The sequence below is a fragment of the Sinohyriopsis cumingii genome, chromosome 5, assembly GCF_028554795.1.
Source record: "Sinohyriopsis cumingii isolate HCF-2022 chromosome 5, ASM2855479v2, whole genome shotgun sequence".
NCBI lineage: Eukaryota > Metazoa > Mollusca > Bivalvia > Unionida > Unionidae > Sinohyriopsis > Sinohyriopsis cumingii.
In genome coordinates this window covers 54,551,091-54,695,269 of record NC_142965.1, presented here as the reverse complement: position 1 = coordinate 54,695,269, position 144,179 = coordinate 54,551,091, and the positions used below count along the sequence as shown (strand labels likewise).

Sequence of the window (144,179 nt, the reverse complement as noted above, 5' to 3'; positions counted from 1 at the left end):
CAACGTGGAGGAATTTTTCCTCTATTGTTAGGACCTTTGTTGGAATGAGTATTATAACCATGTTAAGAGGACTCCTGGGAGCAAGATAAAAGGGACCTCTGGAGTCCAAAGATCTCAGACGTGACCCTTGAAATCGAATGGAAGGACGAAAACTAGCTTTAGTGCTTTACAAACGATTGATGGAATACCATCGTTGGCAAGAACAAGGGACCCCGTATTTCCCTCCCAATCCAAATTTGACCGAGATGTCCCAGTTACAACACGAATTGCAGTCGTTGATGGATCGCCACGATTTGTTCGAAACAGAAAAATCGCAAAAGTACGGTCAACTCCTGCGACGACTGCAACTCTTTCACCAGAAAGATTTAGACGAAACAGCTCTGCGCACTCTGAAAGATTTCAAAACCTTGCTGAAAAGTCCATCACCCACACCATCCCACGAAAGCCTGGGGAAGAAGAGGTACGAGAAGACTTTCAAACACCATCAGCAGCTCCCATTCCTAGTAGGATCGCAGCATCCTTGTTGACCCCTTCCCCCACACCCCAACGAGAAGAAATGAAATTTTGGGTTAAAAAGATGATGTCCACTCCTCCTTCGGCAGAAGTAAAAAAGAAAGAAGGGAAACCAGAAGTGAAAAGAGAAAAGAAGACCAAAGACATTCCATTACCACTTCCACCACTAGCTTCGACTTCTACTCCCGTGGCCCATCGGACACGTAAATCCGTTTCCAAACCACACTTTTGCCCCGTCCAAAGTAGCATTAGCGAAGAGTGGGTGACTTATTAACAAAAAAATGGAGAACGTCATAGCCAACATTTATTACGATCCATCCCATCCTGCAGGTTACAGAGGAGTTCAGAAATTGTATCGTGCTGCCAAAACTCGACCAAAAAGTCTCCGTTTACCTCAAGTGCAACGATGGTTACAAGAACGAGCTACCTACACTTTACACAAACACATTCGAGGAACGTTTTCCAGAAGTCGCACCCAAGTAAAAGGCATCGATCATCAATGGCAAGCCGATTTAGCCGATGTCTCTCATTTGTCCAGCTACAATCGTGGTTACAGATATTTGTTTTGTGTCATCGAAGTCTTTTCCAAATTTGCCTAGGTCGTGCCCTTGACATCCAGATCGATCAGTGAGTTAGTGCGAGCCCTCCAACAGGTGTTGAAACGAAGCGGTTGTCACCCTCTTCGATGGCAAACTGATAAAGGCACAGAATTTCTGAAATAAGCTTTCCAAAAAGAATTAAAGAAACGCGACATTTATTTTTTCACCACCGAGAATCCCGAAACCAAAGCCAGCATCGTGGAACGTTTTCAACGTACCTTGAAGGAACGCATGTGGAAATATTGTACACATTACCACACTCTCAAGTACATCGACATCTTACCGCACCTGGTTCAAGTGTAAAACCAATATTACCATCGAAGCATTGGACGTGCCCCCAAGAAGTGACTCCCGACAACGAAGTGCTCGTTTCTGATCGCCTGTTTGATACGTCCCCGACAGTGGCTGTCCCCAAGAAAGGAGAAGTGTTTGCCATAGGAGATTGGGTGCGCATTGGCAAAACCAAATGCACCTTCGACAAAGGTTACTTACCCAATTGGACCACCGAATTGTTTCGTGTCACTGGACGAGTGCATGGTCATCATCCTGCCGTCTATAAATTGGAAGACATGAACGGGGAAGTGTTAAAAGGAACGTTTTACTTACCCGACTTACAACGTCTTACCAAAAAAGAAGATGACGTGTACGACATCGAAAGCATTCTCGAACAAAGAACCCGAAAGTGGGAAAACGACGTGTCAAAGAAGTCAAAGTGCGTTGGAAAGGATATCCTCTCAGTTTTGATTCTTGGATTGACGCTTCGCAAGTCATCAACTATAAAAAGAAGTGACCATCATGCCCTTCCACACAGCCTCAGCTACCGCTACCACTTCAGCGACCACTCTTTCACCCAGTTCTTTTCTGCAAGATCTACAAAAACTACCCTTGTGGGTGTGGTGTGGAGAACGTGTGCCTAAAACGCAAATCGTCTTTTTCTGCCAAATCGTTGTGTTGTATTGTGTCATCGGTACAGCCATTGCCTATTTGAGTTTGCAACAAGGAGACAAACAATTGTGGACCATTTTATTGAGCAGTTGCATTGGTTACCTTCTTCCCAATCCTTCCCCGAAATTCTCCTCGAACGGCAACAACGGGAATTTTGCGTCCAGTGTCCGTCACCACTCCAACAACAACCCCATTTTGGGCGGAGACACTCCTCTACCTTCCAGTAACCCCTCGGACAGCCACAGAACTCTGGAATTCTGAACAACAATAACCAATTTTACTTAACCTTACCCAGTGACAGTTCCATGGAGGTGTTTCCCAATAACACTTCGTGTTGGTACACGGCCAAATTATCTCAGGCCATCCAAATAGATCACGAAGCCCATTGGGAAGTAGCTTTGGTAGAAATGATTTACCCTACACAAATCAAAAACATCACTGAAAAGCATAATACTTTCCAGGTCGAAATCCTGAATGCCCAATTGCTAGAAGAAATAAATAAAATCGGGTTTACAGATGACACCAAGGCAGCAAGCAATCCATCATTTAGTATCTACACATTGAAAATTTCGTCAGGCTATTATTTTAGTGGTGAACATTTGGTGGACACTATTGCGGACAGGTTCGACTTAGCCTTTGGCAAAGCCCTGAACAGAGCCAAAAGAAGTGTTAAGATTGAGTATCATAAAGTGGCTCGTCGCCTTTTGATCAAATTTCAGGATATCGACACATTGTCCCTCAGGTTTAATGGTATTTGGTTTTGGGTGGACATCCGCAGATGCTAGCACAGAATTTTAGCCCCAAGATCAACAGTAATATGGATTTTTACAGGGCTTTTGGAAACCCGGTAGAACTGAACGAAGGTCTCAATTTGATCTTTGTGTACTCGGATGTGGTGGAGTATAACGTGGTGGGACACACCTTCGTGCCATTACTGCGTGTCATTCCGTTCAAAGTGGATAGTGCCACGACCAATGACCAGGAAGGTGCAAACACCTATCACGTATACCGTGAATTTGTAACTCCTCACTATTTGCCCGTCAGTAAGTCGTATTTCGACACTGTCAACATTACTATAAAAGGAGATCTGGGACAATAGATTCCATTCACCAAAGGTAAAGTCACGGTGAAAATCTATTTTCGAAAACGATTCTCTAACGAATTGTAAGTCATGTATCCAGTGTACCGAGGCGTCGCTCGACAGCGAGGACACGGTTTAGGAGATATGTTAAAATCAGCCGGTGTTGAAATCGATGGTGACACGAGGATTGCATGCCTTGAAAGATGCCCCATTGCCACACGGTAAAGAATTGCTCCAAAATGCCATCATCGACAAACAAAACCCTAAAGATGTTTTCTTGAGAGCAGGCAAAAATGTTTTGCTGCAAACATTCAAAGACATTTTGGGCCGACGAGAAACTCCTATAAATGACGTGAACGCTACCGAGTCAGGCATTCCCGCTTCCCTGACGCCACAGCAAGGACAAGGCAGAAAGAGACGACGAAGAAAACACACCTTCACAAGACTTCATACTCCTAAGGCTAGGAAGACAAAGAAAAGAAGTACTGCTCCAGACTTAGACGTTTTTGATTACTAAATCACAGAAACAAAAACAAAATAATGCACCGAGAGTCTTGTGTCTGTCCCATGTCGGAACTGAATCTGTTTGCTATGCCACCCACCATGATGCCAATGCAAGAATCCCAATGGGTCGAATTTCATCCCATCTCCTCTGTCAAAGACTCAGGGTCAGCTCTCATCGAGTTTGAAATCAAAGGACAGCCCGAAGATTACATCAATCTGAATAGCAGTTACATGTACTTGAAAGTAAAAGTGATCGACACGTCTACAGACGGTTTCGATATCAAGGACGAAGATAAAGTAGCCCCCGTCAACAATTTCATGCATTCCTTGTTCAGTGGAGTAGATTTGTATTTGAAAAACAAACTAGTCAGTAGCAGCATGGACATGTACCCTTACTGATCGTACCTGGAAAATCTCTTGACGTACGGAAAAGAAGCCAAGAACACCCATCTGGATGCTTCTGTGGTATGGAAACCTGACACAGCGGGCAAGTTTGACGATACCAATTAGATTACAGATAAAGACCCCAACCACAATGCGGGATTCAATGCCCGACGAAACAAACACAAAGGCCTCAACAAAAATTTAGAACTGATGGATCGTTTGCATTTAGACATGTGGTTGCATGAGAAGTATTTGCTGAACGGAGTGGATGTCCGCCTGAGACTGAATCGTAGCAGTGCCGCTTTCCATTTGATAAGTGATGCTGTCTATTACATAACCATCATCCAAGAAGAAAGACTACGTGCGACGTGTGGAAGTCTTACCTAAAGTGGGAAACGACATCAGTCACACTTTGAGCAGAACGACCGCCAAGTATCCTATACGACGCGTGGAAGTGAAACCTTTCACCATTGCCGCTGGACATGAATCCATGATCGAAGATCATCTGTTCCAAGGACAGCTACCCAAGCGTTTGATCCTTGGTATCGTCAAAAAATACAGCCTTCAATGGAGCCTTCGAGGAAAATCCTTTTGAGTTACTGCACTATAATGTGTCCAAGATCGAAGTCAGTCGAGATGGCAAGACCTTGTGTACCACACCTTTCGAGCCTGACTTTATTGAGCAGAAAAAGAATTACTTGAGGTCTTACTTGTCCCTGTACGAAGCCAACTGACAGTTAGGAACCAACACCAGTCACGGCATATCGTGCGAAGATTATGCAGGAGACTACACTTTGTGGGCTTTTGATTTTACTCCAGACCAAGGCAGCGACGAGGGACATTTCCACCCTATAAAATCGGACCAAATTCGTGTGAAACTTCAGTTTGCTAAGCCAATAGCTATAAACAACACGATGAACGTCATCCTGTATTCGACAATATCATAGAAATCAACAGTTTGAGAGAAGTCATTCTAGACTATTAGAAGCTATGGAAGACTGTTATCCATCTTTACATAGTGGAGAATCTTTGGACATGGAATGGGAGGAGCACGTGGAAGCAGACCCCCAAGACAAAGACGAAAAGGACATATTGATAATGTCCAGATGGCCAGAACAAGAACAACATTTAGTCTCCTGTTTTGCCAAACACTTGGCAGAAAAAATTACGAAATCGATCAAGAAAGATTGCTATGGCTGTCAAAACTATCTTCCCAGTCAAATTCAACACGATAAATGTCTTATGCTGAGTCAAGAAGAAAAATTGGACATGTATCTGGACAAAGCTTGGGGTCTCATCTCGGAAGAAGCCGTGTTTCGACAATGGTATAAAGGCCTGCGCGAACATTTTTGTCCTCCATTAACTACTCTGGAGATCCGTCGCATCGAAACTCTCTTGACCAAGGGTACGAAGTCGGAGCTAATAGCCGTTTACTTGTCAGACAAATTCAGGCAAAAAGTCCGGAATGAATTGATCACTTATCATCACCTGTGAAGAAAAAACAAGAAAAAGAAAACAACACAAAAATGGATACCTGGGAACTTTATTTCCTTTTGAACCACAATTCGTACACTGCTTCTTGGAATCCCGTCGTGTGTGCTCAAGATGAACTACCTCATCGCAAACCTCAAGACCATCAAGTTTATGTCATCAACACGGACAACAGTTATCTCCCAGGAACCCACTGGGTAGCCGTCCACTTTCCCCATGATGGTTGTGTGGAGTATTTCGATTGCCCCCTTTGGAAGACGATATCGTTGACTTTATGAGAAGAAATGCTCAGACAACACAATTCAATAATGTGAAAGTACAAGGCACATATTCCATGGTGTGTGGACAATATTGCATTTTCTGCATCAACGCAGTCTTGGCTATTCTTTAGAACAGTTAGTGACTTATTTTGATCGTCTTTCTTCTAGAAACGATGAGAAAGTAGATAAATGGTTTTGTGACTATTATGGTTATATTTTGTCTCTAGCTAGGAAACGTAGTGTATACATCAATAGCCCAATGACTTCCAACATTGGAAGTCGAACTTCAGTTCACAACGTTGTCAACCTTGTTCAGAATGGTCAATTGAAAAAAAATGTTTATTGTTAAATTGAATTGTTAATTTAAAAAATTGTTAACTGTTAGTTGTTAGTCATTTCAATAAAAAAATGATGTGTTTTGAAAAAATGAGTGTGTCATTTGTTTGCCTTTTGTATCATGAACCATACTCTTTGACTTCTCTCTATCCCTCAAATGAAACTATTTTTGCGTTCCGACACTAAACCGTGTAGGGATGTTTTCGATCGCGTCCGCGCTTGAACAATATAAAAGCGAGGCAGTCTCCTGTCTGACCATCCATTGTTAACTCATCCTCCTATGAAGATGTGCTCAAGATTAGCCAAGCTGAACGAAGCTTACACGAATTTGCATCGTGTCAGGCAAAGCCTGATTCCGAAGCCTGAAGAGACAGATAATGTCAGAATGTTGGAAGTAACTGAAGAGCTGATAGAAGAGCTCTTCAGAGAGGAAATAAACAAGGAGAAAGAAGAATGGACGGATAAGTACAGACTTCAGAAACAGCAGAGAGAACAGAAAGAGCAGCAGCAGCAACAGCAGTAGCAGGAAACTAACAGAGGTTTTGTTGACTGCCGTGTCGACACCAAAGAATTCTTCTTCTATTTCCGAAGAAACAGGCCCTATCCTGTGGGAAAGCCTGCCGCCCGACGAGGTCCCAATCTTAGATCATATAAGATTGTCATAGCTCCTCGTCCACACAAAACAGCTCTTTTCAGGGCTACCCAATACTCTAGAAAAGAAATACTCATTCAACTGCCAATGGTATGCTAGTCAGTTAGAAAGAAAAAAAATGTGCGTCTATAAGTACATTATTTCTTTATCTTTGTTAGAAAGTGTGACTATAAGCCCTTCGTTTCCGTAGATTGTCAAAACGTTTAAATTAGTGATTGTCAGTAAAAAAAAGTGAGTGAGTGTTTCTTTTAAGTCCGCGCGTATTTGGTGATAATATGGGCAATGTAAGTTTTGGTGTCAGGGGATGTTTTCCTTCACGTCCGTGCTTGGCCAATATATAGGGAACGCTCGTCAACAATGAGCGACGTAAATCCAATCAATCAATCAAATCAAAGTCTGGCTACCCTTGTTGATTCGTGAAGAACGAAAACATGAGCAGCAGACTAGCGTAGATTTTGAAACTTCAGATGCACCTGGAGTACGCCCGATGCCTGTTGGATGAGCTGGCCATGGAGGTAATTGAAGAGAAAGAGGGACTAGAGAAGGAGGATGAAGAGAGAAGAAAGCAAGAAGAGGAGGAAAAGAAAAGGACAATTTTGCCTCACCTGATCATGAGGCAAACAAGTGAAGTCAAACCTGTGGTGAGGACACCTTCACAGGTAGTACCAGCACCAGTACGACAGCCACAGCCACAACAACCACAACAACCACAAGCAGCAGTACCACAGCCTTAGCAGTACCACAAAATCGTCATCCACGTGTGTGGCATAGAAGGCAAGAACACTTCAGAATCCCACAAACGAAAAATTGGGATTCTGAAGCCAATCATCCCTCCTCTGCGATCCCAGCCACACTTATTAATTGGGATAACGATTGGATTCGTCGATGTGTCTGCGGTGCTAGACCTGAGAGATGTCATCATTAGTCAGGTGCATCTGAATTTAAAAAATCAGCCCTTTTCAGGGCTAACTAAAGCTCTAGAAAAGAGACTATTCAAGTTGCCAATTTGTGTGAGTATGGAGTAGTGTGAATATAAACACCCACTCCTTTACTGATGTGATTGTGTGTGTGTATGTGTGTGTGTGTGTGTTTGTATGAGCTCACGTACGTTTGTGTGGATAGCAGATTATTGGGGTTTGTAAGCGCTCACGTACATTTGTGTGTATGGTAGAATGTGCGTCTTTTTACCTTTCCTTCTGTGTGGATAGTAGATTATGGTTATGTGTTTTGCTTCTTCGCATGTGTGGATAGTATATTTGTGGTTAGTTATGGCTTCTTCTCGTGTGTGGATAATAGATTTTGGCTATATTTTGGTTCTTTGCGTGTGTGGATAGTATATCTGTGGTTAGGTATGGCTTCTTCGCGTGTGTGGATAGTATATTTGTGGTTAGTCATGGCTTCTTCGCGTGTGTGGATAGTAAATTTGTGTTTTGTTTAGCTCCTTCCCGTGTGTGGATAGTATATTTTGGTTATGTTATTTGCTTCTTCGCGTGTGTGGATAGTATATTATGGTTGATTTTTGCTCCTTCCCGTGTGTGAATGGTATAATTGGGTTTGTTTTTAGCTCCTCACCTATGCGTTGATAGTATATTTTGGTTTTGTTTTTGCTCCTTCCCGTGTGTGGATAGTATAGAACATGAGAAGTGAGTGTAGGGGATGTTTTTCTTCACGTCCGTGCTTAACAAATAAAAACTCAAGCGTCCGTCATTCGCGCCATTCTACGGGATAACCAAAGAAGATGAATATAGAGCTGTTTAACCAACTAAAGGACTCTTCGTATTGGATGATGGATGTAGCCTATTTAGTGGAAAGGCTAGAGAAGGAATGGAAGTATCCAGTTTCGAAGGATTTTGTCACAACTCAAGTGACCAGTCTCAAACTAGCCAGGGATCCTGTCCAGGGAATGATAGAGAAGGAAGTCAAAAAGTTAAGAGGCTTCATTCAACTTCCGTATATAACAGTTGGTAACTTGAAAGAAACCCTGGATATTGTCATGAGAGTCAAGTGTTTCTTGAAAGATATACTGCAATGGACAGAGTGGTGTTTCGTAAAATGGGGTCTGGACCAACTAAAAAAGGCTGAAGAACTGATGAGAAAGGTGATGGAAGTGGAAGTAAAGAAAATTAAAGAAAAATGGACTAAAGAGAGAAAGGAAAAACAGAACATAAAGAAGAAAGAGGACTTTGAGAGACTCAACAACAACTGGATGAAAGTACAGGAAAAAGTTAGAGCTATGGACCATCCAGACTGGATTCCAGAGAATGAAGAGAGGAAGAATAAGAAATGAATATTGGGAAAGGTCAGGAGCTGGTTGAAGAAGTGGAGAAAATAGAAGAAGAAGCAGAAAAACTCAAAGGCCCTTTTCAGGGCCACTCATATGCCTCGAAAAGAATTGCTTTCTTGCCTCAATTTAAAAAAAAAAATGTTGTATAGGTGTTTGTCTATTGTTTGTGTTATATAAATCTAAGTCCCACTCCTTTGCGCAGTACTGTGACGTCACCTCCCCTGGCTGCAACATTGTTACCAATCTCCCATACCGTGACGTCAGACGCTATGCAAACTCCACTTTCCCAATGAGGCTTTAACTTTTGAGGCTAAAAAGCCCCGGAGGGGGATCTGTAATGCGAATTCCCATTGAGGCTAAGCAGCCCCACTTCACTACGGACAGTGGAGATCTGATTTTAATCAGATTGTGCTATTACAGTATTTGCAACCATGGCTAAGGTAATAAATCGTTCATGAAAATGTATATCATCCACGTCAGTTACGCATATTTACAACACATCCTTTTTGATATTTAGAAAACTAAACCGTAAGACGTTATACTTTTATATTGACATAATATTTGTAACAGAGCAGATACAGTTTTCTAGCAGTACAAGAATGTATATGCAGCAAATCAAAAAGGTTCTTGGGTATAATTTAATGGTTAATCATTTCGATCGTTGATGTTTTGTTCCAAAGTTATTCATACGCACCTGCTTCTTTAAGAGGCCGTATGTTGTTTACCTCTAGTTTAAAGAAACAGGAGGACATGTATATTTGGGGTTGAAGGCCATAAGCATTGGTTAGATCCTGAAATAGATTAGCTATTTAAATTCTGGTCTGTGACTAGGAAGTTGTCATTCTGATATTGATTTAGGGTAAAAAGTTAATAGGACCTATAGGTAGGTTGTTAGGGAGATATGAAGGTAGGTTGTAAGGGACGTATGTAGATTTTATAGTTGTATTATTGTCATCTTTAATTTTCCACCAGTAAGACGATTATGAGTTTTAAATGGGTTCGAAAAGTACTTATCTGGGATTCATCAGACTAATTATGGCTCAATGCTTTGTAAAGACACTTAGTGCTGTATTCTTTTGTTTAACAAATAAAGTTCTTGTGTCATTTATTTAGATACGATGTAATTTTATTTACATATTTAGAATAATGATAGACTCGTGCGACTGGACTTAGAGGTCGAAACTATTGATTATTCATGTATGCCGTACAAACAAAATGGTAAAGTGTCTAAATGCTGCTGTCCAGAACAAAATTGATGCAATACATTACTGTAGAAAAAATACTGAGCAGCTCCAATGAACAGAATGTAAAAAGCATTTGTGGGCTTCGTCCATGAAAAGAAGATGCAATTTGTCACCAAATGTAACATTTTATGAATCGGTGACAATGATAATGATTCATGATGACAACTGTTTTTAAGAAAGCTCATGCTTTCAGCGTATTCTTGGTTATTTGATGGGGTGGGGGTCATTTATATCGCACCTCTTGATTTATTACATTAAGGTGTACTACAGTCTTAACATTGTATGTTATACTCGTCCTTATGGATAGAGACGGAAAGTAAGGGAAGAAAGAGAAGGAGGAGAAGAAACAGAAATGAAATCAGCCTGAATATGGAAATACAAATTTTTAATAACATGCATAATGTCTCCTAAGTGCGAGAATAAAGTAGTCACAAAAGTGATATCGCCACTGTGGCGATTTAATTTTCTCCAGTTCATATATTTCAGTCAAGCACGTCTATTCTTATATAAACTAAATGTATACATTTCAATTAAGAACGTCTATACGTGTTAGAAAATGAATTGTTATTTCGTTGTTCGCATTTATTCCCATTAAATATAACATTAACAGCAAGTATAACTAAAATTACTTTTAATATATATATATATATATATATATATATATATATATATATATATATATATATATATATATATATATATATATATATATATACTCCTCCGCACAATGTATTCCTATTATAACCAACTTTTTGTCACCTTTATCATAAATTCACTAAACCGAGCAAATTGTTGATTCAAAGCGCTTGATATAATAAATGTACATAACTAGTAACGAACACATTCGTGCAGTAAATGCTATTTAAAATATTCTTGGTCATCTAAATCAATACTCTCGAAAGGTGTTCTCTGTAATCTTGCGATTTACTCCACTTCCAAATGCACAGTCTTGTTTGATCTCGTACAGGAGAGTTCACATTATCACTGTTGACTCTGTACAGCTGGAAACTGGCTTCCATTGAGTAGGCCTACTATCAATTTTATTCATGAACTGGTCATACAATAAAGACAGTAATGGGGTTGTGTTGAACGAAAAGAGGGTCTGGATACATAATTTTAATTTTGGAAAATAATTTTTCTTTTCTTTTTATACTCAATTCTCATTATGTTTCCAAGCATAATGCTAATACAAAAAGTATTTGACCGAGCAGGATTATCATGTCAACCTGTTTTCATGATTGCGTGCTTTAGTTTGCACTATCTATTGTACGTATAATCCCTTAGAATGCACATGCAGCGTGCACTTGTCTATAATAATAACCATGGCACTGACTAATTCGCTAATAATACAAGGGTAGAATTGACTATTCAGAGAATTAGACTTAGTCGATATAAAGAGATTGTACAATTTGCTAATATTCATATGCGTAACAATCGAGAACAAGTTTGAATTAAATTATTTTTAAAGCAAACACATTTATGCCTTAGTAGTCTATGCCAGTAGTAATAACCTCTAGACTCTTAACAGTCTGATTTCACTATCAGATTTTGATTTTTTAAAAATCTAACATTAACTACATGATCTTGTTTTTAAGCTGATTTCATTCCTTAGTTTTCTTGACCTGTTCCTTTTCTGGTCAATGGTGATTGAACGGCTGGTCAGTAAGTGTACGAACTTCGCCTTGTTTCATTTGCATTTACTGTTCCAATAGTTTGCAGCAGAATGTAATATGTTTTCTTTCAGTTGATATATGTGCCCTGCAGTGTGAAGGTATTGTGTATTGCTTATTTATTGACACGACCGTTGATTAAATAACACTGGGTAACTAGGAAGCCTGCATTCTCGTTGCTTGTGATATTAACCAATGGTTATGATAATCAGAAATAAATTGATTTCAAACGCGACTCATGAATTATTTAACGGGATCACTTGCACCTATGATAGATGTAAGCACCTTTTTATTGCGTTTTATGAGAAGGCTTTATGGATAATTTGGCTTAGTTTCAAACCAAATTGGTAATGTACGGGTTTCCAGAAAAGGACATTACCAGCCTTTGATACTGTTAGTCGTGTTTTGTCATAAACAAAGCTAGCAGACCCTGGCAATAAATAAATGTACCGGTAGCAGCTAATGAGTTTTTGATCATTACTTGGGCTTTTGATTTGACTTAGACTTCTTGTAAACATACAGTGATTCTTATTTGTACTCGAAATTGTCGGTGATTTCCATTTCTGCTAGCAGAATCTCGTACTCTGTCGCACTGGTTATTTTATCTTCGATGGCCACCAAATACGGTTTACTGATTATATTGAGACTCTTCTGTACAGTTGCCAACAATTCGGAATAGGTGCGTATTCGGAAATGCAATCTCATCGAAATTATTTTCCCTTACACCACAAAATACATCTGTTACTATCAATATAGCTCTGACAATACTTCCTACCTGCACGTACGATATTTGATGAGGCCTTGATTCTGTCACACCAAGACCAACGGTCGTTGCCATATCAAGACCGCAAAGAAAATATACAACTTAACAAGCGAGTTTGTACTTCACGATTTTGGTTATTTTTCATCTTGCATCCGTTGTTCCACTTCGATTATTTTTTCACGTCGATGAGACTCAGAGTCCATCATGGTTCTTCTGTTAATAATATTTTAATTGTATGATAGACCAACCTTGTCCATTTACATCAATATGCGCAAGATTAAGACACTCACGCACTACTAGCCAGTTACTGGGACCGTTTAAACTGGTAGAGTTATAGAAAAAAGATCTGCCTCCGGATACTTATATCTCCGGTGACTTTGCGTTATGGTGGTCTGGCACGCTTTTCATTAAAAAATACACACTGATTATGTCAGCACCTTTTACATCAAACGATCATCTTTGCCCAATGACTGTTACCCGAACAAGTGAATTCGTGCAGGTAAACAGTCGAGATTTTTTATTCTTTACATTTCCGTCATCGTTGATTTAAAATATTCGTTGGTGAACTTCACTGGGGTGGACACATTGTTGAATGCAACTTCGCCATTATAGAAACATTTCCGGAGAGGTTTTGCATCTGCTGCTGTTGTTAACGCTTGAGCCTTATCACACGCATACTGGCCTCGAGTTGGTTGTGGTATACATTAGGGTGGTTCCAAATGGCAATTTCTACTTTACCCTTAACAAAATTGTATGACAGTTCTTACGAGGGTTTGATAATACCACATTCAAACAGATACTCCTGGACAAGTGGAGCAAAATTATGATCAATGTTAACATCTGCAGCCAACTGATCTAACACAGGGTTGGAAAATTCTCCAGTCAAATCGTCGCGGTCATATTCCATTACTTATGTAATAAAGATAAAATCTAATCTTGAACACAAACACCAGTGACTGTTAACCATTCGTCGAGATAAACGTTGAGTGCTTAGAATCTGAATGTCATCTCCGGTAACTAATGATAAGGAGAATGCAACTGTGTACAAATGTATAATAATTATGTCTGGCATGGTAATTTGTAATATGGTTGGTACATGATCAAGATCAAGATGCCGCTTATCATTTATCAACATTACCATTTGATCCCACGTGCCCTTATTTCCAGTGATGATAAAAAGTATGTTCCGGACGAGTAAGCCTTTAAAATGAGCTTTATTTATAACAAGACCATTTGCAACAGGATAGAAAACAAGTCGGTCATTTGCTATAAATAAAAAGAGTAATTCATGGACATTAAATGTGATGTGTTTATGCCTATGTGTTAATGTATAAGGCATCTTTCAATAAACTTGTCATTATCATCATCATTGTCATTGTCGTCATCCTTCTTTAAAAACCGCTCCGGTGGCCTAGTGGTTAAAGTGTCCACCTCGGATGCGGGAGGTCGTGGGTTCTATCCCCGACCAAGTCATACCAAAGACTTATAACAATGGTACTAACAGCTGCCTCGCTTGGCGCTCAACATTAAGAGGTCAGTGTTAGGACTGGTCGGCCTGGTGTCAGGATAATGTGACTGGGTGGGACATAATGCTACATGTCTGCCTTATAGCGATGCCCCAATGCTAGGCATCACTATAAACTGCCATACTGCAGACATCGTATCGATATGACTGAAATATTGTTAAAGTTACGTCAAAAATTCAAATCACTCTCTCTCTCTCTCTCTCTCTCTCTCTCTCTCTTTAAAACATTGCAAATGTAATAAATAATCTATTGCAATGACGAGTAATGCACCTATATTTAATTTCTCTGTGAAAAATGTGACTTCGATGCCATATCGTTTATTTGCCCATTTAATATCGATTACGTTGTTTTCCAAGCTAGTCCTATGTTATACACATTATCTCCAACTCTACGTCGTTCTATTTTTATATTCTGATCGGATCGCTACTCTTTTCATACTGTCTACTTGCGTCTAACATCATCTTAGTAGACTAAATAGCTGCTTGTGGCAGGCTTTTGAATGAAACATAATTGTTGTTGGTATTCTTGTGTTATTTCGAGTTAAAATGTAGTGTTTTAATGCCAGAACACACACATTAAATAATGTAACAGTGTGTTTAATAACCGACAGTACTCGGAATGCATAAGCTAATGTGATTATTGGTGCAAATAAGCACTGAATCACAGGGACATCTAGGTATTTAAAATTTAATAGTGTACGTGTACACATCATGATTGATATTGTGTATTTTGTCAAATTGGTGATTGTTTTCAAATGAAAATGAAAATGACCATACATACGTACATACGTACATACATACATACATACATGCACACACACACACACACACACACACACACTCATTTGGTTGTACTGCTAGTCAACATCTTGTTCAGAACCAAATTTGATGGCAGACACTCAAACATACAGACAGACAGATATTCAATGAACATGCACATGTCTTTCTTTGTTCAATACATATCCGTATTACATAAATGTTTCGTGTTCGTTATATGGTATAACGGTGTCAGTTTTGTAAGAATGTCGCCCATTCGCTCTAGAAGTTGGACTTATCTTTATAGGAATGTTTGTTCTCTTGTTGTTAATCAGATTATAAGATTAAGTCTTTGTACTATTAAACATGGAAGCACGCGGTTTCCTCTTGTCCTGTAATATTGATCTCAAGACAGTAAAGAAAGGTACTGTACGCACGTCAATAATTTCTAAAATCTCCTTTCCAGTACTGTGTCTTAAAGTGAGTAATACGTAACCCATATATTTGAATTTTTGAAAAGCAATGTTAATATTTTAAATAGGATCTCATCTTACACGAACTAATTGCCAATTTGAACATAATTTTTCATGTTGTAGTATACACGAGAACACATTTTCGACGTTCGTCAATAGAAAAGTTTCGAAACTCGTCCATCCATTCATGCATTCGGTTCTTTCTTTCTTCTGATGTATAAAGTTATCGTAATAGCCTGACAACCATTCAGGTCAGTTAATAAATAGATGTTTGCTTTCTTTTATATAATCTTCATTGGCTGTTAAATCTAACAATACATAAACCTGTTTTTGATGTTATACAATGACTGAGATCTGCAAGCGAATATTATTTAAACACAACAACAAAAAAAACAACAGCTTTTTAAAGTTACATAAAGATGCAATGAAATTTTAAACTGGCCCACATAATTTAATAAAAAGGGGCTACTCAGAATTTATACAATTCAAAACCACTTTAGTCTTTCTGCAGTCTATTATGAATCGTATCCCACCTCCAGTCTTCGAAAGAATTTACCTGGATTAATCGCAATCGAGCTGAAGATTATTTAATCCACTCAAACCTTACAAACTTCAAACCAAACCTTGTTTCGTTAGTGATAATTGTAATTTGGAAAAATAAAGTCGTCCACGGTGAGTGCAATATTAAGCAAATGACATTTTACTTCATGTAGGGCCTAATGTACATCATAAGGTCCATGGTTATGATGCAGGTGCTCGTGCAGGTAAAACGAAAAGCCGGTGCAGCTACAGTATGTACAACGTGCAGGATACCAACCGCTATAACCGATGAAATTAAAATAAAGGAGATCTGACTATAGTACAAAATTCCATGAATGATGTAAATGTAATTTAAATACAATAGTTTATAATTTTTTGTTATTTATATGCCACACAGACCAAAAAATACAGTTTGAATAAAAAAAATGGCTTTATAATATTTTTTATTCATAATTGAGTTGTTTTTCGAATATTTTAAGGCAACAATTACAATATTCAGAGCACAATATTTAATCAATGATGAATATAAATAAACAATATTGTAAAACAATGCCCGATAGTTTTATTGATAGGTGCACGGTCATGACGCAGATGTATACTGTATACACCGTACCAGGTGCCAACCGCTCTAATGACATCTATAATAAAAGGATACAAAATTGCAGTAACAAAATACTTTAAATCATAAATATGTTTTTCTCTACATAAAATATATAACGTGTAAATAGATTATAGATTTTGGTCATTATTATAGTAAATGCGAATCATTCTAAAATAACACAGTACAAACAGAAGTGTATTAATGATAGAAATGTGTTTAATTCATATTTAGCATGCTAGAAAATTAATAACATTTTGAAAGTAATACATAATGTAGATATTATTATTATTATTATTATTATTATTGTAAATGTTGTTGCAAACACAATGCATACAATTTCTCAGTATAAGTGTAAACGGCTGAAAAGCATAAATTAGTATTATTAAAGTTATTTCGTTTCAGAATCTAATACAATTTCTTAATTTTAAAATTATGATAAAAATATAAGCAATATTCTACTCCTACTAATAATAATAATACTGAATAATGATAATGAATATTAATAAGGTCTTATAATTACTTGCTCTTTTAATGTAGTGAAAGCACTGACATTTTCAATAGTATATAATTATGAATTTTGCCAAAACATTATGAAGCCATTTTTATTCAAACTGCATTATGTTGGAATATATGGCATATAGAAAAATATGATCAAGTCCATATTCTACTTACATTACATTTTTACGGTTCGGAGAATTCGGTCACCGTAGTTTCGTATCCTTTATTTTTAATCTTATCGGTTTTACCGGTTAATATCTTGCACTTCGTATACATTACATATGACATACATTTATTTTTACCTGCACCATCATCTGCATCATAACCTTGTTCCTTACGATGGACATTCGGCTGTTACGTCTACTACCAATAGCATTTATCTAACATGGCCGACGCCGTTGAAAGCTTTGTTTAAGTTCTCGCTGACAGCATAAGGCTTGGTTTGAAATTTGTACAGTTTGAAGAGAACGAATAATTCTCAGCTAGATAGCAATTGTGCCAAGTAAATACTTTCGACGTCAGGTGGTAGGGTTAGGTTCAGAATGGACCGAAAGAAGACCACATGTACAGGAATTCATATATATATATATATATATATATATATATATATATATATATATATATATATATATATATATATATATATATATATATAAAGATAGATAAAAATTTAGGCTGGAAAATATAATTCATCATGCGAATTTCTAATAACAGCCATTAGTTCTTTGTATGTATATTTACATGATTAGTGTGCTGTATAATCATTAATGTCACTGACTGAGTGAGAACGAAAATAACTGATTTTAATCTCATTTAAAGAAGAAATAAACAAAGCTAGTCATACATACATACATACATACATACATACATACATACATACATACATACATACATGCATGCATGCGTACGTACGTACGTACATACATATGTCCATGTTTGCTGCATTCCTGTGAAATGTTTCTTCGACTTAAATACAGAAAGAAATATACTGTATGCGCATCAAAAATTTCATTCTAAAGCAATGTTTTGAGCACTGTACCTTTATGTGAACAATATTTAACACATGTATCTGAATTTTAAAAGTAATGTTGGGAGTTTTAACTCAAGATCTAATCCATATTACACAAAGGAATTGACGATTTGAACATATTTTGCATTCTTTGGTATACACGGGGACACGTTTTTGGACGTTCTTCAACTGAAAAGATTTTAATCTCATCCTCCGATTCATGTATTCATTTCTTTCTACTGTTATATAAAGTTACCGTAATAGTCTGACAACCATTCAGGTCAATAAATAAATAGATGTTTGCTTTCTTTTGTATAACCTTCATTGGCTGTCAAATCAGACAATACATAAACCTATTATTTATGTTATACAAGTGCTAATTTGAATGATGCATAATATTCAATGACTGAGTTCTGCGAATCCTAGTTTACACTATAAAACCTTTTCGTATGTTATAAAAAAAAACAATTTGACTGATTTGTTAAACGCTGGTTCACATGAACTAATGAAGATGGCTATGAGGAATATGAAGATGGTATATATATATATATATATATATATATATATATATATATATATATATATATATATATATATATATATATATATATATATAATACAAATCATATGGCACTTGTGTCAAGGGTTGATTAAGATAACTGCAATAAACTGACAACCAACAGTGCAAAACTAGTATTTAACTGGCGTGAGAGCTTTCGACTCTTAATGAGTCTCTTTCAAAGGCAATTACAAAACATGGACAAAACAAATAAATAAAACACGGTTGTGTTTGCAAAACTTTACATGACTGTTTCCACAGGAATTAAATCTTTAAATTTATTATGTTATAACTAGTTTATTCCAACTTATAGTGGATGCTGTAAAATATATTTTTTTATTGACCTAGAAATCGGTGAGCCATAACGACATCTGTTATTTTATGTAAATTTATGTAAGCGTAAATTGTATCCCTGACATTTCATTGTTATGGTACTAATTATAAGCTATTAAGCAAATTTAGAGAATTATTAAATAGAAAATGTGACGGCTGCTAAAAAGATAATTTTATTTGTGCATGGCTGTATTTTGCTAGTCTTCTTGTTTTAATCCGCTTGGTTTCAGTGTTCTAAGGCGGCGTATCCAGTAAGATTCCTTTTCTTTACTGGTTTGGGAACTCCAGTTGGGGTTGTGAGCAATTGGAATAAGTGTTATATCACTGAAAGTGTGGCCAGGGAAGGAGAATGTTCTGCGACCAGGCATCTATGCAGATTCTTTGTCATCCAGTTAGATCTATGAAGGTTGATCCTTTTGTGTAGCTTTTCAGATCTTACATGTGATGAGATAAATTACATTCTCTGTTTTGCACGCTTTGTTTGGACCTTGTATGTTTAGTTTTTCTGTAGTCACTGTGCTAGAAATTGTCCTAGTCTATATCATATATTGACAGGCTTTGCACCTTTTATCGCCACAGGGGCCAGATTGACTAGGGTGGTCTTGATTAGTGATTGGCATTAGCTTCACCCTGACTAGGATGTCCTTGAGGATTTTTGGTTTCCGGTAGGCTACTACAGGTTTGTTCGAGAGGATTACTTTAGTACGCCAGAAGATTCCACGATGGGCCAGTGTTTCCCGATGATTTTACCTACTTTGGGGTTGTCTGGATGGTAGGTAAGGATAAATGGTATCTTATCAGCCTGTTCCTTCTCTCCATATTTTAGTAGATCATCACGGTTTTGTTTGTTTAGCCCTTTGGGCTGCCTCTGCAATCAGGTGTTTGTCGTAGCCTCGGTAAATTAAATGTTTAGATAACTCTTCAGATCTTTTTAGGAATGCTTCGTCGTCATAGCAAATTCTGGAATTGCAAAAGTTATGAAGATTTCAATTGTTACATGATGTATGATGACAGGCGTCTAGATGACGGACATAAGGACAGAATTTCAGACAAGCTTTATTTGTGTGTGTGTGTGTGTGTGTGTGTGTGTGTGTGTGTGTGTTGATGCCCTTACGCATTTGCTCGGGATAGTTTTGGTCGGCGGTAGATAGGCATGGGCACGTAATAGGCTTTAGCTGACATACACGTGCGCATTAACCTTCTTATGATGCATAGCCTAGTTCAGTGAGGCAATTTATTGAAATATTGTGAAAGAGGCCTTTCAGATACTTTGTAAGTATATCATGGATTATTTGTAAAGAATGTTTCCCCTTCATAAAAGGTCTTTGCACTTTAGACATGTACCAGGAAGTCTTTGGGGGAATCACCAAACGAAACACCAGCGTTTTGCCCAATCAGAACTTACTCTCTGTTATAAATACCTACCTTACCAAGATACCTTCATTTTGACTCCAGAAACATTCCCTTCGGCTTCTAATAGTAAGGTAAGTTAACTTTTTCTCTTTGAATGTAAAAAATAAATATCTGATAGTTACTTGAAGCTAGACTGTCCTGACCAATTTATGTAACTGTTGCATGTATTAACCATAAAATTACTCAAAATGTTTAGTCCTCCCCTCACCCGGAGTTATATTTTGTAGAGACACTACTATTGCCAAAAATTTTGACCATCACTAAGATTCTTTTCCTTTCAGAGAAATTAGTCTACTTATATTAGACATATCAGCACTATCTTGTTTGGGGTTGGGAGGGTCGAATATATCTTTATTTTGTATTTGATACAAAACTCATTACCGTAACGGTTAAGTTTGTCATTTAAAAATATATCACAGTTTAATTACAATTAAAAGTAATCATAAATCGCGAAGAAACGCAAATTAGGTGAAGTCAATACACGAGGAGTTACAGTTCTTAGCTTTACTTGGTGCCACTCTTTAGTCAGCACTTATCGCTACTTATCTCAACTGGAACTAGTTCATGTTAATGTAAACTTATTGGCAGGACATCGTTGTGAATAGAAGACATCTTTACAGAATTTCAAATCCTGCCACTTATTTCGCCTTTAACGTTTACTCCATTGTTATAAAGACACTGTTTCGAAAATATCGACTTTACAATTTGTTCATTAAGTTACCATGGCACACATTTTTGCAATAAACAGAGGGTCAATCAGGAAGGCAAATAAGCAAACGAGTTTGCTCTAGTCATGTAGCATAGATATTTGATGAATATAATTAAAAATGTATTAAATCCAAGCCACTAATCGCCATCCAAGGCAAAACATTTTAGTATTGCACACCTGAATATTTGAATATAACAAGCAATGCTTAGAATTTAGACTAAGGAGCTAATCTTTCATAAACGATTGAACTGGAGGATTTGAAGAACTCTTTTCATTTCGCATTATACACAGCAATATAATTCCGACCTTTTGCAATTCAGGTAGTTCCTCCCATAGAAACGTTGTGTCGTTCTTCTAATGCAGAAGTTACTGTAACAACCTGACAGCCGTTCCGTTTAATCTATCAAAAGATGTTTAAATAATTTGCTTTTGCTGAAAACAAATCACAACATATTTACTTTTGCAATATTCTATAACCTGCCCTTCTTAGATAAAAAAGAATTCCTAGTTTGTCAGATATGTTGCATGCTTTATTAAATAACTGGTTTAAACTGCAAAACATTTCTCGATGCAGCACAAATTTTATTTTTAAAAATACCTTAAATACTGGTTAATAATATATAAGAAAGAAACATAGTCCCAGTTCGATAAAGCCTTTGATAAAATCCTAACTTGAGAAGAAATCATGTCTGCAATTAATCCTCTCAGTAAAGATAGGGCCTGTGATCCGAAGAGTATTGTTGCAGAGCATTTACTATTTACGGACTTTCCAAGCAATGTATAGTTACTTCAAAATATATCCATAAAACCGAGAAGTACCCGAACCATTTCAAACAAGGTTTGATAACACCAATCCTTAAAAGTGAGAGGAAGAACAAATTAGATATGAATAATTATCGTGATATAACTATAGTTGCAGTGTTTCAGAAAATCCTTGAAATAAATTATACACAATAGACTAGTTATATTTTCTAAACATATTTCTGTTCCAAATCCATTACAACAGGAATTTAGGAATATCTGCGGCAGTATAAATGCAGCTTTCTGTATCAATAAATCTTTATACCATTATACTCCTGTCTATGTTACGCTTCTAGAAAATGCTAAAGCATCAGCACATTAGGCACAGCGGGTTATTTTACAAATTGTACTTGCAATCAAAGGAAAGTCCTGGAGCATCCCGAAAGACTCATTCGAAAGCGTGAAAACTTCTGTTTTATTTGCTGGCAAACTGTCTGAACGTTTCGCTATTAGGCAGGGTGTAGGTCAGGGCCGCAGATTGTCTTCTTGGTTCTTTCGCGTCATGATAGATGATTTGATCACCTAATTGGATCACATCTTGCGTGGCCTAAAATAGCCGATCTCGACATGCCTTGTGTCTTATTAGCAGATGACACAATAATGGGTAATTCGCATCATTCGATGCAACATTTGCTTTATACAATTTCTAACAGTCCGAAAAGGTATAGATACTTAGATATAACGCAGGTAAAAGTTGCACTGGTTTCTTCACTAACAAAAGCACGACTGCTTTCACCACTTTTCTGTTGTACATATTTCCAGTTCCAGGAGTGAAGTAAAAAATAATGCCGGCATACTTCTAACATGCATCTTAAAACCAGACGACGCGATAAAAGAAGCATGAGACAAAGGCAAACATGTGTTAAACTCCTTTTATTGTATCGGTATCAGGGACGGCTGAATGAATCTCTTAACAAGACTGGAAAGGAAATTATTCTACCGTCGGTTCTGTATGGATGCGAACTATGGTCAGGCATCGCACATTATGTGATTGGAAAAACTCGAGTTATGTCTGAGGTATACAGCGAGACGTATGCAAGCTTAAGATAAATATTCGCAAACAGAGGTAACGTGCATTACTTTAGGACTTTAGTCAATGGAAGCGTACGTAGCTAAGGCGAAGCTAGCTTTTTTCAACAGACTATTTTGGGGCGAGTGGTCTTATATCTGGAATAAAGGTATTCACTAACTTTATGTCGGTGTTTGACAAACCCTTTAAAACAGACGTGTTTTGTGCAAGACATTGTCATAATAACTAAGAAATACGGTATGGGAAGCATTCTTTAGACTACGCGGTAAGAGTACAGCCAGAAGGCAAAAGGGTTTGAATTCGGCACACTCAGATATACAAACATGAACTGATTATGTTGATACTTACTTAAAATCTTTAAGGCAGCAAAAATATACAAATTAAATTTCCAATATTTAAGTTCAATACAGGGAAATCAGTGGATTGCAGTATAAATTATATGCCCTGATGCATGTCTAGCTACGATACCGGGGCCTCACTGGAGTCCAAGAAAAAGATAGGTGGTGCAAGCATTATTACTACGACAGGATTAGATACCCTTCAGATTTAGTTTGCATTGCACATTCTATCCTTAACTCAATTGTGTATGCTTGTCCTTGTCAAGGTGTTGTAAAGTAGGTAAGTAAATAAATAAAATACAAATGAGGTCACTCTTACTTTCATGGATCAATTGGAATAATTAAGTGATACGTACTCGACTGCTTACCTCGGATATAGCAGTACAAGATAGAAAGATTTTAACGAAATGTATCGATTCAACTTCGGGAAATATGCTGTGTTAAAAGGATCTTCTAAAAGCTTTATTGTTCTGTGAATGCATTCATATCACGAAAAGATAAAAAAGTGCAGTCCTCAGTGAAATAGGTTTTATATGCACTATCACTGACATTCAATGTATGTTTGAAACAAGAGTTTAGAAATAAATAGCGACAAACTGAAATAAACACTATAACATTTAAATACCTGAAACGCTTTCTTATAACATACATCCAATCAGTTTAAACAAGTATGATCCGTGTCAACGTATGCCATTCATTACGGTTTAACATACAGCTATAAGCAAGAGATGAAAATATTTTTTACGGAACATAAGAAAGTAAGTGTATAGTCAGACATAAGGGGAGTACGTCCAAAAACTGTTTCAGAATAAAGAATTTGTTTTAAAAAAGTTTGAATTGTTTAGTAAATGGTGTTTGTTATAATGGTTATCAAAACTTCTTATACATATTGGCCTTTGTTCATGTTTAAAATGGACATGTTATCTTTTTGTATGTCTGATATCTGTGTGTCAAACTGGAGAGCACAAACGGCTTATGCCAACCTCAGTCTCATGCATTTTCAGTTCTCTCTCTCTCTCTCTCTCTCTCTCTCGTGCGTCATAAGACAATGCTCTAAATCAGTTCAAATGTTGCGGTAAGGCTCTGTTAAAACAAGCTTATTACATTAAGATTTGCATGAAATGCTCATTTTAAAGTAATTTATGAATAGGAAGAGAATAATTCCTATCCTTTATGACCCAATGATAACTGTTCCGAACTTGAAAATTTAATTATTAAGATCTATCCAACAGACACGCACCACAGGGTACGATTCCGCTGTTAAGGTGACGAAGGGGTCAATTAGGCAATGGCTTTTTGTTTGTTGCTCTTTTTAATTACTGAATCAACATAAAGTTTACACTTCTATATGTCGTTTCAAAATGTAACATATTTCCACCTACTCGCTTCTATAAAATGCCTAATTAATAATTTTAACGAAAACAGAGTTATTATGCAAAGGACCATTTTCGACAAAGTGCCAAAGCAAACGGGAAATGTATTAGTTATGCTTTTTCAGATTCACGTACAGCAATTCATATAAACTTCATGGGGTTAATATCACTGACTCGAGGAACTGCGATGTACTTAATTATGTTGTAAAGAAAATCCTTATATATATATATATATATATATATATATATATATATATATATATATATATATATACAATTTATTAACAAATAGAGATAAACAGTTTTAGTAATATTTGTATTATGTATAATACACGCTTATTAGAAGTAAAGAAAATAAATTAAAAACAAAAAAACAAAAAAAAATAAATAAAAAAAAATAAAAAAAATAAAAAAATTACACAAAAAAAAAAAAAATTACAAAGATAAATGTATACAACATATATACCAGTATAATCTTTATAGCTGTTAAAGTGGTTATCAGAACTCAATTTATTTAATAAAAATATAATAAAAAAAAAAATATGGTGTGCATTACGGTTACTATCAAGTATTTTATAAATAATTAATCATATTATATTGATAATTAATTACAAATTTAATTTCATTTTTAAAGAATTAGCAAACTTATTTTTATGTTATTAGATTATACTTTTACCAATTAAGATTTTCTGCAAAGTAAAATAATATGAAATATTCATATCTAATTGTAAACAGGGGACATAATTCAGAAAAAAAAAAAAAAAATTACTAAATGTCATATAGTGTTTTTGAATTTAGACCTTTTGGATATACCGTCTTAAGACGGTGAATCCAATAGGTTTCCTTTAGTAGACGTTCCATTTCAGAATCAGCTTTAACAATAGGTTGGAAGGAGAAATCTTGCAATGTATGGGAATTTTTGTTAAAATGTGCGGCAACATGAGATGAAAATGATTGATCGATATAATTTTTTATATCTGATCTATGTTGGTTTATTTTATAATTTATATATATATATATATATATATATATATATATATATATATATATATATATATATATATATATATATATATATATATATATATGTGTGTGTGTGTGTGTGTGTGTGTGTGTGTGTGTGTGTGTGTGTGAGGACTTGGAAGATGTTTCAAAGATATACAACATAGTAAATTTTTTTCAGACACACAGGTAAAGAGAAAGAAAGAAAAATGATGACGCTTTTGATGGCGTTTGTAACATTGTTCCTCTTGAGGACAGCTAAAGGTACGATATAACCTATTAACAAAATGCTGTTTTGAGCAAACGAAAGAAACAATTAGGCCCATCATAGATATTGCAGATTCAATCGGAACATCCCGGTCTTTTTCCAATGTATATCGAGTAGCTTGCCCTTTCCGAAAAGCGACCAGGTCTTTTTCTAGTAGACGATGGAAAAGGCAGAGGACGTTCCAGTTAACTGCAGATTATATTTAAATTTCACGTTTACGATATATATTATGAAATAAGGTTAATACAAAAATAAAACGAATTCTATCATTGTATTAAGGGAAAGACTGTCATTACAAACTAAATCTTAGAATTTAGTATCATTTGCTTTTGCTAATCCATATATAACAAATGGAAGATAATTTAAGGACTACTCAGTTGTATTCGCGTACCTAATTTTTATTCTGTTGTTAAATTCTCTATTCGTCATATCTGTGACAAACTTTCAAAATCACGAGTCACATGCTTGAAGTCTGTACACCGGCAGCGTTCTAGCTGAAGTTTTCTCAGGCCTAAAACTTTTGCAGAAGCCCAGTACTGCATTTGTAGGCTTTTCGTGGCACCAGCGACACTCCAGTATTGTGAGCATAATCTAGAGTGTATTTTCCACTTTATACTCCGTTCTCATGGCTATTCCATGTTTTGAGAAATTTTACAGACACTGAGTAAAACTGCGTACCTTTTCAGTCCATGGAGTTAGAACCTATTTTCTGAAATTATGTGGGTAGGGTAGGATGTGAGAGGTGATACAGAGAATTGCTGCCTGTCGTCAAATATGCAACTCTCTGGAGATTAATACGATAAATACTAAGATAACGAAAAATTTCAGAACAAAGAAACTAAAAAAAAAATGCAAATGCTTATTCACCTTAATTGTCTGTTGGCAAAATTATAAAAATAAATAATCAAAAATAATTATTAATCCAATGATTTTCTTAGTGCATATTATAAATATGTCAATTATTTTGTGTTGTTTAAAGTTGTAGGATTGACAGTCATATATTTTCTCATTTGTTCATCCTCAAGGTCAAAGCTGTGATAGTAATTATGACATTTTACCTGACTTGGAACACCGAGATCAAAGCTATGTTCTTGTAGAGAATGGATCCGAAGATTTTGATGGAGTTCTCGACGGCAACTGGTATTGTGTCAAAGAATGGAATATGCCAAATGATCCTACAAATTTAAAGATAGGTTCTTGTGGCACCAACAACCCTGTCTGGATGAAAGGTCCGTATCTGGCTCAAAGTGTCAGTTGATTTTTGTTTACATTTGATCAAAAATTAGTTTTAAACTTTTGAACAAGTTTTGAACAAGTTTTGTAGTCGTTATCACATAATTACAAATATTAAATCTGACGAGATATAAATTAAAAGATAGTGAATCACACTATTACTATTAAATGGTTATTTAGAAAATTTAAAACTTAGGACAATGAAATACAAGGAAATTAATTCAATGTATGTATTTTACAACATAAACATGAATGTCCTTCCTTATCTCAGGCACAGTTCCGAACGTTGAAGATGGCGTTGTTACGCGTACAGTATGCATAATGTCCTACGATAGTTTCTGTTCGACTTGGACAACAGTAGAAGTGCGTAACTGTGGCAAGCATATGATCTACAAATTGGGTTCGCTCAAATTAGGCCGCTACTGCTTCAGTGAGTATAATTTATTCTTATCTTTATACTTGCCTACCCGAATGCATAAATACATATATACATACCACATACATTGATGTGTGCATACATAATTGCATACATACATCCTTCCATCCATCCATCCATCCATACATACATAGAAACATACATACATAGTCAGATTACGGCTTGGGAGGGCCCGGGGGTCCTAATATGTGGGCAGGTCTTATAGATCTACAAATATGTCATGAAAGCAGTCCTTAAACTGTGTATAATTTTCATAGCTATATTAGGCTAAGTATTAGACGGTTTAGAGTAGACCAATATATGGTTTATTTAAAAACATGGAATTTTATCCACGTCAGTCCGGGGGGTGACTATATGGGGCCAGGGGACCGTACCTCCTCCCTGAATCCGGCCCTGCATACCTTCACAGACATACATGCATTTTTCCGATATCATTGATATACATTTGCAAGAGCCTAGTGTAAATTCTTTGGCTAGATAGTGCACACGTTCTGCAGTCTATTTGATATTTTGTTTGTTCCTATTTTAGTTTTAATAAAGCTCAAAAATAGACTGTTTACAAATCTTTAACGCCTCTCTCTGTCTCTCTCTCTGCTGTTTGGTCAGTCGGTAATTAAATTTTACAAGTTTCAAAAAAGACTGGGACAAGCTGCAGAATTATTCGTCGTAGCGGACAAAGCCAGCATGATGAATTAATTAATCTAACTTGTCTAATGAATAAAACATTATATATAATTTCATCTAAATCCCGTCTGATTTCCCTCTTCTTTTCTCCTCCGTGTCATAAATGAGAAGGAAAAAAACTGCAAGGATATCTTTGGTGTGCGAGGGAATAAAGTTGAGCTGGGTGAAAACCTCAAGCTTGAACTTACACCAAGTAACTTATAAGAGCATAAATTGGGTTATGATCTCTGGCTCGCTGTTCAAAGTGTAGAACTTACACCAAGTAACCTACAAGAGCATAAATTGGGTTATGATCTCTGGCTCGCTGTTCAAAGTGTAGAACTTACACCAAGTAACCTACAAGAGCATAAATTGGGTTATGATCTCTGGCTCGCTGTTCAAAGAGAGTCAGCTTAGTACTAACTGATATACAGGATGTAAAAGGACACAATACTTTATTTTATTTGCATTCACACACATGTTGAAATGACTGGTGAGGGCTTCGAGATAGTTAAATGGTAGAGGACCGAGGAAGGAACAATTGAAAATCCGAATTAAATGATTTAACGAAGTGTCTATTTCATGTTGCTGTGACAATATAAATATTTTTTTTTTAAATTGTCAAGGTGAAAAGATCTGTATAATTTACGTGTTGACAGTACAAAGAAGACAATGATCTAGGTCTACTACCAAGTTTAAACAATGACCAATCCGCTCTCTCTCTCTCTCTTTCTCTCTGCATGTTCTAGTTACAAGTCGATTGATATGAATATGGTTAGTAGCTTCAACACTGAGCTAAAAATGTCTCTGGTTGCTTGCGCAACTAAATACTTCATTGTTTTACTAAATGAGTGAATTTTAGGTCCCTTAAGTGTATATCTCTCTTTGTCATATTGTTAATAGCCTCGTCAAGAGGAATCCGGAACTGAATGGCATTTCTTGTTTCAATAGGCATTATGCAGAAGAGGTTTGATGCTATAAACAGCAAATAAATGTCCTACTTAAATTATAGTGCTTTTCTATTCTCTAGACACGCCTACAGTTAATGAAGGGAAGTAATCACTATTTGCACGCATTTGTAATCCGCCAGCTCTTAAGGGATACAATACTAGCTGTTTTATGCAATGAAATGAAGTTGTTTCAGTTAATTAGATACGCATGTTTAGATACATTCATGATCGTCAAAGCTATAAAATATGACCAAACAATGTATTTATTCTCAAGTTTCGTTCTTCACTTGACATATGTCTGTTAATAAATTTAAAAGAGTAGTTCTTTTTACTAATGCATTTAATCTCAGAATAATTCATATTTTTTTATTTTCACTTATCCAGTTTAATCAAATATAAATCGTTTTCATCCCGGTTAGTAAATGTATATCCAGTATGAAGATATACCTCAAATGTCAGTGAAAGCTCTTTCGATACAGTCTGGGCAACAATTGACTTTTCAAAAATACCTTTCTAAATATTTAAATAAAATATAGACTTGTACATGTGCCTTTATACCATGATATTACTAACGCAAATAATTTTTATTCTAAATATCGTTCGGTTTAACCAATGAGAACCACTTCGTCAGTGATCTACAGTGTCGTTAAGGTATACATTTGCATAATGTACTCATAAGCAGCTGTTTTTCTAAGGAACAAAATGTATGAATGTCTATTATTGACTAAATTGCTGATAATCAGTATGATTCAACCAACATCACTACTCAGATTTTCTAGTGACCTTGATTTGAACGAATTCCAAACCATGGTGTCCGCACATAGGGGCAAGGAGTGGGGGACGATTACCCACCCACCCCCTCTCGGATTTCACTTCTAAACATACATCCGTAAAATGTAATGGCTGACAACTACATGTTTGCCATCCCACCCCACCCTTCGGAACATCTGCGGGCGCCCTTGTTCCAAACTTAACGCCAACAACACACATGTGAAACAACTTTCTGTTCATTGCTTCTTAATATATCGCATTCGGTACACGGAGGTTGAAAAATGTAAATAAACAGACATCACGGTTCCATTTTTGATTATAAACCTATAAATGGAAAATAGTCTAAATCGTAATTTCACCAGAATGTGCAATTTAATCCACGCTTATCTGATGTTAGTTGATGTTATAATGTGCAAGCTGATATTGGTAGTTTGCTTCAGTCTGCAGATTAAACAACTGTATTGAATAGTTTAAATTGTTTCGATGACGTTGTTATAAGAATGCATATATTACCGTGAAAACCAGTTTAAATTAATGACTAGTTTTGGTTTAGTGCTCCAGTGTTTAACTTTCCAGCGTCTTTTATGGAAAAAGTGCTTAATGATGGAAACATTTATTTTTCGATTCGAATTTTTACTTTGTCCAATTAAAGGTTTGAAAATATGAATATGTATCTACCTGTAAAACCTTCTTAGGAATAGCTATTTCTTCATTTGTTTGAATTCTATTTCTGGAGAGACGGAATGTTGCAGAACTGAAAACACCTTTATGCGTGCTGATGATCTTCATTTCCCTTTCATTTCCAGATAGGAAGTTCAGTAAAATTTATACGTTAAAGCAAATTGTCTTGACCTAATCCCAGGCCTAAAGAATGACCAATATATATATATATATATATATATATATATATATATATATATATATATATATATATATATATATATATATATATATATATATATATATATATATATGTGTGTGTGTGTGTGTGTGTGTGTGTGTTACTTTTGTTTTCTTTTTTCTTCTTGGACGGGTGTAAGCTGGAAATACTGACCTCCCAACCTTCATATGTATACATTGCGACATCCTGTTACCTCCAATTTTATTTAACACCATTCATTACACACATACAATAATATCTGCATGTTCCTTGACCGTTCAAGCTAAAAGTCTATTGACCTGGATATAGTACATGACTTCTTTATTAAGATGATTGCTAAAGATCTCATAATGTTACCATATAAGTGAATTTGAGTTTCTTTAAGTGTATGTCTCGCTTTGCTATGGTGTCAATAGACTCGTTAAGAGAAACCCGCAGTTAAATGACAGTTCTTGTTTTTTTTTATGTATTATGCAGGAAATGTTTGATCCTATAAACAGCCAATAATTATCCTACTTAAATTATAGTACTTTCTTTTCTAGACAAGCCCACAGTTTTTGAAGGTGAGTAACACAATGTCGCTCATTTTTTAATCAGCCATCTCTTTGGGGATAAAATACTAAATGTTTTATCCGATAAATTGAAATCGCTTCAGTTAATGAACACCCATGTTTGGATCATTTTATAATCGTTAAAGTTTTACATTATGACCAAGCAATGCATTTATTCTCAAGTTTCATTCTTGAATTAACATATGTCTGTCAGTAAGTTTTAAGAGAGAACGTTTGATACTAATGCCTTTAATTTGACAATAATTCATAATTTTTTTCTGATTTTCACTAATCATGTCCAATCAAATATAACTCGTTTTCACACTGGCTGATAAATTTATACGATGTATGAAAATATTGCGCAAGTGTCAATGAAAGCACTTTCAGCGCGGTCTGGATAAAACTGACTTTCAAAAATATCTTTTAATATATTTAAAAAAGTATGGACATGATTAGGTATTTTATACTAAGATATTTCTAATGTAAATAAGTTTTATGCTAGCGTTAACTAATGCGAAAAACGTCGTCAGTGATCTAAGGTATATATATATATATATATATATATATATATATATATATATATATATATATATATATATATATATATATATATATATATATATATATATATATATATATATAAAGTACTCACAACCAGCAATTTTGATTTTTTTACCTATCTGAAGTCAGTTGATGTTATAATGTGCAAGCTGCAATACGATATTAGTAATTTCTTCAATCTTCAGGCTAAACACTTCAATTTGTTTCTATAACACTGTCAGAAGAATACATCTATTACCGTGAAAACAGTTGAAAATAATAATTAGTGATGGTTTAGTGCTCCGGCATTTAACTTTCCATCATTTCCTAGAACATTTACTAAATAATGGAAAGTTCATTTTTACCTACCAGGTTCGTATTTCGTATGTTTGTAAATTACATTTGTCCAGCCAGTAACATTTTTGGAAATATATATATATATATATATATATATATATATATATATATATATATATATATATATATATATATATATATATATATCCATAAAACTCCATGCATAATATTCATTTCCTCATTTGTGTAATAACTATTTCTAGATAGGTGGAATGTTACCAAATTGAAACACCTATATATGCATGCCGGTGATTTTCTTTTCTCTTTCATTCTTATTCACGATATAGAAAAAGCTATAACATACGGGCCAGAAGTTAAAAGTCACCTCACCTTCGTCCAGGCAACGAGTGATAAAAGCAAAGAGGTTTTCCAGAATCCAAAGCTGTTTTTCTCATGTGAATTTGCCAGAAGCAATGATGAGACTTTGTTCTACCAGATATTCTGGTATATCGTATGATCCCTCAGTATAAACCATTCATTCAAGGCTGGTATAGTCATTATATCCCACTATATCGGCCTTTATTTTGGTTCCATTTCATTTTTTTTTTCAATTTCTTAGCAGATGTGAAACATTTCTAACTCTGCCTTCTGGAGGTTTTTATTCTTGACTCACGAAAGAGAACTGGGGGAAAATGATCTCGTCTGTCTGAAAATGGTAAATTTACCACTACAGGGGTTGTTCATGATATGAAAAATGGTGAAAAACCACCAGAAAAGAACAACCAGTAATACCAAGGGTACTGCTCATTTGATAGTGGGGGGCAGGTCGGGTATATATGTAACATAGAATCCACCCAATAAGCAATCAAGGATTAAATGTTAACTTAAAGAAGTAAATAAACACAGAAGAATGTGGACATACCGATCTACCATCTCACAGAACTTACGCGGTAAATGTGATGCAAATCCTACTCACAAAGTAATTTGTTTAAGACTTCTGTACATTCTACTGTTCCAAATCAAATACTGCAAATATCCGGTGACAAATACATTCAAGTAAATATGAGAATGTATGCATCCAGTAATCATCTTTTCGCATGAATTTCGCAACAATGTAACGTTAAGTTGTGAAAGTGACATTTTTTAGGGTAAAATTGGATCGTGTACCATAGGCCTACTTTAACCGGTACTGTATACCGTATCACACAATATTACATCACACGCATAAAATATTCTGTTTATTCGGATGGTCGCTTGTTCTTTTATTTATTACTTGTTAATAAAGACCATGTGATAAAAAGTATCTCAAATGTGTAATGATTTAATATTAAAATTTATGAAACTCATTGAATAATGCCCAGATTGTTCTTGCTCGCCTAGGCTCACAAAAAAGTAAGGCATTATTCAACTTGTGTGTGTGTTTATATATATATATATATATATATATATATATATATATATATATATATATATATATATATATATATATATATATATATATATATATATATATATATATATAGCTTGCCCTTCTAGAGACATCAAACGCAGATCTAAACAGCTTTAATGCACATTTATTATGTTCCTTGAGAAAAATTATTTAATAGAAGGAAATTTGCAAAGGATTTTTTCTTATTAAGTTGGGTTTGTATCAGTAGTTTCATAAAATCTTTGGAGATTAGCTTGTATTTAAGACCTGCCTCGTTTTTCATCTTTTCACGAGGGTCTATATTGGGGTAGAGAGGAAATGATAAAATTCAGTATTTGAATGGGCTAATTTAGACATCTATAGGTCTCTGAATAACCGTAAAGTCTCTGAGCAATGTTGATGAGTAATAACAACTTCATAACAAAATGTTATACAAACATTTCTATAGTAGTTCAGTATTATCAAGATTTTTACGTCAGTCTTCAGGTTTGACCAAAAAAGAAGAAAAAGATGTTAATGATTGTGTGGAGGATGACAGTGCTGATGAGTATAATAATAATAATAATAATAATAATAATAAGATGATGTTGATGATGATGATGAATTATTATTATTATTATTACTATTATTATTATTATTATTATTATTATTATAGTAGTGGTAGTACTAGGAGTAGTTAATTTTGTTTTAGATGTTCTTGTTGTAACATAATTAATAAGAACAGTGCCAGTGCAATACAAATCCGAGAATAAGAAATAAAAATAACATTAGATAAGACTGAAATTGTCTTTGTTTCCATTGACTTCTCTTTTCTTTCTCTCAAGGTTTGTCAATGACGATGTGATTATGACAACAGATCCCATGCCATATAGTGAACTAGAAAACACGAACCTCACCGAAGATGAACTCATAAGTAGGGGTTTTAAGTTAGATATAAAAGTAAGTGCATCACAACTAAATAATAATGAAACGCTTGAAAATGATACATGTTAAAGCTTGAAAATGATACATGTTAAAGTTTGAAAATGATACATGTTAAAAAGACAGCCATTGTGATTACTGGTGGAATAATTTTGTAACATACACGATACGTATTTGGTCACACGCAATTTAAAAATCATCAATTATTTTTGTAACAAGGAAAATTAATTTGAAAAATATTAAGATTAGTTCTTCGTTTTTAATGCTCAAATTTTATGTTAATGATTTCATCCCCTTCTCCTTTATACTCTAATGCAGATATTTACATGTAGCTGACAGTGAGTGTAACTCAGTAACATGAACATTGGCTAACGAAACCTACTGTTGGCATGATACACGGAATAAATAATTAGGCTGTTACGTCTTTCTTGTGTGTAAATTTGGCTTGATTACATTGAGTATGACAATATGTAACCACTAATGACCAAAACATGAACATTATAAAATGCAGAGATAAAACAATACGAATAACAACATAGAGAGGAAACGTAAATAGTCTGTGATAAAAAAAAATATTACAGGTAGAGTAAATGATTAAAGTCGTCAATATTGTCACAATTCTAGCGTCTTAAACGACATAACAGAAAAGAGTGAAAACTCAGAAGTTTTTGTAAATTCAAAAAACAGTATTTTTCTCTTGAATCTAAAATGGAAATTTAGTAAAGAACTTACGGTGTTGTGAATTAAATCTCAAATAGTCCTAACGGTTATAACAGAACTCCAAAAGTGTAGAGTATTATGAATGAATTCCTGTGGTGTTCCAAATAAATTCCACTCTTGAAGGTACTGATGTACTAATAGCCTTGAATAGTGTTGATGTGCTAACAGTATTGATGCATCACAATTATATACTCCAAACTGTCTCTAAATGAATTCACAATAATCCCAAAATAGTGATTTAGCACGAAAGTATTATTATGCACCTTATAATTCCAAGGAATATTTTTTTAAAAAAAATCCTCTCGAAATATTAACAGAGGCACAAGTAAAGATGTTTACTCTAATGACGGATGTTAAGGTAGGAATAAAGAACGTTTGCTTATTATCCCTTATTAAAAAAAACTCTGAGTGGCAATATGAGGACCAGGATGAGGGCCAAAATTTCATTTCTAGAACGTTATAGGCTGTCAACAAGATCAGGTTCAGTACGAAATATTTAGTAAAGAACATGTAAATATCAGGTAGACCAGGTTATTCCCAATGGAATTCCAATGTTATGAATTCAGATCCAAGTAAATATGTGTACCTTCAAGTAATGATGCTCTTAAAATGTAATCTATAATCATAGACAATAATTGGCTGTGTAATATGTTGTTTAAAAAAGTCGTCAGTCAAGTAGACACATGACCTACCCACAATTATGGACTTTGGTAAACTACAATACAAATTAAATATACATAAAACATATAATCATGGACAAAAGCCAACACGCAAAACAAATTAAATATACGTAACAATATATAAATATATAATGTCGAAAGCAATGACATTTATTTTCATTTTCTTTGGACACCTGTGCATTTAAGCACTCAATTCTTACTCCGTGTTTGATCGAGTGGATATTTTAATTAATGTTTAGAGGAATTCCTTTGCAATATAAACTGTTGAAAAAGTGAATGAAATGCGATTTTTCTTTTCTTTTTGTGTCTAGATAAAGTGTGGTGTTCAGGACAGCGCCAGCAGTTTCAAAGAAATGACAATAAGCCCCGAATTTTGGGCCGGAATAAAGGTAAGAAACATAAAGCAGTTACTTTTGCTTGAATTCATGTACTGAGTTATTCTTACATAGTCAAATAGTTATGTGCTCATACATATTTTTGAGCACATGTTTTGAGAGGTGTCTTTGAAAATATAGTGTCTTTCATAGATCATCTTAAGGGGACCAAGTTTCGATTACCAGCAATAGAGTTACTTGGTGTTCAAAAACAATATTAGCAACCTTAAAATGTTTATCGAGAAAATTGCCAGTAAATCGATATGCAGGAACCCTGGAAATCAATTTTATTTTCAAGTGAATCATCTGATGAAACATGATCGGTTCTGAATGTAAAGATACCTATAGCCAGTGGCGTACTAAGGGGGGTGCGACGGGAGTGGGGGGTGGGTGGTCCGCCCCTGGTGACAGACAGAAGGAGGTGTGCTATCGGGAGAGTTTTATGAAACATTCGCGAAAGTAAAATGTTGTTTCCAATTTGCTTATGACATCAATGTACTGCTTAAAATTCTACTTGCAAAAATAATATATTTTTCTGTGTATTTACATTTTAAAAACTTTTGTGGGTGCCAAAGGGAGGATTCGCACTGGATGCCACTAATTGTGGGTATGCCCTGCCTATAGCCCTTAAATCTCTGAATAAAATTCATACATGTTTTACGCAAATGCTTTGTTAGCAGGAACATAGATAAAGAACTAATATTTATTCATTTAAAATTTAGTATTGTTTGTTTGATATTGTGGAACATTTGTAATACCATTATAATTAACTCAACGTTCAGTTTCCGGGGCCCTGGGCATATATTTTTTGGAACCTGTTAAATTGTAATAAATGTTCAGATAATTGTTTTTTTCTGATTCTGAACGAATAAACTTGTTAATTAGGTATACATTAATATCACACTAATGTACCAAAACTTAACTGTTCAATGGCCATGCAGTCACACGTGCATGAAAAGTTGACATTACCCGAGTTGTGAAAATGGCTAACATTGATCTGTTTTTGAAACGATAGTGGCGTACTTAAATACGTCAATCCACATACAAAGTAGATCGACTCTACATTGAACACTGTCCATGACATTGACGTAAATGCAAACCGTTGTTAAAGTCAGAGAGTCATTTAATTTGGTTACGGTGGCTTTACTCGGGCACGATGATGATGCTGTACTTCCAGATTTGCTTATGTGACCATTTAATGGCCGTGAACTGTACACAAACACGGAACTAAACCAAATCGTCAAATTTAGGTTTAGTGACCTTTCTTCAAAGGATGTAGCTTTGCACACCAATGCATGAAAATACCACACTGAATCACGCTGGCATTAAAAGTGCTCGATGAAATAGCCTTTACGCTTAACTTAACCAAGATGTGTTGAACTAATAAAGGTATCACTAAATGCATCATCAACATTCGTGTTGGTAGATAATTATAATATAAAGAAGTGTGGAACAATTTATGGAATTAGGATATTAGCTATGGATATTCGTCCGAGTTGATTTGAATGAAGCCAGCTGACTGGGACTGAGGAATTTTGCCCATATCCACAGCTAGTTAAATCAAGTCGAGCAAAAGTTATTGAATGTTATATCTCTATCTATTTGTATAACATCTTATTCATTACTTACATTTAAATATTTCTTTTTGTGATACATTTAGGGGATTGATATTTATCTCACTATAAACTGACTCACAGAATACTTTAATTTTAGCATAATTGCTGAATTTTTAATTTTAAAGATAAATGTGGAACAAAAGTGGCAATTTGAAATCGTAATTGGTTTCTGAACACTGTGAAATGACAAATCATTCAAACTGGATGAGCTTGGGAGATGATATGGTGAGGTGGAGAAATTGTAAGATGATTAGGAATATCAGGTAACGTTCCATCATTTTGCAGTGACATATATATATATATATATATATATATATATATATATATATATATATATATATAACGGATATCAAAATATATAATGTTGCTTGAAATTGTATACTTTAATGTTCCTTTAGCCACCGGTGTGGCTTACACTTGTATGATTTCTGTACGAAGTTATATGAACTAATAAAGTCAGTGAATTTTACCCGAATGTATTTATCTGATATGTTTTGATTTACAGTTTCCTGATACAAGTATCCATCATTTCAATCCCCATTACATTTAATTATGGATTACTCCATCTTGTCCTCTCCAGCTAGCTCTCTCCTGCTCGCTTTCCCCAACTCGTCGTCTCGACGATTACTCTTGTTCATTCTTACTGTTTTTCCTGCTCGCCATACGATGTGTTCATCTCACCGTGCGATATCTCCATATCGTCTTACGATCTCTTCATCTCATCCTATGATCTCTCAAGGTCATCAGTTTTGAACAATTCGGCATTTCATATTTGACCGAGTGCATAACAAAACATTCCTAGATGTGTTAGATTTCCAAATCCATGTTGGTATTATGGCCATGACAAACAGGCGTTGTTTTTCTTATTGAGACAAGTTATGTCAGAGGCCCTTTAAATCACTGTATTTCCTCCTTTAAAGAAATTGCTTCATAAAGCAAGACTCGTAAAGTTCGGCATCTTGAAAACTATTGCATGAAAAAGTTGTTATGTGACTGAAGATAATAGTTAACAGCACACGTATATTTGCGGGGTTCGTTTTCGAGTTATTTTTATCGTAGGTGCGTTTAAATAATTTTCCAGATAAAATATAAAAAGAATCCTTCAAGTATTTCAGGTTAATCTGATAATCATAATTATTATTTAAACTGACACTTGTATGTTATATAGCGAGAATCGTCTACTAAAAATGACTGTTTTAACACATCGGGTAATCCTGCTCAAGAATGCCATAACATTTACTTGGATCGTAACGTTCTTATATTCCCAGATCCTCACGCCAGAAATAACGATTAAGCAGGGGCAAATAGGGGAAATCCAACTGCAGTCTACCGTACCTTTTGGCTGTCTTGATCGTGATAAAGCAACGAAATGTATTCTTCCTATTGAAGTGTATGATCTGTCATATGACTGCGAAAAGAACAGTATCTCCGTAATGGACAGCGAAAGATGTGGTACAAAATTCCATGGCTTAACCTTTCAAGACTGGATTGACGGCAAAGTTTTTAAATGGGTGGCAATAATTATCCTTACAACTAAGGATATTGATGATTTCAACCAGAACGGAAATTCATATGTTTTCAGCTTAAGGACATCACACTTCAGCACTGCCAATATAATTATGAATGATAACTTCGTAGGAGATATAACGGCAAGTATATGGTGTAACAGAGAGAGGAAAGTAATTTTGAAAACTCGATACACATATGATTCCTTAGAGCACAAAACAAACTTAAAACAGGTTTCACGACTTTTCGTCATTACAGTCATTCTCTCTCTCTCTCTCTCTCTCTCTCTCTCTCTATATATATATATATATATATATATAGAGAGAGAGAGAGAGAGAGAGAGAGTTGTTGTTGTTGTTGTAGGGTTTTACGCCATTTTTCAGCACAAGATAGGCTATACATGGTGGCCAGTATAAATGGTGGAGGAAGAACCCGGGAAAAACCATCGACCCATGAGAGCTACTGGCAAGCTTTCTCACATACCCACGTTAGCCGAGCCTGAGACTAGAACTCACGCAAACAGAGGTGAGATGGCAGTGATCCGGAATGGTGAGTGCTTTAGAACACTCGGACACTCGGGGCCGAGAGAGAGAGAGAGAGAGAGAGAGAGAGGCAAATATGTCCTAAACAAAACAGAAAGGGTTTTCCCTGGATTCTACATGAGAATGCTTGATAATATCTTGCAAAATTAATATTTAATACAAATAATGCTTTCATACAGGTTCGATAATGTTTACTTTGTACTCTACTGAGATTCGAACTAAGGTTCGTGGGTAAACGGCATCCAGGCAAATATATAATCCTAATACATTGTACCTGAGTATCCTGAACTTGATATAAATTTCAGACCACATGCATGACGCTGGCAAAATATTATAGGTTCATTTCTTTGATCAACAGTATCGTTTCAATTCTTGTTAACACAACTAGTGTAGAAGCATTTTAAATATGCAATGAATACTGAGCAAAACTATGTAACTAATATGATTTTCAATTTGTATGAATATACAGTACTGGTTCAACAAGGAAGGTCTGTCTACGAGTTACCTGCTGTTTCATCTATCGCTACTAAATAAGATAAACGTCAACAGAAAAGAAACTAGATTAAACGAAACACATTAGTAGCAATAGAAAGAAATGCAATGCGCTTTTATGACCGGAATGTTTTATACCGGTAATATAATGTTTACATTATTAAAATAGTACTGATGATATATTTATCCTGTAGGTACATGTCGAAGCTGAGACAGCGTGGGTCTGGAAAACATGTCACGCACATATAGATCCCCATATGGTGACTTTTGATCAAAAGTAAGTCACTTAGACCTAAAGATGAAAGATTTCCTAGGCATTCATTTTAATTTATTTGCTTTGTTGATTTTCTTCTATATAAACGGTGTTCTTAATTTGACGTATAGGAATTAATATTTTAGTGTCAAAATGGAAATATTTTTTTTATCTAGACATGATTAACCATTTGAAACTTTGAACTTTGTAGGAAAAGAAGTGACACAATCAAGTACTTTGAATCGAGAATAGTTGCTACAGGTCAACTTTGCATTCGATGTTCATACATAACTGTTAAATTAATAACAACAATAATAAATTGAATTAAAATTAATTTGTCAATTTTGTCCAGTACATGTGGAGACGCGTAGTGAAGTGTAAATTTAGAAATATAACATGGAGGTCACATAGTTTGTAACGTTTGTTTACTTGTATTGCATTATATATGTATTATATAATTACTGGTACTTTTCTATTGTTCAACCTAGGTACTACGAAAATCAGAACCTCGGTGAATTTGTTTTGTATCGACACACATCATTCAAGCAAGAGGTAGAGTTAGATCTTCATCTTCAGTTCATGAGTATCCTCCGTTTATGTCATAATGTAACTAGGATATTTAGCCGTGAATGGGAGCTGTGCTGTCACAAGTGTCGAAGCCACAAGTGACAACACAAAGTGTTTCTACTTTAAGGATGAAATGTTTTCTTACACCTACTTTAACAACTTTTTCTTTAATTTTTGTTTTAAAGGTAAGGGAATGACTTGCATAGATTTGTTTCCCCATTATGTTAAATGCTTTTTACGGCCGCATTACTACATTGATAACTTAAGTTCAGAAAATTGTACAGTATTTATGGAGGTGATATTTTACTGATCTATCTCCTACATATTATGCTTCAAATTCAGCTTAATGACAGTTCCACACCGAAATCAAAAGATTATTTTCTTTTGATTAGTAGGGCGGATTAATACAGAAAACGCTGTCGTAGTGGTCGTACTGTAGAAGCTGACATTTGTATTTTTCAACTATTCATTAATTATTCGATTTATTTACTCATTCATTAATTTTCCCTATTCATAAATATAGTAATAAAGTATTATTATGTTTCAGTAATACTGTCCTTTTAAAAATATATAATTTTTGTTTTAGATTTATGGGGGGGGGGGGTGAAGGAGGGAAAATTATTTGAAAGAGAAAAATAAACAGAACTGGTCCAAAATATGTACACCCATCTGGTCATGGGTGATATTGTAAAAAATTAAAAGCTAAAACAAAACAAAGTAGCGTGTCAGTTTGCTTTTCTCTGTTTTGCGGATTTTGGATTTTGGAGATTTCATACAGTGCATAAAAAGAGAATTTGGGACAATTACACCAAATGTGATGGAACAAAACCTAAGAACAGCAAAAGAGTAAATAACTAGAATGATTGTCATCTGGAAATGATGAGAGAGAGAGAGAGAGAGAGAGAGAGAGAGAGAGAAAAACCCAACAAAAATGACTTGTTTCTGCAGAATAATCACTTCCACTCATGGCAAGGAAATGTAACTGAGCTACTTACCATAATGAACTAGGAAAAGCAACTCCTCCGTCAGCTATATAGACAATAATTATATCCCTTATAATGAGCCCAAGCAGAAGACTTTTGAAACAAAATAGTGTTACTCTTTAAGAAACTAGTGCATATGAGACAAACAAATGAAGATATCTGTAATAGACAGTATTAACTTTAAATTTCTTTGACCATAAATAGTTCAGCAGTTTGTGAGAGCAGTTTCATAATCTAATATATATTTGTATTTACTTATTCATGATTATAAGTCAAAACACAGAAGTAACTCTGCAACCAGCATCCAAGAAAAGCACATTTGAAACTTGTAGACTTATTACCACTATTTCAATCTGAGTTCATTTAATGTCATATTCGAATCACGCCAATGTGTTTATTATACGTTAACCAACCATAAATGTCAAACAAAGAAAACAAAGTAATAAAAGCGACCATTGACAGACGGCGGTGCAGCTAGAGCCAATGTCTCCGATTTAGAGGTCAAGTATTTCCCTCACTGACAGATCATATAAGTTCAATTACTGACAATTTGCACGATTCATTGGGAAACTATTTTAAAGCAGTCAAACAAAATTTCATTGGGAAACTATTTTAAAGCAGTCAAACAAAGTTTAGAAATAAATATGATAAAAATGAAGAGGATATTTAATATAAACAGCGGTGAAAATCTGACACAAATATTCCCATAGTCTTTGAATCAGGACCATTTCCAGACTTTTCATCAGAAAAATATTACCTTGTCCTGACATTTATGATATTATGGATCAAGAATGGCGTTTTATTTAGAGAATTTACATTTTCTTTAACGGCATTTAAGTCCTCTTTGCGTGTATTTTATTGGTAATTATCATTCATCCTCAGATATGTACCTATGTAAAAGAGAAAGAATATGTAGTATATACATATATTACTGAAAAATAGTGGAAATTAAATTATTTTTTCAGTTAAATATTATCTTTCTGCGGAAATTCTTTATTTTTGGACAGCTTCAAGTGTTTCCCAATATATATGACTGGCCAGAGCAGTGTTGCCCTAGCAAAGCTATTGTAAATATCCGAACATATACCTCGTTCTATTTTATGATAAATTTCCACTAAAGTTCATCTCTTCCTAAATATATGTTTTCCTGTAATTGGTATATTTGGGTCCGTACTCACCACCCTTCAGGCATATTATGTCAGTCGGTTTTCGTTTCCAATCTCCCCCAAAACAGGTGTGCGATTTCAACGGCCTCTGCCTTTAGGTCTATCCATCTTTGTATAATCTAAATGATGATGGTTGTATATTGTTTGTATGTTTCTATTTATTTTATGTGGGCTCAAAGGATCAATTTTTTATTGGTTCTCATTTATTTATTGTGTCATATCATGTTTTGAAGTGTGTGCATATATCTCTCTCTGTTTACCAGCATCAGTTTCTGTCATTTTGTTTGTTTGTTTGTTTTATTTTCCCTTTGGGTTTTTTTTTTGTTTTTTGTTAAGGATTATTTTTTATTTTCTCTTCGTTTTCTTTCCTTTTCTCCTATTGTCCAAAGAAATGAACTTTTCTTCTACTGACCCATTTGAATGTCTGATATTAAAATATATAATAAAAGGGAAAACAATTCTCAAAATTCGCATTTTTAGGTGCATTTTTAATTTATACAGCAGAGAAACACATTTCTAGATGTCAACGTAAAACACTTAAATAGAATTCCTTTTATAAATTACCTTTATGTGTGATGTGAAAATGGTTACTTCCATACAAAACTCAGGCGTAAAAATTAAACTTGAAAGTTTTCTAAGAAAAGTTAAATTCAAAAAAGTAAAAACTTAATGTTAAATATTTGAAGTGTAAATAACTGACGATCAGCTTATCATCAGTTATAAGTGAACCAGTGTTACGGATAACATTTCTGTAATTCTGCTTTAACTGATGTCATAAGGGTCGGAAAAAATTTCAGTATATTCGAGTCCAACGGGGAGAGATGTGATGGTTTGTATCTGGGAAGTTTTATGTTCGGTTATATTAAAACAGAAGAAACCATACCTTTGTCCCTAGAATATTTGTTTTTTCTTTTGGTTAACAAGCCCTTTCTTTACTGTAATCAAGTTTCAGTCTTTTTTGGTTTTTTAATTTCCATTTTATATTCATTGGAGGCGCATGGATATATTTATATATTGCATTTGATATTTGCAGGTTCAAATGAAAACTTACGATTGTTACGGTGCGAAGTGTGCATGTGCTGCCTCCATAAGAGCAGGTGGAGAACTGTTCATCATCGATGTATGCACCAGTCCGGGTCTTATAAAGCATGCCTCCTGTAAAGAGAAAATAATGATCATACAAAAAATAAATGAATATAGATATGAGGTAATTCTTTTGTAATTTATTAATATACTACCCATTCTTAATTCTTTCTTCACTTGTAATGTTCCAGTAAGAACTTTATGGCTCCTTTATTTGATGCAAATGCCATATTTGCAAAAGAAAATGCTTGAAGGGGTTCCTCTTTCTCATACAATTGGATATTGTTCTTTTTTTTCCCTTTGTATCATAAATGACTATGATGCAAACAGTAAGTTAAATTTTGTTCTAAATTATAAAAGAACGCGAATGATCGTACAACGCTTTACTGTTCGTGTGAGTGTATTTGCAGTGTGCTGTAGCAAATGTTTGAGCTTTTACTCTATAAAACTATCAATGCCATGATTTCTATCTTGAATACACAGAGTATTCAGTCATTTCATTACTTTCCATCTGAGAAATAGCTTTATTCCTGAGAATCTTCTTACTTTGGTTGCAGTTAATAATAAGAATAAGAAAAAGTGAAAGAAAAATATGAAGATCCATTAATCTATTTATCACAGTACCATCAATCAAATATTTCGTTTCTTTTCCTATTTTCACAGATACATATGCCACTTGGAACAATGGTTGTGGTGACTATTGAAAACTGGCCCAATCCTTTATCCAGCCTGAATATAGATATCACACCGTCTGTGAAGGATGTTGGAGGAACAGTAGGACTTTGTGGCAAATTGAATGATGACATGACAGACGACTTTATCACACCCAGTGGTACCATTGAATACGATTTCAATGAATTTTCGATCTCTTGGAGGTATTTAAAATTGTTACACACGAAAATAACTCGACAATTTGATTTATAAAAAATAAATAAGTAAAACCTAATGTTGTACAACACAATCCTTTATGCTTACCATAACCGCTTGACATGTCTAGTGAGAATGTGATTTCTATAAATGGTACGACGTAACATTTTAATTTAGATTATACATCTTCGTTAAACCAAATGTTCCTTTTTAAAAATGTCGAGTTGAAAAATATTTGAGATCATTTTTTCTCTCTTACGTGATAAATATTTATGACTTTATTATATCTTTTCTACATCACAAAACCCGTGTTTAATTATCAGCTGGTTTATGAGCAAGATGTAAATTACCTCCATATAATGAAATTATAGCATTCAAATCTAACATGATGTTATTGTAAGATAGTCTTTGTCATATGCTGATATTTGTGAAAGATATTAGTATAGTATCGTGATATATGCAACTATGGGAGACTAAAAAAGAATAAATCATAAATACATAACATCATCAAAAAAAAAGAAAGAAAAAAAAAAGATGGAAGACAAGCGAATTAGCTAATGGAGACATTTAAGTGAGATATTGCGCCATCTTATCCAAAGAGATTGAAGTGGATTGCTATAATCAAAGTTTTAAGGAAATGAGCTCTGGGAAATCATTGAGAACTTATATAGTTATATAGTATCAAAAATAGCAAAAAGGTGCTAAACATTCTCAGAGAATAAAAATGCACATAGTAAGCACAGGTGAGTTGAGACTCTCAACACATAAAAGTTAATGTATGCTTGGCATGATATAATAATAACGCAATTGCTCGTATCTGATGGCTGCATATAACTTTATAGAAAATAGCCAATTATAAAAGAATACACACTAATACTGACCTTTCCGACAAATGGTTCACCATGATCTCAATTATTGTATGTATGTATGTATGTATGTATGTATGTATGTATGTATGTATGTATGTATGTATGTGTGTGTGTGTCTGTGCGTGTATGTATGTATGTATGTAGGTATGTATATATATATATATATATATATATATATATATATATATATATATATATATATATATATATATATATATATATATATACACAACACAAACGCCGATAATTTATGTAACTTGTTGACAGATATCAGTGCACTTCAATAGAATGGATAATCATCGCTTTCAAATAAAATTTTGTTTTACAGATCCTCATTTCTCCTTTAATATTTCAATTCAGTTTAGGGTCCCCGCGTGGCCGAGTGGTCTAACGCGCTCTCAGGGTGGGTGGGTTCGAGTCTCGGATTCAGCCAATGTGGGTATGTGAGAAAGTTTCCTAGTAGCTTGTCGTGGGTCGGTGGTTCTTTCCGGGGGTTTCCCCGGGTTTTTCCTCCACCAATAATACTGGCGGCCATGTATAGCTATCGTGTGCTAAAAAATATCTTTAAACCCTACAACAACAACAATCAATCAGTTCATTTTAATACAAAATAATCACTCTCTACTCGATTTTTCCTTCATGCCACTAGATAATGTGCATGGAGGCATGAATATACTGATAAAGGAAAGATATTGGATTCATAAATTAGATACTTTGTATCATAATTGCCTTAATACTAAAGCACTGTATAAAATTGTATAAAATTTTAATAAAAGAATTTATACGTTGCATATCCTTTATAAAATTTTAATTGTATGTGTGACATGTTCCTTTTTAAAAATGAATTCTTTTATTAAAAGAAGCGAGGCAGCTGTTAGCACGATATTAAAAGAAGCGAGGCAGCTGTTAGTACGATATATATATATATATATATATATATATATATATATATATATATATATATATATATATATATATATATATATATATATCTGTGTGTGTCATTAGGATTTTTAACGTAGCTTTAACAATTTTTCAGTCATATCGCTACGATGTCTGTAGTGTGGCATGTTATAGTGATGACTTAGCACTGGGGCATCATGTCGCAGGCATGTAGCATGATGTCCCACCCAGTCACATTATTCTGACACCAGGCCGACCAGTCCTAATACTAACCTCTTAATGCTGAGCGCCTTGCGAGGCAGCTGTTAGTACGATTTTTGTAAGTATTTGGTATGACATGGCCGGGGTTTCGAACCCATGACCTCCTGCTCCCGAGGGGGACGCTCTAACCACTAGGCCACCGTAGCGGTCATATGTATGTATATATATATATATATATATATATATATATATATATATATATATATATATATATATATATATGGGTTTGTGTGTGTGTGTGTGTGTATGTGTGTGAGTGTGCAGACAATTCTCATTGTAGCTTGTATGGGTGTGTATACGACATTCCTTATATCAAAATATTGTGTGACTCTATTTGGATAGATATGGTAATTTTGTACGTGGGCCATTCGCATGGGTTGCTCATATTTTTGTACCAATGCACAATAAAGACATGAAGTGCTTGAGTACTTTGTTCCTTATAAAGGCGCCTGCTTCTATTACTAAAGTCCTGACTACTTCACAAGATTTCAACCAAAAGATGTTTTAAAGATACCTTACCAGAATTCACCTGGCAGTTTAGTGTAATTTTTTATTTTCGTAGGTATATGTATGATTTGTGAAATTCATTTATTGTAGAATCATGTCCAACCATTTAACTTTTAATTGTGGACATGTGCTTCTTGTTCATTATCAAATGTGTTTTTGTCAATATTGCTCTCAACCCAATTTAATCCATATCTGATAATTTGTTATCAAATATGTATTATCAGGTTACATCTTGTTCTAATTACTTATAAGAGAAACTACATAATTTATGCAACTTAAAAGTAAGACTAGAAGATATTTCATTTGTAATTCTATGTCTGTGTTTTTCTTTTTATTCCACCTATAAAAATGCCAGTGACCAGTTACGATCGTTGTCATTATTTGACACGCACACATCGTGTGAGCAATGAATTGAACAATAACGAGCATGCATGGTTCTAACCTCGGCCTAGTCATACCAAAGACTTACAAAAATGGTACTAACAGCTGCCTCGCTTGGCGCTCAGCATTAAGAGGTTAGTGTTAGGACTGGTTGGCCTGGTGTCAGGATAATGTGAATGGGTGGGACATCGTGCTACATGTCTGCGACACGATGCCCCAGTGCTAGACATCACTATAAACTGCCACACTGCAGACATCTTAGCGATATGACTGAAAATTTGTTAAACTAGACTAAAAATCCAAATCTCTCTCACACACACGTACACACTGGCATGCATATTGTTGAAAAGAAAGCGTAAGCAACACAAGGAGTACTTCATAATAATCCCAGTCTTGGTTTCACACAACGTTTTATCTTCAGTAAGTCTAGTCAAGTAAAAGATCGAAATTATCGGCATTTGGAGAGAGAGAGAGAGAGAGAGAGAGAGAGAGAGGTAATATTATCATAATTAATTTATGTATTTGTTTATTTATTCGTCATCCTGTTGTTAGTGTTAGGAGAAACAACTTTAATAATTGTTGCAATATTTACAGACAAAGCGACATCTAATACTACTACCTTTAACCAATAAAAGCAAGGAATATATATATACAAATATTTCTGTTTGAAGGATCATGCTTCTATGTCTTCTTTCCCTTTTTTTAATTCGTATTACAGATTAGATTACTGCGAATCCTTTCTGAATCCAAGCAATCATGATCCTGCTTACTGGGAAGATTACCTCTATCTCTGCTCATGCCCATTTGAGAATGACAGGGAACCTCTGTGTTCGCCGAAGGAATACCTTGCTTGCACCAGTACGAATGGGTTTCCAGGTGAACAGTATGACGACTGCAATGTGATATCGAAGCGTTCAAGAGTGTCTCATACAAAAGAAATTCGTAGGATTCTGTCAAAAAGGGCAACAGACAGGGAAACGTATCAAGAGCGACATACATTCCATAAGGTATTAGAAATGGTTAATCAATTTATACTGAGGTATACATTTTAGTAACCTGTTTTGATTTTGCTAAACAAGGTGAAATGTTAATATCTATTAGAAGGGTATGTACTTTTTCTCTGTAGATAACATCATAAGGAGAAAATATTATATTTGCGTTTCAAACTGTTGGAGAAAGTATAGAATGCCAAAGGACACAGACTTTACTTCCAATATATTTAACAGAATTGTAAAAGTCAATTGGGAAAAATACGTGCGTTTCTGTGGCCCGAGTGGCCGAGTGGTCTAAGGCGCTCTCCGTTACGGATCACTGCCATCTCACCTTGTCTGCATGGGTTCGATTCTCGGATTCGGCCAATGTGGGTATGTGAGAAAGCTTGCCAGTAACTTCTAGAGATTCCGTGGTTCTTTCCGGGCATTTCCCTGGTTTTTCCTCCACCATTAATACGGGCCGCCATGTATAGCCTGTCGTGTATTGAAAAAATGGCGTTAAACCCTACAACAACACCCCACAACAACAACGACAACAACATGCCTTTCTGTTACGTATATTGATTATCAAAAGTTCACTAAAAATAATCAAACTATTGTATTTTCAATTGGCATCGCATAGAATAGTTTCAAATGCGTTTGGAATGATGATGACGATGTGTTGAGCAATTATCTATGCTGATAACGATGTCAATATATATTCCCATAGGTCGTTAAAGATTCATAAAATGCACCAGTTTGGAACATATTATCAAATAAAAATATTGTACGAATCCACTTAAATTAATGTACAAAAGGTTGAACTACTGATCATCCGAGGATGTATCCACGCAGTCTTATCAACTTGTGTGAGAATATTAAATTTAAATTGAATCTTATATCAAGTCAAGTGCTGCGAAGCCACTGAATTCAAAACATGTACTTAAACTTGGAGCTTAAACATTTCACAATGAAATATAATGACAATTTATCGGGGGGGGGGGGGTCGGTATATGCTTTATGAATGTTTGTCTTCAGCAACGCCTGTTTCGGGGCGTAACCAGGAATGACGTTGAGTGGGGGGGGGGGAGGGGGGTTGAACAAGTGATTTAACCGGGGGTGGGGCAAAGCCTCAGAAAACTGGTAATTTTAAGCATTTCCGGGGCATAATTTTAACCATTTAATTGTTAAAACAAAACTTACTTTAGGAAACATTTGGGTTTGATTCGTGCCCATCTTACGTGATCTGCCTCTGAACTTTCACATGTATTTGTTTGCTGCACGAAGATCCGACGTTGCTAATTTGGTAGTTCATGGAACCCGTTACCCATATGTTGCAAAATCCGTACCCGCACAAACAAGCCAGTGTCAGACTCCTTGATGTGTCTTTGAGAAACAAAAATGTAGCTCCAATTTTCTCAGAATGCTATAGCCAATGTGTTGAAATGCTGAAAAAAAGTTAAAAATTAACCAGCAAACCTAACAACCATTTTGTAAAATGGCAACGTTCTATACATGTCCAACTTTAGATTCATTTGACTAAAACATAAAGAGGTTACTACATGATAGAATCAACCGTGCATTATGACATAAGAACAGACTTTCCATTAGTTGGGTATAACAAAAGAGAGAACTGAAAACAGACAGAATAGAAAAGAACTGAATTAAAAGCAAGCTGGTAGTTTGGCGGATAGGTACATACACAAAAAGGCCCATTAAGAGACGGAAGGGCACACACTCCATACCAAATAAATAGAGGAATAGAACGAAAGAAAAGTTGTTCTGTGTATTATTACGTATGTGTTAATTGAACCTTGTTTATTTACAAGATATCTCCATTGTTTCATTTGTACATATCTAAGTGATTTTTTTTTCTGGACGAAGTTATATTTAGTGATTGTGTCTAACATCAAATTGTCATTTGAAATAATGGTTACTGAAATGTAACTCGTTTATTTTTGTATCAACTTTAATTATTTCATTTGTACTCACAATCAATATTTAGTTTTGATATAAACTTATATTACTTTGAAACCAACTAAAAGTATTATCAAAAAATTCGTTGCTAGGTTTTTATCAACAGTACGGTCTTAATAAACTTTAACGTGTTTCGATAATTATGAATCTAAATTCATACAAGTTAATAAAAAGATGGTCGTTTGGTCTCATAGTAATTTGGGTAATATTACATTTGAATTTATTTAGAGGTCAGCAGATAATTACACTACGGAGAAAGCAAAAGAAATCTGCGAGAACATTTTCAAGAAAAGGTGTGTAGCAGATTCATTTAAGGGCCTTTCAAACAATATCATTAGCTGGGAAAGTGCCATAAACGATTGTACGTTGGACCTTGTTGTGAGTATTACTTCATCTCTATTAATTCGAAACCATTTAAGGCATACAATTATATTAGTTAAAGCCCCAATGCCGCTATTTATCATAAATTCTACCATTCTTCCAATCAACTAAAGTTTGGAATGAAGGAAATGATTTGCCTAGAAAACTCTTGACATAAACCGTTCTTTGAAACAATCAAAATGTTAAACTTAAACAACATTCAAATATTTAGTTTACAATTAAAAGGTGCCACCTCTTAATTCAGTCAACGAAGTCGCTCGTAATTCCGATCTTTTCCCAGAGTGCTCCAAAAGTCGGGATGTGATACAATCGACAAATTCTGTTAGTGACAAATCAAATATTTGCACGTTACGCACTAATTGATTCGAGAAGGAATGAAGAAAGGAAGGCTCGCTAGTTTAAGAGGATCTGAGAAGAAAAAGCAAGCATTAGATAAACAAATAAGAGTGAACACATTCAAGGGCGAACTTGGGCTGAAGACAATCCAACATAGTGTGGTGTTAGCTTTTTATGTTCACAACGGTGATATCATTAAATCTTGTGCCATCTTTCGAATGAAATCGGTTGACCCACAAATGTTGCCGATCGACATCGGATTAATTGTACACATGTTGAAAATGACAGGGTATCTCAGTCCGATGGAGAAATTACATGGCTCGTAATGCAAGAAAATGTCGATATTATCTGGTTTTAACGGAACCGAACGATGTTTAGGACCAATATCTTTCAAGATATAGTATTATTTAGATGATTTGGCATATATTACTTTTAATTGCACTTAACAGTGGCATTGGTGCTTTAACATAATGCCAATTTTCTGTCTGATTCATTCAAAATATAAGCAACGTCTTGATGAGCGATATATTTTTATGAGGTGCCAATAACTGGAATGACCCTGGTATGTCTATTAGGGATTTTTCGTTATCGATTTATTATTTAAGATGATGCACCACCTCACATGTTAACGTCTTGATCGATCTCCACAAGAACTACGTCATATTAGTTTTACAAACTGTTATTTTATACATTTTTTCAAGAGAGGAACTCTTTTGCAATTACATTGGTTTTTCTACAACATGTAATATATATATATATATATATATATATATATATATATATATATATATATATATATATATATATATATATATATATATATGAGAGAGAGACTTTATGTGAAATGTTGTTTGAGATTATTAAAAATGTCTATGTTCATCTCTAAATCTCTAATTCACTGATGATAAATGTAATATTCTCTGATGTTGTGAGGATAAAATGTAAATATTTCTCTGAAAATCAGACAGTACCTTAGAAAATTCCAATTATAACTTTTCAATCAATGAGATTCTTTTACCTTTCAGATCTTAGGTGACCTAAACTTGGCTGACATTCATTGTTCAAGTTTTACAGCTGAGATGGAAAGATATATAAGAAAAGACAGTGTACTTAGAAGCACCCATTCCAGTGAAGTCCAGTCATTCTACGCTAAGACTTGCATAAATAATTGTAACTGGCATGGAAACTGCGTCAACGGTTTATACATTACTATCGTATATGTCGCAAATTCTTATTGTATGACTACACAAAAGCTATATCAAGCAACATCTGTTTCCTTACATGTAGCTTATGCTTGGTGCATAGATTTTTTTATTGCAAAGCCTTAAAATTCACCTGCACCTCTAAGCTAGTATGAAAAATGTAGCCTTTTTCTTAACAAGTTGCTATGCTGCTGAACATAGCTATGCCAAAAACATTTAGTATATGTATATAAGCCTATTTGTATTAAATGCTATTTTAAAGCGCTTACGCACCGACTAACGTCATGCAAACCTAAACGTAAACTGAACGTCAGACACATGATAAATAAAACGGTTGAATGAGTGCATCTTTTCATCATGCCTTTATCTCAGGTCAAGTGCAGACTTGCATATAAATCAGTAAGGATTTTTAATACATAAGTTATAATGTCTTTGAGAAAGAAAATTAAATTGGTTGCGCATATCCTTTAAAACTGTAAACTCTCAAATCTGAAAAACTAACAGTATAACAAAGTTGCCATTTATTGTTTGATTAATAAATAGAGAAATAGATGGATAAAAAGATGGATCATTGTATTAATTAATATCGTGTAGTCATACGAATTGCTGTTTTTAAACTTTTGCAGGAACGTGCATCTGTCATGAGCTCTACACTGAAAAGGACTGCTCTGTTTCCATAGAGGTTCCACCTGACGTTTTAGATACTTACAGTGGAGGACTGTGTTCTACAAGAGATGATGAATGTTGTGGATCTGTCTCTATATATGGACTACGTTTCGTGTCTGGAGTAACAAAACAACAAATCATAACATTTGAGGTAAATAAAGAGATTAACGTGACATCGGTGCAGGCAACTAACATTCATTACTGTATATACATTCCATAAAATTTACGATTCATTAATTACCTTGCAAGTAATAAGAAATAAAGAATAATTATTGTTCTTGACAATAAATAGCATTGATTAATAATTACCACGTAAGTCTGTGAACATATATCAGTAAGATGAATTTTAAACTAGAAAAGCAATTTTTTTAAAGCTAAAGTATTGTATCTAAACTGAAACTCGATAAAATCTAACCTTTTAAATCTTTTCAAAGGCTTTGTATTTTTACATTCGAAGGTCTTTGCAAATGGAAAAGTTGAAATTCAAGAGAAGTTCGTGAAAGACCTACAAATAATCAATGCTTTCGAAGCAGAAATGGATGTTCCTTGTAAATCTCCAGAGCAAAGAGCTGCACGTTCTCATGACATTTCCTTGTCTCTAGCGCATGGAGTAATGGTATCTTTAAGCAATGACGGGCTCAATTATGGTGCGGCACAGTCCTTTTATGTCTACGATGCCAAGTGCCAGGGATTTAAAAAGAGCATAAGTGGATATTTTTTCTACATACTGGTCAGTAAAACAAGAAACATTACATGTGAAATTTGAATGAATCTGACAAATTTTCTTTCTTGCTAAATCAGTAAATTCTGTTTTCCAGAACAAGTGCACTAAAATCCTTCCACAACAGCTGTCTCATAGAATATTCACTTGAAGCTGTATGAAAACTTTGGTTAACGATTTATAAAGACACAGTATCGCCCCACGTTCAAGATTCTACTAATTACATTTCCCAAATTAAATTAAATTTTAATCAAATGCTCTTAATTCCTTAATTGTTTGTTCTTAAAATAGTAAGGATTTGTCGTTATACCTTGCATATAACTAATTTTATAACTTCCAGAATATTTCGCATTTGTGAGAAACTAATGTCTTAACCTTTAAACGAAGAATGGAACAGAGGTATATTTTGAGTTATGGCTCTAGTTTCACCATTGGTTGTTATTTTTGACATCAAAACGCAAATTTTGATACAAGAGAAGGTAAAAGAGGGCCGATGTTTCAGCATAAATTATACCCCTCCCCCCAAGGAAAATCATGGCACCGGGATATATTTGCTACTACGAGTAGTATCCACGTCTTGGTTATCGACTTACTTAAGTGTGCAGGGTGCAATACAGAACGAACAAGAGTATTAGGACGAAAATTATGGAGTGATGTTTGTTTGCTTGTTGGTCCATTCAACATACTGATATTGTATTTTTTTTCAAAGGAGGGAACATGCTACATTGATGGGGTCTGCTATTCAAAAGACGAGAATAGTCCGTCTGATGTTTGCAAGAGGTGCCGACCTGAAAAGGATCCCTATTCATTCACTAATGGTAACTTTATTACTATTCTTGTTCTGAAATGGACAAATACCCTTAGTTAAATGAACACATAAGTTTACTTTTAAAAGTCATAAATCACATGCAGACTAAAACATGCTGAGATTCTAGCCGATATAATTTCCCTGTTACCAAGTTTAAAATACTACTGAAATTTTAGTGAAAAAACTTGCTTGATCCTGATTAAACGACGCAATCAGTTCATATGTATTTCTTTCACTTTTGTTGGGATAGTGCAAAAACAGTATCACCACGACAATGTATTCTTCTTTTCTCCTTTTTTATGCAAGAGGAAATCTACAGTACCTTGCTCGATTTTGCTACCAGCTCTTTAAATAATCAAAATACATCTTTCATAGTGTCTTTTGTTTCTATATTACATTTTGTTTTATTTTAAAACTATTCAACATTTATCAGTTTTAGAATGCGCATTTAAGGAAAACGATGTCGAAGATGCACATCAAGAAATGTCATAACAGTGTATAAGTAAGTATGTGCTCAGTGATAATATTCATTGCTGCAAAATTCTTATTGTAAAACTGGTTAAAGAAAGAAGGGCGATGACATAAATCGTCACCATAGTCTCTCGTCTTCCTCAGCTAATGATTTCAGCATTATGTTATTCATTTTTGTCTTCCAGGACTTCTCAGCTTTAGCGATTCACCTTTCATTCGTGCAAAAAATATAATAAAGAATATCAACGCTTTACTATTGAGGGATTTTCAAATATCATTGTAATATACACTAAAAGTAGAAGATTAGGGAAAACGATATTAACTAGTGTTTGACAATATTTTTAACTTTAAACTACATACACAAAAACAAGAATGATAACCTGAAGCTTTCGTCATCACGCTAAGGACTTCATCAGCTGTCTAATCAAATCTCTACTGATTGTTAACATCGCTCAGTAAAAGTCCTAGATCGGGAACAAGCATGGTTCGAGTGTGTGTGTGTGTGTGTGTGTGTGTGTGTGTGTGTTAAGGAATCGATCTATGTCCGTGCACACAAACCTATGCTGAATAGGGACGGGGTCCGTTACAACCTGCCGCATTTCAGGCACAATCTGTTAACATAGCTCTCCATTCCATCGAGCCATGTTAACTGTACGTAGAGATCACATCTGTCTGCTGATGAAGTCCTTAGCATAAGGATGAAAGCTTCAATTTAGCTTTTTCTATTGTTTGTGTATGCAGCTGAAAAGTTGAATATTGCTAGACAGTTAAGCTTTCACCAAAGTATTAACTAGTGTTATGTTTATCAGCGCAACTGATATGCACATTTCAATCAATTTCAGATAATGCCATGACGACTCCATATGTCAATAAATAGCAATGCTTTCAATGATTTTGTTTTTCTGGTGGGAACCTGGCCAACATCATATTCAAGGGACAGTGATGGGATATTAAACAATGTTGAAAAATATTGGAAAACAAGCAAATATATTGTCCAGATTAATTTAGTTGGTTTCCTTGCAAATTAAGGTGTTTCTCAAAATTGCAAGTAAACTTGCTACCAATATGTCATTTTAATTATACAATTGTATTAAGATTATATTTGAAGTGTATCTAAATAAGAAAAATGTAATTAAACGGTTGGTTAAATAATAAATAATATTCAACATTATGCAACAGATATGTATGAACTTATCGGGTATGTTATTATTACACACACACACACACACACACACACACACACACACATATATATATATATATATATATATATATATATATATATATATATATATATATATATATATATATATATATATACACACACACATACACACACACACACCATCAGCTTAGTGCATGTATTTGTGATCGTGGTACTGAATTATTGTGTAAACGATTTTGCTATCAGCTACATGCTCTTTAATAATTTAGAAATTAAAATCCTTTAAAACTACAAAACTGATATTTCGGTATTTAAGGCCAGGCTTTCAATAATTTTTCATTACTACACAACACTTTCGGTTTTAGTTTAAGATAATAAACTGTTACTAAAATATAAGCATTTTGGCAATGTTTAGCTCGTTCTATATAATTATTTGCATAATATTCTAAAAGACAGATAGTCCAGAATTGTTTAAATCTATAAGCTTTTAATAAATATAATAATTGTATTTGTATATCTAGAATGTATAACTTCGTAAGTTATTTTCTTGTAACGTGTTGTTTGATTAAATAAAAAGATTCCGTATCTGAACACAATCTTAGAATTTTGCCTTTCCATACAGTTCAAACCTGGTACCCTCTCGCATCCCACAGCAATCTTACCATCATGCACCGCAAGGAGTGACACCTCCGTAAGTTGTTGTTGTTGTTGTTGTTGTGGGGTTTAACGCCATTTTTCAGCACGATAGGCTATACATGGCGGCCAGTATTAATGGTGGAGGAAGAACCCGGAAAACCCAGGAAAGAACCACCGACCCACGAGAAGCCACTGGCAAGCTTTCTCACATGCCCACATTGGCTACACCTCCGTAAGGGAGGGCAGAATACATGTACTCTGTCTCTCTCTCTCTCTCTCTCTCTCTCTCTCTCTCTCTCTCTCTCTCTCTGCCGATCTGAGAATTGTTCCAGCAACAAATTGGGATGGTGAAAAGGAAACTGCCATACCAGTGGGTAGTGAAGAACTTTATTAAAATTGGTTATTGGCTGGAAAAGTCATCCTGAGAAAAGATAAAATATCTCTTGCAAAATATATCAACACGATCTACGTGTATTTGTGTGTACATGTTATGTACGTGTAATTGAAGGTATAGGCAAACAAAAAGATGAAGTGATAAATAAACAGATGATATCATACATACATAACATGCATGCATGCATACATACATATGTGTGGTCCTATAAAAGTTAAATTTCGGCATAGATTTAGCGAAACCTTATATGTTGTTATAAATAGCTTGGAATCAAACAATGATTAATATAGCCTGAAGGCCAGATTTTCCCTAAGCAGAAATAAATGAGTACTGTGAACGGTACATTATACGTAAGCCCGTATCTGCGTAGGAACTAGGACTACACAAATGAAGCCATCGTGCAGAAAAAGAACGGGTAATGGACAGAATTGCTTAATTTATCCACTGGTATGTCATATACATTTCAACTGGCAGTTTTAGTCCGCTCACTTGAACGTGTAATTTTCAATGCTCTTCGGTTTCTGAATTTATAGCAATGGATTTTAAATATTATCAATCTATTTAATTAATTGTAAATATGCAAGCTCTTTAATTTCAAGTGAAGTTCTCGAGTAGTTTGTAAAACAAAGCATCTTCAGACACGTTGTCCTGTGTTCTTATATTAACATAGATCTGTTAAAGTACTTCAAGCACTTCCATGGCGAAGAGTGGGAAATTTTCCTTGCGACTGAGATGGTCAGCTCACTTTAAATCTGTACTGCGTTATGTTACCCTATTCTACTATAAATGAACTTGACTGTATTGCAAATCTTAAGTTTCATTGGGGGGGGGGGACACCAGACAAATGCCCCACCCCACCCCCCACTTAACCAAACAAATTAAAGTGTTTTCATATATTCTTGTATACCCCAAGATGTGTAGTAAAATGTTAGTTTATAACTAAAGTTTGACGGGGTATTTATTGAGTCCTAATGTTTTCTAAAGGGTAGTAGTCTGAAACATGGGTCTCATCCCTATTTTCAGATTTCCTGTCCTTGATTTTTAGTGATATTTGCCAAGGATCTCCTATGTCCCGTGTATGCTACGTGTATCAATGCTATTGTGTGTTTATGTTATATAGTCTGTATGTAGGGACAGCAAAACTATTTGTCAAATTTTTCCCAGTTGTCTTAATATGTATTTTTATATGGACTTTTCAAATTCATCTATTTGCCCTGGTATAAATTTAGTTATTTTTGAAATTATTTGCAATTTAGAATTTCGGCGAGATGAACGGTGTACTACAAGTTGAAATTAAAATAAAACCTAGTGCTTTATGTGAGTGGCTGTGGTGTGGCGTTTCTCGCATTGAAGTCTATTTCCAAAATGAGGCAGGCTGTATTCGATTGGGGGTCCGCACTTTCTCTATTTATTTGTGTTTCTCCCGGTTCGAATAAGGCCTCCTCGCTATTTTATTTAATTTATAATCTAAAAGAAGTTCCAAAATGCTTTATAGACTTGTTAGTTGGTTAATAGAGGGTAATTTATTAGTCCCCCTGTTTTTGTTGTATTGTATTATTTACTTCATGTGGGTTTTTCTGATACTCTTTCGCAGGCCTGTCCACTTCGCGTAGCGCTTTGTGACATAGCCCTGCGACGTCTATGCATCGTACTAGATCCACATAATCCCGTTTCCCTCCTAATACTAAAAAAATTTCTATTTTGTATTTTGTTAGTCCTATGCTATTGAGTTACCCTTTATATTTTTATATCTTAAGAGTGCTGGTTAGAGAGAGAGAGAGAGAGAGAGAAAATATAAAAGGGAATACTAAGATCCTGAAAATTTTTAAGAAGTTTAGTTTTGTTCAAGTGGAGATGGAGCCGTATGTCCGCGTTGAGGGACGAGATGAAGGCTCCAGCCCGCGCTCTGGCAGTGGCACACCCCTAGTGGGTAGCAAACCGAAACCTCTCCTCCCATGCCCCTCCCCCTCGTTCCTGTTAATCACCGCCCCACCCCACCCCACCCGTAACACTTTACATTTAATGTTGTAATTTAACTGAATTATAAATGATAAAGAATTGACAGATTTTTAGTTTGTATATTGGTTTGTAAACTCCGGAGGTAATTGTGATTTAATAGTTTACGATCATATTGTTACAAAACCCAAACATTGCTTACAGTAGAAGCATCCGGTTAGTCATGAAAACTTAATGTCATTTGCTTAAAGAATTCTAGAATGTTTTAAAATAAAGTTCGTAAACTTTGAAAACGCAATTCCGAGGCCATTTATTTATATAGGTATTAAAATTAAGATTTTAAGTTATTTTTAAAATCCAGTACTAGAAAGTGTGGCTGTGGCTTTTTATATTAGGAAATTTAATTAAAACATTTATTTTTTAACCGTGAGGAGAGAGATGAAACTGGGGCTCCAGCCCGTGCTTGACGGAACGCACCCCTACATGGGCGGTCAACCGAGGCCCCCTTCCCATCCCCCCCCCACTCCGTTATAGTATGAGTTCTTAAACTACTTCATTATTCTCATTATCTGACCATAGGATAGCACAGTTTTAATAATGTAATCTGTTATTTTTATAATTACCTTATTTTCATATTTTACATCTAAATATAAGATATTGTTTCATTGATAGTTGTATTTTTTGCATATTTCCATGATTAGAATTAACCTATTATTTTTAGTTTTGTCACATTGGGCTGTCGCATATAGTTTGGTAAAATTTGCTATTTTGCATAGCGGGCATTTAGGTATTGTTCTAATCATACGACGTCTAAGGGCTTCTTAACCCATAAGCCAGGCGTTGTGTAAGTATTTGAAAATTAGACTTTGTGGTTTTACAGACTTTATTTTCGACCAATTTGCCCAAGTTTGAGTCCAGTTTATCCTCCAGTTATCCTGTTCTACTCTACATTTTAATTGTTTAGTTATGCCTTCACTTATCTATTGGTAAGTGTTCTTTGTGTCTAGTTGCCATGGTTCTATTTTATCCCAATACTTTAATAATATTTCTTTTATATATCTTAATCGTCTTGGTACTTATAGTTTTTTTGTAAGGTTGTTATTCCTATACATATCCGGTCTGTTTCTCATTGTGTAACCAAACCAGTAGATATATAATGCCTCCCAAGCTGTTTTGGGTTCAGCTTGTACCTTTTTTTTTAGTCTATTAATTATATTTGAAACCTTTATAAATAGATGGATGGGGATCTCCAGTCTCCTTCTATTATTTGCTCTGTATAATGTTTCTTTAATAATGTAGTGCATTGTATAACTCCATATGTAGTCTATTATGTCTTTATCGATTTTATTCAGATTTTTATTTTCCAGGTCGATTGATTTAATGGTGTGGTTTATATTTGAGTAAAGATATGTTTTTGCTATTTGTGCACGCTCCATGATGCATAGTGGCGTTAAAGCCCAGATATTTGCATTATCTTTAATCTTTTTGATTAAGTGTTTATAATTCTCTAATTCATTTCTACCTAAGAAAACTCCATGAGCTTTTACTTTATCTCTCAGGAGGTGATGAGGTAAGCCTGGGTGGTTTCCGCGCCAGTTACCTATTTTCAGTATTTCGGATTTTTCATGATTTATTTAGGAACCAGATGCTTTGCTGAAGATTTCAAAATCTTTCTGTAAATAAAAGATTTAGCACCTCTTATAACGTTGGTGCAATCATCAGCATGTTGGAGCATTTAAATTCTTCTTTGAGATTAAGAATTTGAATACCTTTATTTGTGTGTTTTTCGGATTTTGTGGCTTTGAATTTCAATTGCAATTATGTATAATAGCATTGACAGTGGGAATCCTTGCCTCACCGATCTTTGTATATCAAATTACTTCGTGCATTTCCCATTTACCTGTACACGTTAAGTTATTCCCGTGTAGAGGATTTCAGTCCACTTACGGAAATTTGTCCCGAAGCCAAATTTTTCAAGTACGTTTTGTATATAGTTGTGCTCTAATCGGTCAAAAGCTTTTTCTTGATCGAAAAGTACCATGGCACCTTTCGATCCTGTTTCGTTTTTATAATCAATTATTGTTTTTATATTTAAAATGTTACTTTGTATGTCCCTCCCTTTTCTCCCCGCAAGTTTGATTTACATTTTATGATTTTTTTTCTAATCCAGTCTTTACTCTATTGGCTAATATTCTGCTTAAAATTTTGTAATATGTGTTTAAAAGCGAAATTGGCCTCCAGTTGTTAATATTCTCTCTATCACCATTCCCCTTATAAATAATTGTTATGATTTCCTCCCGCATTAATTTTGACATCTGTTTCCCTTTGCTTAAGAAAATATTATTGGATCGGCGTTAGCTCACCGTGGAATTTTTGATAGAATTCCGCGGTAAGACCGTCCTTCCCTGGTGATTTCTTCTTTGTAAATGCAGCAATATTTTTTGATATTTCTTCATCGGAGATGACATCATCACATATGTCTTTATGTTCTGTTGATATCATCTCACATTCGACTTCATTTAGGTAGTTGTCGATTTTGTCAGGATCAATATTTTGTGTTGTATATAGATTTTTATAAAATAAGTAGATACCATTTAGGATATCGGATTTTCATGTATATGTTAAATTTCCAACTCTAATTTTTTAAAAATATTTTTCCCCTCTTTTTCTTAATTCTTCCCGTTTGTATAAGCTACAGGCTTTTAAAAATATATTTCAGTAAATTTCCCTGCCCTGTTTATTTTCTCTTGAGCTTCTTCTTATTAAATTTCTTTTATTTTTTGTGCAATTATTTTCATATCTTCCTCATTTGTTGTGGTACTAACAGCTGCTTCGCTTGGCGCTCAGCATTAAGAGGTTAGTGTTAGGACTGGTCGGCCTGGTGTCAGAATAATGTGACTGGGTGGGACATCATGCTACATGTCTACGGCATGATGCCCCAGTGCTAGACATCACTATAAACTACCGCACTGCTGACATCGTAGCGATATGACTGAAAAATTGTTAAAGCTACATTAAAAATCCAAATCACACACACACACAAATCCTCATTTGTTGTTATACCTAAGGCTATTTTAGTTGGCTTTATCTTTCTTTAGTTTTTCTGCCCTTGTATTAGAATACCGGATTGCTTTCTTTTTTATTGTGTCTTTTAAAAAATCCCACTGTTTATTATGTCCACGGTTCCATCATTTTTAAAAACTTCAATTACATTTATTATATACACAAATTCTGCATCGTTTAAAATTCTGTTGTTTAATTTCCACTGTCCCGAACCCCACTTACACATATTCCCAATTTTTAATTCAATATAAACCATTTTGTGATCAGATAATTTAAAATCAGATATTGCAGCGTTATTATATCTCAATGGATTGAAATTTGTTCCGTAAAATCTATCTGCTTCCCTGTGCATGTTTGAATTCATATTTGTTCGCGTCGAAATAGATTTGATTTCATATATATATATATATATATATATATATATATATATATATATATATATATATATTAAATTTTGTTTGTTAATTAAACCTAACATTTCAGATTTAAAAAGTTTACCATTCACCGTTAAGTCAGTCGTCCCATCAATTTCATCACCTACCCAGTTAAAATACTCTCTCCCCTAAAATCAAATTTTCCACTGAAAAATTTAACAAATAGTTGAATAAGTTTGCAATAAAATCTTTTTTTTACTTCTGTTAGCTGGAAAGTTTACGTTGATTATATGCCTAAGATATATCTTAATATGTGATAAGCGTCCCTTAAATAATTCTCCTACATCCATTAATTACCAACTTAAGCCCTGTTTATTTTTTATTATTATGGCCACCCCTCCTCTGGTGTCTTGATTAATGTCATCAATGTAATCAAGACTCTGGAAAAACTGATTAGAGAACTTCTCTTCGCAGACGATGACGCCCTTGCTGCCCACACGGAAGCTGCCTTACAGCGCGTAACATCCTGTTTTGCAGAAGCTTGCCAGCTCTTTGGTCTTGAGGTCAACCTAAAGAAAACTGAGGTATTTCACCAGCCTGCTCCCAAGGAAGAGTACCGACAACCAAGCATCTTCATTGATCAGACAGAGCTGAACGTAGTCCACCACTTCACCTACCTGGGCTGTGTGATATCCTCTGATGCCAAGATTGGCAACGAAATAGACAACAGATTGTTCAAGGCAAACGGCAGACTCTATACATGAGCCAGGCACAACGCCAGTCTCAAGAGCGATACAAACATTAGCGTGTACAGAGCTGTCGTACTGACTACCCTCCTATATGGCGCCGAATCATGGGTTACCTATAGCCGCCACCTCCACCTCCTTGAACGCTTCCATCAGCGCTGCCTCCGCACCATCCTCAACATCCACTGGAGTGACTTCGTCACCAACACTGAAGTTCTCAAAGAAGCAGGGATCACCAGCGTTGAGGCCACGCTCATGAAGATACAGCTTCGCTGGGCAGGGCACTTGTCCAGGATGGAGGATCATCGCCTGCCAAAGATCGCACTGTATGGTGAGCTGTCAACTGGCACCGTGATAGAGGGGCACCTCGAAAGAGATATAAAGACACCTTGAAAAAGATCCTCACTACCTGTGGCATCGATCACCGCCAATGGGCATAAAAAGCTGCTGACCGTGAAAGCTGGCGACGTACAGTTCACCAGGCCGCTGACACTTTTGAACAAAACATACGGACCCCATCTTGGAGGAAAAACGATAGCGAAGAAAAAATCGGGAACCATCGGCAACACCCACCACAACCCAGACATTCCCTTGCAGCCTCTGTGGACGGGGGTGCCTCTCACATCGCTATTGCTTGTCGAAATTTATGAAGTTTACTCCCTCCATTTTGCCACACTTTACCAGGTGCCGCATCACTTAATAAAAAATGTCCTATTCAAAATTGTGTTAGAATATATAGGTTGTCTAGAGTCAAATTATTCTTATATTTTTGGAAAGCTCTGGTCTATTTCCAAAGCTTCTTTAGATCTCTGAAATTCCTTCTCTGTTATTTCTTTGATGATTGAGTTGGAATCATTTTCATTTTCCAAAACTCTTTCATAGGCTTGTTCACTTCGAGTGGCGCCATGTGACATAGCCCCATGACGTCCTTATCTCGTACTTTCCCCATTAAGGATCCCTGTCCCTCCCTGTTTATATTTTTTAGAGTATTTAAAACTTTCCCTAATTTGAAAAGATAGTTTTAAAGGTACACACAGTGTCTATGTTTAAAATGAATTTTTTATTTATTTTTAGAATTGTTATATTTATTATTATCTTAAAACACATCTAGAGATTCCTGTTGCCTCACGGCCCAGAAAACCTCAGAGTCAGGGAGCGAAATTGGGATCTCCGGTCCGTTTCAAGGTGACATCCATAAGGGGTGCCCTCCGAAGCGCCCCCTCCCTTCTCCTCACCCTCCCCCCAATCCAAAGGCCCCAACAATCTTTAAATGAACCTTAATTTAGTTATTATAATTTATTATTTTTTAATTGTTATGTCTTGGCCACATGCCATCATTGTTTTAGTTATATAATCCGTAATCTTCCTTATTAAATTTTTATCGAAGTTGCCGTCTAAATATAGAATTTAATTTCTTCGGTATTTCTCCTTCTTATAGATTTCCATTATCAACTGAATTCTTTCATTTTTCCTTTCTTCGTACTGTGCTATAGCATGATATTTCGTAAAATTTTGCTTTTTTGCACATGGGGCATTTAATATTTGTTCTAATCATTCTTCTTCGTAGTGCGATTTCTCCAGTTAACCATGCGTTATGTAAGTATTTGAATATTATACTTTGAATCTTGGGTGAGCCGATGTTGGCCCAGTGCCTCCAAACTCTATCCCAATTAACGGAGATATTTTCTTCTTCTACTTTATTTTTTATTCTTAGGATTAAATTTTCCCTTATCCAAATATAAGTTTTCTTTGTTTCAATTTCTCATAGGTCATCAGCATCCCTATATTTACATAAAAGTTCTTTTATATTCCTAAATTTCCTTGGTACTTCCACTTTTTTTTTTACTAACTTATTATTTTTGTATATATTATTTCTATTCCTAATGGTAAAACCAAACCAATAAATATATAACGCTTCCCAAGGAGTTTTCGGTTGGTTATTTAGCTTTTAAATCTATTTAAAATATTGGAACATTTAATTAAAATTGGGCTTGGTAGGGCCAGCCCTCCCCTATTCATGGCCCTATATAGTGTAGATTTTTAACATAATGTGTTTTAAAATTCCAAATATATTTTATAATGTCATTATCAATTGTGTTAAGTTCATTGTTCGCTACATCTGCAGAATTTAAAAGATAATTCATATTAGAATATAAATACGTTTGTGCAACTTGTGTTCGCTCCATTATGCATAATGGCGTAAGTGCCCAGATTTTGATATTTTCATTTATTTTCATTTTTACATTTTTGCAGTTTTCCTTTTCTTCAATTTTTCCAAAAAAATTCCTAGGCTTTAACCCTGTCTATAATTAAGTGTGGTAGTAAACCCGGGTGGTTTCCCCTCCAGTTCCCTAATTTTAGTATCTCAGTTTTGTCATGATTGATTTTTGACCCCGACACTTTTCCGAAAGATTCATATTCCTTTTCCAAGTGTTTAAAGGAATTAGATCTTTAATAAAGTTTGTACAATCATCAGCATGTTGGAGCATTTTAAACTCTTCTTTTAAATTTGGAATTTTGATACCTTCTATTCCTTTGTTGGTTCTGATGTTAATACTTTGAATTTCTGTTGCTATCACATATAATAGCATTGACAGTGGGCAACCTTGCCTCACTGATCTTTCTATGTCAAATGTTTCCGTTACAGCTCCATTGAGCTGTACACTTGCACTTATTTTGTTATACAGGATTTTGGTCCAGTTTAGGAAGTTTGTTCCAAAACCAAATTTTTCTAATACTTTTTGTATGTAGTTATGTTCCAATCTGTCGAAAGCTTTCTCTTGGTCAAAAAGTACCATAACACTTTCTGTACCTGTTTCATTTATAAAATCAATTATAGTTCTTATATTTAAGATATTACTTTGAATGTTTCTACCTTCCCCCCACAAGTTTGATTTATATTTATTATTTTATTCATTCCTTTTTTAACTCTATTTGCTACAATTCTACTTAATATTTTATAGTCTGTATTTAGGAGGGAGATGAGTCTCCAATTTTTAAGTTCTTCCCTGTTGTCCTTCCCTTTGTATATAATTGTTATTAAGCCTTCCCTCGTGGATTTAGACATTGTATCATTTTTAAAAGTATATTATGATATAAACATTCAAGAATCGGCGCTAACTCACTTTGGAATTTTTTGTAGAATTCCGCAGTGAGTCCATCTCTACCTGGGGATTTACCTTTTGCTAGTTCTTTAATGGTGGATATTAATTCTTCATTTGTGATGAAATCGTCACACAGGTTTCTGTGCTATGATGATATCATTTCACATGGTACCCCTTCTAAATAATCTAATATTACCTGTGTTTCTATGTTTTGAGACGTATACAAGTTAGTATAGTATTCTCTTATTTTCCCCATTATTTCTTTTTATCCTTAATTTCTATCACATTATCTTTTAATTTGTCTATTGTTTTCTCTCCTCCTCTCCTCATTTCCTCCCTTTTATACAGACCTTCTGCCCTTTTATAAATTTTGTTAAATTTTCCTGCTCTTATCTCTATACTTTTTCTTTCTTCCTCTGCTATTTGATTCAACCTATCCGTACATGTTTTCCTATTCTCATCTGTTAATGTTTTAATTTTAAGTCTTAGTTTTAATTCGTCTTTTTCCATTTGTTGTATTTTTCTACGCTTCTTTGAGTGATAAATTGCTATTTTTTAACTTTATCTTTTAGTACGTCCCAATCTGATAATATATTACTTATAATGTCCCCTTTTTCATTCTTTATTTTGATTAATTCATTTTTAACTTCTCCCACAAAACCCTCTTCTTCTAGTATTCTATTATTTAGTTTCCAGATCCCTTTCCCCCATTTTTTCCTATTATTTAAATTCATTTCTAAATTTACTAATTTGTGATCTGAAATTTTGAAATAAATAATTTCTGCCTTTTTGTGTATTTTTTCCTCATCTTTAGTAACATAAAATCCAATCTACTAGCCCCCTTATTTTTGTATTCATGTGTCTTTTCTGTATTTAATAAATTTAATCTTCTATATATATCCACTAGATTGTGGTCTTTCAACAGCTTTTCCAGTATTTCCCTTGAACTGTAGTCATTTGTTAATAGTCCCCCTGTTCTGTTTACACTCTCCCCCACCCAGTTAAAATCACCTCCTATAACTAATTGTTCCATTGTGTAGTCATTGATATGTTTACTTAAATTTTTGATGAATTCATGTCTCTTGTATCTGGTGGCTGGACAATATACATTGATTATATGTAATTTATTAAAAAGTATATGTATTGTCCTTCCCTTCAAATCTTGCCCTTCTTCTATTCTTTCCCAACTGAAACCAGTTTAGTTCTTAATAATTGTGGCTACCCCTGCTCGTTTATCATCTTGCTTAAAATTATATAAAATTACAATTACATTCATTTCTTCTTCTATCATGGCTATAAATTCTTTGGTAAAATTATTATGAGTCTCCTGTAAAAGGATTACATCATACTCAATTAAGCTTATTAATTTATTGACTTTATCTTTATCTAATCCATTAGTGTTGATTAAAGCAATTCGGAAGTTTGTTCCTTCCATTTCTGTTTACTCCAGGTGGCCGCATTCTTCTAGTTTTTACAGTAGAAGTTATTTATTTATTTTATTAGTGGTTGTTTAAAGATAAAATGTTTAGTTAGTTGGGGGCACTGGCCCCCCATCGGCTTCCGATACATCTCTCGCTTTGTTTTCTGTAAGGTCAGTTTCATTTTCCTGTTCGGTTTCCATGTCCGTTTCTTTGTCCGATTCCGTCATACTTAATTTGCATTTGATTAGTTCCAGTTCCAGTTCTTGACCTTCATCATCATCATCGTCATTATCATTTTCCTCATTGCCGCTTTCGTCTTCGTCCTCATTTTCATTTTCAGGGTCACTTTTTCCGTCCTTTGTTTGTTCATTCCCGTTTTCTGTCATGTCCTTTAATTTATGTTCTCTCGTTTTTTGGGGGATATTCTCGTTAACTTCTTTTACTGTTGATGTTTCTTCTGTCGATATATCGACATCGACAGGGATTTCCTTAATTTTCTCTTTTTTCTTGCTGTGGGTATTGGTGTTGATGTAAGGGGCAGCAGCCCGCTCAGCTCTATCGCCCCTTGCTCAGTTTCAAATTCCCCTCCTCTTCTCTTAGCACTTCAAACCTGTTGTAAGTGCTGGTTTGCCCCCTTATTGGGGCCGTCCCTTTTATTGTTTTGTATGGGGTGAGGAATTGCATCCATTCTGAGGTCTTTTGTATCTCATCCCCTGTCTCCCTTATTTCTGATTGCTCGAAGTCCGATAGGGTGACCGGTATTCCTTCTCCACTTTCTTTTCTTATTTGCTGTATAAGTCTTACGATTTCGTCATCACCATCAGTCTCCAAGGGTTGATTTGTTGTACTTGGTACATTAGAGGCGTAAGTTTGGGGCCTTATGCTCTTCGGCTGACTTGTACATTCCTTTGGTCCGAGACCAAACATTTAGTACAAGGTCTCTCTCTATCTGAACCTCTGTACCAAGTTCTAAGCATGAAGCCCATTATACAGAAATAAGTTGGAATCCTTTTGGCTTCATGCTTTGGTACTTGTATTATTCTCACTCCAGTTTTAACAGTTTGGAAGCTGTACACTGTTGCCATTTTACTGCTTTTAACAGGTACTCTTAGTTTTTCTTGTAGTTTTTCAATGATTTCCTTTGTATCAACTTCCAGAGAGAGACCAGATATGAATACATCGATTGTTTTGGCCTCGACCTCTCTGACTATGGGCTCTGTGTCAGTAATTCTTACTTTCAACCCTTTGATCTCTATTTCTCTTTCTTTAATTAGAGGGGTGTTGTTCTTAGGGTACAATATCTATGTATTTTTAACACCCATTCTGTAGGCCCTCTATATCCTGAATTTGCATCTCTTGTACTTTCAATGCCGTCAAAATTTCCGCCTGCCTGGGGCAGTTTTCAATCTGCCCAAAATCTAAAGTCTGACAGCTTTCTAGGTGAAAGGTTACTAGTTTTTGACATCCTTCATCACCTTCAATCATTGTATTAAAGTATGTTCTAAGCTTGGTGCCTGCTGGGCGTATTGCCACATGGTCACGCTCTGTAGCGTCTACTTCATTTACTGCCATTGCACTGAGTGGTGAATTGTCTTCACTCAGAACTATCAGTGAGTGGATTTCACTCTTCTGTAAGTGTATATGATTTATTTAATATATGAATAATATATTAATAAACTAACTACACAAGCATTTATCTCTCTCCTAATCTTAGACTAGGTAAGAATGCAAATAGCAGATTGTCAAAAGATGAAAATCAAAATTCAAAAGGAGAAAACATCCCCTTCTAAGCACAAAAAGAAAAAAATGAAATAAATTTGAAAAATATGGAAAGAAAAAAGGAAAATGAAAATAAAGGCGTAAGAGCTGAAAAGAATGCTTACTTATCCGGTGGATTTCCTAGATGTTTGCTCGGTACGTGCCATTTGGTTAAGAGCACACCCAAAACACGTCTGCTCTCCTCGACATACTCATATCAAGCCCTAAAGTTTCGTAGAAAATTGACGAATTTATGTTTTGAACATCACTGGAGAAATGTTTTTAGTTGTGTAGTTCACAACCAACCCAGCATGAGATTTTAAGAGGGTTGTCTCTGTCATAATCATCGACGCGTCTACTATGCTTGACATGTGTACTGTCTACTCCATGAACTGACACCTGTGCATGACGTGTACTGTCGACTCCATTATCTGACACCTGTGCCGGACGTGTACTGTATACTCTATGAACTGACACCTGTGCCTGACGTGTTGAGTCTACTCCATGAACTGACACCCGTTCCGGACATGTGTCTTACCCAATCCATGAACTGACACCTGTGCCTGAGGTGTGTACTGTCTGCTCCACAAACAAACACCGTGGATGACATGTGTACTATCTTCTCCATCAACTGACACCCGTTCATGACGATAAAGACACACAATAAACATGATTTCCAAGACTTTAAGTATAAAGCGTAATACATAAATACTATGAGAGAACTCACGTGACACACAACTCAGAAAAAGCAAACCACGATACATATAGCGGTATCTTATATTGGATTTAGAATTTTGGTAACCAACACAAAGTAGAGGTTATTTTACCGGTGAAAAGCTAAGTAGAAACTTAAGTTACGACTTTATGGTCACAAACTAAGTACCATAAAGAAAAGCAAAACAACAAGTTTTGTAAAATTTAACAATTTAATTGTCAAAGTTACAAATGAAAATGTGAGAGGAGGAACTTACATTCTTATTAAATGAATCCTTATAAAGGTATATGAAAGTCCTAAATGAATGAAAAGTTCCTGATAAATTTCAAAACTTTCCTTCAAGGACCATTAAGTTATCAAGATGGCGTTGTCTAGAATTCCTTTGAATAATTTATAACAGTTCTAGAATAATATTATAGTCCAAATAATGAGCACTTTCTATTTCCACTGAACAATCCAAATAAATGTTTCTTCCTCTCGAATAATATCTAAGTACAACATAAAACACATCTGCAGACTTAACAACAGGAACACATTAAGTGTGAATGACTCCAGATATCGGAATGAAATGATTGCTTAATTATCCCCTTATATACACAATATATTGCCCCTGCATTTCGCAACAGATCCCACGTACCAGAATAAACTACTCATTTTAAGTCACTTCGGCCTATTCATGTGATTTAACCCAATCAATGGGAAGAGCCATAATTATTCTAGAAACGTCGAAACCCTATCAGCCACTGAGAAATTAAGCCATAATTGCCATTTGAGTCTTATTATTAGATTATTATTAATAATTGTCAACACATACGTAAACATATATTTATGGATCCGATACAATATTATGATCTTAACAGATTCAAGTCACGTACGCAAAAACAAAATTAGGACATTTTGTACACATTACAGTCATGAATAAAATTTATAACAATTAGCTAAAATGATGTACCAGGTGTTACAAAAGAACATGGAAAAGTATAACAGACAAACACTTTGGATCACTAACTAACACAGCAATAACGGTATAGATCTTCCTAAGCTTTTCTTTGCACAATAAATGTCCCGTAATTCAAAATATTCGATTAGTACTCGCCAAACATGTTGATGTGTATCAGTTCTTCTGCTTCTAGCTGAGGGATGCATGAAACCGTGGCTCCTGAAGTCGCTTGTGAAGTGATGCATGATTTATGTGTGACTTTCTGGCAGAAACTGGTCTCTTCTTGGAGTAAAAGTTATTCTGAAACTAATAATATCTTCATTAAATCATTTTGCTGAAAGCAAAAACTCGATTGTTAGAAACGTCAATTACAAAACACATATATCTGTAACAAGATAACCAGGTGAGATTCGGACTTAGAACACTTTTGATGGTGATACAAATGCAATGTTTAATGACGAGTGACTTGAAAGAGAAAAGAATTATGATTAATACGTGCGTGTAATATCCAAATATTTGATCAATAAACATAATCCACACGAACTAAATAATGAAAATACAAATAAATAACCTTACACAGTACAAGGACAAGGGGTGAATTATTCACAGTGATATCACTACGAAAGAATGATCTGTTTTACTCAAACAGTAAAACTGTGGTATTTTACTCATATAGTAAAAATGTATTAACTCAGTGAAATGATGCAAACTAAGGGACAGATGTACAAAATATATTTACGGTCCCAAAAACATACTGGGTATTACAAACCCCAAAGATTAGCCAACGGCAAAAGGATTACATGTATAGAGTAACACACTCCGTCACCAGCACATATGGCTACCAGTCACACTGGTCATTCAAGCAGTCCGTTGTCCAGGTTGGTCAATCAAGCAATCAGCGCCAACCAATCTCGGTCAGCAAAGCCCGATCACCGGCTACTCCAGCAACACTGTTTTCTCAGCTCATAAACTGCTATATTTCAGCTTCACAGCTGTTATGGTCAGCTTCTATGGTTAGCTCTGCAGCTGCTACCACGTCGACTCCGATCACTCCGATAACTCTGATCACTCCAATCAGCTTTACAGCTGCGAATACGATCATCCCTACAGCTGTGATTCCGATCACTCTGGTCAGCTGAAAATACATCTACCACCGTGTACTATGCACGACACGGGCATATACGATACAACGTAACTATTACAAAACAATACACAAGTTCAGAAGTGAACCTAACCGTGCCCGACAAGAATCCTACGGTACTAAACGTTTCTAAAAATGTAACTTTTGTATATTGCTAATATAAATCTCTTGCTAAGTCACAAACAATAGAAAATATTTGCACGATACTACGTAAGCCAAAACTACATAGTAAATATACAAAAATAAACGTTGCAGTACAATAGTTATAACTTATACACAAGAAATTAATAATTCAAAAACCTCTACAGCTAAAGATGTGCAAGTCCTTAAAGTAGTTATTGGTGTGGTACCTCTCAAACTTGCACCATAGAGGAGACCCCCTAGTGTCTAAAGTTAAAGGTTTTTATGTGCTTATGTTTTTCCCTAATATGTCTTTTACTGCATCAGTTTTAGTAAATTTGGATTTTATTAAATTTTGTTCTAGGGTTTGTACACGTCCCTAACTATTGTTTAGATCCTCTTAGACCTTGGCTGGTCTTAAGAGTTTTGTTTACAGAAGTGATCCGTGCCAGGGATCAGTGTTGTCCGGTGTTTGCGATGTGTTTTGTGCTATATTGTTTTGTATGTTAACCCTTGTATTTTGTACGGACTGGCTGGTATAAATCAAATTTATTGAGTTATTTATTTATGCGAGATTCAAGTTTTCTAGAAGCAGTTTAATGTTAAGTACAAGAGAAGGAAGTAAATATAATTGTTTGGTGCAAAAGAGGAATAAGGAAATTTTTGAACGCACGAGTTCAAGTTATGGTCCCTTATTTATAAATTATTATAGTCTGGCAATTGGTAACAAATCTGGTGAAATCATATTGTAACTCTAGAGTAACTCTTGTAATTAGTATAAATGAGTAAGCCAATATAAATTCAGGAATCTTTACAAATTACCAATATCCTTTTTCCTTCCAAGTTGTATACTTTGGTATACATTTTATTGTATTGTTACCTTGGTCTCGGCCGCTTCGGTGGCCTAGTGGTTAGAGCGTCCGCCTCGGAAGCGGAAGGTTGTGGGTTCGATCCCCGGTCGAGTCATACCAAAGACTTAGAAAAATGGCACCAACAGCTGCCTCGCTTGGCGCTCAGCATTAAGAGGTTAGTGTTAGGACTGGTCGGCCTAGTGTCAGGATAATGTGACTGGGTGGGACATCATGCTACATGTCTGCAGCATGATGCCCCAGTGCTAGACATCACTATAAACTGACACATCGTAGCAATCGTAGCAATATGACTGAAAAATTGTTAAAGCTACGTTAAAAATCCAAATCACACACACACCTTGGTCTCGAGTTCTATGCCTCGACTTGTATACGTCCTTTTATAGAAACCTTTATATGTATTTCATTGAGAATATGAAACTCTATCCGTTGTCCTTATTCCGTTTCCGTTTTAATATTGTAATATAAAATTATAAAATTCCATCCTCCTTCATTCCACGTAGACAGCATTGATCCTACTTGATTAAAACAGGGGCTATCCGTCTCGGCGAAAACTGAGAGATTTTCTCCTGTAGTATTCCGTTTTATATTTTTATTTCCCCTTGTATCGATTGTCTAAATCATAGTCCATATTCATTCCGGGTCATGCAAGTCGTTATAATAGACCGTTCACTGACAAGACGTTCCGTAATGTAAAGAGTTTGACCTACGGTGAGTTATTTATACAAGACAATGCCGGAATGCATCGTCTGTGCGCTGGAAGTATTCGGTTCTTCCCATCGAAAGCACTTCGTACGTGCGGCATAGGATGAACCGAACTCAATATTTCGAAATCTTTGTACAATATACATAAATCACCCTCGGGTATCGTTGTACACAAAAAACGAAACCCGAGTATATGTATTTAATAAATAAAATGGTTTATTTGTTGTTGTTGTTTTTGTGGGGTTTAACGCCATTTTTCAGCACGATAGGCTATACATGGCGGCCAGTATTAATGGTGGAGGAAGAACCCGGAAAACCCCGGAAAGAACCACCGACCCACGAGAAGCTACTGGCAAGCTTTCTCACATGCCCACATTGGCTGAATCTTAGACTCGAACCGCCGCAGACAGAGGTGAGATGGCAGTGATCCGTAACGAAGAGCGCTTTAGACCACTCGGCCACTCGGGGCCCCAAAAAATGGTTTATACAATTCCGTATATGCGAAAATGGTTTATACAATTCCGTGACAATACCAGAAAACGTTATAAAACATGTTTTGTTCGGGGGAGGGAGGGATGTAAACGCCTTTAACCACTAATGCAGTCATGAACTGTGATGAGGAAACAGATATAGTCTATTATTAATCCGAGGTAATAAAACTGATAGTTCACACCAACAAGGGTGTGACACCTACATTTTTTCAAGTGACAATTACACAAGACATACAATCATGAAAAGTTTCTGTAACTTACGTGCATTCTTTAATGAATATCATTTGCCTTGTTTATCTGTTTTGCGATTGCTTTCGACAAAGACTTGATGAGAATCGAACGAACAACGTACATAACGTATATATAAACTTGTTTTGTCTTGTGCATTGTAAGCTTTTAGCTTTTTATATTTATTTCAATCAAACCCTGACGCATATATATATACATACATACATACATACATACATACATACATATATATATATATATATATATATATATATATATATATATATATATATATATATATATATATATATATATATATATATATATTAAATGACATACACACATAAAATTTATATATATATTTTTTTTTATAATGCCGTCGTCCTAAGGCTATTGGGATACAAAGTATCTAACAGATGAATCCAGGAATTTTCTTTTATTAAACTGTTGATCTCTTCATGCACAATATCGATTGACATGATTAAAATTTACGTAAAGAGTGATTAATTGTATTAAAATGTATTAAAACATTAGTGGAAGACTAATGTTCCGTGAATTTTCGTTTATGTAAGCGGTTATTACTCATTCATTCAGAAACTTGTTTAAGTGTTTGTCATTTTACATTTGATACAGGTAATCAAATGCATTGCATTAGTTGATGTGCAATCAATGTTTTGTACCGTTTTCTGTGTGCGCATCTGTATATATATATATATATATATATATATATATATATATATATATATAGAGAGAGAGAGAGAGAGAGAGAGAGAGAGAGAGAGAGAGACAGACAGACAGACAGATAGACAGACAGACACAGAGAGATGCTTAAGCAGTGCTGTCCCTGTTAGCCAAGGAGATCTATATATCAGAGTCATGTGGCGTCACTTGGGAACATGTGGTAACTAGCATGCCGCGTGATTGCTGGCAACAGATGAAGTCAGACGAGTTTACTCTATATCAGAATATTTTTTAATTATTTGGTTCTGGCTGTCCTTCTCCCAGACAGAGCGTCGTGCACAAAACTAATGTGCCGAAAAGTAGAATGTGTGTCTACAGAAAACTATGTCAGAAGTGTCAAGGATTTGTCTCACTTTAAGGTGAAAGATAAATTGGCAGCTTAAACAGGTGCCTTAGCTTCTAGACAGCTACCCCACAAATCCAGGCTTAGTGTCTTCATATATGTCCGAATTTAGTTAGCTACCATTACACCAAAATAAGGGGCGCAAAAGCTGGGTATGGCATAGCTGTATTCGCTCGAAAGTCGGCTAGGGTAGCCGACAAAACACCGTAAGATTGAGAACTCTAGCAAATATGAACAATAACCATTTTAATAATTAGTGGTATTTAATTTAATTGAGGAAAATATGCATTTTACTAGGTTACCGGGATAGACCTATTGTCATCTTTAATAAATGTAAAAACACTTCCTGGAAAACATGTTAGAGGCATCTGTGCGAGCATGTTTAAATAATGTATGGTGAAATGATATTAATGCATAATGCAAATGTACTTTTAAGAACGTATGAATCATTAAATTAAACTATATAAAATATATCAAAATTATATTATACATTTTAAAGATGATACATGATTCCGTAACAACGTGATGATGATTTAAGGATAGGTCAATTTATTCTTTGTGGTTCTTTGACATATCCGTTTGACACCAACAAAGTACAAACAAAGCATCTAAGAGAATGAAAAATTCATAAATATTATATAAATGAATACAAATAAATAAAGAAATTATCACATCCTGCAACTATTGGTATCAATATGCTAGTTAACGATTGTACATTTTCATGGTCAATATTGTTTTATGACGTTGATAAACATGACTTTGTCAGCACTTCGTAATTCGCACGTGTTCAACATCAAATAGTAAATCGAATTAGCAGCCATACGATGCAGAGACTCTATCATCCTGACATTAGAATTCTCATCATCACAATACCTACATAAGTTTTACGCAGGCTTCTGCTATTTCTTGTCGTATTGTCAAGGACCGAATACCATTCCTTACTATGTAAGTATTTTTAAAAAGTGTTGCCTATCTGTTGTTAATATAAACTCTCACCTGGTAGAATACGACGAAATCGATTTTACAGTGAGTTTCTATGACAGTTGCTGATTTCTTTCCAATGTTCACTCGGTTACCGGTTGGAAAGACGTACGCCATATTGGTGATATTAAATAGTAAAAATATAAACAAAGCGTTTGAGGCAGCAATAAACATTTTTGAAATTTTATAGTTGTTCTATTTATTTACGTTTATCTTTTAAAATACCAACTATGTGATAAACAGAATCTCAGATGAATAACGTTCTTATGACCACCGCCAGGAGTTTCCATTGTCAATGTTGGACATTAAAATGACGGTCGTTTTAAGAATTATTTTGAATAATTGCAATTAAAAACTATTTTAATCCGTTAAATATGAACTTAATAGTCTTGTAACGTTTGGCATGCATACCATTCGTTATTTACTTGTGATGATTTTAGGTATACCCTCTTTCTACGCTAAGGCTGTGAAACCTACACATGCCATGCAATTATTACGCACTTCATGTTCTAACACACCATTTTCTTTTTCATATCAAAGACTCGTTATCTTTCAAAGGCTCTAAACTTATTATGCTCCTTTATACTGTTATATATATACAATGTTCTTCCTGCGTCTCTTCTGGAGATGTGTAACTTTGACACATCATTTATTTTAGCGGCATACTGTTTTCAACTGGTTCTCAACTGTTAAACTATTCATCAGTTCTTTTCGCTTATAAGTACAAATTATTTACCGTAATTATTTTGATCCCCAAATTATTTTCAACATTTAATACGTCATCATCATGTTTGTCATATAGAGATAGCTCTTGTCTGAAAACATTCGTTCGATACTTCTTGTCGCTTCAAATCGTCCGATTAGTAATACGATGGAAGTACCAAACTCTGTTCGCCTGATCATAATCATTTTGCTCGGAAAGTTTCTGATGCTAGACCTGTTCAAATATACTGCTTTGTACGTATCGAATTTAACAGTTTCACTGATTTTAAGTGTGTTTATTTTAGATGTGCCATTTCTTGATCAATCGAACATGCTCATCCATACTCTTGATCTGTATTAATCTTTGCTTACTTGACAAGATTCCTGTCAGTTGATCCGTGATGAGTTTGTATCCCTCATTCAATCTGGTAAAATGTCAACCTTTTTCCTGTTTCACTTTGATTGAAATGCCACTCGATTCTACTTCTCCGTTTCGGTATTGGGATTCTGTTGAACGTTTCCACTATATGTGAGTCTTTATCCGAATAGGTATTAAAGTATTAAATATTTTCTTTTTCCACAAATTCCTTTCTTTTTTTAAATTTTATTTTCACTCTTTGAACTGGATCTTTTCAGTCTTTCTCTCCTTCAAAATCTATGTAAAGTCAGTTTGTATGCAATGTTCCTTTCGGTTTTTAATTATTCAGACTAAGATTATTCGAGAAGTATATGTAGTTGTCAAAATATTTATGCATCCATCGTTGTATTGTTCATCCGTTGGTAAGTCAACACTATCTGCGTGTCCATGTGGCTGACGAAGACATTTTGTTGTGAAATCTTGGTTGTCCTTGGTTGTGTAATGTATAATTAGATTGTTCGGTTAGGCATTCTGTTAATTCTGTTTATCTATTTTATGTCTGTATTTCTTCTATTTGTTAAAGTAACTAATTTGTGTTGCAACAATTGATTGATACTTACATAAGAACTTTGCGTTCTTAATCGTAATAAAATTTCTTCAATACTATTCTTTATCAGTTTTTTTTTTGGTTGTTGCTAAAAGCAAAACAAAAACATCCAGGAACTAATATACGCCTTTAAAATTGCCTTTAGATGTAATCACCAAGCCAATAGATCTTGCATCTACAACAGATACATTTCTTTTCAACAGTTTGAAATATTATTTTCATACGTTTGAAACGCACAAACAATTTTATATTATATTAAATATTGCCCTTCATAAGGATGGTTCTAAAGTGGCTGTAATTTTTCCTGAGTCACCATGTGCAGTTTAAAAAAGAACTTTGTCTTTCGATAAGTTACATCGTGTCTTTTGTTGATTAAAGCAGAATGATCATGTAAGATTTATATATTCAGCTTGTGCTGTAATTAAGCAAAATAAAAACTTACTTATATGTCAAGATCAAATACGCAATCTATTCCTTTCTCATACTGTGCTACTTTAAGCAATTTGTTTTCAAAGCAGTTGCTGTTTATTTCAGTATTATCCTCCAGCATTTTATTCAAAGAATTGGACTAAATCTTATTACATCTTTGAAATAAACAAATTAACACTTTTATCCTCTTCAATGTTTTATTCAACACTGCTATCGCGTCCAAACTTGTAAAACAAATAGTGTTACGTGCTTAGGCTCAAATAAACAGTAACACAGAAAGAGTGAAAACAACAAGCTTTTTAAAATTTAACAAATAATTTATTTTCCTGGAAAAATTATGTAAAAATGAAAAAAAAGAGAAGAACTTACGGTTTCAAGAATGAAGTCCAAAAATAATCTAAGAATAATCCACGAATTAAATTTCAAAAGTCCTAGTAATAAATGTTCTAATAATTTCAAGTTCGAATCCTGATGGGAAATCCAAGATGGATGACGATGACGTAGTCAGTTCTGTGCTTATCTACAGTTTCTTGTAGAAATACAAAAAATGGCACTCCGGTGTTGGAAATCCAAATTAAATTTGTAAGCAATGTCTTTCTAAAATTTCGGTGTGAGCACTCCTCAAAATATTTCCAGAGAAAAAAGAATTAATCCTTTTGAAATCCAACTGATCTGAAGAAAATTATAACTCATAATCTGGTACAACAAAATAACTTGACATCAGTGTAAAAAGCCCAAAACTGAGAAATCTCTCTCAAAGCATCTCTATTAAAACTAACAAATGTGCGTAATGGAAAAGCCGGAATTTCGAAATCGAAAGGGGGGGGGGGGGTGTCTCGTGATCGTGTTTATGTCACCCATAAATGACCCAGAGGACAAACAATCATTTTACTCCAAGAAATAAAAATAAAAAATTGTTTACATCTTAAATGATGTAGTCCCATCATGACCTTCGAAACAACCAATCATTTTAAAATAAAAAAGAACTTGTTTATGAAAGTAGATACAAGTTCCGAAACAAGGTCAGAATTTAAATCAACACCTGGTGTTTATAAACTAACAGTCAAGGTCAAACAATTTTCTGAAAAAGTATCATCTCTAGCGAATAAATTTACATTATAATAGCATATAATAGAATAAAAAATTTAAAACTGACAAACAATTAAATTAAAATAAATATGAATTAAATCAGATTTCGTAACAATAGGCATCATTGCTTGCTTTCGTGTCACATGTGTTATATATATATATATATATATATATATATATATATATATATATATATATATATATATATATATATATATATATATCACTTCATGTTGAATCCAGTGTAAGGTAGCTTTGTGCCATACTGTATGTGTAACAATTTTAAATTATTACTTTCTTTGTGCTAGTCATCTTAACAGTCCGACTGGAGTAGTCATTTTTAACTTGTGATTTTATATCTTTTGGTCCGACCAGTCCGATAATTGTAGAGGAGTAACTGATAAAAAGAGAGCACTGGAATTAGATCATTTAAAAAATTGTTTATTTACGCGGCTGGGGTTGTCCTATTTTCAGATTTCACTATCAGCTAATACATTTGCTACACCTACCGACTGTGTTTTTTTTTTTTCTTAAGGAATTAGTCACTCAAAACATTCACCTATACGTGTCTGTGAAGATTTGATTTGATTTGATTTGTTGAACTAATACGCTAGTTAATTTTTTAGAATCGCATGCAGTGAGTTTAAATTTATGTTAAAGATATATAAATTACAATATTTCCAGCATTTTCAGTATCTGATATTGGAGAAGAGTGGGTGGGTACTGATATTTACCTTACACTTTGCTGGGGGAGGTAGTTTTCAAAATTACAACACATTATCTTTTTTCCGTTTTGATATCATATTATTATCCTTAGGAGTGATCAAATCAAATATTAATAAAATTTTATTTTAATTAAAAACAAAACAAGAACTAAGATGGATTAATGAGCAACAACTTATATTTAATGTTGGTATATTTTAGGTTATGTTTCAAAGATAAAAGGTTAAGTTTATGTAAGAAAAGAAATCTGCCATAACTGTATGCAGTGAAAATAAAATCAGAGTATTTATTTGAGGTGTCTATTTTCAGCCAGTTTATTGGTTTTGGAACTTGATCGCACTTTGTGTCGTAACGTGAGTCTGCTGGTGTTGTACGTTACATACTGTACCTAGGGTTGCATAAAATGCTATTAATAATCACGTGACTGTCCTTTTTACAAAATGGCTGCAGAAATTAAGTCAGCAAGTGGGAAGCTTGGTGGAAATGTCAGAAAACCTGTGTTGATGAACAAATTAGATGACTTTAACGACGATGTCAATATGGCTGTCATCATCCCTCGTGAGGATGGAGTAATAACAATTAGTAGCGACAAGTAGGCATTCATACTGGAGAAAATATTTGCATCAGGAAGTCGACAAAAGCGGGTTCTCCGCCTACTTTCGTTTATCTTATAAAGCTTACCATGTTCATTCATCATGTTTATTTTCTGCATTATATTCAGTAAAAATTATATCGTAAATTATAACGCATATGTCATACTTGACTAATTTATGAGAAACAGGATGACTGAGGGGAACGGGAATATAGTCTTGACATTGAACTGTATGTTGGTCTTGTTGTTTTAAAGACCAACAAGTTATTCTCTGCCTGTTTGTCTGACACGGCTGGTGGTGGAGAATAACATGATGAAGACACGATTCGTGCAGGAGCGTCAGCTTTGCTATTAAAGCGAATTATCGAGCTGCTTGCTTCTAATTAATAAAGTTATTTGTATGCAGATCATGGTATAATCCAGGGCTTGAATTTAACACAAATTTCTTTGTAGCCAGAAGGACTAGTGTACTGAGAAATTTACTAGTCCTGCCAAATATTTACTAGTACTGTCCACAAAACAATGTCACACACTTGTATTGAGATTAACAACAATTTTATTTCATAAATAGCATTATCATATGAAATGAAGGAGTTCAGAAGTATAAATCCTACTTCAGATTATCAATCAGTCAATTCACATTTCTTGTTTCTCAAGATAATCTGGATCCAATTCCAGAAGGGGATCCAGTTATCCTTTCTCGTCCTCCATCTGCACTCTGGGTCCATTTGGGGTTTGTTCTGGTCTCCTTACCCGAATTCCATACACCAGTTACACTGCATAAAGTTCTTTTCCTCATCATAATTCAGCCATTCCCTGTCTTTTGTCCATGTATTCTGAAACGTTCGATTACACTTTTCCCTATCATAAGAATTATTCCTCTCTTTTATGTCATTTTCATTCAATGTTTGCTTTTTTTCCGGAGGCTGAACACCTTCTGTAAAACGCCACATTTTGCCTGTCTTAAAAGACAGGAATTGTGCCTCATTTTGAAATATGAGATGTTACAATATAGCTGATGCGAATTATTTAAAGTAAGAAAAGGAATGGCACAGTGTCCTTTATATAAGAAAGTCCGAGCAAGAAACACATTTCAAAACGCGTACCTTTGCCCCCCCTCCCAATTAAATGGCCTCTCTCTAATAAAGACTTGACTTAAGCGGATGTTCTGCAGGATCAAAGCAGTGGCTATTGTAAACACTGTTATAAAATATTAACATCAAAAGATAATGTTAGTTTCAGCTTGGAAAATGTGTGTTCCCATCAAACAAAGCCATCTGACTCTGTGCGTTGTATTTAACAGCTCCAATTATGGCCTCATCATTCATAGCATAAGTTTGGTAACTGTTCCTAATTAATCGGACCTCAATGTATTGTTGAAATTAATAATAAGCGGGAAAATTTTAAAATCTTAGATGCCCATGCTGAGAGATTTTAATTCCCAACAAATGTATGGCATTCTGCTTGGATATCTCCACGTGTATTCACTTATTTGTTAATTCTTGTAAGGGAACAATATAAAAACTATTCTTATTATCACAGAAAAAGTAGTTGTATGGAAAGGATGTGTCAGTAATGTAATCATGATAAATTGATCTAATTCTTATAATTATTTCGATGCAAACGTAAAATATGCAGTTTCCCTTTTGTGACTGTTGGAGCGTTTGGCTGGCTAGCGAGCAGAAGAAAAATAAAACCGTAAACAAACAAACATGCAAACTAATTTCTTTGAATAGTTGATGCCATGTTCTTTTGTGTGGTATATTGCTTTGTAGTTTGTTACTGTGTTCGTGTGAATCAAGTGTGATACCAGGTTATTTTTCATTTAATTCGCTATCATATTAATTAGGATCAATTACCAAACTTCCGTTGTTAATGACGGGACCATAATTGGCGCCGTTAAGCAAAATGCACAAAATCAGATGGCTTCTTGTTATAGAAACACACATTTCCGAGGCAGAAATTGACTTCATCTTCTCATGCTAATATTTTATGACTGTTTACAACGGTCACTGCATTGATTCTACAGAACATCTGCTGAAGTCAAGTCTTTGTTAGGGAATGGCATAAACAAACGCTGACTGTTGATAAACAAAACTTACTTGCCCATCGGACTAATAACATTATGAAAGTTACTAGTCCGACAGGAAATCTAGCCTCGGGCTAGCGGTCTACCGCTAATTTCGAGCCCTGTAATCTAGCTTCTATTGATCGATGGCAATACATCCTTTAGAACGCTCACTTTTTTAGTATTAATCCCTGTCAGAACAGAACACCTGTGCATTCAGTGGCATTTGACCTAGGATTTGAACTGCTTGGAAAGAGGCATCACCCTAAAGCATGAGCATTGCATCATAATTGCTCCACACATTTGTCAGTGTCCAGTGATATAGGCTTTGCTATATGGGTAAAACATATTGCTCTCTCAGAACTCAAAGAAATTTTATTTAAACACAGGCAAAGGGCTGGTGACTTAAAAATATCACAAGCTCCAACTCAAACTCCACAAGCCCAATTCCAATTTCCAGATGCCCAAACTTAGAAACAAAGTCATATTAAATTGACTTGTGTGATTATTTGGCTCACGAAAAACTTGATGCAATATTTTTTTCCAGGTTCCGAGGTCAGCCATTGACTAATTCCTCTAACAAATGTCCTTCTTACTCAGCAGATCAACAGTGTTTGTGTTCATTAGCATTGGAATCATGTCTAAATTGACACAGTTTCTCTTTTCACTTTAATGTTGTACATAGGTGCTGCTTAATTTGTTTAACCAGTATTTCATTACACTAGAGTAAGTGTGTGCATGGGACACCTCAATTATTATACATTCCACTTAACTTCAAACACTTGGAACAATTTAGTAGCAATTAAACAAGACCATTAAAAAAAAATTCTCAATGCAAATGTTTTTGCCAATCACAACAGTGCTATAGGTCGACCAATTTTTATAATGAAAGACAAGAGCCAAAACAATCCATTTATTACTTACAACACCTCAAAACATATGCTGCATTTGGCCTAAGCTCACCAGATTACAACAATAAAGTAACCAATTAACAGCTTGTATACACACTGGTCTTAAATTCTATTATGCGGCCACATCATTGCACCAGTTGCAAAAATTGATGGAACAGTTCAAGTACCCACTAGATTGGTTGTGGATGGTTTCTTATACATACATGTCCAAAAAAGAACCTTAAAATCACACATACATGTATGTTAAAGCCATGTGAGCACTAGTTATAGTAACTCAGGCAATCTGTTCCCAATTCATAGGTTACTTGCTTTGCTTTGTATGCAAAGTTTAGAGCTTTCGATAGAGGTATGTATGATAAGTAGAGATCTTCATAAGTGTAAAGGGATAAATATTAATAATTAATTAGTCTTCAAACATCAAGCATCTTGATCATCAACATGATCAAAGTCTCTCATGCAAATTAGTTTCTTTTATTTAAATTTGACAAGTCCGATGGGCATCTCACTTACAACACAGCAGAGGCCTGATCTGAAATTTGAAGTGCCCCGGGCGTCGGGCTATCCGATCTTTTTAGCACAATCTCACTTTGGAGTGATACTGCTTTCCATGTGTGCATGAGAAATTACAGCTAGTGTGCCGTGGAATAGTATCTGGTGGCTGAGTAGTTTAAGGTGCTCACCTCGTTCTGCATGGGTTGAAGTCTCAGGTTAGATGAGAAAAATTGCCAGTAGCTTCTAGTGGTTCTTCACAGGAATTTTTTTCCATTGTTCAACCTCCATCATATATACTGGCTGCCATGTATAGTCTATCATGTGCTGAAAAATAGCATTAAATTCAAAACAACAAAAAAGGTTAGTAAAAATAATTTTTTAAGTATTGAGCAACCAAATAATCCACCTAAATGAGAAAGCTGATGCTGCAGCACAAATTGTCTCTCATACAGTTGTTTTCCACCAACCCACAAAAATAAGACGGAGAGCAGCTTGCTCATGTAATTGTTTAAAGGCTGAAATTTTGAACTGTTAGAGATGTAGAAAATTAATACTTTAATACAATTCAAACTTCGTATTTTTAAACTATGGTGGAATCAATGCACAGGATTATTTTGCAAAAGATGTCAATATTACCACCCTTCGTATATGCTAAGAGCTGATGCCCAGTCATTGGGCATACATGTACCCTTAGTAGTAAAGCAAATCTATATAAAAAAAATCGACATATGCAAATATTAAAGGTATTGATGATTCATTTTCAAAACTTCTTTCCTTTTTGATGTTATTATTTTTAAGGGAGACAAGTTAATTGGAAGTTTTGAGCCTTTCTAAAAGGTTATTGAGTTCCGTTTCCCACTAGTTTTATGGTGATCATGTTAAAAACTTTAGTTTGATTAATGATAGGCATTTTCTATTCAGTAATTACATGGGTAAAAAATGGTACATGAATAAACTTGATCTGATCTTCGCAGAATGAAAAACTCATAATTTAATTGAAGTATTTAGTGATAATTGGTAGAACACTATAAGTTTAAGTTATGGACCACAAAATTGTGAGCTTTTGGCAAGTGATTATATTTTGTCATCTTTTTCAAGGACAGTTCGAGTTTGGTTAAAGAGGGATACTGGACAGTATTGGCCTAGTATCTACCACACAATGCCATGTAAGTCACCTTCAGTTTTTTGTTATTATAGTTTGAAAATGATTATTGCGCTGAAATTATGCTATAATGTGCTGCATTATGACACAAATTTAGATATAATGGCTGTGGCATAGACCCCACATTTTTTTCAATCACTTCAAAAATTTCTTCCAACTGATTTTTGAATTGCTACTAAGTTGTATTGACAAATTAAATGATTTTGATTCTTAACCTGGTGAAATGTGTTCTGTTCTTGAAGAAAATAATTTTATTTTTTAAATAAAGATATTAAAAGCTTTTGTGTGTGAATGTTCCTTTCAAATATATCTATAATCCATCACTGTTACTTTGAAAGATATTGTCTTTTAAAACCTGAGATTTTGTTCATTCAGTTTGTATTGAATAATCAACTGCAAAGGTAATAATTCTTTTTTGTGTTATTCTTCAGTTCTTCATGTAAATTGTTCAAACCAGGACAGCCAGTAGACCATGAATCTGTGCAGTCAGTTGGTATAAATAAGCATGCACAGAACAGTGCCATTGTTGAAACAGATTTTTCACTTGAATGTATTAATTGCGTCATTACCTGATAAGAAAGTGCAGATAATTAATATCAATCCCACAAGTTCTTGTTGAGGTCACCAGTGCTGCTTTATTAACAATCATGTAATGATTGAAGCCTTCATGCACATCTGGCTTGGTTGTATTGTCCATCAGTTGTGACCACTTGACCAATGTCAGGAAACAATGAACTATAGCTCCAAATACTGTTCATCGATATATTGCTGCATTGATACTTTTGTTGTACCGATACACATACCAGTATAAAAGGTGGAAAATACAAATACAAAATACAAAATGATACCATTTTGTTTTAATCTTCAGTGGTCATCAATAATTAAAAGTCATTTGCTTTCATGTACTTGAAATTGAGAGTTTATGAGACAGCTGCTGCAGGCACAGGCACTCCTTTTTTAGTAAAAAAATAAAAGACTTGATAATAAAATCAACACAAATGGACATGATAGTTTTTAATAGTAATATTTTCTAGGTTATGGTAAATTGTAATAACAAAATTTAACTTTATTATTTCAAACTAAGAAAACTTTTAACATTTTCATAAAAATTCATGAGTACATCTTCTGTGTTTATATAATTTTAGTCAAAGTTTGTGTGTGTGTTGTGATTTGGCTTTTTAATGTAGCTTTAACAATTTTTCAGTCATATTGCTACAATGTCTGCAGTTTGGCAGTTTATAGTGATGTCTAGCACTGAGGCATCGTGCCGCAGACATGTAGCATGATGTTCCACTCAGTCACATTATCCTGACACCAGGTTGACCAGTCCTAACGCTAGCGAGGCAGCTGTTAGTACCATTTTTATAAGTTTTTGGTATGACTCAGCAAGGGTTTGAACCTGTGACGTCACGCATCTGATGGATGCCTTAATCACTAGGCCAAAGTTTTCGTAAAATTGTTGTTTTAAGTGACTTGGAAACATTCTAAATTGTGACACTGCACTCAGTTGTCACTTTACAGCCTCTTCATCCCATTCAGGTGGGGTGGGGATGTTACTTTGTAACCCAGAGTGGATCCTGTGTGCAAAATCAACATAACAATTTAAACAATCATATACTGAAGAAAACAACTTATATTGCAAAGTGCTTGATGACATTAGAAATCATAAATGTTTTTCTTTTTTACAGCTCCCGTGACTGCCATGATTTACAATGGTGAAACAAGACGTCTTTTTGTTGGTCTTGATAATGGCACAATCACAGTAGGTTCCAGATTTTCTCCAATCATAATCTAACCATTGTAAAAGAAAGGTTAGGGTCAAATACCATTTTATGTATCAAAATAATTAATTATACTAGTTAAACATCTTGATACAATTGATCTTATGCATTTTGATAGCATTTTTTAAAAGTTCCTTTCATAAATTGGCCATTCATTTGATAATGTCCAACAGATATGGAGATTAATATTATCTTTCATATGTATCAGTGTATGATTGGAAAAGTATCACTCAAGGGCCAGAAGTTTGTATCAGTTGCGATTGTGTAGCTGTTTTTCCCCCTCACATTCCTGATGAAGGTCAGAGTCAAAATTTTGTATTGTAAAAGCTTATATAACTTTCAAAATGGCAATACTGTATTTCATGTAATTTTTCGTACACAATCCAGTTATCAAAATAATAATTCTTTAAATGTATCATATTTTATCTTGCATATCACTTTGTATTTTTTCTAAAAATCCATTAAATTATCAGACATAAAAATTTCTGCTAAGCAGATTTAAGTTTGCAGAAAAGATCGAAAATACTGTATAGCTATTTTGTTCTTATAAAAATTAATAATTAATTGTTGGTGAGAAATACAATGATTGATGCATAAGCTCTCTTATTGTCATTACAGTATATACTGGTGTTTATTAACAAATGGACAAAGGCCTTCACAGAACAGATCTTCAAATATTATCATTAATTAGTTCTCCTTATTAAGTCTGTCATCGTAACAAAACACCACATGCATTTTAAAATGAGTTCAGACACCCTTGGATGTTTTCTTATCCAACAAAAATTATATCACAGAACGTGCTAAAGTGAAGACCACTGACCATTGATCAGCTGGTCTTATTGTTTCATTATAGTCATACAAAAGTAAAATATAAAAACCTTGTCATTTTCTGTCATAAATTTGAAAGTCATGGACTCTGTTAAATCGATTTGCATATATACATATACTATCTTTTACGTGCTTGTTCTGTTTTGACTTGGATATAATTAACATTTTATTGCAGATCTATTCTACGATATACCCCACTATTGTTATCTTTACTGTCGAGTTCGAATAACAAGTAATGTGTATGACCACTTGTCCTTACAACTTCTGCTGTATTTACAATGGCTTCAGTAGCACATTGACAGATTTTCATTTCCCTAAAGAGAACTTCATTTCCCAACTGGTAGCCTCACTCATTTGACCTCTTCTGTTGATTCTTGCCCTCTGTCTGGTTTCAACTGGAATAACCAAAGCACTAAGTATGTTTAATTACCATGTAAATAACACTGCATAACCATTTGGTTGTTGTGACAATGTAAATCATAATTAAGACAAAAATGAATTGTTGATTTAGGGGTGTTAATTGATAATGGAGAATATTAGGGTCATAGTACATGCGGATTAACACAATCGTCAGGTTACTGAAAATAGTCTTTTTTTTCTCTTTGCAAAAGCTACAAATAAAACCCGTCCTAAATCAATACAGTCTTGTACACTGACAAAAATTTGTTTCATCTTTTTCTCTCTCTCACAGACACACATGCTTGCGCACATTAACTAGAACGTAATTTCAAGTTTTTTATTTTTTATTGTGATTTGATAATGAGGTTATTGTCGCTGTAAGAATGCGAATTGTACTTAATTTCTTGACAACGTGGACTCATATCATTACGTACAATTTACCAATAAATAATACCCATGACTAGTACATGCTCAAACCATTTCTCTCTCTCTTTCACTAATAATAACAAAAATCTTTTTGAGTACTTTTATTTTATTGTAATTAGATTCTTGAGTTAGAGCAGAATGAGATAGAAAATATATGTTTACTTTGTACGTTTGTACCGTTAGGTTGTTGAGTAGTGTGTGTTCCGCAGAACTTTTTTTTGTATGATCCCTTTATTTTTCATACACTATCAGTATCACAAAATGATAATTATTTATTTTACATATAATTTTTCGTACACTGAAATTAATGATTATTTTTTCTTATACAAAAAATTACATGATATAATGTACACCCATTAAAGAATTCCGCCTGTTAAAAGTGAACATATAAAGTTAAGTCCACATCTACATTTAAATAACACTGTTTGAACCCATCAAGGTAATGACAGTAAATTACATCTGAATGGTTTACTGCAGATACCTTCCACGATGATACAGATGTGAACAGGTAAAAATCTTAAATCCATTCTAATCAAAACAGATAAGAAATAATGATCGGGTCCTTCATTCTGCTCTGATCTAGAAATGATTTACATGTCAAAAATAATAATGTTATTGTGAATTATACAAAAAATTCATACAGTGCAAGAATCTGATTACAGAAACATGTTGATCATTGTTAAATGTGGCATTTGCAGGACAACTTCAGTCCTGGTTAATTTTAATATATAAATGTGTTGCAGTTATGGTTTATCTTGATTATTGAGCAAGGAAACTTGAGTGATAATCAAAATTGGGTATTTTTTGCCACTTTGTTTGCACTATATTGACAGGAGAATGTCATCAATGAAAGGCAGCAGTCTCTTAATGACATATAAAGATATCCTTTACCTTTGTTCTAAATGGGAAAAAACAGATCTTTTCTTTTTATTTGCATACTAGTGTGGTTGAGGTACTAGTTTTATTATAATTCACCATAACTTTGTTTTCTTATTGGTTGGGAGATATTTTTTAATGTATTTATTTTTATTGTGACATATATATCGATAGAAACATGTCTAGTCAGATATGCTCATTGTTACAGCTAGGTATTTCTTACGAAAGGGAAATGAATAGGAGCGCATTCAGCACAGGGGGCACATCTGTTGAAGGAAGGGACACTTTGTAACATAGGGCATTTGTTGTGGTAAAAGTATGGGATATCATTTGTTTTAATCTCTTTGGAAGTAGAAACAGACAAATGTCATAGCTTATTCAGTACTGAATAAAAAAGAAATTATATAGAATAAATAAGAAAATAAGTTTGATTTCAGAAGATGTTAATTAGTGATCTGGATAGATGCAAAGAGGGTCACTTTTGGACATTGGTAGCACGAGGCTTAAAAGAGGCTAAGAGAAGAGACACTGAAGGTAGTGGTGTGGAACTCCTCTCTATTTAGATCTAGCACCAACATAAATATTCTGGTTGCATCAGTTACTTTTGTTGTGGCACAATTATGACCACAATAGCTGCAGTTTCACACCATTGCAGATTTCCACCAACATCCATTTGCAAGGTTTTATGATGCGTTTTTGTGACTATATCTACCATTCTTGAAAGTAAATTTTTGACAATGTTTCATAAAAATGGAGATTAAATAAAGTTGACAAGATTTATTTTTGCCATCCTTTTGTGGTCAGCATAGGGAAGACATATTTTTTTCTAAACTTCTACTTCTTAAATCTTAAGTATGAAATCTGAAAGAGTCTGTACAGTGAATATCACACTTAATGACTTTGTCTTGTGGACATGTACAGAATTTGATGTCATTGAAGGTATTGTCACTTGTTACAAATATCAGATTTAATTCATACTTATTTTAATTTAATTGTTTGTCAGTTTTAAATCTTTTATTCTATTATATGCTATTATAATGTAAATTTATTCACAGGAGATGATATTTTTCCAGAAAATCAGTTGACCTGAATCATTCTTTTTGTAAACACCAGGTGTTGATCTAAATCCTGACCTTGTTTCAGAATTTGTAGCAACCTTCGTAAACAAGTTCTATTTTATTTTAAAATGATTGGTTGTTTCAAGGTCATGATGGGACTACATGATTTAAGATGTAAACAATTTTTTAAATTTTTATTCTCGGAGTAAAATCATTGGTCTAATCAAGGCCATATTCTGTGTACGTGATTTTTTTATATGTAAACACTGTCACGTGGCCCTGTGTTTTGCAATTCCAGTTTTTCTATTACTGCGCATTTGTTAGTTTTAATAGAGATGCGTAGAGAGAGATTTCTGTTTTGGGCTTTTTACACTGATGTCAGGTTATTTTGTTATAGCCAGATTTTGAGTTATAATTTTCTTCAGATCAGTTGGATTTCAAAAAGATTAATTCTTTTTTCTCTCGAAATATTTTGAAGAGTGCTCACACTGAAATTTTGGAAAGGCATTGCTTACAAATTTAATTTGGATTTCCAACACAGGAGTGCCATTATTTGTATTTCTACAAGGAACTGTTGATAAGTACAGTACTGACTACAGCATACGTCATCATCATCCATCTTGGATTTTCCATCAAGATTCGAACTTGAAATTATTAGAACATTTATTACTAGGACTTTTACAATTTAATTCATGGATTATTCTTGGATTATTTTTGGATTTGATTCTTGAAACCCTAAGTTCTTCTCTTTTTTTCATTTTTACAGAAAATTTCGAAGAAAATAAATTGTTTGTTAAATTTTAAAAAGATTGTTGTTCTCACTCTTTCTGTGTTACTATTTACAAGCCTAAACACGTAACACATGAAAATAATGTTAATATTTCAAGAAACAATAAATAAAACTTGAAGTTGTGATTCTGTTATTGACAGTTACACAGACAGAGATATTATCTTCTAACTTTTTACTTGTTAAAATAAATTTAAAAACTGAAAGTTTCAAGCACACTTGTAGGAAAGTTGCCAAGTTCTATTATGTCTGTGATGATTGTGTTGTGATCATTTGCCATCTTTATGCCCAAGTGTTTGATGTTGGTGTCTTGATCATTTGCTGTCTTAATGCCCAAGTGTTTGATGTTGGTGTCATAATCATTTGCTGTCTTAATACCCAGGTGTCTGATGATGGTGTTATGGTCATTTGCCTTCTTAAGACCCAAATGTCTGATGATGGTGTTATGGTCATTTGCTGTCTTAATGCCCAAATGTCTGATGATGGTGTTATGGTCATTTGCTGTCTTAATGCCCAAGTGTCTGATGATGGTGTTATGGTCATTTGCCTTCTTAATGCCCAAATGTCTGATGATGGTGTTATGGTCATTTGCTGTCTTAATGCCCAAGTGTCTGATGATGGTATCATCATTTGCTGTCTTAATGCCCAAGTGTCTGATGATGGTGTCATCATTTGCCGTCTTAATGCCCACATGTCTGATGATGGTGTCATGATCTTTTGCCACATTAATGGCCAAGTGTCTGATGATGGTGTCATGATCATTTGCCATCTTAATGCCCAAGTGTCAGATGATGGTGTCACGATCATTTGCCATCTTAATGTCATCACATTTCTTTTCATATAAAAAAAATAACATTCTTTTTTAATTTTAGTGTGTCCTATACAAGAATAACATTTTGTATCTTTTTCATCAGTGTTAATACTTAACTAGACCCTTTCATTTATCTAATGTGAAATTAAATGTGCAGTTGTTAAATATAGAGTTGCTTGCAAAATCAGCCATATATATTGTTTGGTTGCTTAGTTGAGTGCTGGAGTGCTGGAAAGAACTAATGACTACACATCCAGAATAATTTAAATTAGCAAAACAATCACCTTTATGGATTTTATATACATTTTTCAATGGTATTAAGTCACATTGGTGGAGATGGTAGTTTTACCATTTAAAAACTGTATTCAGTCTTTGAATAGTGGTCTCATAAATATTTGTTTTTATTTTTGTGCCACTAACACCCACACACGTTTTTTAAATAAGCAAACAAAATTAAAATAAAAGAATAAAATATTACCATTGAAAACACCAATGCCCCATTTTATGTTTCATTTAGTAGCCTCCGAGTATTGATTATTTCAGTAGCTTTTTAGAACTCCTCAGATTTTTTCTGGAATCTTGGTTTATATCCCTCAGCGGTCTCAAAATTGACTGGCCCAGTTCCCATGCTATTATTATTGTTGTTGTGTATGGCTAGGGTGACTGAGGTCATGGGGTGCTGTGTGAGGGAATTTATCAATCTCTGTTGTTCTGTTTCATTTTCAGTGTTTGTAACATCCATCGCATTATCATCATATCCATCTTCATCTGCTTCAATCGCTGCTATTATTTCTTTTTACTCCTTGTCATCTAATTGTTAAAAAAAATTGCATTGAAAAATCACCGTAATTGGCCATTTTGCGCCACTATGTAGCAGATGAACGCAACTTGCAAATTATGCGTTTTAATCAAAGACTATTTGAAAAAGGGTTTAATTTATATTTATTTGCTGAATAAAAAATTTAAAAGATGAAACAATCATTTCACAGTGACGTGTGTGCAGTGTTTATTTATATTGCAAAAAGTACACAAATTGAAAGTAGTCGCAGAATTTATCAATGTGTAAAAAGTTCCAGATCACTATCATGTGACCATTTACAGCCAATCTTATTGCAGAAAATCCATTTCCTTTATAAAAATTGGAATTATATAGTTATAAATAGTTATAAATTGGTGAACATTTTCAGTTTACACTGAAGTTTAGTTGATTTTCACAAGGAATAAATTCAAGCGTCAATTTAGTTTTAAAGAACATAGGAATATTTTCCCACCCTAAACTGTCAGTGTCCTCCGGAGTTTAACAAATCACTGTATCATGATCATTATATCAGGGCAGAGGTACATAAAATATCTGATTTGACAACTCAACCAAGATGCAACATTGTGGACACAAAACTCTGGATTATCCAAATTAAGAAGAAACTATGGTAACCCAAGTAACATGAGCAGCTGATAATAATAGATATGAAATTTTGGAAAACATAAGTTGAAAAAAAAAGTTTTATGACATCAAATTCTGTACTGTCTGTCCAGAAAAATTCCATAGTTCCAGTTGTCACATTTTTCAGGAATTCATTTTTGAGTAATCTTGAGGAAAAGAAAGCCTATGCCTGAAAAACTTGAAAGTTTATACAAGTATCACTTGGACATATCTTTAGTTCTGTAATTTGTTACATTTTCAGGAATTCACTCTGAGTGATGACTTCAATAAACTGTCACATTACAGGGACTATCTTGGTGAGTTATACATCTACTACATGTAATGCAAACAACACAACAGCAATAAATTTGGCATTAACTGTTATATATTTTGTATGCTTTCTGTTTATCTCAGTGTCATTTGTTAAAATTGGTCTTCAGATTTGTTCTCTTCATTGCACTTTGTGTAAAGTTCTTTATGGTTTTCAAAGCTTGAGTTTCCAAGTTTGGAATTCACTAGAAGTATCATAATAAGTATTTTGGTTTTCATGAAAAGAAATTTTTAATTTCAGATTTCATGATTAATTTACTATAACCAGAACAAAGACTAAACATAGTACCAGAATGTATGTACCGTATTTGCCAGCCTATAAGTCAATATGGAGTATAAAGTTGAATCAGCAAATTTGGCAAATTTTCCATCCTTCATCCTTGTATAAGTCGATGCTGAGTATAGGATGAGGCCAGATCAATACCTTGGATTGTGTTTTTCATTTTGTTCCACACTGCATCGTAAATTTTATCCTACCTGTAACTCAGTAACCTTTCCAGTGAGGATCATTAAATGTAACTAAAAGTACCTAATTTATTTCACAAGAAGTATTTTAAACGTAAAACGTATTATGTACTTTCAGCTACATATAATGACTCTGACCCTAAAATGTACTGAGTTACAGATAGGATAAAACTTGCGATGCTTTGTGGAATTAAATTATAATAACTTCTGGTTTCATAAATATTAAAAGTTTCACTGTATGCTATTTCAGATTACCAGCAATAGGGAAATTGCATCATTAATACTAAAATGCATTTTCCCTGGGGGGGGTTGGGTTGGGGGAGGGAAGGGGAAGAGAGATAGAGAAGGATACATTCCATCACATTTTTCTTATTACACCTCGTGATCAAAATCAAATATGGTCCAATATATGAGAGAGAGAGAAAGTTCAGCTGTTTGTGGATTTTTTTGTTCCTTTTTTTCACTTAATGCCCACGTGTTGCTGAAGCTTTTGTTGAAGAGAGAAAACATTAATAAATGAAACCGTAACTATAAACTATGAAAATACATACCATACTCCTTCAGGGTTTAAATATTCACAATAGCTATATCAATACAGTCTCCATTTGGATAAATCCCAAGAATGACCATTTTGCATGCTGTCTTATTTTCTTTGCAAATATAATGACCTCTCCATTTCCAGCAAATAAGATTTTGTTTAAAGTGCAAGTACTCTTCCTGTACTTAGGCAGCAATTGTTTTTAATCTTTGCTCATGCTAGATATATTTTAAATTGATGTTGGTTCCATTGGCAAGTTCAAAAATGTCACTGGCTGAGAAATGTACAATATTAACCACCTGGCATTTCCTTTAACTATATGGTACGGTATTCATAATACTCATGGGTAGCCTCATTTCCCTATTAGTAGCCTCGCTAATCTGATTTGGTCTGCAGAATCTTGACCTCAGACAGGTGTTATCTTGGAATGACTGAATACAGCTGTAGCATATTTAATTACCATGTAAATACCACTATAAATCCATGTGATTCTTGTAATAATGGAAGTGAAAACAAAAATTAGAAGTAATCGCTTAACTAGTGGTATTAATTGATAATGAAATATTGTACTGCACTTGTACACAAGTAAAATAGGTCATCAGGTAGGTGAACAATACAGAGTTACAATCATGAAGACATCTGTCTGTCAGTCTCTTGCTCTCAATGGGGCATACAGATTGTTTGATCATTAGTTACAAGAAGAAAACTGTGATGGAATATATCTTTATCATGGTTATTCTTCTTCTAACTTATAAATTCTAACGCACATATATGTAACTAAATTTAAACAACGTATATTACAAACAACGTACATTACTGGTGCATGCTGCTTTAGCACAATTACATCTGATCTCTGTTAATTTTTAATGCTAACGATCATGTAATTGTTTAAAATACTCACTGTGGGATCCTATATTTGTTCATGCATGATCTCTTCCCCAAAATGAACTATTTTTGCACATTATTTTTCGTATTCTTGGATAATTATTTTCCATATGGAAAATATGATAAAGTGATTTGGATGACATAATCCATATATAACTCAATTCGAAGTATAAGATGAAGCTGAGATTTTCTGGTCAAAAAGTATAGTCTTATAAGCTGGCAAATACGGTATACCTGTGACATTTTTGATACACAGGAATCCATCTTAGACAGTAAACTTGTTCATGGTAATGTTGACCAATGACATTTTGTGATACAAGAAACCCATCCTAGACAGTGATCTTGTATATGGTAATGTTTACCAGTGACATTTGTGGCACATTGGAAATCCATCCTTGACTATAATCTTGTACATGGTAATGTTTACTAATGACATTTGTGACACAGGAAATACATCCTAGACAGTAATCATTTACATGGTAAATTTTACCAATGACCTTTGTGACACACAGGAAATGAATCCTAGACTGTAATCTTTTACATGGTAATGTTTACTATTGACATTTGTGACACACTGGAAATGCATCCTAGACTGTAATCTTGTACATGGTAATGTTTACTGTTGACATTTGTGACACACTGGAAATGCATCCTAGACTGTAATCTTGTACATGGTAATGTTTACTATTGACATTTGTGACACACTGGAAATGCATCCTAGACTGTAATCTTGTACATGGTTATGTTTACTGACATTTGTGAAATTATGACACACTGGAAATGCATCCTAGACTGTAATCTTGTACATGGTAATGTTTACCAATGAATTTGTGACCCACAGGAAACGCATCACAGGCAGTAATCTTGTACATGTTATTGTGCTTCCTCTTTATAATATTGTTCCTGAGTGACATAAAAGTAACCAGATGTCTTGTGAGGGACCCATATTCTGAGGGATTTTCCAACATGGCCGTGGGGCAGTGGTATAGTAATGAACAACATTAATGCAATCCAGGATTTATAGCAGTGTTATTTGAGGAATAGTGGTATAGTGATGGACAACATTAATTTAATGCAATCCAGGATTTTAGCCATGTTATTTGAGGAATAGTGGTATAGTGATGGAACATAGTAATTTAATGCATTCCAGGATGGTAGCCATGTTATTTGAGGAATAGGGGCACCATGCAGGACCACATTATTATTTTGTTTATCAAGAGCAAACTGTCCCATATCAGTATTAGCATAGAGTATTATTATAACGCAGTGATCAAGATTATGAATGGGCTGCAAAAGTTTGGAATAACCATTGGAAAATAAAAAATTTCTTATTTAAAATAATAGCTGACTTTTAACAGGAACATTGTGGAATGGACATTTGTAGTTTCCTAAACACCAGTTGAAATTACTCCTTGTCAACAGTTGGCAAAACCCATATGGTAGGATTGATGACTTGCATGAACCAGGATAGTTCATGTGTAACTACATCTACTCATTAGCATCAAATTTCAGTGAAACCAAAACTTTTAATTTTTGCCAATTTTAGCACATACAGACATATATAAGGTCGATAATGAAAATTTCTTGCAATTCTGATGAATAATGAATTTATCTAAAAATAAGTTTATACATTGTTATATATTAATAGGTTTGCACAAAATGTGTTTGTTTTGCCCTGATCACATGTTGTCTGGGGACAAGATTGGTTTGCAGTCATGTGGATTTTCTGCTAATCAACAATTGATTGGCTGCTGGTGGTAGACAGAGGTTGGGGATTGGTCATTTAATGAAATATTAATATTTTTCTATTCAGTGTGTATGCAAAACTGGAACACTGTTAATGCAAAAATAATTATAATTTCAGCTCATCAGAGCACAGTCAGCTGCATAAAATTTTCCCTGAACTGTGAGTGGGTGTTGAGCTGTGGCAAGGACAAATATTTTCAGTGGCATTGTTCCGAGACAGGGCGAAGGCTTGGTGGCTATCAGGCCACAGCATGGTGCTTGTGTCTGGAGTATCCTTGTTCATTTCTAAAAATTACTATATTGTAATGCAAATTTCACTGCTAAATACATTTCCCGATGACATTAACCGGCTACCTCTGAATCCTGCCCTCCCCGAAAGACAAAAAACATGTATACATCTACTCCCTTTGTTTTTCACCAGATAGCCACCTGTACCCACAGAGAACAGAAATTTTGTAGTAAACTATGTTTCTTCAAAGGTAATTACCCATTCACACTACTGTCAATCCCTCCCATCTATATTCACAAATGCAAGCAACCTGTTATAGGTTTTGCTCAAGCTTAAGTTCATAAACATCCAGAATATGGGTGGCCAAGATGCCAACTAGTGGGAACAGGGGGAGGTAATCAGTGAGAGTTACTTCCCTTAATATGCTGTATAGACAGAACAACATATTTTCATCTTTCAGGAAAGGCTGGAATTAGATGTAGCAGAGAGTAATTCCGTAATGTTTCTGTGATCAGGTAGGTATTTTAGAAGAAACATAATTTGGTAGAAGAATTTCTTTCCCATGAATAGTTGGTACTCTGGATGGAATTAAGCATATTAATTTGTCAGATGGACATTAAAGTAAATGGAATTCAAATAGAGTGAAATCTGTTGATAAAGAGCAGTTTTAGGACTGTAGTAATTTGACCTGTGCATCTTATTATAGTAATATGATCTGTACAGACAGAAAATTGTGTCTTAATGTTGAAGAGTTTAATTGGAATGGCCCATATCTTCTTAGTGTATCCTTTGTGTACATAACAGTCAAATGTAGAATTTGATGTCGATTAGGGTATGTGGTTTCTGTGCATCTGTCCTTTTCTTAGAAGTGTTATTAGTGACTGGCTTTCATCAGATGAAAGTATATGGACAGTGTGGTTATGATGATTTGTGTAATCTTGCAAAAGCAGTACAGGTTACACTGTACAAGTGCCTGTATGTGGATTTTTCCTTTGCATACAGTCTCTGTTCATGTTAACATTCAAAATATAAGCATGCTACCTCCCAAATCAGACCTCACTAAAATACAAATTTTGTAGACAAAGGACAGTAACTATTGCTCATTACCTCCCTTGCCATCACAAGTTATCAACAGTTTTTAAGCTTTGCTTCTTTACACAATTTCATATGAAATAGGCCTCACGTTAGTCAGTCTTTTTGTGTGAAATTCAAGCTATCCATTCAAACTGTTGGATTTATTTGACTAATATTGATTCAGAAACAGGTGCTATACATTATGTTTTTAAATTTGGCTCATTTTTGTTAAATTTATCACTTTTTCAGACTTAGAGTGTTTTACCAGGTGGTCTGTTGACTTTCAAGTGTTCTTACATGCTGCCTTCAATTCTTGCACTCTATTTATAATGGGTTTTATTGGACAAATTATGGAACAGATTATTAATACACTAACATGTTAATTCATCTATTGCTTCTCGTTCTTTACTGTTTAAACATATTTCTTCTAAAAGTAGTAAATGCGAGTTCTGCTGGGCTTGTGCAGTTTGTGGTCTGTGGTCTGAGGACATCAGGTCAGCCATTGTGCGAAAAACTTGCAAAAGGCAAAGAAAAGAAGGGAAAGCATGCAAGACCAGTACAGATGTACTAAATATACATCTAAATACAGAATCATTTATAAGCCTGGTATGGAACGTTACTGGAATTCTCCCCCCCCCCCCCCAAATTCAGAAGGACAACACCATCCACTATGACAACAGATGATATGTTGCAGTCACAGTTGGATACAGCAGCCTCTAAAAAAACAGATGGATTAACTGGTATAGGAGACTGCAATGCAATTTTTACTTCTGGCCAAGTCTTACATCTCTATCTTTCGCTGATAAATTGGATGGAGCATGGAGTTGTTCCCCCATTTTAAGCAACACAAGGAGCACAAGTCCAAGCTTGGCCTTTGGTAAAACCAGACACATGGGGGTATTTTTCAGAGCCAGCATTTATTACCGTCTCGCTGTCCAGAGTAATACTAGCTGTCCAGCTAATCTGCTGTCCCAACCCAGACTCAATTACAGGGACCTTGATGATAGGTCTGACCATTTAGCGAGACATGTGGCTTCATATGTTTATAAGAAAGGTGATCTTAGTGAAAGATCTGACCATATAACCAAGGTGACTATTACACATTAGATCTGGACGGAACAGTTGCAAAATATCTGTCCGTCCATCCATGCTGCCTGCACAATTGCTACCAAAGCCATCCAGTTCAGCTTATGCACAGCTGACAGCCAGTCCTACAGTTCTTCCAGCTACCCGGGTGTGACCAGATCGCCTGGCAAAGCTGTATTTTCTATTTTCACTACCAGTACTCGCTGCATATTAACTGATGGTTGAACCATCATCCATTCAAGAGCCTTGATCATCTAGCCTGCCAGATATTTTCTCTGGTGCTATGAGAAAAAGCTGGCACCAATTACCATCAAAAGCTACCACTCTAAGATATCTAACTCATTAATGTACCATGGCAAAGGAGCTGTCAGTCATGATAAAAATCTTTCAGACCTACAAATCAATTTTGATTTGAATTGACCAAAATGGAATCTGTCCTGGGTCATAACATGGCTGAACTCAGAGAATTTTGAGTCATTAGTCAGGACCTCTCTGAAATTGTTATCATACAAAACCTGTTTTCTGTTAGCTTTAGCATTATCATGTGGGGGGAGTAAATTAGTCGACCTGAACTATCTTCAGTTCAGATTGGATGGTTTGCTGATCTCCATAACACGACCAGGCTTCATGGCTAGGAACCGCTTACTTCATTGGGCAATCAAAAAGTTGCCATACTCTTGTCTGTAAATAAGGGCAGTGGCCATGTTGGGACCTGTCCATGCCCTTGGGCTCTTCTTGTTGCACAGAAACAAGTGATTCCACCTCTCATGTCCCATTTCTGTGGATTAAGTGGGTCATGCTTTTCTTGTACTCTGACTCCTTGAAGGATCAAACTCCCCTTGTGAGGATTTCAGCTCTTGAAATTAGGGTCTTCTCTGTCATTCTTCTCAATTTTTATCTCAGCTTTAGCTTCGCAGAGACAAAATCTGAATATAGTTGTTCCTGTGACTGTGGCCCAGACAACCACCAGACCTAACTAAACCAACACAGCTTCTTAGCTTTGCTGAATTTACCAGTGTATTTTGATGTTTAGAAGACTTCAGTAATCATCTTCTTAACCTTATGGAGCGGTCATGGGTCGTGGGACCATAGACTTTGTTGCTTTAAGCAGAAGAATGGTTTATTATTCGCATGTGGAATCCAACTTTCTTCACAGGAAGGATGCTCAGCATTCTCACTTTCTATTATCTATTCTCCTAATGTTAACGTGGTCAGGGAATCTATTTCAACACATAACCAATTTTTGTTGTAAATTATGATTCTTCAAGAATACTTACCTGGTGACATTACTTGTAGACCATCCAAATCACTCTGTTTTATGACCATTCTCATTAGGAGTTTGCTCAACTTAAACTGATGATACCTAGTGGTGCAGAGTGGAGGTGATGGGCAGGAGATATTACCCTTTGTCTATATGTGATGGAAGAGAAGAATATTTGTCCTTTAGTAGGGATGGATTCAGGTGGCAGGAGGCTTATAATCCTGATATTAATGTGACATAAGTGTTTTCAGAGAAACATAATTGACTTAAAAATTTTCTTTTTAGTAATCATCCAATTTGCAATCCTTAACCTAGCTCCAGATTTGATGAACAATCAAAATATGTATTTGTTGGTGACTACTCAGGGCAAATATCAGTATTAAAAATAAGTAACACCAACTTTACTCTCATAACTACATTGAAAGGGCACTCAGGTATGACATTTTTATACAAAAGTTCTATCTTCTCCTATATCTCCATAGCATTTCATAGTGGCATAAGTTAACAAGTGATATATGAAAGAAAAACATTACCACTAAATTTGTCATACAAATACTGTCTCCTGCCTCAGTTAAATTTAAAAAAAAAGAACAAACAGATATTTTATTTCATTTTTGTTCAATACTTTTATATGTAAATTTTGTCAGATTTAAAAATCTTATTTTGGCAGGAAATTATATTGTGAGATCATGGCTGTACTTAAATGTATACTTTTTCATTCTGTTCTACCCAAAGTTAAATCAGAGATGTAGAATAGACCCAGAGCACCCTTCTGTACTTTATAAAAGGCAACTAATGGAGGCAAGGACTCTGGTGAATCTGCATCCTAAATATGGCAGATTTGAATCTTAGTGTTGGATCAGCCATGTTGGCTAACTTGGTGTATCCTCGGGCAAGGCACCTTATGCCAGTGATGTATGTACTAAATTGCCTACTTTTGTTGGTGTGCCATAAAACCATAAACCAAATCATTTTGTTATGTTTGCATGACACGATTAGTGTACTTGTAAAGGCAGATATCTTTGGTAGTGTGGTCCTTGATGGAGAGAACAAAAATCCTCTTACTGTGAGCAGACTTTTGCACAAGATGTTAACAACAATACATTTTGAAAGTTTTGCATCACAGATTTGCTGTTATATCACTGCACTGGAAAAGTACACAACTTAGTGAATGGATGGTCAAATACTAAGTGTTGTGAATTTGTTGACATTTAAAGAGTGATGATTCATTCATTATAACCGATCAACCATTGACTTTAATTGGTTCGAGATAAGTTCTATATATTTTATTTTCACTTTTTCACTTTTTACTTCATTTTAAGCTTGTTAATGCTTAAGCTGATTCTTCCCCATAAAGTGAAATGCTTTATAAGGACATTTCTTGTCTGCCATGTTGACGCTTGATTGTACTCAACATTGGAAGGATTCATAAACTGGTTGCTGTTATTCAAATATTGTACTGTTTTTTTTGGAAGATATCAATACTAAGCTATGTACTGTATATTTTTTTGGGTAAGTCTGCTCCAACTATAGACAGCAAGGAACTCGTCTGCTGTTTCATAATGTGACAAAAGGTCAGGTCTGTTTTGTTTGAAATAATGATTACTCCCCAACAGTCTGCATAGACCCAGGTCTGTTGACATATTATGTGATAACAGATCTGGTTATATGCAGTTTGCATTTGAATTTGAATTATTTGCAAGTACATATGGTATGTGGTCTACAAGATGTTTGCCGACAGTCACCTGAGATATCAAGCATTATTAACCATGTGCAATAGAGTTTTGATTCAGGAATACTTAGATGACAGCCTCTTATATTTTGCACCTTTGATAAATTGTCAGAATTGGAGATGAAACAAATGATGGCAAATAAACAATAATGAAAGTGAAGGAATTCAAAACTATTTTGGTTGTTTCAGTATGTTGAATATTGTTTTAAATCCTTCAAGTCTTTTTTCAAATATAACATTTGTCTTATAGAACTAAATGCTGAACATCAAGAAATAGATACCATGACATTTAAAAAAAACTTTGATAGGAATATCTCCAATCAACAAATTTTAAGTAGCTGTAATCAGATCAGTGAATTTTTTGCAGGAAGTGTCCGATGTTTAGCATGGGATTCAGACAGGAGCCTGCTCTTTTCTGGGAGCTATGACCAGTCTGTGATTGTGTGGGATATTGGTGGAAGAAAAGGAACTGCATTTGAGTTAAATGGCCACAAGTAAGTAAAAACAGATGTAATTTATTATTTTAAATCAAATGATTTTACTGCATTTTTTTCCATTTTGCTTCTCACTTTATACAAACATTTCAGTTTTACAACACTTGTACATTTTTCCTTGTTGTTCTCAAATACATCATCTGATGACAATGCATTCGGAAGAGGTCCACTACCTTGCAAATCTTACTCTTCCTATGTAAAATGAAAACAAAAATGACACATCTTTTAGCTTGTTTAACAAACGAAGTGTTTAAAGGTTGTCTGCTTGCCAAAGTGAAGTCAACACTAAACTTATCTCTCCTTTTTGAAGGCTTGGCACCAAATTCCATTGATGCTCAGTTACTACATCATGCTGTGAAGCATGCTCTTTCTTAAGGCCTTACAAATGCCAAAATTCACTTGTGCCATTTAATCAGTACAAGATAGTTACTTTTTTGCTCAGCATTTGTGGGAGTGAAAAATTTATCTCTGGATCACTACTATGCATCAACCATGTACAAAGCCAATCCCACATCTCAGAAGAAACTCCAAGCTGCTTCACATACTTTAGTGGACAAGTCTAAAAGGGGGTTAACTCCCTCCTCTTTCACTTTGAACATATTTATAATTGGGCAACATATTTGAAGAAGTTGCCATTTTTTACAGCAAAATGTTTATGCAAAACCTCCTTCCCTATATCTTAATATGGGCACATCCTTCCAAGCCTTCCCCACAGGTAGTAGTTTCTGACTATTTGAAAGAATTTGCTACCCATCTTGCAAAACAAGGGTACACCACTCTAGTCTGACCTTAGCTCTGGCAAGCAGATTCCTGTGTAGCACTTTTGTTGCTGCACCAAACCAAAAGACATGGTGAAATTCTTTGTTACCTTGAGAAGCCTGATTTTGAGGTAGTGGATTTATGCCTAATATACTTTGAAAGAGTAAGTATTATCAAAGAAAGATTTTACTCTAAAAACTGGTATCAAATTTTGCTGCACATATCAGCATTTGCAGTCTTTGGAAACCTGCTTGACATAAGAAGGAGGTTCATCATAGATAAGTTGACATTTTCTGTGTCTCAGTTTATTCATTAGGTGAAATTAAAGGCACTGGTAAGAAACAAGCTAGATATATTTATTTCTTTCAGGGACAAAGTGCAATCGTTAGTATACTCGTCTTCATCCAAGCAGCTTCTCTCGGCAGCAGATGATAAAGTTATAGCCATTTGGGACATGGCAGTCAAAAGAATTGAGGTAATTTGTGGGTTGTCTGCATTGTTAGAAAGTATTTTTCTGATAATAGTTTAAAGTTTTTTTCATTCCTCTAATTTATTTGACAAAAGTTAGAGAATTATTAGATGAAAAATAGAGTACCAAGTGTAATTGACCTTGTTCCACATAGAGTACCAAGTGTAATTGACCTTGTTCCACTCAGTATCTGGAGTATCCACTGAAGTACACCCCATAAAGAGTGACATCTCTACACCCCATAAAGAGTGACATCTCTACACCCCATAAAGAATGACATCTCTGCACCCCATAAAGAGTGACATCTCTACACCCCATAAAGAGTGACATCTCTTGCATTTGTAGCTGGAGTCAGACCTGAAGTACACCCCATAAAGAGTGTCATATCTGCACCCCATAAAGAGTGACATATCTACATCCCATAAAGAGTGACATCTCTGAACCCCATAAAGAATGACATCTCTGCACCCCATAAAGAGTGACATCTCTACACCCCATAAAGAGTGACATCTCTTGCATTTGTAGCTGGAGTCAGACCTGAAGTACACCCCATAAAGAGTGACATCTCTACATCCCATAAAGAGTGACATCTCTGCACACCATAAAGAGTGACATATCTACACCCCATAAAGAGTGACATCTCTTGCATTTGCAGCTGGAGTCAGACCTGAGCTTCCTGTAGAGCTGGTAGACTTTTCTGGATCAACCAGACTAATCTTAATTGTAGTGTGATACTGTATGACAGAACAGAACACAATATACAATTGTAGTGTGGTACTGTATGACAGAACAGAACACAATATACAATTGTAGTGTGTTACTCTGACAGAACAGAACACAGTATACATTTGTAGTGTGGTACTCTATGACAGAACAGAACACAATATTCAATTGTGTGGTACTGTATGACCGAGCAGAACACAATATACAGTTGTAGTGTGGTACTATATCACAGAACAGAACACAATATACAGTTGTAGTGTGGTACTTGACGACAGAACAGAACACAGTATACATTTGTAGTGTGGTACTATATCACAGAGCAGAAACAATATACAGTTGTAGTGTGGTACTTTATCATAGAACAGAACACAATATACAGTTGTAGTGTGGTACTTGATGACAGAACAGAACACAATATACAATTGTAGTGTGGTACTTGATGACAGAACAGAACACAATATACAATTGTAGTGTGGTACTGTATGACAGAACAGAACACAATATACACTTGTAGAGTGGTACTATATGATTGAACATGATATACAGCAAAGATGCCCATCGTCCCGAATTGGGTGTGAATGTCCCAAATTATCAAGCCTACATAGAGCCATGTACTGTAAATAGTGTTATATAACTATACATAGATATGTTTTGTAATGTTTTTAAATTATTTTATTATTATTCTGGCTTCCATTTGGAATTATTCTTTGCTGCAATAAGTGTCCCAATTATTTTTACTGGAATCAGTTTTTACCCTCTTGTCCCATATCTTCCTGGTTGGCAATGGGCATCTCTGTATACAGTTGTAGTGTGGTATTTTATGACAGTAGAACATGATATACAGTTGTAGTGTGGTACTTTATGACAGTAGAACATGACATACAGTTGTAGTATGGTACTTGATGACAGTAGAACATGACATACAGTTGTAGTGAGGTACTTTATGACTGTAGAACATGACATGCAGTTGTAGCGTGGTACTTTATGACAGTAGAACATGACATATGGTTGTAGTATTGTACTTTATGACAGTAGAACATGACATACAGTTGAGTTGTAGCATTGTACTTTATGACAATAGAACATGACATACAGTTGTAGTATGGTACTTGATGACAGTAGAACATGACATACAGTTGTAGTGAGGTACTTTATGACTGTAGAACATGGTTGTAGTATTGTACTTTATGACAGTGGAACATGACATACAGTTGAGTTGTAGCATTGTACTTTATGACAGTAGAACATGACATACAGTTTTAGTGTGGTACTTTATGACAGTAGAACATGGCATGCAGTTGTAGTATGGTACTTTATGACAGAAGAAAATGACATACATTTGTATGGTACTTTACGAAAGTAGAGCATGACATACAGTTGAATGGTACTTTATGACAGTAGAACATGACAATTGAATGATACTTAATGACAGTAGAACATGACATACAATTGTAGTATGGTACTTTATGACAGTAGAACATGACACACAGTTATAGTATGGTACTTTATAACAGTAGAACATGACATGCAGCTGTAGTGTGGTACTTTATGACAGTAGAACATGACATACAATTGTAGTATAGTACTTTATAATAGTAGAACATGACATGCAGTTGATGACTACAAAGATAGGTGTGTCTACTTAGTAGCATGACAATTTCTATAGTTTTGCTTTTGGAAAGATTTATAATTTTTTTAGCAATATATTTTCAGTTGATATGCAAACTTTCATGGAATGAGGATGCTATATGTATGTATGTACTAATGTTTAACAGCATGTCAGCACAATAATGGCTATATGGTGTAATTACAAGTTATAAAATTAGAATGAAAAATAATAAGTTATTAAACATTGAATTTATGCATGCTATCTAGTACATTCTGTTCAAGGAAGCAAATGTCATCTTTGCCAGGCTAGCATGGCACAGCTTGTCATTATGGAATGGATTGCTAGCTGCCTGATGCAAGAATTCTTATTGGGCCATTAAAATTCAGAATAAACAACAATTGTCTGCTACCTAGTTGTAGTTAGGTATAGTTAGGGATTCAGTTATGTTGCAAATTAGTGTCAAAGCAAGGGAATAAATAAAACAGCATGACTATATTGTTATCTTCAGGTAATATTAAGGCTGCATGAATTAACAACGTAGTGTGTACATATGTTTATTTTGAAGGGAATTAAGAAAGTATCATGTCTGTATATTTATCTTTATTGGATTGAGAAGGGGACTAACAAAGCAGCTTTCCTCTGTTAACTACATTATCTGTTCATGTTACATTAGGAATTACTTTCTGCTACCTCTGAATTCGGCTCTGCTGAAAAGACGGAAAATGTCTTTATGTCTGTATATTATATAGACCAAGGGAGTCAACTTAGACAGGATAACTACCCTTTCTTCCCAACTAGGTGGACACTTAATAACCGGACTTGCCAGTTTTTACTTTTGCTGCCATATGTTAAGATGTCCTTCAGTTACATTTTATAAAATTTACAACTTAAATTTAATTTTAATCATTTACATTTCTTTTTCAGTGATACAGTAAGAACAATGTTTTCATTGTGCATATATATATATCTATATCTATATATATATATATATATATATTTGGGGGTATGAAAATACTGGTCCAGGATTTTGTTTTGAAAAAGCTGCTGAAGGGCTCCAAAAATGATCGTATTTAACTAGACCTCATGTATGATTCACTGATTAGTCCCATGTCGTGATGCCTTCTCCACCCCTAATGCAGATGCAGACAAGAACATGCTGTATCTGTGAATGCAGTAGAATCGTTGATTAGTCTCATGGGTGATGTTGACATGCTCTCTCCACCCCAAGAATATGCAAAATGATGCCAGAATATATTGTATCCATGACTACAATAGAAACCACAGATGATTCCAATGAAACATTTAGAACTCACAAACTAATATGACCATGCCATTAAGGCATGAAGGCTGTTAATCTGTGACCCTGTCCATGCTGAAAAATATTAAGAAAGCCAGACCTGAAGATTTACAGTAAGACCAATACAGTACATACAGATGATCCATACCAATACATACCAATTCATTATATCACATTATTATTCCAGGCCATACAGTATATATCATCTTTAATATGCTCTTCTAACATATGAATATCCTGTCCAGATATACAAGCAAAATATGAATGATTAAAAAAGTGGTCTTTTAGCTCCAGCTGACAAAGCATCCAGCCCAGAAAAATGCATAGCCAGCCAACCGTACTAACTTACTGCTCCAGTTGGCCAGACTGCAAGGCATATTCCATCTTTGGTATGCCATCCCAACTTCTGACCAAAAGTTCCACCTGTATGATCGAGCTTTGTATGTTTACAATTGTCAGGAGTCTGTTAACTCTGATTGGATGCCTCGGTGGCCAGTCAATTGGTTCAACCATTCATATGAAATTCTTAGTGAACCAGCATTACTTTGGAAGCCATCCGACCAAGCCAAAGTGGCAACACTAGACCAATATTCCATATGCAGTCTACTTTATCAGCATGACCCTGTTGTGGGACATGCATGAAAAGGAGCAATTTTTGCCAGAGAATTTGCAGTGGCAGTTCTTGGCAACAGGAGGTCATAACAGTTCTATTTTTGCAGACAGACATGGTGGCAGAGGTTGAAGAAGAACAGTTCTCCTTCCCCAGGCCTTCTGTCAATCATCAATAATATACTATCATCCAAGCCTTCTGTTGACCCATGTTAGGCATCACACTACTGCCTTTTTCTTCAGATTTTGACCAACCATTCTTGCAAAATGATGGACAATCTTCAACCATGTCAGAGGTTCTCAGGATTTTGTTATCTGAACCCCTCAAGTTTCTACATCTATAAACTCCAAAGTGATCACTTTAAGGGGGAATGATTTTACACAAGAAAATTTAGTTTTTCTGCTTGTTATTTATTATAGATAGTATAAAAATTGCAAAAAGGAGCTCTTCTACTCCAGAATATTTCTGGTTACAAAATCCAACAGAGATTTACACATGATAGAGATGCAACGAGTTTGTTACCAATCTTGCATTTTCAACTGGTACTTCCATATTCCATTTCATATGGCCCTAGTCTAAACTCTTGGGTCTTCACTAAGAGTTCAGGATGTCCATCGCAGTGACAGCAGTGTTCCTGCATGGCCCACCACAACATTTGTTTGGTAAGTTTGGTCTTTGTTCACAACCTGAACAACCTTACTTCCCTCTTTGTGTTGAACCATCAATGTAGAGAAATTGGACACTTTGATCCATGTAGATGTAGAACCCTTAACACATCAACTTGGCATCTTCCTCTCAAACACATCAGGTATTCATTATTGTGTCAGAGAAAGGCATCAACCAAGACATCGAAGTTGTACCTTCAAGGAGACATTACACCAAGTCATATCCAGGTCTAGGGCATCCTCCACAGAGAAGGCAGATGTTCCTGGACACATGACAAAAACATTTAGTTATTATGTTTTTTTCGGTTCACAACTTAATTTTACTCATCCTCAGTTCAGGGTGGACAATCAGTGTAGAAAAGTTTGACCTTTGATCCCCTCATCATTTTGTCCATCATGATAAGGAACTCTTAACAGTTTTTGCCCTCTTGTCCCAAATCTTCCTGGTTGGCAATGGGCATCTCTTGTCTCAAATCTTCCTGGTTGGCAGTGGGCATATCTGTATACAGTTGTAGTGTTGTGCTATATGACAGTAGAACATGGTATACAGTTCTAGTGTGGTACTTTATGACAGTAGAACATGACTTGGCATCTTTCTGCCAAATGGATCAAAAGTATAGCTCATACTTTGGAGAAAACATTGTGCGAGAGATTATTAGACAAGAAGTCCTTACAGCTACTCAGCCTATTTACTGCGGGAGTTTATTACTGGAGCTGCAGTGACCAGTCACATGTGGATTGTTGAAAAAAGGCACTTCACATCAACCTCTTGGAAACTGACAGCTATTCTCTATGCATTTCACACCTGGGTAGAACATATCCATGGAAACAGGGTCCTGATAGTGATGGACAGTTTGGTTATGGTGACATACCTCAGCATGGATGGAGCAGTTACCAGACTTTTGCCACATGGTAGGGGAACATCTTCATGAGTACTCCCAGTAGTATTCAAGTCTGACACATTACTGGCCAGCTAAATGTCCTGACTGACTCATTATGAACAGATGACAACTGTTTTGTACAGATTTGTCCTTCTGATTCTTCATATTTTGTTTCAGTTATTCCTAGAAGTATGGGTTGTACCTGCTGTAATAATCATTTGTGAGGTGATTTGGGGATACATCTTTCCTCCGTCATATCTTGTGCTGAAAAATGGCGTTAAACCCCACAACAACAACAATTACCTGAATCTTTCCAACATAAAATCTTTCGGCAAGTGAACTTTCCCCATTGTCGTCAAGTCAGATAACTTTTACTTTTTCTTTTAAAGTATTATTTCTTCGTTTACGCCATGACATGTTACAGTTTTGTAATGATTTATTCCTATGTTGCTAATTGTACAGTACTGCAATTTAAACTTGCAGATGAAACTTTTGTAAATGAAAAACCTTGTTATAAAGGAAGTGATACATGTACTGTCACATGATTTTTCTTTCTTTCCATGGTACTGTTTTGTTCAAAGTTGATTGTTTCTGAGTGTATGTGTAAACCTTTTACCTCATGCTAACGCCTTTGGATACCTCTACTCCATTTGCATGGAAGCACCTTTTGACGCCTCTACTCCATTTGCAAATAAGTGCCTTTTGATGCCTGCTGTAAACATCAGCCATTTTAAGCGAGCTTTTGTAGCGCCACCTTCCAGGAAAACCCCCTATTAGATACTACATTCATTTCTGCGAATGACAATTACATAAAATCATGTGGTCACTGTTTATGCTGTAGTCAAAATCTGCTATTTAAAGTAACTGGGTTGTAATCTCCACTCTACAAAATGGAAGTTGAGGATTTCATTCAGTACTTATGAAGTTTTCACGATTGGAATCAAAGCTATGAAGGCTTCAATAACTTAGGTAAAGGCTCTGATATTGATGTAGGCAGCAATTATTTTTATAAATTATCAAATTCAGATGACTTAGTGGTGTAGATGCAGACAAAAACTTGTAAATTTCGAGTATGAGAAATGGCAGCTACAGTTGGTCACGCGGCTTCACTGACTTGACGGTGAACGAGTTCTCTCAAGATTTTAAAGCACATAAAAAAATTCTTCCATGAAAAATAATTACACAGCTATAACAGTTGGACTTTACTCTTAAATTTTTCCACATGTAATAGACATGTACCAAAAATGTAAAATGGTTAAAATTGCTGTTAAACGTAACATACACTACATTGCTTAACAGTTAACAGGCAGGCCTATGCTTATGGAGTTGAATAGGTAACAGGTCTTCTATTTATAGCGTACTGCACTGGGTAACTTTGCTCCATGAGGTAAATTGTTAATCCACAAAATCTAGTTTTTGCCTATCTGACCATGTTATTATCCTGACAATTACGTCCGGTCTTAATTGTCAGTTTAAAAAAAAGAATGTGTGAAGCCCAAAGCTCTATCAAAACATTGCTGACCCCATTTCCTGCAAACATCAGCATTAATCATATAATTAGCTTAGGGGTACATGTACTTTAGCCAACACTTCTTTCAGTAATGAAAACCTGACATCTGGAAACAGACATCGGGAAAGAAAATCTGATTACTTACCTTACTGTAATTAAATATTTGTTCTGGACATGTATTAACTATAAAATGTGGCCATATGTGAGGGGTAAATTTTACATTTGTGCACTAACATGCTGGCCACTGGTTACCTTAAAGGGGTGGCCTTTCTTGAGGGGTACTTTTGAACACAAACTTGTTAGTGCCAAGTTCTGGCCGTGAAGAGGCGGTGGCCACTGGTCAGGGGTTGAAACATTCATGAGGGGGACCACTGTACCTCAGATTGCCGCACTAAGATGAAACATTTTTGGATCAACAATCTGCTCACTTTAGTGACATGCGTACCCAGAAGAGTAATACCGCAGTCAAGCAGGTCACTATTTCATCCATGTCCAGAGAACTCCTTCATTCCTGGTTCCTTGTAAGGATGCCCTGTTTGAAAAGGAGTTTGAGCATCAACCATGGAGAGGATTGTAACAGATGAAGTTCCTCCACTTTCAGGACATACAATGAAACATCATCTGTTGTCAGTGACTGGCGCCACATCCATGATATAACCCCACTCTTGGCACCTATTTTCTTATGGTGAACTTCTTTCTCTTTCTTTTGAAGACAAGAAGTAAGTCTGTCATAATCAAGGGGTACTGTTCCATGATCCAAGACATGTTATGACATCATGAAAGAGACAATTTTGGTGGCAGCAAGGTATCTCCAATGACTATGACTTGCAATCCAGTGTTGAAATATCCAGACTCGCATTATTCCCCAGTGGAATCTCTCCTGGGTTTTAATGTGGCCAGACTTGTCTGAAATATCTCAATTTGGGACATATAAGAAGCAGCCTTCTGTAGCTTCATTTACATGAACTGGCCTTGCACAGACCACGGCCCATTCATAAAACCACATCCTTTGACCCAGACATGAATTTCCCACTTTTGTTGACTTTGCCTGAGAAATGTTTGATGGTGAGACAATATACAAGTACAGAATCCCAAAGGGATCTCCTGTGCACGTGTATGAACATGTTGTTTTTTGTTGTGCTAAACTAATATTAGATGTTCATCCTTGTAGAAGAACAATCATGCTCCTGCTGGATGACACAGTTAGAGTTAGAATGTCCTCCTCCTCTGGCCTGTTTTCCTAATGTAATATAATCCGGTAACAGGGATGGTCCTGGCTTTTAAAAAGTCACCCCCCAAAATAAATATTTTGTCGCCAGTTTTCAAAAAATGTCTCCAGAACAAGTAGTGAATATTATTCCAAGTCTATTAATATAATAGGCAATGAAAATTGAAAAAGATGGGATAGTTATTACTTTATTGACAAGAAGCAATACAACTATAATATTAGAAATGAATCATTACATCATGACTGTTTTGCTCTATTCAAATGTTATAGAATGTCACATGATGATCTGTCATGATTTTAGGGCTGCCCACTTATTGAATGCAGTTTCAAAGTCTAATTCTTCGCATCTTTACATGCTGATTCTCATTAAATATTCTTGAGTTGAGATGTCGAGTTTATTTCTGATATCAGTTTTTCTGAGGTTCATCTTAACTGAATCCACATTCACAGTCAACAGTGCTGACAGGTGACACCAAGTAGTCTCTCAGCAGCTGCAGATGCGCAAAGATATGTCGCCCTGGATCTTACTGCCAAATAAATTGAGTCCTTAACACCTCTCTACACCTTACAATTCCTGAGAACTTGAACCCTAGCATAAGCCACAAAGCCAGTCAACTCCTGACTAACCTCTGACTGATTACCTAACCCACAAGGAGACAAGTAATCTGAAACAGTGCCTGAAGCCTCTGAAAGAATGGAACTGTTAGCCTGTGAGCCATACAAATTGCAATCAAACAACTTAGTTAGAGCACTTAAAACTATCGAACCCCCCTCCTCTGAGAACCTTGCATTCAGACTGTCTATAACAATATCTACAAATCTAACAAGCTGATACAGCCTCCTACCTTTGCTTACTGCCATCTCTAATTGTATGGCCTTTGTACTTGAAAGTATACAAACCTGATGAATCTAAACTTGGTTCTGCTGAAATCTCAGAAAGATATCTAGAAATATTACTACCAGACTCTGACCTCAGACTTTCAAAAACCTCGACAGTGGAGTGGAGAAGGAGATTAACCTCGGTAAAGTCAATATCAGATATCTGATAAGCTTGACACAGAACTGCCAAATGCCTCAGAATGTCAGCCATATAGTGTGCTGTATAAACAAATTTGAAACAAGCAATGGGCTTATACAGTGCAAGAGCCTTTGTAGACTTGTTTTCCAAGAAGACACTAACTAGAGTGGGAAAATTATCAACAATTGCCTGCACACTACATTCAGAACTCAGCCACCTTGTGTGGAATACCTGATGCAAACAAGTATGAGAAGCCTCCAACACTGACTGAATATCCTTAAACCTACACATATTACGGGTGGAATATGCAAAATACTAGTACATATTATTCAGTATATCTTAAAACTTGACCATGTATCTAACCTCGTCAGTGGCAGCACTTGCAGCAAGAGTTAACCTATGTGCAATGGAGTGAGTTGCATGCAAACCTTTAGTAGCCTCCTTCAACCTAGTCACAACACACTCTTGCAGCCCAACATGACTGCAGCACCATTGGTTCACACACCAACCAGATTGTCCAGACTAAAAACCAAATGACTTAATTAAACCTAACAGTTCAGAATATATAGATTCTGCATATGCAGTTCGAAGCTGATGAATACCTAGAAAGTGTGTAACTGGTTCAACACTGCCAACCAAACTAGTACTGAAACACTACCAACCAAACTAGCTAAGTACCTAACATAAACAACCAAATTCTGATGTACTGAAACATCTGTGCTCTCATCAACTATGACGCTGTAAACACGAGATTCCTTGACCTCAGTAACCATCTCGTCAACTATTGCATCAACCAACAACTGATGAAATTCACTGGTAATTTTGTGACTGTCATATCATGTGTGCATATCTACTTTAAGGTCTCAGAGTTGGGTGGCGCCCTGAAATAAAAAATAATCATTAATTTTGTATACCATAAATATTTCATTTATAGTTATACATATTCTGATTATGTTAATCATCTATATATATAATCAGCAAAAAATTGAGATTAATGCAGCAAACATGATGTACTACAGATGTAACCCCACAATAAATATTTTAAAGTTGTACACGTTTTTCTCCATGTTACTGTCATTTAAATTCATAGAATATTACAGTTAACAAGCTATAATATAATATTCTCAATACCTGTGTCATACACAACTGGTGCAGCTCTGGAACAACTGTATTGGCCAGGTTTTTGTAAGCCATAAAAAAAAGTGTTCCTCTTGGTACTGATAATGACATTTTTACTTGTACTAATAGTAGCGATTTTTGCTACTTCCATGGTCTTTGCATCCTGCATCACCGTTAGTGCATAGGTATGACTGTTGTCACCTGAAATAAATGCATTATGAAATGTTAAATATCTGCTTTCCTGATATCTACAGTGTCTCACTCATTTTTTTTATAGAAACATCAGTATTAAGCAAATCTATATTTTGTATATTATTTTCCAATTAATAGTTTTATAAGGAACTTTAGTTAGTGAAATTTTATTACTAAAACCCTATGATTTCATGCAATCAGCAATTAAATACCCCCCATCCCCGTTTTAATGGCTAGCTTCACAAAGTATCTCTGTCAACCAGGAGTTCAGAAATTTATATTTGCCTCGCTTTACATGCTTTGCTTATAGTGAGTTGCTTCCTAAATCCCAAGAATGATCACTGAATGCTATATAATTTTTCTCTAGGATCTCCATTCCCTCCAATGAAATTTATGAGTCAACACCTGGCATTAATGTACCGTTTATATATATAAGCATTAATTACCATCATTAAATTAAAAGGAGTGAAGAAACACGTGACAGAGCATAATTCACTCGAAAATTTGCAGTCTGTATCGTTAACTTCAAGGAGATTAACAAAGCTGTGTCCATATATTTATCTTCAGTGGGATTAACAAAGCAGCATGTCCATATCTTTATCTTCAGTGGGATTAAAAAAAGCCGTGTGTCCATATCTTTATCTTCAAGGGGATTAACATAGAAGTGTGTCCATATATTTATCTTGAATGGGATTAACACAGCAGTGTGTCCCTATCTTTATCTTTAATGGGATTAACAAAGCAGTGAGTCCGTGTCTTCATTTTCAATGGGATTAACACAGCTGTGTGTTAATATCTTTATCTTCAGTGGGATTAACACAGCTGTGTGTTAATATCTTTATCTTCAGTGGGATTAAAAAAAGCCGTGTGTCCATATCTTTATCTTCAAGGGGATTAACATAGAAGTGTGTCCATATATTTATCTTGAATGGGATTAACACAGCAGTGTGTCCCTATCTTTATTTTTAATGGGATTAACAAAGCAGTGAGTCCGTGTCTTCATTTTCAATGGGATTAACACAGCTGTGTGTTAATATCTTTATCTTCAGTGGGATTAACACAGCTGTGTGTTAATATCTTTATCTTCAGTGGGATTAACATAGTAGTGTGTCCATATCTTTATCTTCAAGGAGATTAACAAAGCTGTGTCCATATATTTATCTTCAAGGAGATTAACAAAGTTATGTCCATAGCTATCTTCAATGTGATTAACAAAGCATATCAATATATTTATCTTCAGTGGGATTAACAATGGTCCATTATCTTCATCTTCAATGGGATTAACAGTGGTCCGTATGCTTCACTTCAAGGGATTAACAAAGCTTATAAAGACTTATACGTATCATCTTGTTCCAAAGTTTGAATCTAATTTTGTATAGTTGGAATTGAATGTCTCAACACATACATGTACAAATGCATTCATGCATGAATATATCAGAGACAATATAATTAGATGGCACTATGTGGAAAAATGTTATCGCATATTAATATGTTTTTAAAAATTTTTCAAGGGCTTCCAAATGTTTTCAAGGAGAATAGTATCATATTATCACAGCCTAACACTGTTAGGTTCAAACATTAGATTCAAATATGTTTGTATACATAAACACAGACATTGGTCAGCCCAGAATTTTCCAAATCAGTCTGATTCCCTTATTTGTAAAACCTGTCTCCTTTTCTGCTTTGGATCAATATTTGATATTACTATTTTCATCAACACACATATCTGAAATAATACATGGCTCATACACCCTTGAATTTTGAAAAGTTGGATTTAACCTTGAAAAGTCCTTGAATTAACTGAACAACTTACTTATTTCCAGTACTTCCTGAATATATACCAGTGAATACAGAATGTTAAAAGTGAATAAAAGATACCACCTTTTTATATGTAGAATTTATGTTCATGCATTTTCCAGAAGAAAAATATATAAATAAGATAAAATTTGGTGATCAAATGACACGTTACATGGGCAGTTTCCTGATGGAGTAGCATCCCTTTGTTATAGTGGCATGATAATTAGTTATGTACTTTGGGGCAAGGGAGGGGGTTGTTTTTTTGGCTCTTGTATTCATTTTTGTAACATATTGAGAAAGCTCAATTTCCATAAGAACAGTTCTCCTTGAAAACATTTGGAAGTCCTTGAAAACTCTTTGAAAAATCTTTTATAAAATAATACTCTGGGGGCCTGCAGGAACCATGACTAACCCTGCTATAGATATTGAAATAATGCCCCTGATGAGTTAATTTGTGTTAATAATGCTCTTCAACAGTCTTTTAACAAAAATGCTGACACACGATCAAGGAAGTGTATTGGAAGTATTCATTTATTAATACATGGTTTGATATCTAATTGCAGACTCCAGAATGGGCAGAGAGTGATGTGTGCATGAAATGCACAAAACCCTTTTTCTGGAATGTGAAAAAAATGTGGGGAGATAGAGTCATGGGAATTAGACAGGTACATATTTCTGAAGCCACACAAGTCTAGAGAACCAGAGTAAAATTGATATCTAATTTATATTACATTGACATTTAAGATTTAAAGCCATAAGACAGAATTTACATTATTTTGTTTATGCTTAATTTATGTTTAAATTGGATAGCATGTACATTTCCAGAAGATGCTAAATAAATAAATAGTTCATCTAGAAGATTCACAAACATGGTCCATAACTCCTGAAAATTACATGGAAAGAAAACATATACAGATATTGATGTACATGAGATACATGTAATTGTGCTAACCTCTCTTCCTGCACACAGATATACAAAATATTGAGGTACATGAACATGTATGTCATTGTGCTAACCGTTTCTGCACAAAGATATACAAATATTGGGTTGTATATGCTGCCAGGGCATACAAATGAACAAATCACTGAAAAGTATTTTCAGTTGGCACACATGGAAAGCAGCAATGTGTAAATACCAGCAAAATAGTTTAGTCATACATAAAAATGCATTCTGCACAGTATAAAACTTATTCAGCTGTATAGATCAACTGATCTAACAAAAGTTGAAAAGCAAAGATACTTATTTGATCAAAACAATTCTGAAGTATTCAGATGCAGCTTAATACAAAAGGATGCTTGGAACTCCCACAGGTTGTTTGTAACATAAAAACATGTACTTGAGGGGTTCTGCAATTGATGCCTATTCTTCATATTTGCGCATGCATTAAATTTAGTTCATTTCCGGAAGGTGAGTGAAGAATGGTTGGATGGAAAACTATTGATTCTTTAACTTCAAGTCAATGCTAGCACAAATGTGCAAAGTGTATGGCAAAATGAGGAGAGTGATAGATGAAGTGGAATTTCTTGCCGTATGGAGGATAGTAATTCCAAGAATATGTCAGATCCTGGGTTGGATGAACAGCCAAAGAACAAGCCAAAATCTGATGCTAAGTTTCAGAAATCTTGGCTATTACTTTACATATAGTTACAACACAGCACAAAGACAGGAGGTATGTTGTGTAACATTTGTAAAAATTGTTCAAAAAAATATTGCTTTTATGTTGAAAATTAGTGTCTGATCAGACCTTATTGGTGAAAAATTAGTCTCTGATCAGATGGAATGAGTGAGCCGTGGAAAATTCTATGAATCGACCATAATCAAAATTTTTCCAACTTGTTTAAGCTAGCAGTGCATACACCCCTTCAGACAGCAGACTACAAAGGGGATCACTGCACAGGACATATACCCAGATAAGGAACAGATTAAGCTCAGAAATAGTCAACAGATTAATGTTGGTACAGGTGGAGCAGGATATTATCCTAATTTTTATTTCAGTAGAGACCAAACAGAGTGGAGTTAAAAGAAAGAGAAACAAATTTAAGTGCTGTATAAGTAATAAACTATGGTGAATTCTTCTGCCTCCCTATCCTCCATTTTGTTTCTACTTCCTCATGCTTTCATGACAAGGGGGGATAATCCCTTCGGATAAAAATCCAGGCTGTATCTTGGGAGCCATTGTGCCAACCTCTGTTTCTACAACCATGTATACAAAATAATGTGGATAATTGACTTGTGAAATCACTGGATTTAGCATTTGCTGCCATCATTTCTGACACGTGTCAAGTATGGGTTGTTCAGAAACAAGTTTTTTCTTGCATAATGCACTCTTTATGTCCAAACTGGTGTAACATGTATAAAACTAAGGTCAACGCTGAGACTTGCATTGACTTAGGAATATTGTTACCCCACTTATCTCAACTGCAAGAACAAAACTTAAAGACCTAATAATGTTTCCTACCTTAAATATTTTCAGCATGTTTTTTATGTTTTCTAATTTCATGGTGTTTTTTTTTTTGTAATCGTATCATTATATATGTTTTTTGTGTTGTAGGTGTTGTCTAATGTTGTAAAGCGCATAGAGCTTCTAAAGATTAGGCACTATACAAAGTCCTCATTATTATTATTATTATTATGTGCATGATTATTTTTTTTAATGATTTTTCTGTCCACAGCATCACTGTAGGAAGTGTGGAAAGGCAGTGTGTGATAAATGCAGCTGTAAAAGATCCACTATTCCACCTATGGGTTATGAATATGATGTCAGAGTGTGTGAAGAGTGTTTTGAAGGAATTACTGAAGAGGAGTGAGTTTTATATTTTTATTCTCTTTAGATATTTTAAGTACAAGAGTTATTTTCAAGGTCTGAATTGTACTAAACAGAATGTGACTTCGATTTAATTTAATTTTGAAATCCAGTAATTAGCTTTTTAGTTCAATCAGACTTGACTTTTGCCAATAAAATTGCTAAAGTTGAAACACGAAATTAAAGAAATATTTTTGTTACGTCATTCATCAGTGAGTTGAGATTACTCTCTGATTAGGGATATAAATAGTGAGAAATAACCTTGCATGTGGGGCTGGAATGCCAGACATGCTCATAATGAACTCACAGCTTTTCTTCTTTAAGACACAGTTGTGGAAATCTGCAAAAAAAGGGAAGAAAATAGATTGATCTAAATGGACATTATGTGCGTCATAGGAATAAGTTTCTGTATAATAAACGTCACATGAACAATGTCATTCTGTACAATAAAAGTATGCTACTGTCACATTGAAATAAATAAAGGTGTACTGATATCACAGTATGTATTGATCAGTATTTGTGTGTCATGCTTAAAAAATGATTTTATAATTATGTCATTCTTGAGAATATGCAATTGATACACTCTCAGTCTTACAAACCATGCAGAATAATATATTTATGTACAATGCAACACAGTACACACATGGATACAGTAAATTTATGTTTCATTTGAAGTGAATTTGCATACCTGGTAGTCTTTGTATAAATAATATATGAAATAAATGTTTTTCACATATAATAAAGCTAATACTTACGGCACGAAGTTTGCTATAAACTTGCTTTACTGTGAAAATGCAACAATCTTTCGTGGTACTCTTGTTGAAGTGTCTTTATATATATTATTATGATAAAATTGCAATTCTGATTACAAATCACGTTGACTTGTCAGCGTCAGAACATCTGGATCATGAGATGCAAAGTGATTTCCTGTTGCTAACAATAAGATGCAGCCTAGATTGATAATATTTTTGTTATGTACCTATGAACTTTCAGATAATTTAATAAAATTGCTATGTGTATATGAAGATCTAGACCTAGTTTTAAATCAAGAACTGAATTACATATTGATCAGCTGATGTGTGTATGAAGATCAAGACCTCGTTTTAAATCAAGAACTGAATTACATATTGATCAGCTGATGTGTGTATGAAGATCTAGGCCTAGTTTTAAATCATGAACTGAATTACATATTGATCAGCTGATGTGTGTATGAAGATCAAGACCTCGTTTTAAATCAAGAACTGAATTACATATTGATCAGTTGATGTGTGTATGAAGATCAAGACCTCGTTTTAAATCAAGAACTGAATTACATATTGATCAGCTGATGTGTGTATGAAGATCTAGGCCTAGTTTTAAATCAAGAACTGAATTACATATTGATCAGCTGATGTGTGTATGAAGATCAAGACCTCGTTTTAAATCAAAAACTGAATTACATATTGATCAGCTGATGTGTGTATGAAGATCAAGACCTCGTTTTAAATCAAGAACTGAATTACATATTGATCAGCTGATGTGTGTATGAAGATCAAGACCTCGTTTTAAATCAAGAACAGAATTACATATTGATCAGCTGATGTGTGTATGAAGATCAAGACCTCGTTTTAAATCAAGAACTGAATTACATATTGATCAGCTGATGTGTGTATGAAGATCAAGACCTCGTTTTAAATCAAGAACTGAATTACATATTGATCAGCTGATGTGTGTATGAAGATCTAGACCTAGTTTTAAATCAAGAACTGAATTACATATTGATCAGCTGATGTGTGCATGAAGATCAAGACCTCGTTTTAAATCAAGAACTGAATTATATATTGATCAGCTGATGTGTGTATGAAGATCTAGACCTAGTTTTAAATCAAGAACTGAATTACATATTGATCAGCTGATGTGTGTATGAAGATCAAGACCTCGTTTTAAATCAAAAACTGAATTACATATTGATCAGCTGATGTGTGCATGAAGATCTAGACCTTGTTTTAAATCAAAAACTGAATTACATATTGATCAGCTGATGTGTGCATGAAGATCTAGACCTTGTTTTAAATCAAAAACTGAATTACATATTGATCAGCTGATGTGTGCATGAAGATCTAGACCTTGTTTTAAATCAAAAACTGAATTACATATTGATCAGCTGATGTGTGCATGAAGATCAAGACCTTGTTTTAAATCAAAAACTGAATTACATATTGATCAGCTGATGTGTGCATGAAGATCTAGACCTAGTTTTAAATCAAGAACTGAATTACATATTGATCAGCTGATGTGTGCATGAAGATCTAGACCTTGTTTTAAATCAAAAACTGAATTACATATTGATCAGCTGATGTGTGCATGAAGATCTAGACCTAGTTTTAAATCAAGAACTGAATTACATATTGATCAGCTGATGTGTGCATGAAGATCTAGACCTAGTTTTAAATCAAGAACTGAATTACATATTGATCAGCTGATGTGTGCATGAAGATCAAGACCTAGTTTTAAATCAAGAACTGAATTACATATTGATCAGCTGATGTGTGCATGAAGATCAAGACCTCGTTTTAAATCAAGAACTGAATTACATATTGATCAGCTGATGTGTGCATGAAGATCTAGACTTCGTTTTAAATCATGAACTGAATTACATATTGATCAGCTGATGTGTGCATGAAGATTTAAATCATGAACTTGGGACCCCGAGTGGCAGAGTGGTCTAAAGTGCTCTCCGTTACGGATCACTGCCATCTCAGCTCTGTCTGCGTGGGTTCGAGTCTCGGATGCAGCCAATGTGGGTATGTGAGAAAGCTTGCCAGTAGCTTCTCGTGGGTCGGTGGTTTTTTCAGGGGGTTTATCTGGGTTCTGCCTCCACCATTAATACTGGCCGCCATGTATAGCCTATTGTGTGCTGAAAAATGGCATTAAACCCTACAACAACAACAACAAAAACAAATCATGGACTGAATTACATATTGATTAGCTGATGTGTGCATGAAGATCTAGACATTGTTTGAAATCATGAACAGAATTACGTATTGATCAGCTAATGTGTGCATGAAGATCTAGACATCGTTTGAAATCATGAACAGAATTATGTATTGATCAGCTGATGTGTGTATGAAGATCAAGACCTCATTTGAAATCACAAACTGAATTACGTATTGGTCAGCTGATGTGTGTATGAAGATCTAGGCCTAGTTTTAAATCACAAACTGAATTACTTATTGATCAGCTGATGTGTGCATGAAGATCAAGGTTTATGGTTGCAGCACATGAAACAACTATTGCTCATTTTCACTATAATCAGAGTTAGTAAGTATAGTTCTTAGATGCATAGGGTCAGCATACCCATATATGTGATACACAATTGTTGTGCAGTTATTTGTATGACAAGATTCCAACAGCCAAATGACTATACAAGTTTCTGTCTAAATGCATTATAATGGCCTCTGATGTGAATTGTATATGGGAATGGGAACATTATTTTGACAGTTGGGCTTGGACAGATTGTTGGAACTTGATGATACAGATTTGCTACAGAGAACATTACTTTTCATTTGCATGGCAGATTAGGCTGTGGCATTGTCGTTCTTGTTTGTTCAGTTTTAACCAGGAAAGAAAGAAGCATCAGAGAAGATGGTGATAGGGGATCAGAAAATGAGAGTATCACTTTCTGACTTGTAGGAAGTCACACCAAAATTCTGGCTCTTTTTTTGAGAGAAAAGTATGATAGGTATATAATAAATGTAAATATCTCTTGTAACATATATGAACTTCACCTTTACACAGAAGTAGGTCTCATATGGAGGCAGTTGCTTTAGCAGGTTTGGCTATTTATGCATTTCATGTGGAATGTGTTGAGGAAACTGATACACATCTACTTAGAATATTACACGCAGTCTAACTAAAGAACTCATACTTGAAATTAGTTTTGACAAAACCATTGTTTTTCAGGCGAGCCCCTTTGGCTACATTTCATGATGTAAAACAGTGTGTTACAGCCATGTTTATAGAGGAAACCAGGAAGAGATTACTGACAGTTGGGAGGGATAGAGTTGTTAAGGTAAGGAAATGACTTGTTTATACGCTAATGGATGCAAGTCTTGGGACAGGAAACATTTCTACACTATGTCTGGAGAGTAATATGCATGCATAAACAATGTAAATTTTTTTCCAGTGTTTTATTGCTTTACTGGAGTAGTAATCATCTCTTTTGTTGTTATTTTAAGATACATATTTTCCTGTTTTGACAACTTAAATATTGAAGGTACCATATATGCACACTTGTATGTGGAGTCCAATGGCAAATAAGATAGATCCTGAGCTGCTAGCACATAATGCATAAGAAGATCACATTTTTTATTGTTTGTTCTACTTATTCCTAACAAACTGTATTGACCCAGATCTGCAAGTGTTTTGTTGACAGCAAATCTGGGTCTGTGCAGATTGATGTTGGAATTGACTTCAGATCCATCTGGTTCACTGGCTGAATGATAACATAAAACTAAACTAGACCTTCATTATTTACTCGGTGTGTATCATGCTTAGTTTTTCTTACATCCTTGTTTCTTCTGTAAAATTATAATCCATCTGAAACAGCATTTGCAGTTGCAGGTACTCATGTTTATTAGTAAAAACAAAACAAATTATTTGAGAATACCCTCTTGCCATCTACAAGTTAACATAAAGTGACATGGTTCGTAATCTGACCCCTTCCCCCATTTCATGCCAATTATGTTAAACCAGATGTATGTTCAGCATATACTATACATTCCAAATGTGTTCCACTTGTATAATGAAGTACTTTACTCATCATTTGATAACCACTTTTATGCAAGGTTTATACTTTGAATTGTATCTTGACTCCTTTGGTTGATTTGAAAGCTACGCTACCGGTGTGTTGCAGGTTGGAATATGTTACATTGAATTCTCATTTGTGGTTATTGCTTGTTCCGTAACAGGTTAAACAATAAACACCAATCATAAGTCATTGTAGCTTATTCTTTGCATGACAAAGAGGAAGTATTGGCAGAGCAACAGAGAGACTTTGCTGGAAGTCATTAGATATGTCAACTACTTAAGCGGAGTTGCTGTCATGGTGTGCTATTGCACGAATTGTGCAAAATATGTACAAATTTGCATGCTTCAAGAACAGTGAAATGCAAAAACTCACTTCAGTTAGTTGAATGTCCTGCATATGAAAATGTGCTCTGTGAAGTATACGACTTTTATTTAACTATTCTTGTTGAGACATCTGATTTTCGGGTAGCAACTGATCCACATCTGGGTTCTTCAAACACGACATGAATGGTTGTGAAACTAAATTTGATTTGAACAATGTGCCCAGGAATAAAAATTATGGCGTAGTTTGATCCATTCATAAAGAAAGTTTACAAATGTGTGTTTAAAATACAGGCTACCTAGAAAACCCAAAATGTCTGATTCCCGGTGTGGTTCATTACGATTTTAATTGGCAAATACTTGCTGATGATAGTGATGATGACAATAATTTTTAAAGTTATGTCGTATATCAGATTACTGGAGCTGGGAAGTGGTAATGGAGACACCAGTGAAGGATTTTGTGCCCGAATGGTGTTAAATGTATATGAAGGATGGAGAGAAAAAATAGACGATATGACCCTTTCAGTGGTATTTCGAAATTAAATGTTCAAAGGGCAGAATACTAAGCCTAATTAAAATGCAGACATTTTTAAAGTATAATGCAATTTTCATTTTTGTTAATTAATCAAATTTGCCCTGTGGATCATATGGTACAAAACAATATACATGTATCTTTATCAGGGTTAGGATAAATTGAAGAAAATAAGGGTTATGTTGTTTTAGAGTTTATTGCCATTTTTAGTACAAGATAGGCTATACGTGGCTGCCAGTATGAATGGTGGAGAAAGAACCCGGGAAAAAACTGGAAATAATCACCGACCGACGAGAAACTACTGGCAAGCTTTCTCACATACCCACATTTGGATGAGCCCAAGACTCAAACCCACGCAGAGGTGAAATGGCAGTGATCTGTAATGGTGAGCGCTTTAGACCACTTGGCTACTTGGGGTCCCCAAAAAGGGTTAAAAAATGCAGTTAAGAAGTAAAGATATTTAATTTGATACCTCTGTCTGCAGAAGTATTGATAGACTAAATATCATTATACAGAATTAGGGAACAGATAAGAAATTTGGCATAGTAGTCAGTCAACTACTGATTTAACAAAGGAAGTTTTTGTTAGTGAAAAATCCTATTTCGTAGCAGATGTTTCCAAATAATAATGAAGGTGCTGATGGAATAAATGGAATTAGCATAGAATGAGCGATGGGGCATATTTCAAGTTTATCACATTGTGTAAGTTTAAAGAAAATTGTAGGATAGGACTGGGTGTTGTCAACAGTTTTCCTTCACTAACAAATACAAGTACCTGTGGCTGCAGCAGTATTTTGCATCTGCAGGAAATAAAATGTGATAGATTTTGTTGGTATTCAACCTTATTCCCATGCCCGGATTTGTTCCAGATGAGATTTTCTTTGCACGAGGAAATTGCATTATTTCTTTGAAGATAACATCGTAATGTCTTCCAAGTGTAACTGAGACACGAAATTGGTAATAATATGTTTTCAAATCATTCATGTTGTACAAATCAAAGGGAGTTAAATGGAGCCACCATTAAATGGCCTAAAACATTGGATAAAACTCACTGCAACCAACAGGTAGTCTGTTGGAAAGTATTGTTGATATATTCTCCTCAATGAGAATTGCATATAAATATAATTATATATCTGTCTGTAGTCTGCATACTAGAAATACAACCAAGAATGTCAACATACATGAAAGGGCACCACTTACCTTCCAAAGATGGAAAGACCATCAAGTTCATACGTGTATCATTATGTATCATATCGCAGGTTGTGTATCGTGAATTGTATCAATACGCAGCACAGGTGTATCATTTCACCGCTACTAGCAATGGTTAGTGGTGACTGGCAACAGTTTTAATTCAGTAATGTTTTAAGTGTCACATCAGAAATGCACCTCTCTTCACCTTGGATGGTAGCATCAACTTCAGTTGGGTGGCTAGATTTGTATATTTTGGTGTCATCAGCATACAGTTGGTGAGACACTGGATGATGATCTATGACACTTGAGAGCGGCTGAGTGTATAAAATGAAGAGAACCGGTCCAAGAACAGACCCCTGTGGAACACCACAACATAGATCAACTGGGCTGGAGTGTATTCCATTTGCAGACACAATTTGTGTCCTGTTGACCAGGTAGGAGTTGAACCACAGTAAGGCTGCATCATGAATGCCAAATACATGCTAGAGACAGTGAAGTAATATATATGGTCTATTGAGTCAAATGTTGCAGACAAATCAAGGAGGGTGAGGACTGTAATCTTTCCGCTATCCAAAGCAGAGAGAATATCATTAACTACTTTTAGAAGAGTAGTTTCAGTACTGTGGCAAGGGCGATATGCAGATTGTACATTGCTAAAAAGACTGTTGAATTCAGATGAGATACAAGCTGGGATAGAATAACCTTTTCTAAGATTTTGTATATGAATGGGAGATTAGAAACTGGGTGGTAGTTCTTTAAATCATTATGGTCTAGTGTTGGTTTCTTCAGCAGAGGCTTTACAATGGCAGATTTGAAAAATGATGGGAATTCCCCTGATGAGAGAGAGGTATTAATAACATCAGTTAGTGAAGGCAATACTGCATCTAAGCAATCAAGCAGCAGTGATGTTGGAATTGGATCAAGTTCACATGACTTTGGTGCACTCTTCATCAGGATTGTACATACAAAATCCATAGAGACAGGTTCAAATGCTGCTAATGGTTGCCGCTCAGATTCTGTATCCAACTGTATGGTGACAACAAGTCAGTTGAAATTGTGCTGTCAAGCTTATCTCTAATGGTTTGCACTTTGTCACGGAAGAAATTTGCAAACATTTCCAGAAGGTCGACTGGAGAGAAGGTAGTTGGAAGTGGTGTAGATTTGTTCCTTGACATTAGCTTGTTAGTAATCTTGAAGAGCTCTTTGCAGCTGGAACTTTCCATGATCTTAGTAGTGTAGGAGGATTTAAATTTGTGATACAGGTACAAAAGGAAATATCCAAGTTTCAGTTAATAGCTGCCTTTGTCTGCAGTTAAGATGTTTCTGTTTTGTATAGTAAACATTGATTAACCCAGTTTGGAATTACCTTGATAAGACTCCAGATGTTGAATAGACATTTCCTTGTAAGCTTTAGATTCATGAAGTAGTGGCATTTAACAACATTTCAACAAATTTTAATTACCATTTAGACTCAGTTCATACAATTTTAATGTAAGGTTTATGTGCATGTTGACTTTCATTTGTAATACTAGCAAGTTCATGGAAGAAATATTTAAATATACTTATTCAAAAAAGGTATCACTTAACAAAAATGAAAATTAAACATTATGCATTTATTTGTCAAAATTTGTTTTCTTTGCCCTTTAGAATGTGCACCAGCGTTGTGATTGGTCATGGTATTGTTTGAAACAAGTCAGACATATTGGGTATAAATTAAGATTTTTCAGTACAGGCATATTAACTTGCATCACACACATCTTAATTTTGGGGGGCCTCCTAAAATACATTATCATTTTCTCAGGAAATAAGAAAGGAAAGCTTTTTCTTTCTCCAACAGTTTTTTTAAAGTTTTAGAGTCCATTTTGCTTGCCGAACCTGAATATATTTGTACAGTACCTATTAACCTATGATACACTTATGATGATGACCAATTATACTATTGACATGAATATCAAAATAACAAATATGAACTTTTATTGTGTACCATGAATGCTTACTTGTTTATGTCGACTCCTAACGACATCAACCCTGAAATACCAATGCATAATGCACAGGCAGATCATATTGTTTTGTTTGTTCTATTGATTCCTCCAACAAATGGCAGGGATCCAGGTCTTCCAGCACATTATACATTGGCAGGTCTGAGTATGTTAAGTGATTATATAAGATATATCTTCTTGTGATTTCTCTTTCAGATGTGGGATGTTAGCAGTGTCTTACACTGAAGTCTAACTTAGTTGTGTGTGCCATTTCTCATCATCAGACATTTGTTTCAAAAATAAAGAAGAAGAGAGAGCAATGAACAAAAGGTCTTAAATGGATGAAACTAACAAAATAATTATTGGGAGGAAGTTTGATGAACAAAGAAAACAAACAAGCCAACCATTATACTGAAAACAAGTTCCTCAATCCTGGAAGGAAAGAATGGTCATTGTTTTGACCAAAAGCCTGTTAAAATTGGAGCAGTTACTAACTGCTCCTTGCTTAAGTTTGCTACTGAAAAGACTAATTAAGTAGATAACAATTTATATCTATAAGTCTGAACAGCAGGTAAGATTACTTAGTTTTAGTAAGTAACAAATTTTATTTTCAGTGAGAAGTATGATTTGTAGCAGACAAAGGCAAGCGCAGAAATTCCTGTATAGATTGCAAGGTATTATGTAAACTTCCCTGCATCTCAGATTAGGTGCCATGTTTTATTTTGACTATCTCACCCCTTATGTGAATGAGAAATGATAATTGAATGCCCTCTATGCCCATATTGCCTTGCAGACAATTTACCTGCAATGATTTAGCATCAAATCCTGGTCATTTCTGTTTGTTATCATGTGCTGCACATATTATACCTTTAACTGAAATTAAATATGTTGCACGAGAGAATTAGACACTCAGTCAAGGTTTTAGAAAACACGTTCAGTTTGGAGATATACTATTTTCAGAAAATGGAAGATAGCCGTATTAAAGCAGATTTTAATGGAAATCAGTTTTTGCCAAAGAAGTAATACATTAGCTACACCTTTGCAGTAATTAGTTTAATCCCAGGTTCAGGCGTGTATAATATGATTGACCATCCAATGTTGTTCTGATATTTCTTCAGGTCATCCAGTTTTTCTCTACATAGAACATCACCTCATGCCAACATATAAAGCATTTTGAGTGCACTATAATAGAAGTTTAATCTTATGTGGTCAAGCAAAAAATGCATAATTTTTGTCTCAGCTCTTAATGTTGAGACACAGATATCCATTTCCTGCAGTAGTTGTGAGAACATTGGGTTTTCAAGCCATAAAAAAAAATGCAGCTGTCATCATTGAAATTTTGTGTTAAATTTATTTTGATCTTCTACTTGAGTTGCTGGATTAAACTACTTTGATGTAAAATCACTATATGCCAGAGTTATATCCTGTGTTATACCTAAGTTTATATACTGTGATATGCCTGAAGTTTGCATAATGGGATATGTCAGAAGTTTGTATATTGGGATAGGCCCAAAAGATTGTATCCCTGGGATATGCCTATAGTCTGAATCCTTGGGATATGCCTGTAGTCTGTATCTTGAGATATGTCTGAAGTTTGCATACTGGGATATGTCAGAAGTTTGTATATTGGAATAGACCCAAAAGATTGTATCCTTGGGATATGCCTATAGTCTGTATCCTTGGGATATGCCTATAATCTGTATCCTGAGATATGCCTAAAGTTTGAATACTGGGATATGCTGGAAGTCTGTATCCTGGGATATGCCACAGCTTGTATCCTGAGATATACCTAAAGTTTGTATCCTTGGGATATGCCTGAAGTTTGTATCCTGGGATATCCTTTAAGTTTGTATCATGGAATGCTAAGATTTCCTGTATTATCTGCTTAACAGAAAACTATGTCATCATAATGCAAGACACCACATTATGTGTGCTGTATAAAGAAAACTACGTGTTTTCATGATTTTGTACCATGAAAAATACATGAATTTGATGTCTTGTCTTGAAAACTTCAATTTCAGAGTCATTGTCTTTTTCCTTGAAAAGTCTTTGAATTTGAAGAAAAATTAATTGAATTCTTCTCCAGACTCCTTCAGTTTATCTGAGGTAATGCAAAACATAAATGACATATATCACTTCTTAAATTCCATGAAGAAAATGAAAATAAATGTGATAATATTGTGTGGATCAGATGCACATGATGTGGGTTGTTACCAGATCGAGTGGAATTTCTTTTGTTTCATTCTTTTATACCTGTTTATCCAGTGCTAAAAGTTACATCTATATGTTCATTTCTGGGAAGAAAAATACTGCTTGAAAGGATTGGAAACTCTTGAAAGGATTGGAAGCTCTTGAAAAGTCCTTGGGGCTCTTCAGACAATTGTTTTATTCGAAGTTCTTTCATCTGACTGGGAACAAATATAAATGTGGCTCTATGTTTATTGCTTACTACTGATTGTAAACTTTCCATATATCTTTAACTTTTCAGTGTAAATGTAATTCAAATTTTTTGAAATTTTTACAAAGTTCAGTCCAGTGCATTAAAGAATGTTGACATGCAGATCTCAGTGAAGACACCAAAATAGCTTTAATCAGGGTGAGCAATATGTATTTATGACTTGAAAACCCATATTGAACACAAGACGAGCCATGTAAGAATAATTTGTATGTAATAAGCTTTATATTGGTATCAGTGGGATGTCATCCAACTTTGTTGGTGTATTCACCATGAGGTACAGATGACTTCATTAATAACCCATTCACCATGAGGTACAGATAACTTCACTGATAACCCATTCACCATGAGGTAGAGATGACGTCATTGATAACCCATTCACCATGAGGTACAGATACCTTCATTGATAATCCATTCACTGTGGGGTACAGATAACTTCATTAATAACCCATTGTTATACCCAGGGTAGGGTATAGATAGCCACATTCACCATGGATGGATCACCACATTATAGCCACATTCACCATGGATAGATCACCACATTATAGCCACATTCACCATGGATAGATCACCACATTATAGCCACATTCACCATGTGGTATAGGATTACCACACAGATAACCACATTAACCGTGGATATAGGTAACTACACATATAATCACATTCAACATGAGGTATAGATAGTGACAATTATAGGCAGAAGGTACAAGATTAAGGTTGTGTTCTCATGGGGAATTATTCCTGGCAGGCTATTTTGCAGATCCCATTTTTTTTACAGTATGAATATGATTATGTAGTAGTAATCTTTTGTGTTGTTGCATTTCCCTGTAATTACTGCACATGTTGATCATGTTGCCAAAATTCAGGAAGTGTCTTGAGATTTGTGGGAATTCTTGTATATAATATGTACCAACTTTTATCCCATTTCTGTATGTGCAGGATCATGTTTTCCAGTGTAGAACAATGGTGGGGGCTATTGCTTTCATAACATGACATCTGTCTTGCATCACATGACCTTTACTGTGATCATAGTGAATAAAAATTCAAAAAATTTCATCATCACTGGACCATTCTTTCACAATAATTTCAGATAAACATTAATTTGCAACACATTTGCATATGAAGATATGCGTTGGTTGATGTTTGTGTTCTCTAACAAGATGCATTGCGCTTACTGACCTAGTCACATGTACAGGTTATGCAATCCAGTTTCAGGTTGACAAATCTGTCATAATTTTTTTAAAAATTCATCTCATTATTTTTTCATTTTATGAAAATTCAGTTCTTGATTGAAGCTAAATCAAGGACTGTATCATTATATTTATTGTCTTTTGTTCAAGTGTAGTATCAAAAGGACTTTTTTTGGCTTGTTCCTGTATAACCTATCTTCAGTACTGAGTTTGGATGCTGTGTATTACCATTACTTCTGTGGTCTCAACCATTGTTACTAGAATGCTGATGTGTTTAAATCTCGCATAAACTTTTCAGGGTAAGCCTGACCTTGTATGCTTCATCTTAAGTTGAGAAAGTTATCAATGGGAATTCTATTGTTTCCACAGAAGGCATGTTGACTTTTACTGTAATTTGTTTATTTAGAATGTGAAAAATATGACCCTTCATTATGGATTGTTATTGAATATGAAAATTCCAACCTTGATATCTGACTATTGTGTCAGACTGTCAGCAAAGCCTCATAAGCAAAATCTGACCCTTGTGGTGGAATTTTCTACTCTGCTACATATGAAGGATTCTGTTAAAGGCTGTTCTGTTTAAACAATACATGGTACCCAGGGAAGGCATGTTTTTAAAAATATATGTCAGGGTACTCTGATTACTCAGGGAGTTCATATGAACGTTACAAAGTTCTAAATTGCATCTAAGTGTCACTACTCCACATTAAAAGTGCCTTCCCTGGGTCCCAAGTATATTTTAAAAGAACAGCCCGAATCTTGATACAACAAAGACTTTCCCTACAACTGTTATGAATTATGAAATTTGCAATCTCCACAAGTATCACAAAACTGTCTGATTTACGTTGTAACATGAAATTTAAAGAAGATACAGTATTGTTGTCTGAATACATTATTGTTGTCTGAATATGGTACACACTGAATACATTAACATTGATTATAATACACCTTGTCTTTTTATGGTACACACTGAATACATTTACATTGTCTGATTATAATACACCTTGTCTGAATACAGTATCATTGTCTGAATATGGTACACACTGAATACATTTACTGTCTTATAATACACCTTGTCTGAATACTGTATCATTGTCTGAATATGGTACACGCTGAATACATTTACATTGTCTGATTATAGTACACCTTGTCTGAATATATTGTACACCTTGTCTGAATACAGTAGCAGTGTCTGAATATGGTACATGTTGAATGAAGTATGATTGTGTGAATATTGTACACATTGTCTGAATATAGTACACATTGTTGGTGAAAGAATTTAAGCAATCTGAAATGAAAATAACATCGGGTTTAAGAAGCAAGGAACTAAAAGTAGAACAAATACTACTGTAAAGATCATAAATACTGCAAATAGTTTGAGAGGTATATCTTCATTTTACAAACGTGACATTGAATATTAAATAATATGTTTTCCACTTAATTGAGATAAGTTTTGCTTGGTTTTAAATAGCAGTTTTAGCACATTATTTGACTTTATCTTGCTGAGAAAATTTATTTAGCTTTTTTCTTGCTGAGGAAATTTATTTAGCTGTATCATGCTGTGGAAATTTATTTGGCTATGTCTTGCTGTGGAAATTTATTTGGCTATATCTTGCTGAGGACATTTATTTGGGTGTGTCATGCTGCGGACATTTATTTGGCTGTATCTTGATGAGGACATTTATTTGTCTGTGTCATGCTGTGGAAATTTATTTGGTTATATCTTGATGAGGACATTTATTTGGCTGTGTCATGCTGTGGAAATTTATTTAGCTGTATCATGCTGTGGAAATTTATTTGGCTATATCTTGCTGTGGAAATTTATTTGGCTATATCTTGATGAGGACATTTATTTGGCTGTGTCATGCTGTGGAGATTTATTTGGTTATATCTTGATGAGGACATTTATTTGGCTGTGTCATGCTGTGGAAATTTATTTAGCTGTATCATGTTGTGGAAATTTATTTGGCTATATCTTGCTGTGGAAATTTATTTGGCTATATCTTGATGAGGACATTTATTTGGCTGTGTCATGCTATGGAGATTTATTTGGCTGTATCATGCAGTGGAAATTTATTTGGCTATATCTTGCTGTGGAAGTTTATTTGGCTATATCATGATGAGGACATTTATTTGGCTATATCCTGCTGAGGACATGTGAGTTAAGTGCCTTTCCCCTTGACACACCAAGGTAGCTGGTCTGAGCATGTATGAAACAATCAACCATTGGCATACAAGTCTGACTCTCTACCAACTGAACTATGTTAGTTACATAAATTAAAATAAAGCTGTCACCTTTTTACTTTCCAATAACATTGCATGGCATGTGTTGTGAAATAATCCAGTGAGTAAATTGTTACCATATAAATTGTTTTTGGTTGCTCTCCTGGTAATAGCACAAATTTACAAATATAAAAAATTTAGAATGTTTTTCAAACTAGGGAAGAAAACTACAAAAAATTGTTTCTTTGAAAATGGCTTTGATCAGTGTCTGTCATGCCATAGTTATTGGTTATGCTTAATATAATGATTCCCCCCTAAAACATTATTTGGTTACATTTCCATTTTTAATTATGGATTTCTGAAACAAAACCCATCCAACAAATTTGACAATTATCCTATAAAAGAAAATGTTCTTACTAGATTTGCATGAAAATTTGAAACTTTGATATTCAGTTAAAAGGTAATAAGGTCATAATCTGTATGCAGTCTACACCCTTTTTTTGTTTACAAAAGCTCTTTTACTAAAAGTTCGGTTGGATATACAGATTTTGTGCAAAGACTGAGCTCATTGTTGGACATTTTTTATCTGTTGCTAATTAAGCAAAATTGTGTAAATATAACACTCCATGATCATTGTGTCAGGAGCATGTGTCATGCATTAATTAGTTTGACCTAGAGATATGTCAAAGCAACTCACTTGACATTGGACTGCTGGAAGAATTAGGTAAGGGATAAATAAAATAAGATAAATAAGTTGATGAGAAAGCATTTATTTCCACAAGAAGACATTTTAGTTATTATCTGAAGCTTAAGTAAGAAAACCATTTCATGATATTTTCTCATTTAAACACAATTATTGGTTAAAAAGGAGGTCAGCTGAAATCAAGTAGAATGAATTATACTTACAAGCATATTAGTAATTATGTAGTATAAACATGTAAAAGATGTGTATCAGTCAAATGTCTTATATCAGTCAAAAGGGTATCACTTTGAATCCTACTTTGATCAACCTACGTCAACTCCAGCTCAACAATGAATAACCTTTGTCTTTTGCTGTACCACAACACACCAGATCAATCCATGAACACATTTCTAGTTTCCTTCTTGTCCAATGGGATGTACATAATTTCCTTTCCTTTCTTCACAAGTTTACAATAACACTAGTTGTATTTCCAGATTTAAATGGAACAAACAATTTCGTACAAGAAATGTGATATGTTCTCATGTCCAAAGAAGAATTAGGCATTTTGCCTTGTATATATACTATATTGATGTGTACATTTGAAATTGCTTGATGTTCAAGAGAACATAACTGGGCTGCACCGAGTTTTAAATGGAGGTGGTGCTTTTGGGTAGGTAAAATTAGACATCTTTTTAAGTCTACTTTCATTTTTTTTATTATAATTTTATTGATATTGTTTAAACAGATAGTTTGACTTTAGAGAAAATCCTGTAGCATTCATGCAAAGAGAGAGAGGGAGAGGGAGACATTTGAAAATTTTACAAAATTAAAGCTGTTTGTAATATATGATTATAATGAATTCCTTTACTTTTATTTGCTAAAAATTAAACTTTTGTATAAAAATAATGACATTTTTCATCCAGTCTTTCAATTTGTGACTTTAGCGACCACCATATCCACATAATTTAATACCAGATGAACAATAATGCTTTGAAAATATACAACAAAGGTACATTGTTATTCACATACCATTATTGCTTGCAAGTTGAGTCCAACTACAAACAACATAAACCCAGATCTGTTTTTGCATGATGCCTTTGTTGTTTGTGCTACTGATTACTTCTAATAAACTATGCATACCTAGATATGCTGGTGTATTTATGCAATGACAGGTCTGGGTCTGTGTAGTTTGCATCTCTACCTGACTTATAAGGAAGTACATATGGTATTCTTTTAGACTGCTGTACTGTACTAATGTCTACATGTCATTTAGACTGCTATACTGTACTAATGTCTGCATGTCATTTAGACTGCTGTACTGTACTAATGTCTACATGTCATTTAGACTGCTATACTGTACTTAATGTCTACATGTCATTTAGACTGCTGTACTGTACTAATGTATGTCATTTAGTGGGGAGAGAAAAGTCATTTCATGTTTTACAAGACTTTTATAAATATCTTTCCTCATAAATTCAATTTTAAGGCTTTTACTTGCAATGCTAGCAGTTAGGTTCTACTGGTCATAAACTAGAAGATTGTATGGGAAATTCTGTTGCCTGTTGTCCATCCATTTCTTATTGCTACTTCTGCTAAACTACTCAGAGGATTGCCATGAAACTTGGCACATACATTCATCCAGTGGTCTTGTTGGTCCTAAATAAAAATGTTTCTGCTTGGAAATCCAGTATGGCCATCTTGAAAAGCTTGTTATCACTATTCTTCATGAATTTGTCATGGTCAAATGAAATTGTGTTTTTCACTGAAAGACTCCTTTCTTACCATGTCCAGTTGGTAATAATGAAAATGGTGAGGATTTGACTTTAATGTGTCTGCCATAATGACTGGCTTGAAAATCTTTCTGTTATCGATGGCTGGTCATAATGACATAGCGTTTCACCCAAAGACTTATTATGTCTAATTGTTTCTAAATAGCAACGGTACCAATTTGATATCCACTATATCTAGCATGGTATCCATCTTCCGAATCCTATCATTACTCCCGAAGAAATGAAAGTCATATGCAAATTGGGTTTCCACAAGAAGATGATTCCCTGTTGGAACGAACATGGTGCCAAACTGATTTGAAAATCTTGATGAAGAATATCAAAGATGGCTGCAACACTTGATAGTTAAGGGAAGAAATAATTTTGTCATGAATTCTTTAAAATTCCTTTCAGCCAGTAGAGCATCAATCTTTTTAAACGACTCTTTATATATGACTTAGAGTTTCAAACGGAAGATTATGTTTAAAGTTCAATCTCTTTGAATGACTCTTTATATATGACTTAAAGTTTCAAATGGAAGATAATGTTTGAACTCTCTTTCCAGTATAAAATCATTTGATATTGAAAGATAGTTTACTTATAAATTGAAGAACAGTCCATTTGGTTACAGTGAAAATTGGTATATTATTATTCCTTGATAAAGGACATCATTATCCCTAATTGTACTGCTGGCACATGTAATTTGGATGCAATTTAAGTTGTACAGTATATTTCTTTGTGCTTTATTGTCAAAAAAAAGGTCAGATTATTTTTTCTTTCTTTATATTCACAATTTTTTGACCATGATATCTGCTTCATTGGTGGAGCATTGATTGTTTAAGGAATGAGGGTCTTTCTTCTGAATTTTCTTGTATAAGCAAAATTAATGTGTCCATTTAAATTCTTTTTATTGGATAGACATAGCTGCCAACCCTAACGATTTTGGCATGACGTTCACGACTTTTTCTGCGATTCATGGATTCACGCTGCATGCAAAAAAATCATGAATTCCCCAATTCTCAATTATTTTAAATCTTTAACAAAATAACCAATTTCCCGTTAAATGCTAGTCGTGATATTGGCAGTTAATGGTCCGGTACTGCCGTTCACGATATTAGTAGAACTATAGCCGATTGATAATGTTGACCCAGTAGCAATCATTTTAGCGTATTTTAATCTATATGTATAAGACTAGTTTTACAAATACTTTTGAGAGAAACGGGGGCCTAACCGGAATTTTGCTCCGCACATGGCCACCTGCACTGATTTAAATTACCATTTGGCATCATATCTTGAAAATGTCTTCACCCCCAATGAAAAAGAAATGTATTGCACAAAAAAGTGAAGTTTAGTTTGGAATATACCAAAACTGGCCGTGCATTCAGCCATCAAACACCAATATGCATCATGCTTTTTGCACACAGTGTGCCACAACTTTTAGCATCCAGCATGGTGGCAGAGACGATGTGAGGAAGCACATTGGTAGCAAAAAGCACATGGAGGTTGGGAAAATTAAGAACTCATAGCAGATTTCAGCTCTGGAATATTTTAAGCCATCAACAGAAGACCTGCAAGCTACCAATGCTAAAAGATTGCGTGTGAGTTTTCTTGTTGAACACAATCTACCTTTATCAGCTGGAGACCATGCTAAATATTTGTTCCAACAAATATTCCTGGACTTGAAGATTGCTTCATGAATTCACATCAAAATTCACTCATTTTTATCCCTATTTTCACTAATTACGAGCCTGGAGGGTTGGCAGCTATGGATAGACCTCATCACAACATTTTAAATTTTATATGTTATTTTATTATTTGTTACCACAGCAAGTACCTGGTAGTAATTTGAAACCTTCTATATCATTCTGGTATTGATTTATTGCCTAGTAATGATTTTTATTTGTGTTGTTTTTGAACTGCTGTACAGTGAATGTTGTTTACCCCTTCTTTTGTCCTATCCCCAGCAGTCTTTGGAATGTGATGTAGACCTAATGCATCTTCCTGCATGTCATAAACTGTTGCTAGTGGCAACCTTATTGATATGTGGTGTGTCTCATGATGATGGAATGCTTTGTGTCTTTGACTTTTTACAACAGCTAGGATTAAATTGAAAATTTGAATTTTTTTAAAAAGGGTTTTTGCTCTTTAATATTCGTTTTGGGGGTATACTTAAACTTGCAATAAAAATTTTGATGACATGCCTTTCCGTATGTGCATACATCCATAAAGTATTAATACCTTCCATTTTAATTTCAACATCGTAGAGAGGACTTTCTTCTTTGTTTTTGATCACTCATAAGATTTTTCTTTATAGAGGCAAATCTATCATCGTAATAAAAAAATGGGGAATAGTTAATGACATAATACAATGACATGATGTATGTTGGTCAGATATGAATGTGATTAATAGTGATATTACATGTAAATAAATGTACATATTATATTTAGCCACTTTCACATTTGTCATATGTAATTGTCATATGATCTTGTTGATTATAAGTCAGAGACTGATATCAGTACATTAGATGACCGAGTCATTTTGTTTTTTAATTTTTGAGTGAAGGATACTTGTGATGACAATAAAATTTTATTGACACTGATGTGTTTTGTGTTGTTTTGTTGTTGTTGTCTTACCTTTATAAGCATTGTGAGATAAAGTTGTCACATTTCCAGTTTTGTCCAAATCCCAGGTAGCTGAGTGGTCTAAAATATATGCCTTTACTGGTTACAACCATCTTACCTCATTCTGCATGGGTTCAGTTTTCAGGACTTGCCAATGCCAATGTGGGTATGTGAAAAAACTTGCCAGTAGGTTTCCATGGGTCAGTGGGTCTTAACAGGGTTTTTCCATGTGTTTCCTCCACCATTTTCACTGGCCACAATGTATAGCATATCGTGCTCTGAGAAGCCCTTTCATCCCAAAACACCTTGATGGCATTGTCATTATTTACAATGTTCAATTTTGTTTGAAGTTTAGTAAGTTAAATACAGTAGTTGTACTTACAAACAGGTTAGACAAAATGTTTAACAGGACATGTTTTTACTTTGGAGACACAAGTTTTAAGACTGAACTTTTGCAATAGACCTTACTGTTTGCTACTGTGTGAGACCACTGCTACATGTAGCAATTTAAAAGTTATGATCATAATTGCAATTATTACTCTAAAGATATATCATAAAAACAACATCTGTATTATTTGTATCTTAGTTGGAAAATGTTCAATTCTGATGCATGCAGCTGTTGGTACTGGAAGTGGTGCATTTTCCTTCCTCCAAGTGTTGGAGCTAATTAGGGAATATCTGAGTGAAATTTTATAATAAACTTATTCACAACGAAAGCATAATGTGTGAAAGTCATTGATCTGAATTATTTTTCTTTTATTACATATAGTTTTCATTAATTTTAGATTGGTAACAAGAGGTTAGAAGGTGGCCCAATAAACAGCATAGTCCCATAAATCTGAGATCTGTTAATCTGGCATCCTGAATGGAAAGAATATTATTAAAAGAATTTTTTTTAAAGTCTTGTCCAAAGTTCTTTTTGTTTATTTTATGGTTGGAATGAACTCGAATCAACTTTGCAAGGGGAAAAAAGAAATGTTTGTATTTGATAAAGGGGTGAAGGCTCTTTTTTTTCCATCGAGGATTTTTGCAACTGTGTGCAGCACACGGGTGCCCTCCATTGAGAGCCTCACTAGGCAGGTGAATGCACAGACCGATCAATATGCTATTATGACTCAAAAGAAGTGATAGAAAAGAGTGAAAAACAACTAGTCATGTAAAATTCAAAAAGTTTTGCTTTTGTCAACTGTGTACAACAATGAGCCCACAATCAAATATTTCATGTGACTCAAACGCCAGGTTCGCAATCAATCCGTTGAGTTTTTCTTGCTCACTTCCACATGTTTGAAAGAAAAAGTTATTCTCAAGTGAATTTGTTGCTACAGTGTGCAGGTAGGTATTCGTTGGTATAGATACGTCGCAATCTAGGTGCGCTTGCTGAACCGAATCACCCGGTGAATTTTGCATACGTTGTCACCAACAGTAGATACAGTTGTAAATTTCTCACGTGGACTATATACTCGCTTTCAGTTCACAGGTTCGGGACAAGCTTGACGCATTCTGTAAACGTGTGTTCGAAATCGTCCATGATAGCACACGAACAAGTCACTGAGAGCGCTACAGGGGCTGCGGATAATCATTGATGAAGCTCGTCTAGATTATCCAGGTCAGCTTCAAAGAAGTATTCGAAATTGATGTTACTGTTGTATTCGTCAACGGCTACATTCACGAGATCGATCCAGGAAAATTCAGAAGCTGGGACTGGTTGCATCATTGCCCATCTTTACAAGACACACAGTATAACTGTTTGGGGCAATGGGTTCCTATCAGTTCACGAGTGGATTATTTGCGCGAGCGTAGCGATGACTCACCATGGAAATCCTACTACAAATATCATGTTCAACAAGCAGATGTTGGTCAATGTCCGTTTACAGTTTTAACTACACCTTGGTTTTAGAGAGAGTGCATCCCATGCCATTCCTGATGATGAGAAGTAATGCGCGGAATCGAGCTTGTACACGCGCAAGGCTGTATCACAAAACGCCTCAAAGACATCTGCGAGTTGCCACACATCCTTGCATAGATACCAGCGTATTACTGAGTGATTGTAAAGCGATCGTTTCAATCGCTGTATTAAGTTGCTTACTAGTCTATCCATGCTGGAATACAGAAACTGGAACGAGTCATTGAACTGGAACTGAACCAGCTGAAACGTCATCTATTTTTTTCTCCGTGTTTTGGGAATCACATTTTATTTATTGCATTTAATGCTGCTGAGATCCATTGCATGAATATGAAGCCCTCATATTCAAGTAGATTATGAAGCGCAAGCAGAATTTGTGTTCTTCCAGGTAAATTCTCACCATTAAATTTGTATGCGCTGTGTGCGCCTGCTCTGTATGCAACAGTGAAGTGACAGCGATCGCGAACTTTATTATCGGTGAAACTGAAATCTCCGTCACAGATCCAGAAATTGATGTTTGCGGAAAACTTGCCAATGTTATCATTAGTCATAACCATGTCTGCGGGCGATGATTGCTGTTGTCGGATACATTTTACAGTAACATCGAACTATTTAATAAACATCTCAACCGGGTAATGGCCTGAATACAAAATTGGTGGCTTAGACGTT

At 34.9% G+C, this 144,179-nt stretch overlaps 2 protein-coding genes and 1 long non-coding RNA gene across 3 annotated transcripts; all 3 read left to right on the top strand.

The window, feature by feature from the left end:
• The first annotated feature begins 45,291 nt into the window (after window positions 1–45,291).
• LOC149799202 (uncharacterized) lies at window positions 45,292–51,835 on the top strand. Its single transcript, XM_089958158.1, has 3 exons — window positions 45,292–45,482; window positions 49,114–49,402; window positions 51,572–51,835. Exons 1-3 carry the CDS (start codon window positions 45,292–45,294, stop codon window positions 51,833–51,835), a joined length of 744 nt encoding a protein of 247 aa, XP_089814284.1.
• A 3,522-nt stretch (window positions 51,836–55,357) lies between these two features.
• Window positions 55,358–57,108, top strand: LOC149799201 (uncharacterized). The gene is made up of 3 exons (XR_016420879.1): window positions 55,358–55,467; window positions 55,891–55,959; window positions 56,771–57,108. It is a non-coding gene; the product is annotated as an uncharacterized LOC149799201 (long non-coding RNA).
• Window positions 57,109–82,167: 25,059 nt separating this feature from the next.
• Window positions 82,168–141,581, top strand: LOC149799200 (WD repeat and FYVE domain-containing protein 2-like). Its single transcript, XM_089958464.1, has 12 exons — window positions 82,168–82,319; window positions 86,889–86,956; window positions 88,641–88,714; window positions 95,601–95,655; window positions 99,421–99,571; window positions 103,274–103,386; window positions 105,052–105,178; window positions 106,307–106,412; window positions 119,619–119,720; window positions 121,729–121,859; window positions 125,802–125,910; window positions 130,886–141,581. The coding sequence occupies exons 1-12, from the start codon at window positions 82,168–82,170 to the stop codon at window positions 130,913–130,915; spliced, it is 1,218 nt and encodes a 405-aa protein (XP_089814590.1). The 3' UTR covers window positions 130,916–141,581.
• The last annotated feature ends 2,598 nt before the right edge of the window (window positions 141,582–144,179 follow it).

What these genes read in the sequence shown, in the direction of transcription:
- LOC149799200 (XM_089958464.1), top strand. Translation starts at nt 82,168, where the DNA reads ATGGCTGCAGAAATTAAGTCAGCAAGTGGGAAGCTTGGTGGAAATGTC. An exon ending in TTTGAGTTAAATGGCCACAA is followed by an intron (nt 105,179 to 106,306) that starts GTAAGTAAAAAC and finishes TATTTCTTTCAG; the next exon opens with GGACAAAGTGCAATCGTTAG. An exon ending in GAGTCATGGGAATTAGACAG is followed by an intron (nt 119,721 to 121,728) that starts GTACATATTTCT and finishes TTCTGTCCACAG; the next exon opens with CATCACTGTAGGAAGTGTGG.
- LOC149799202 (XM_089958158.1), top strand. Translation starts at nt 45,292, where the DNA reads ATGGTTGTGGTGACTATTGAAAACTGGCCCAATCCTTTATCCAGCCTG. An exon ending in GAATTTTCGATCTCTTGGAG is followed by an intron (nt 45,483 to 49,113) that starts GTATTTAAAATT and finishes TTCGTATTACAG; the next exon opens with ATTAGATTACTGCGAATCCT. An exon ending in AGCGACATACATTCCATAAG is followed by an intron (nt 49,403 to 51,571) that starts GTATTAGAAATG and finishes GAATTTATTTAG; the next exon opens with AGGTCAGCAGATAATTACAC.